This window comes from Rhipicephalus microplus, chromosome 9 (genome assembly GCF_043290135.1).
Source record: "Rhipicephalus microplus isolate Deutch F79 chromosome 9, USDA_Rmic, whole genome shotgun sequence".
NCBI classification, from domain to species: domain Eukaryota; kingdom Metazoa; phylum Arthropoda; class Arachnida; order Ixodida; family Ixodidae; genus Rhipicephalus; species Rhipicephalus microplus.
This window is the reverse complement of record NC_134708.1, coordinates 45,537,623-45,659,855: the sequence shown is the minus strand read 5'-3', so window position 1 is coordinate 45,659,855 and position 122,233 is coordinate 45,537,623. Positions and strand designations below refer to the sequence as shown.

Genomic DNA, 122,233 nt, shown 5'->3' with positions numbered 1-122,233 from the left:
TCGAGCTTGCTGGCGCGCTATTGGGATACAAAAGGGTTGCAGTATATATTGGGGTTTTAAGAAATGTGCTTGCAAATACTCAAAATCAAGGGGAACGTGACATTTGCTCGCCTCTTTTATATATGTGCTTAGGTGTGTCGGCAAATTACCAGACCATATATATATATATATATATATATATATATATATATATATATATATATATATATATATATATATATATATATATATATATATATATATATATATATATATATATATATATATATATATATATATATATATATATATATATATATATATATATATATATATATATATATATATATGGTAGAGAGATGGAAGAGATAATGGTGCGAAGAGATAGCGATGAGAGGCGACGAGATGATGACTGGGACAAAGACGGTACGGTGAGGAATGAAAGTTGGGGATAGGAGGCGAGTGAATGGAGCATTCTGAGAGGCACGACGAAGGCGACAATGACGAAGACGATGAAAACACTGTCGAATTGGACAATGACCCCAGGAAGAAGCCCTGAGCCCCGACTCGAACAACCAGCTCCGAGGCCCCCGTCAACATGGACCTCTCGTGAGACGGACTTTATGCACCTTATTTAGATTAGCTTTGTGGGAAGGGAGGTGGCGAATTGAGACATTGCGCGGTTTTGTTAATTATTGACTTTATCATTTCTGTCGTCGTGTGTTTACTTTGTATTGAGGCACCCTAGTATTGTCACAGTTACTTAACTTTTGCATCCTGTTTTGCGGGTCGCGAGTATTTGCTGATGTGTTACAATTCTGTGTAACAGAGATGTCGTTCACGGATAGTATGTGTGTACGCCATTTGCACTTTCTATTAAATTAAATGAATCAGTAAAGAGAAACAGGTCGTAGCGACTCTTACTTCCCGGCCCCAGCACGTATCCCTCAATGTGAGAAGTGATTGAGACACATAGCCAAGAGGGAACCGGATAGGAAAAGGGTTGAGTGTTCTTCCCTCTCTTTGGCGATCGGTGGCGTAGCGGGGGACGTCTCATATATATATATATATATATATATATATATATATATATATATATATATATATATATATATATATATATATATATGAGGAAGTTGAAATAAATAAAGCTAAAGTTACAAAAGAGAGGCAGTTAAGTAAACTGGGAGTCACCAGTAACTTTTCTAGAGTTATCGAATTCTGACCAATTCACAGGCAGAACCAAAACCGAAGTACAGCTGTCGCGTGCAACCGACAAACTCCAGGAGACGTACCCCAAATGAACCGTTTATAAGAACGATTGCAGCGGCGTTAGTTATGCTTACTATTTATCAACTTCCGTTGGCGATGTGTGTTGCCATGGCAAGCGCAGCCTTCAGAGCCTAGAAACGATGTAGCTCGATGTTTGATATACCGCAACTAACTCAGTATGGCAACTTCGTCAATAGGGGTTTCGGTTTCGTCGGCAAGATAGAATGGATTTCAAAAGTACGTGTCTCATCTTGTTTTAGACGCAATTATTTTTGTGACTATAGTATACATTCTATTGAAGCTGCATCAAGCTGGTAGAAAGTAAAAGGTTTTTGCAGAGGCACTTGGAAAGCAGCAAAAATCGAAGGTGCACTGTTAGGCCACAGTCTGGTTGTCTGCCCCGTTCTGTCGAAGCAGCATTCTTCGAAGTAAAAAAAAAAAAAAAACAAACAGAGGTGGTCACCGTCCGTAGCCTTCCAACTATTTCTTCGAACAGCACGTTCCCAGGCAGAACACAGCGCAGACTTTCGGAAACCTGTAACACGAACAATCACGACATGGAATATATTGCTCTCTACGTTTGCGAATTCCTCGATAAACATGCACCAAATGCGATATTCACTCGCCAAAAAAATATACATGCACGCCATCAGTCTTGCCTTGTAAAACAACACATAAAAACTTGGAATTCAAAGGGCATTCAGACGTCCTACTGATTCTAATGTTTGATAAGTGCAGCCACAGACCGCAAGTCCTTCGTCCATAAACTTAAAGCTCGGGGACAACGTCGTGTCATCGAGCATTTAAAACTCCAAGTTACCTTCCATACAGCTATACGCATGTGTTACACGCATGTGCACCTTTGATATTGTCTCTAATTTAACAAAACACGCGAAAAAAACAGGCGATCTTCAGCGAACGAAGCAAGAATACTTACACGTGAAAAGGGATCTGAGGCGTATTCTTGATGCGATTTGTGCAGCCATAAGCGACGCACGAAGTCACCATAGCTTTGTAAAATCTTTAACTGCTTTACAAAAGCATGTCACAGTCTCCAAACGCCACAGCGAGGGCGGAGCTATGGTGGCTAGCCATGCATAGTGGAGCTACGAAGCGCATTTTGTCGTCTGTTTCCGTGTCTTTCCTTTTCCAATATGGCGGCGACCAGCGTCACTTATTGGGGCGCACCTCCACTCCCATGGAGGAAGGAAAAAATATTTTCCTTCCTCCATGAAGACATAATAGGTCCGTTCAATTTATCCGCACCAGTTGGAACTGGTTCACGCCTGTGCACGCGAAGATCAGAAATTGTGCAGCGTGAGTTCAGCGTGCAGCCACTGCACGACACCCGAAACGAATGACGATGTGCTGACAGGGTGCAGGCCTGATTTCTTTTCGCTGAATTTACACCATTCAACACACACTGACCGATGACAAATCGCACGTGCGGACACTTTATAAGGTGCAAACATCTTGAAAAAACACACCGCGTTTGTAGAGGCTGGTACTGCGCATAAGACACCTACGATAATTGCTGAGTCGTCTGCTCAGCTGCACGCGCTGCTGCACCAAGCCGGCACCGTCAGCGTAGGAGGTGCAGAAAAATTGTGAAACAGTGCTGCACCTTTTCTGCACCTTTTGAAACGATAACAGGGTTCAGAGGTCGTCAATGTTGCACCGCTGAAATGAATGGTAGAGTGCAGCACCTTGTGACCTGATTCACGTGGTGCAGGCGAATCGAACGTCAGAATAATCCTAATACTTGAACTTAAACAATCACCGCTCTTGTTATGTCAGTAAAAGTAAAACAAAAATATTTTATTCAGTTTTTATAAAAACGACGTTGTAACTACTTTTTTAACGTTTTTTATACAACCTGTAATAAATATTTTAGCTGTGTTCAGCGCCCCTAACAGAGAAAATGCACACTAACTTATCCGACCACTAAAAGAGAAGTTAGTAGTTCCACAAAACGCGCAAATGACAAAACTCGCTGGATGAATGAATAAATTGACATGGCTGTACCCTTCAGATCGGGCGATGGCAAACGCCACCAAGCTGTAGTACTTAGTGAACCAAAAACTTGATTTTTTTTTTCAAATAATGAGGCCGAGGACTGCCACCCCGCAGTGAAGGGGCCAATCCTCACTTGCACCTTGACTTTAGCATCCAATCAGATAACCTCCTTCTAGTTAATTCTACCCACTTGAGGTCTATTTTGCTCTCCCTGTCCCTAAACCCCAGTGCTTTGAAAAACTCTGCGCCATCATCCTGAGCTATAGGGTGAAGCCCTTTACAGAACATTATCAAGTGTTCGGCGGTTTCTTCTTCCTCTCCACACGCACTGCATTGTGTCTACCCCTTCGTATTTGGCCCGATATGTCTTGGTTCGCAGTACTCCCGTCCTGGCCTCAAACAGTAAAAAACTACCCCGAGTATCATAATAGATCCTTTTCTTGGCAACTTCTTGCTTAAAAGTTCGATAGATCTCTAGTGCATACTTCTTAATCGTGCCAATTCTCCACATGTCAGTCTCTGTTTCCTTCACTTTCTTCATAACCAATAGTTCTTTTTGGTTTGGCCCCCTGCACTTTTCTAAGTATTAATCCGCCAATTTTCTGCATCACTTCCTCCATTTTGTATGAACATTCCTCGATCATGTACAAGTAGCTGAAAACCTTCCTAGCCCAACGCTCCTTCCCCATTTCTCTCAATTCCTCCTCAAATTGTATCTTGCTGCTAGCTCCCCTGCCCTTGAATGATGTCCATCACATGTCACATTGTACTCCCTGCTTTGGTGTATGCCCATGAGCTCCTAAAGCAAGCCTACCTATTCCGCGTTTCTTAATTTCCAATCTTGCTTGAACCTCTATTCTCATGCACAAGGCCGCATTGCCGAAAGTCAGACCAGGAACTATGGCACCTTTCCAAATTCCCACACCATCATACCTATTGTAATTGCACAGCTTGGTCCCATTCGGTCCCATTGCGGATCCATACGCTAAGATATTTGTATTTATCCGTTATCTCTAGCGTGACCTCCAGTATCCTAAGCTCACTGCCTTAATTGTCATTAAAAATCATGACTGCTGATTTTCCTTACTGAATCTGAAATCTAACCTATCTCCATCATCACCGCAGGTGTCCGTCAATCTCTTCAAATATTTCTTGTTGTCGGCAATTAGCACTATATTATCTGCGTAGATCAATGCTGGTAGTGCCTGTTCAATGAGTTTTCCTTGTTTGACGAAAGATAGACTGAAGCCAAGTCCACTTCCCTCTAATTTGGCCTCTAATCCATGTAGGTACATCATGAATAACAAGGGTGACAGAGGACACCCTTGCCTAAGCCCCCGTTTTATCTCTGTGGGCTCGAATACCCGTTTTTCCCATATTATAACTACCTTGTTACTTTTATAGATATCCTTTAAGAGCTTAGTGACTCCGTCCTCCACACCTAGTGTGTCCAGTATTCCCCACAAGACCTATTGAAGCGCGCTATCATACGTTCCCTTCAAATATGCTATCCACAGGGGCCAGTGTTCCTTTTCTGCTATTTCAATGCACCGCATCAGTAAGAACAGATTGTTTTACAAGCTCCTTTGTTTCCGAAACCCATTTTGCAGTTCACACAGCACCCCCTCATTCTCTATCCATGCCTGAAGTCTTTCCTTTATAATCTGCCTCACCTGCCTGTAAGCCACTGATGTCACTGTTAGGGGACGATAGTGGTTTATGTGAGCTTTGTCCGCCTTTTGCGCAAAGCAACTTTACATTCCCGCATCGTTCCAGCCGGTGAGTTTTGGCGCGAACTAATACCAGTGGCCGCGTGCTAGGTGCTTTTCTGGCGACCGCGCGTTCTTTAGGCACCAAAGCGCGCGAACATCCTTCGGCGCTTCCGCGAAGCCCCTCGAAACGACAGCGCGCCACCAGCGGCAACAAGCAAAACGCCATGTAAGCCTTTTTTTTTTTCACTATTTTATTCGTAAGGCTTAAGGATGGCACGCATAAAAACTATTTATGATTTATTTAATGAAATTACAAGCATGAATAATGCGAATGCGTTGAAGTTTTGGAAAGTTACCCACTTTTTCTGGCACTGCGAACCCCAAAATTAACAGTCGTGCTGCACAGCTCGTGAATGGCACACGGATATGTTGATATTATAATTCACAGAAAGTATTATTCACAGAAAGGCTTTCCTTGACCCATATAGCCTCCTCCTCTCTTGCATTGCGAGTGTATGCATGCTGCCCGCTCTCAAGCTGAGCGTGTGAGTCGAGGAAGCAGCGACATATGGGAATTCGCGAAGATAGCTTATTTTGTGGAGAATGAATGTAATGGGTGGTCAAATAGCACACCCGCATGCATTGAAGGAGCCAGCTAACGTTGAAAGTATAAACCGTAAGCTATACCTACGGCTTCGGGGCGGCTATTCTGCTTATCGATGGGCTCAACGATCCTGCTTTGTTTGCAATCGAGAAGTCTGCTTCTTAAGCGTTCCTGTCATTGGTTTGCAAAAGCCTACTAAAGCAGTCAAGGAAGGTTACATTGAGTATGGAACTTCATTATTCGGCTTCAGTACACACACAAAAAAAGCGAAGCATTTCTTTGCGTACTGCAGGCACTTTGACTATCTATCTATCTATCTATCTATCTATCTATCTATCTATCTATCTATCTATCTATCTATCTATCTATCTATCTATCTATCTATCTATCTATCTATCTATCTATCTATCTATCTATCTATCTATCTATCTATCTATCTATCTATCTATCTATCTATCTATCTATCTATCTATCTATCTATCTATCTATCTAGGTCTGTCCGTCCATCTCTCTGTTCGAACTACCCCGAGTATTATATAACATCCTCTTCTTGGCAATTTCCTGCTTAAAAATTCGATAGATATCTAGTGCGGACTTCTTAATCATGCCGATTCTGCACATATCGGTCTCGGCTTCCTTCGCCTTCTTATTGACCGATAATTCGTTTTGGTTTGGCCCCCTGCTGTTTTCTAAGTATTTACCAGTCGAATTTCTGGTTTGCTTCCCCCATTTTGAATCTACATTCTTCGTGTACAAGTAGCCCAATATCGTCCTATCCCAACGCTCCTCCCCCATTTCTCTCAACCGCTTCTCAAATTTATCTTGCTGCTAGCTTCCCTGCCCTCAAATGATGTGTATCCCATATTACCTTGTACTCCCTGTTTCGGTGTATTCCCATGAGCTCCTAAGGCAAGCCTACCCATTCCACGTTGCTTAATTTCTAATCTTGCTTGAACGTCTAATCTCATGCAAAAGACCGCATTGCCGAACGTCAGACCAGGAACCATGGCCCTTTTCAATATTACTCTCACAACATCATACCGATTGCAATTCCACAGTGCGCTGTTTTTGATCTCCGCTGCATACCTGTTACCTTTAGTCATCACGTATACTTCGTGTTCCCTTAGGTACACAGTCCCAGTGCTTATCCATACGCCCAGATATTTGTACCTATCTGTTATCTCTATCGTGACCTTCTGAATTCTAAGCTCACTACCTTCGTTATCATTAAAATCATGACTGCTGATTTTTCCTTACTGAATCTAAAATCTAACCTATCCCCCTCATTACCGCAGATGTCAATCAATCTCTGCAAATCTTCTTTGTTGTCGGCCATTAGCACTATATCATCTGCGTACATTAGTGCTGGTAGTGCCTGATCAATGAGTTTTCCTTGTTCGACAAAAGAGAGGTTGAATCCAAGTTAACTTCTCTCTAATTTGGCCTCTAATCTTTGTAGGTACATCATGAATAAAGAGGGTGATAGTGGACATTCCTGCCTAAGTCCCCGTTTCACCTCTGCAGGCTTGGATACCCGTTTTTCTCACTTTATAACTAACTTGTTACCTTTATAGATATCCTCTAAATGGTTAGTGACTTCATCTTCCACGCCTACTGCGTCCAGTATTCCCCACAATTACTCTTGAACCACGCTATCGTACGCTCCCTTGATATCCAAAAATGCTAGCCACAGGGGCCTGTGTTCCTTTTCTGCTATTTCGATGCACTGCGTCAGTGAGAACAGATTGTCCTCCAACCTCCCGTGTTTCCGAAACCCATTCTGCAGTTCCCCCCAGCACCCCCTCATCCTCTATCCATGCCTGCAGTCTTTTATTTATAGTCTGCATCGCCAGCCTCTAGACCACTGATGTCACTGTTATAGGACGGTAGTTGTTTATGTCAGCTTTGTACCCCTTTCCTTCGCAGCGGTCGGTTTTTTCGGCCTTTAAGGCCATCGCGGAAACTTGAGAGTTTCCGGATTGGATTGGATAAACTTTTGTTTGTTCCTCCAAAACACAGATGACTGTGTTGCGGACAGCTCCCACTTGAGAGTTTCCGGGGCCTGGTACTGGCCCCTAGCGCAACAATGATGATAGTTCTGTCAGCGTCGTCTCTAGGTCGGATAAATTAGTTTACAACGCCACCGCTACCCTTATTTTTGTTGGAATGTCAGAGGTACAGTTTCTCTTCTCTAATTGGTAGTTTATAGGTGTTCTGTGTTGCTAGTGTTTCATCAAAATAAGGAATATGAAAGAATTACACTGGAATTACACTGGAAAAAATGACGTATGGCATTCGACTACTGATTAAATCTCGTCTTTATTTCAATCCATCAATACTTATGTCACTGTATTTTTCTTTTGTTCATTCGCACATTTCTTACTGTATTACTTCATGGGGCAACACATACACCACTCATCTTACTTCAGTTCAGACAATTCAAAACCAAGCGATAAGAATTCTCACATCAAGCCCATATCTCTCTAAAGCTAAGTCACTACTTCACGAAAACAATATATTAACTGTATCTGAGCTAGTTAAATATAACCTTGGTATTTACATGTATAGAACTATAAATAACCAACTTCCACATTTCACTACCATTCTCTCAAATAACAATGTCACAAGGTTTGCCCTTAACAATAACTTTCTACTGCCAAAAGTTCGCACCAATTATGGCAAACAAACCATTCATTTTTCCGGAATTTCTTTTTGGAATAGTTTGCCTTCCGACATTAAAGTATGCCGTTCCCTGAAGGAAATTAAATCGAAGTTAAAAAATCATATCATGTCAACTAACTAGCCTGTTTTGCTGTTTCTTAATTGATTCCTATTCATTGTGAGTTGTGTTCTGTAATCATTTGTCATTGAAGTTAGCACGTTATTCTTACTTTTAAATTGTTTCTGTGAGATTACAAGGGTATATTCTTACTTTATTTGTTTCAATTGCATTTTACTGTAGCTCTGTCTCCCTGCTATGTACATCACAATCATTCTCAATTATACATTGTACAAGAGGTCCCCTTTGCAGTCTCTGACTATGGGACCTCTTTCTGTATATCATGCACATGTATTCTTCTTCATTTAGCACAATAAAACCTTCTGTTCTGTTCTGTTCTGGAATCGTTGCCCCATTTTTTCAGCAGTTACTGACTTACTTTATCGTTGCGATCATTATGCCCTTGATTTTGTTGGTTAACAAGAAACTTGGCTTACATAGAATAAGTCCTTCAGAGTTAAAACTTACCGCACATTTTGTTTGGAATAGGAGAGGGCACGCCCAGCCGGTGCGCTACGTGAAAAGTGTGGAGGAAGCACGGAGGAAGGAAAAAAAAAAAGAAACTAAGGAGAGGCCCTGACGTTACTCGTGGTGAAGCCGAAATTCGGCCGTATTGACTGGGCAAATTTTTCTCTCTTGTTTACATCCGAATGTGAAGCAGAAGGTGCGACTTTCTATGCGGCTCTGAAAGCACGTGGGCTGCGCAGCGCTCGTGTCGTGATGATCCGAAACTAATGTAACTAGGCTCGACACTCTGGGCCAGCGCGACACCTTCGGCAAAATCATTTCGTCCGAGTATTAACAGCGAGTAACAGCTCACCGACAACGAAGCAAGTACACGAGAACGTGCGCTATATGCACTGCCAACGGCGAGTGTTTTCACGTCATTAATTCAGCAACTGTACAGACAACACGATCGGTCGTGCGCCTTCTACGGTTACATTCCACCACGCGGCCGACGCAGCGTCCGGCCACTGTGTCCGTGTTCCGCGTGAAACTCACCGGCGTGAGCATTCTGCGACCGTGTTGACTTTGAGCACGGTGCAAGTGACACTTGAACGCGGTTGCTGTTACGTTGAGATTAGATGCAATGCTGGTGGAGAGTGTACCAAGCGGAACAGAAAAGGTGTTTTAATACGCACATGAAAGTTGTTACTGTACACACACAACACGAAACTGCGTATATACACATGGTCCTCATTGCGTATTGCTGGGCTCAACAGCGTCGCCCGTTGTCACAAGCACAAGTACTACCCAAACAGTCACTGACCTGCAAAGCGTTCGCCGTCGTTCCGCTTCGTCATGGTGCCCAACGCTATTTCGCTGAACATTAATTGCTTCATCCGCGTCATCCGCCGCACGACACATGAATATGCACTCGTTCTACGCACTTTTGAAACTCCTTGATGGGCAAAAGGATTTGTAAACGTTGCTAAGAGTACACTAACTGCCAGGAGAACACTGCGTAACCAATAACGCGGTGCAGAGCACGGATATTCTCCGCCACGGCTCAGCACGACTCCCGGGAAGGCACACATGCCAGAGCCAGCCGCGGCCTCTCACTGCTAGACCAGTTTAAGCCTAACGTAGTCTGACTAGAAAAGCACCACCTAAAAATAGAATCTGTGCTAAAAGGCATTGTATGGATATTGTAATGGGGCGGTGACTTCTGTCTTAAATGCGTGTACTTGTGGATATTTATACGCGCATGTCATGTGTGTGTGTGTGTTTACTGTGTACATATAAAACTTCAATTTCTCAGAACAAGATGCAGCACTGCCTGCCTACACTTTTGACACTTACTAATAGCACTACGCTTATAATACAAAACATCGTCGTAAATTTGCTGGCTTGCAATGCCGTAACGCAAGTAGGATACTTGGAAAGCAGCCTAATTTATAACCTGTCGATACAAAATGAGAACTGGTTGCAATGAATTTAGGCAGATTAACAGTCAGGCTACATATACAAATGGCACTTTTTAATATGCTTGTGTGTTGTTTTTACTATGTTTACATTGTAATAAGCCTTTAAGAAAGCAAGAACTATTATCTTCAGCCAAACTGGAATGATAAAACTGAGTCGTCACCATTATAAATGTTGTGGCAACGTTACTTATACTCCGGTTTCTTGTGAAACAATCGAGCGCATGTGGGCTCATATTGCCACAGGAAATCACCATTGCTCCGCGCAACGCGGACATCGGGAACTAGAGAAACGCTAACGGCATGACTACGAGCGACGAAGCCAGCCGCAATGCACGAGCCACCGGTACTCCGCCGAACAGCCAACGCGCGTGAAGAAGAGAACGAGGGTTAGGCACAAGTTCGCCCTTAATAAGCCTTGTAATTAGAACATCGTTGTTGTGAGGCTGCTACATTCGTTACAATATCAGGAACACTGTGCTCTGGATATCGTAGACTGCCGACAAAACGAGCGTATGATTTATTCGCAGTTTTGATACTTCCCTTTCTTTGTAGTTCCCCAGTAGCCACTTATGATGTAAGCGCCGCCATGTAAAGCGCTGCTTAATTGAGAAGCTAGGCGGATCGGTGCAAATTCTGATTGACGTTTTTTTTTTTTGTCAGCAGGTTCTTGAAACAGTAAATGTAACGACGCAATTTCAGCGTTCTTGTATATACACTCGTGCACCATGGCGCGTAGCAGATGCGTCCACTGTTACAGGCTGTTTTTCAGAGGCCTAGAATGGGAAGGCTTACAGATAAGTGTTTATATGTAGACTACCTGAGTAGCCTGGACTTCGTGGATGATGTTGCATTGCTGAGTGACTCAGGGGGCGAATTGCAACTCATGAGAACTGAATTAGACAAATAGAGCAGAAAGATAGGTCTTAAAATTAATCTGCAGAAAACGAAAGTAATGTACAACTTCAGAATAGAACAGTGCTTCGAGATATGCAATAGTACACTTGAAGTTGTAATAGACTATACGTCTACTAAGGACAGGCAAAAACCGCGGAGCAGAGCCTCGAGATTGAAGTAACTAGAATAATAAGAATGGGGCGGAGCACATTCGGCAAGCGCTCCAAATCATGACTGGTAGATTGCCACTATCCCTCAAGAGGAAGGTATATAACAGCTGAATCTTGCCGGTACTTAGCTAGAGAACAGAAACGTGAAGGCTTACAGAGAGGGTTCAGCTTAACTCTTTCAGTACGGCGCCATAGGCCATCAGACACGGGTGTCCGATGACTTCAAATCTCCCGCAAAAAATAAAAGCAGCGCTTTACAGACAAGTTGCGCCATCTGGTTTACTCTTTGAAAACTCCTCTTACAGTTCCAGCTTGGTATGTTTACATTTCGCGCCCCGCCGTGCCGCTGAAGACGACACTTGAACCGAAAGTGGTTTCGAGTTGCGTGCGAGAATGGCGTCCCGTCAGCGTCGCGCTCCTCGAAAGCAGACTCCTGCTGCAAGTATTTCGGTTGCTTCTCATGCCGATTTTTCTGACCTAAGCAGTAGTGATGGCTCAAGCAACGATGCGGAATCGTCAGATTTTAGCTTGGACGACGACACTCCTGCTGCGCAGGGGCCTCAAGCTTCGACAAGCGCTTGCAGGTGAGATTCGTTTTCGACTTCGCGCTGTGTATATATAAAAAAACGCACTTCATATTTGACGACAGTGCTATTGTTTGTTTCTTTAGGGCCTCAACAACATATGGCCGGGATACTTTGCCGAACTCATCGCGCCGTGTCAAGTTTTTGCCAACGAGAGAACCAGGTGCCTATGTTGGAGCAGTGATGCGGAGCGACGCGCGTCGGTTCTGTAGAGCGCTGGGTTTTTTTTCTTTTGTTTTTCACGACCGAAGTGATCAAGACGGTGTGCGAGAACACAAATAAGTACGCCTGGATGCACGTATTGGGGAAACAAACCTATTCTCGGCGTGACGGCTCCTGGGAGGAAGTCACTCCATTGGAGATGCTGCGACTAATTGGACTCATCATCTACATGGGCCTTGTTGAAGTACCGCGACTGCACTTATGTTGGCGGACCACAGGAACATTCAGTGGCCTGCTGCCACCAAATATTATGCGAGGAAGACGCAGCGGGCAATGGAAAGAAAAAAATGGTAGGTGTAACATTAAAAGCAGAGTGGATCAGGGAACAAATTGGGGTTTGAACAATGAACATAGGGTTTGAACAAATGAATATGGGCTGGGCATGTAGTGCGTAGGCAGAATAACCACTGGTCATTATGGATGACTGACTGGATACCCAGTGAATGCAAGTGGGTTATGGGGAGACAGAAATTAAGTTAGATGAGATTAGGACGTATGCGGGTACAAAATGGCAGCAGCAAGAACAGGACACAGTTGACTGGCTGATCATGGGAGAAGCCTTTGTCCTGCAGTTTGCGTAGTCAGGCTGATGATGCTGATGATAATGATGGAGCTGGAACTTGTGTAGTTGTTCGGGGTGACAGCTTCTTTCAACAACCTGCTGATTTATGAATGCCTTAGTGCTCCTGCAAGTACCAAGGACAAGGAAGGCTTGCATGTTCTTACGTAAGAAAGAACTAGCATACGTGAGGGCTACGACATGTGCTCGGTACTGTTGCTTGTGATTATGTTGCCCCGCTCTCATGCACGTTAATTAGCACCGCCGCATTTAAAACTCCTCAAATTAGTGTGGGTCCCAGGTCAATGCGGATTACAATTAAGTGAATTGGCAGATGCTTTGGCACGAGCATCACTCGATGGACCAGTAATTTCAGTACTTCCAGAGTTAGAATACTTATTAGGGGTTAGATATAGGAAATTCGCTATTTTTACAGATAGTTTAGAAAATATCACACAATGGACAGATTATCAGCACCTCAAATTTCCATGGAAAGCCCAGTGGAGTCCGTCAAAAAAACTTGAAATTATAATCTCCAGATTCCGGTGCCGTGTCCCCCCATTAAATTTTTATTTACACAGAGCTGGTCTGACACTTTGCCCTCTTTGTCCGTTCTGCGAAGAATCAGAAACTATTGAACATTATTTTGGCTCATGTCGTAACTATGCATTAATTAGGAAACAACTTTTAGATATTTCATTTGCGAAGCTAGGTTTAAATTTAACCACAGAAAATGTTCTAAGTTTTGGTGCCTCTGTTTTGGGAAATTTCCACAGAGATGCATTCGATGCGGTGTGTAATTTTATTCAAGACTCTAAACGTTTTTCAACATAAAGCCCACGTTAACAGATACCGTCCCCCCTCCCCCCCAAAAGAACGGGTCGAAAAGTAATTTTCAATTCTGGATAAATCCGTGACATACCAAATTAATCGGGTTTGCAAAACCAGCTGTCTGGTCGGCTCCTAAAATCAAGTTGTAGCTATTAGTGTCTACTTTGTTGTTGATTCTTTTTTCTCACTATCTAAATCTTTGGTTTCTTTCTTTTTTTTTTAACATACTGTCTTCACTATACAACACCCCCAACCCCCCCCCCCCCCCCTTTTTTTTTTCGTTGTAAGCAATAATGTAGTTATCGTCCATATGAGACTATATGTTCTCTTGGTCAATCCCCCAGAGTGGGTATGAGCCATGGATTAGAGGATACAAACAAACAAACAAACAAACAGGCTCCGCTGTTTTGCTGCAAAAGGTCAGCTATTCTGTCTTCCGGCTTTCTGAATTTATTCAGGGGTTGCTTTCGAACACCTTGGGATTCCGTTCGACGCGGACTCGAGGCTCTCTCAGTGGCCATTCGGCCGCAATTACCAGTCATACTATAGGCCGCCGGCTGCCGGTTCCAACATGGCTGGCTCATACCCGCTCGGGTATGTCTGAGCCACAGGCCGTTTCTGTACAGCCTCCAATAGCAGGCAGTCACACTGGTCCGGGGGATTCACCTCGATCGAATGGTTCGACATTTTCGCCGGACGGGGACAGGGCGCTGCTCGATGTAGATTTGCAGAATGCGCCAGTTACTTCCGTTCCCGCAATCCCCGACGTTCCCGACATCCAGTTGCCTGCTTCAGCGGGTGTGGCGCAAAATGCAAGGCTGCCTGCCGAAAGTGGTCAAATGACGCAAGCTTCTTTTCACCTAGTGATCGCACATCAGAAACAGATCCACGATATTTTATTCGATGCCTCATGTAAGGTACCTTAATACCCATAGGTCCCAGATCATTTGTTTGCTCCGGCAAATTGTACAGGAGTGTGCTGATATCCGAGCAATTGCAGAAAACCAGGATGGGCGAATGGACGTACTTCGTCTCCAGTTGGCCCTGTCGAGACATTCGGCTTCTCTCGGTGCGGCACTCTCGGCTCCGCGGCCTGTCCAAACGGTCGTGACTTATGCGGCGGCAGCCGCGCGGAGCACGGCGCGTCCTACCGCGGTCCCGCCCGTTTGGCCTGAGACTTGTTCTCACCCTGTACTGCCATCGCACTGGTCTGAAATCGCTGACCAACACACAACGCACACCACCAGGCGAGAGCATGAACATATTATGTTTCTAACCCCACTCATTCCGCCTACCAATCCTGCCAATGAGGTCACGAAGATTATTAAGTCAAACGTTGACCCTATTAGGGAAAACATTGGCGAACTGACTATCAGAAAGACACGTCATGGATTAACAATATTAACAAACGACCATAACGCTATTACTAGGTTAAAGAATGCACTTGAAAAGAACGCAATCACAAGCACGTCATTGTCAATCCGATTGCCCCAAAAGCGAAAACTTCGCGTCAAACTCACTGGTGTAGACTCCGATATTCCAGCCGCCAACATCATCTCACAGCTAAACATGCGCAATCCGAACCTACATTTAGACCCGACCACATGCCGAGTGGCGGTATCGTACAAGGAGCGATCGGCCAACTTCACACATGTGCTCGAAGTGGATCCTTCCACCTGTCGCTCACTGCTTGCTCAGGAGCGAGTTCTTCTCGGTTGGACAGCATGAAGCGTGAGTGAGGACTTTCATGTGCCATTGTTCACGTATTGTGCAACGTACGGCCATACAAGAAAGTCCTGTCCTGTCGCCAACGAACCTGACCAAGTGGTGTGTACGAAGTGCACGGGTACACATCTTGGCGAAGCATGCACTCTAAGAATGAACGATCCAGGAATTGTTTGCAACGAATGCCAAAGGTCGCAAGACCTAGTTCTCATCCAACTGGACACGAAATGTGTCCTATATTACGAGAACTTGTCGCCAGCATGAGGGCCAGATTAGACTATGGATAATCTAGGAGGCGTGTACATCAAAGAAGGACGCAGCGGCCTTTATAACGTGCAGTGTTATTTACGGTTTCCTGCATTAGTGCTCGCATCCTTTTCGACTCGTCTATATGGACCACATGGAGGTCGCTGCTTTTGCCGCTATCCCTCTAATTACGGCATATTCATACACGAAATTACACCATATGACACACAAATACAAGTAACTACACATCCCACAAAATTACACGATATTTCTTTCCTCAAGATATTTGCTGGTTGCGCGGGTCACACTGCAATACATTAAAAAAGGCTCCTTACAGCTTTTCGCATTTTTGTTTAAGGAAAGGCGTTGCGCTTGTTATTTAAAATTGATCAGAACTATCATGACTCACAGCAATAACTTAAATTTTTACAGGCTAATCTAGACGATACACGTGATGCCACAAAATTATTGATAGAACACATGACGCAACAACACTTCAATTTCGCCTTCGTGTGTGACCCGCACATCCGTGCAGGCACTGTTCAAGGCATACCACACACCATAACAAAGTTCCACGCACCAAACAATCCTCGCGTCGTGCTTCTAGTACACAACACTAATTTTGACTTCTTCCCGTTACACGTAACAGATTTGGTTGTTGCAGTAAAGTGTGAAAGCCTTGACCAAACATTAATACTGATAGCTGTATATACACCGCCGCAAAGCCCTGTTGACCCAGTTCTGGATGAGTTGCAATGTGTAATTTCATTGATTACAGATTGTACTGCCATCATAGCCGGAGATTTCAATTCTAAGCATAGAATGTGGGGGCCAGCTATAGGGGATGTTCGAGGCTCTCAAGTAGTCCAATTCGTGACGGCGAATGACTTAGTCATATTAAACAACCCCAACTCCCCTCCAACTTCCACAACTCCGTATGCAGATTCATGGATAGATTTAACCATGGTTTCGCATGACCTCACTCGTGATGCTTACCATTGGAAGGTTCTCCAAATTTCTACCCTCTCGGACCACAACTACATTGAATTCTCGTTCTCGCAAGCACATACCAGCAGTGCTAAACGATTAACTAATCTAGGAAGAGCGAAAATTCTTGACAAATTAAAGGACGACACTTGGTTCACAAAGATACTCGTCTGCCACATTGGGTCACCTGAAGCTTTAAACATTGGTTATAGACAAGTTTTATGCCATATACTCAGCTTTAAGCCAACGTTACTCACGACGCATAACATCGCGTAGTAAATTAGGTAATGGTTGGTGGACACCAGAATTGACTATTGAACGTAAGCGTGTTCGGGCTATGCGACGATGATACCAGCGAACAGCTGACCCCCTCCTACGAGGGGGTCAGCTACGAGGGGATATGTATCGCAAATTGTACGTTGATGCATTCTCAACCGACAAGGACAAAATCAAGAAAGCAAAATCGTCGTTTGATAAAGACATTTGTGACTTTCTCACTAAGAAATGTTTATATGGTGATGTTTTCGAAACCGCATTTCAAAAACACCACCAAGTAACTTTTCTTCCTCCTCTAGATTTACCTAACGGCACTCGCACAGCTTGTGTAATTGAGTCTGCCCGGCTAATACTCGATACATTGGTAGTAGTGGACAGCTGTTCTGAAGGCAACATGCACCACATTATCATGCGTAACATTACGGCTAGTCCTTATCCGTGGCATACTTCTTACCCTCCTTTTACAATATCTGAGATAGGGTGCGCGATGAAACAGGGTAATTCACACTCTGCTCCTGGACACGACGGATTAACCTACTCGTTCATTAAAGAATTATTTGAATACCATCCTCAATTTTTCTATTTTATCTTCAATACCGCCTTAAGAATTGGACACTTCCCACAGGCTTGGAGAAGAGGGAAAGTAATATTCATACCAAAGCCAGGACGTCCACTCAATTCGCCTTATGCATATAGACCAATAGTTATGAACTCTGTATTCAGTAAAGTATTAGAAAGACTCTTAAGTGCTCGTCTGTATTATTTCCTGCACAATAATAATCTTCTTCACAATAATCTATACGGTTTTACGCACAATAAAAGTGCTACTTTAGCACTATACACACTGCGAAGGAAATTGGCTACATACAAGGCAGCCAAACTTCCTACCATACTCATATCTCTTTATTTTGTAGGAGCATTCGATAGTGTTTGGCATCCTGCAGTCTTGAACTTTTTACGCAAGCACAGGTGTCCACAAAACTTGTACTTTCTACTCAAATCCTTTTTATAGAACCGCACTGTAACTTTTTCAACCGACGTCTCAGAAGAGACAGTTCGTACAACAATTGGCAGCCCGCAAGGATCCCCTATCAGTCCGCTACTGTGGAACATAGTAATACACAGTTTACTCAATCTTCCCGTGCTACCCGACGTACACATACAGGCGTACACGGACGATACCATCATTGTTATCACAGATAAGTCAAGACTTCGATTACAAGCAAAGGTTGAGCATGTTCTGGCTTTGGTATCTGGTTGGGCACGAGAACAAAAAGTTACCGTAAGCGCCGAGAAGTCGTTCTTCGTGTACTTTAATAATGGACACATGGGTACATCAAAACGCTGCCCATCTATCTGCATGGATGGCATTTTTCTCAAACACAAGAAAGAAATTAAGATTCTAGGCGTATTATTTAACCCCTCTTTAAATTTTCATGCCCACATTGACTACATTAAAGGAAAGGCTGAAGTGTCCACGGCCTGGCGCCTCGCATTTGTTAAATCGCACCGTTCATTAAAAAGTACACTCATTAGACGACTCTAACGTCAACTGATATTGCCCACTCTCACGTATGCATCTCCGGTATGGTGGCCTATGTTCCCATCAAAATTCATTAGGGCGCTAGTTTTATCAGTTCAGCGAACCGTCTTAATTTCCTTAACAGGTGCATTTTACACCATACGTACGTCATTCCTACAGATTCTCGCTAAGGCGCCTCCGTTACCACTAGAGTTGGACAGCCAATCTGCAGAATTTTCCTTATTCATACTCCGGAACGTAACTTATTATGGTGTAAAAACATTCAAACTGGCTGACATACTATATCCATGCAATCCGTGAGCTCATCACCCCAGTAAAAAATATAAATTTAGTTTCACTAAACTCTCACCATCACAAGAAGCGGTTATTTTCAAAACAATAGCCATTCACGTATACACTGACGGCTCACACACGTTCTACACGGCGGGTGCGGCATATATTGCTTTGACAAAGGATGGAAAAATCATAACTGTCAGAAAATTTCAGATCCCCGACGCTTCAAGCGCATACGACACGGAATTGATAGCATTCAAAGAAGCCCTTCATTTCGTTTTTACAAACAACTTGAACACACCAGCCCACACTTACACATACTGTCTATCGCTTCTAATGAAACTTTCAAGTCTCACTGATAACGATGAAAGAATTCGGAACATTAAGCTGCTTCTTAACCATATAATCTCGTCAGGCAAAATTATAAAATTGTATCATGTACCTGGCCATATGGGAATTTAGGAAAATGAGCTAGCTGGCGCTGCAGCTGCATTAGGAGGGAAATCAGGCTTCGTGTGTTACGCCAAAATATCAATTCGGTTAGTACGAACTCAGTTTCATAAAATCTTGAATTCATATTGGCACACCCATTGGCAGACTGAGGGACCTGAGACAACGCTATTTCATTGGATCACAAGTCCGTACAAAATTCCTCAATGGTTCCCCCCTCCTAAAAACCTAACACACTTATTATCTTGTCACGGACACTTTCAGTATTATCTTCATCGATTCAATATAAGTGCATCGGACAGGTGTATGTGTGGTGCACCTTGCTTGAGCGAACAACACTACTTTAATGAATGCCCAAACACGCAACACATTGTGACCCATTTACGTGTGCCCAAAAGTGATACAACACTACCTGCGCATTATTAAGGGCTATTGACCAATAGAAAATCTCGCGCGTATCTACTTCAGTTAGTGACCGCCATGTGCAACTCTGTTTCTATGACATCCACATGACACGCATTAGCTACCAACACTTTATCAGGACGTTGCTTCATACTCCGAATCACCTCCCTATCACAACTTTTGCGTGAATGCTCTCGATTACAGTCGCAGTTATGCCAACCAAGGAGGGGGAAAACCTCGGCGACTGATAACGATAGCATCACTGCTCAATTTTGCCTAGGTACTCGAACCATAGCATCCGCAACGCTTGCGCAAGTACCTAATCCTGCTTCCCCCCTTTTTTTTCTTTTTTTTCTTTCGTTTTTTTAAAGTTGTTACTATTGCGAACGGCGCCTTGTCTAAGTTCGCAGCGGCAAACAGGCTGCCCAAGTTTCCCTGCTGCATGGCTGGTTGGAACGACAGCCCGACGTGCCTGGCTACATGACTCTTGGTGAAGAAATGGGCTTCGACATCACAGAGGCCACTGCTACCATCCTCGTAAACGTTTACCCATCCTCAAGACCACTGGCTCGCATCCCACTTCGTTGTTTGTTTTTGGACTTTCTGCATTCAACGACAATGCATTTAAAATAAACACACACACATGCACACACACAAACACACACACACAACACACACACACACACAACACACACACACACACACACGAACTCCAAAAACTCAAGTGGGGGAGATACACTGCTGCTGCATATCAACCTGCTCATTCCTGAGAAGCTAACTAGTTTATTCATTACGGTTTCATGCCGCACTTACTAGGTTTTACCCATGTTATTTTTTTAACTAATTGGCTTTTAAAAAAAAATAAAAATTTGGGAAGTTTCCCCTCATCATTTATGTCAGATTGGCTTGAGCCCGTTATACCTCCTTGTGGTACAAGCTACCCCCCTTTTTCCTTTTAGTTATTTTCACATATAAGGGGCGGAAAACACACACGCACGCACGCACACACACACACACACACACACACACACATATATATATATATATATATATATATATATATATATATATATATATATATAGAGAGAGAGAGAGAGAGAGATGTGGTTCACCAAGACCACTTTGATTCTGCTTATGGAGAAGCTAAAGCCTTTTGGTGCAGCAAATCAGCCTTTTGGAGCAGTTCCCTGTAACACATTTCCAAACGAAAATTTCAAAGACACGCAGAGCTGTTGTAGTATTATTCTATTTAACTAAATAAATACATGCATACATAATCAAATATTTATTTCTACACAATATCTGAAATGGTGCACCAACTTTCCTAGAAACAGTTTTATTTATTTATTTACATAGTTCCTGCAACGCCGTAGTGGCATTACTGCAGGGGGGTATACATAAGAAGTCATAGAAAACATTTCTGCGATAAGACGCCAAACATAGTGAAAAATTCAATTATAACAACATATAAAAATAAAAAATATTTTAGTACAATATTGCACATGACAACAGGTACCAAAAGAGAAGTACCTATGTCACAATTTCACAACGATGAGAAAAAAGCGCTGTTGTCACTCAAGTTCACTATACCTTCGGGAAGTTCATTCCAGTCTCTAATTGTTTTTAAAAAGAAGGAGTTGGCAAAAGTAGTGGTTTTGTATGCGTATTCTTGTATTTTATGTGAGTGTTGGCATCTTGTGGAACGATATGTTGGTGCTAGTAGGTATTCAGACTTATTAATTCCTGTTAGGTTATAATATATGCTATGCAGAAGTTTTAATCGAAGTTTCCGTCTTCTAGATTTTAGAGTTTCCCAGCCTAATATGGCCTTTATTTCTGACATACTAGCGAATGGGTCGTAGTTGTTGCTGACGAAACGGGCTGCCTGGTTTTGGACTTTTTCTATTGTTTTTGCAAGATACTTTTGAGCCGGGTCCCAGATAACACAAGCATATTCAAGTATAGACCTGACAAGAAGGAAGTAAAGAGTTTCTTTCACCTCTTTTGTTGCACAGTGAAAGTTTCTACGAATAAAAAACAACGTTCTACTAGCCTTTGAGATCATTTGGTCTATGTGTCTGTTCCAATGGAATGATTCTGTCAAGTAAATTCCTAAATATTTACACTCGGGCACTTTTTTGACTGCCTCGCCATTAATACTGTATGTGCACTGGATTTTTGAAATGTTCTTTGCAAAGCTGATGTGGTTGCACTTCGAGATATTTAAGCACATATTCCACGTGGAGCACCAATGTGTTACCGTGTTTAAGTCATCTTGCAATAATTCAGTGTCTGTGATTGAAGTAATGTGACGGTAGATGACGCAATCGTCTGCGAATAATTTTATGCAAGATTTTATGTTATATGCTATATCATTTATATAAACCAAAAATAACAGCGGACCTAGAACGCTACCTTGTGGCACGCCTGAGGTCACGTTTACATATGAAGACGTTTTAGAATTTAAAACAACACACTGTTTACGACCGCTTAAGTAATTCCGTAGCCAGGTTTGCAGCTTAGCATTAATATTCAGTGAAGCCAGTTTAATATCTAACAGATTATGTGGGACCGTATCAAATGCCTTGCGAAAATCGAGAAATAATGCATCAACAATGTTGTTACGGTCAAGCGCAGTCAGTACGTCATGCTGAAATTCAGTTAGTTGTGTGACGCATGAACGACCCTGCCGAAATCCATGCTGGGAGCGGGCAAAAAAATGAGTAGATTCGAGATATTTGAACAATGCGCTATAAATAACATGTTCTAATAATTTGCAACAGGTTGAAATTAAGGATATGGGACGATAATTTTGTACATGTTTTTTGCTTCCCGCCTTGTGTACAGGAACCACATTGGCTGTTTTCCAATCCCTTGGAATAACGCCGGTGTCTAGAGACAACTTGTACATTATGCATAAATATTGTGCAATAATAACGTGACACTTTTTAAGTACATGAGATGATATACCGTCAGGCCCTGTAGCCTTAGAGGTGTCTAGAGTACGCAGCAGACTATCCAAACCAGCGTAATCGATTTCAATTTCCGCCATTTCATTACCAATATTTTTTGAAGGTAGCATTGGAGAGTGTTCAGTTCTTTTTGAAAACACTGACTGAAAATAGGCGTTAAATGCTTCAGCTTTCTCCAAGTCATCCGTTATAGTTTTTTCCTGGGTTAAAAGGTCAGGGATAGCTGTGTCGTCTTTTCTGTTGCTCTTGACATACTTCCAAAAGAATTTTGGATTACACTTCAAGTCTGTGTTTAGCTTGTCAAAGAAGACACGCTTTGCCTGTTTTAGTTTTAACTTAAGCTCTTTGTTTACACTTTTGAGCTTTGTTTTATTTAGTGCTGTTCTCTTTTTAAGAAACCTTTTATGGGCATTCGCTGCTTTTCTAACAAGTTTGCGTATCTCAGAGTTGAACCAGGGTTTGTGCCTCTTTCTGCATCTTAGACACCTCTGAGGTACGTACATATTCACCAGCTCTGTAACCTTGTCACGGAAAATTTGCCACAATTCATCCATGCCGCATGACTCCGATATGCATAAAAAAGTGGGATAATACAAGACCAGCTCTTCGGAAATGGCATTAAAGTCCCCTCTGTCGTACATGAAAACATTTCGAGGGGTTTGCTTACACGCAGGTATTCTAGAAACGTTTAACTCTGCAACAACGCAACTATGATCACTAATTCCTGGACATACGTTTGTGTGAACAATAACATTTTCGTCATTGCTTAGTAAAAGATCTAGTAAAGCGTTAAACCGAGTTGGTTCGTTCACATATTGTTGTAGCCCATAGACGCTCATTAGTTCTGAAAAGGCAGAACAATTTCGATTTTTTTGTGGGGCTACACAGTCGGAATCCCATTTCATATCGGGCAGATTGAAATCCCCTCCCAGTATTACGCAGTGAGATATTTGTGATAGTATGTCGGAAAGTTGAATCAAAGATTCATTGTTGTGGTCAGGTGGGCGGTAAAACGATCCAAAAACGATGTTGTTTCCCTGGGGAAATTGGACGCGGCACCATACTGATTCAGTTTCATTATCAAAAACAACTTCTTCGCTGGCAAGGCTACTTGAAATTAAAAGAAACACGCCACCACCATGCCTGTTTCTATCTTTACGGTACACTGTAAAACCTGGCGGAAATATTTCTACATCCAATACTGTGTCGTCAAGCCATGATTCGGTACCCATAACGATTTGCGCTTTCACCGTTTCAAGTAAGATTGTAAACTCATCAATTTTGTTTTTTAGGCTTCGACAATTGACCACCAACAATACTGGTGTAAAGCTTTTTGTGATGGTATATTTCCCATTTGTTCTTAAGCTAGAATGATCATGTCATTTCCGCCCCAATATCTGAGCATGCGCCCGAAGAGGAACTGGTTGGTGCATGTCAGTATCCCAGGCAAATGCTTGTCCATTGATTACCAGCTTATCGTAACTTAAATGTACACGATTTTTCTTGTCGAGCTGTTTTTCTTTACTGTACTTCCAAAGCTGCCGGCGTTTTTCTTGAACTGCCTTGCTGAAGTCTTCTGATACGCTGTATGACGTCCCCTTGAATCTGTATGCATTTCGCAGAACAGATTCTCTTGATTTCGATCCTGAAAAGCTAGCAATTATTGGACGAATTCTTTCTGTTTTGTAGGCCCCGAGACGATGAGCCCTTTCTATTGCTATATTTTCCAGCTTTAATACATCCGTACAGACAGACTTAACTAGATTTTCGGATTCTTCCCAAGTTTCCTTTGGATGACTATCTGGTATTCCAAAGAATACCAAGTTTGTTCTCCGGCTTCTGTTTTCTAAGTCGTCTAGTTTGTCAGCGAACTTCTTTTCTGTTTCCTCTAGTGTAGTAAGGCGCTTTTCAATTACATTAGTTTTAGTAATCACGTCGTCCAGCTTTTTCCGAAGCTCATCCTGAGTTTTAGCAATGCCCGACAGCTTTTCCAACACGGTTACCTGCCCTGACTGTAGCACCTTTAGCATTTCTTCGATTTTACTTATCTGTTCTCGCTCAGGCACAGACATAGGGCCAGGGTTTTGTTCTATGTCACCAGCCAAGAGTAGTAATGTCTGAGAGGCCACATCGTAACCCTCCAAGACAGACCAATTCAATGCGGCAGCCATACACTCGCGAGAAACAGCATAGCACGTCCAGATAAGCCATTTACCGTTAATGGGACACGACACTCTAAAAAGCATGTCATCACTGCTTCTAAAGCAATTACAACGGCATAAATAACTAACCTGATACATTGAACAGAGTGAGTGACGGCCGAGAAGAGCGCCGTGTCCCAGTGGGCATTGGTTCAGGGGCTCCCTTTTGTAGCCAGCAGTAGGCGGATCCGGAAGCGTACCACGATGCTTTGTCATCCAGCTCGTTTCGATGCGCAGATGGCACCGCTCCGAGGTGCTTGGTGAATCTAGTAGATCATGCGTAGTCGCTTGTGGAATGCCAAGAGCCGCTGGCCATGTGTCGATCGGTCGAAATGCCACGGGTGTAGCATACGTCGCCGCCGCTGCCATGAGCCCGATCAGCACCTGATACATTGAACAGAGTGAGTGACGGCCGAGAAGAGCGCCGTGTCCCAGTGGGCATTGGTTCAGGGGCTCCCTTTTGTAGCCAGCAGTAGGCGGATCCGGAAGCGTACCACGATGCTTTGTCATCCAGCTCGTTTCGATGCGCAGATGGCACCGCTCCGAGGTGCTTGGTGAATCTAGTAGATCATGCGTAGTCGCTTGTGGAATGCCAAGAGCCGCTGGCCATGTGTCGATCGGTCGAAATGCCACGGGTGTAGCATACGTCGCCGCCGCTGCCATGAGCCCGATCAGCACCTGATACATTGAACAGAGTGAGTGACGGCCGAGAAGAGCGCCGTGTCCCACTAAATTTTTATTCTAAATTCTATTTTATTCTAATAAAAGTTCTAAATTTTTATACATCTTCTACCAAAGGTGTGCGTTCAAAGGTTCGTGGGGATGGGGGGAAGGGTGCGCAATGTATGCCACATATTTTGACTTGAAGACTGCTAAGTTACTCATCATTCCAAGATGAGAGGGGGGTTCCCCTTTCCTTTACTTCCATTTCTCCGGTGCTATTTCACCCTCGCCAATTATTTCTTAAAGCACGTGGACAAGGTCAGCACGGAGGGTTAAGCAAATCTGTTTTTGTGCATGTCAACTAGACATGGTGTCATATCCGCTCGCCCCGCCAAAAGAAACAAATCAAATGAAACCGTATGATCGCACCCAATGGTCATGCGAGACATGGCCAGACAGGCGTGCATCTGCATGACGAGAAAATCAATTCATGGCCGAAATTTCTTGTATGTCCACCAATCGAAAGCATGTGAACATGCGAGGTCAACAAACCACTGGCGTAGCAAACTGTGCATAAAAGACGGGAAATTTGTAGCTCGATTTCTTTACAAAGCTTCTAAAGTTTTTTCTGCGCAGAAAAAACCTCCTGAATGTTCACCTTGCTGGCTGCTGAGATACACAATGAACGAAAGAAAGGGAAAGGCTCGTCTTTCATTGTTAGGCTCCACATTAATTACAACAAGAAAGCACTAATTATATAAATGTGAAGAGACTGAAGTGAATGAAACGATAGCTCACCAATGGCAGGAACTGAGCCTGCAGCCTTCCAATGATACGCCCGTACCTCCAACACCAGAGTTACTCCGGTGGCGATTCTGCCATCCACATTATGGAGTATCTATGTGGATTTTAAAACTAAGAGTGTTGGTCAGCGGTGTTAGTAGTTATGACATGTGAAATGCCTTTTTTGTGTGTGCTAGCTTAACGACATATCAGACCTTTTTATGAGCTGGCAGCTGATCAATAATCCCAGCACGCATATTTGAATAGTTCAATTCGGCTTCTCCTCACACTTCATCACATCATGGAGAAGCCTGCTTTACGTACAAGTTACAGACATCTCCAGCAACAGTAGAAATAATATACATGATAAAAAATCCCAGAAACATGTTCACCATGCTGCAAGTGTCTCGAAATCATTTCGAAAACATTATCTTTTCAAACTGAATGAGGTGGTATTATGATAAACAAAACAAAAGAAACTTGCCTTTTTCAACATTTTATTGCAATCTTGTATTGCCATTGTGGGCATTATCTAATGGTCTTCATTAAAGTGCCGTGAAAAAAAAAACAGAAAAGACTAGCCATCAAAAATTTTATTCCCACCCTCATTTTTACTTGAGTGTTTATCTTTCCAAGCACACATTGTCTATGAAGACTCACTTGGCGCACTATGTGTGAATATCATAGAAAAGCGTTACTTTCTTGTGCAGGCTCAAATGTGTTTCCAGGATCCCTTAGCACAGTACCAACAGAGCCACTCTTGACCATATCCTATGGCAATGTCGAGCATTAATCAGAAGTTCTGAGGTCGCGACCTCCAATGAAGACCTTCGGGCGCGTTGTCGGACTGCGATGCTCAGTACGGGCCTAGACAATCAACTCTGGGCGATCCAGCAGGCCAAGGAAGCTGCCGGGAGGCACGGTCTCTCCGTTAACTCCTAGGTGCGAGCCCAGCCCAGCGATCTCCTGCAAATTAGTAACGTTTGCACAAAAAAAGATGTACTGCAGTGGACACAAAAAAAGAGATGCTCCCCTGTGAGGGTGCAAGAGTGGTTTATAAGACCACACGGCCGATTGATTGCATCGGGACACAGGTGGCACTCAAAGGGACGCACGCCTGGTAGGAAATAAAGCTGGGATTTCACATGTCTTGTACTTGCTAACGTATGTGCACTGATGGAAGAAATGCAGCCCCCCTTGTGAGAACATGATTGACCGATGCTGCTTTAATAATGCCAAGAATGGGGAACCAACAAAGACAAAGAACTAGAGAGGCATGTAAACCACTTGTGCTCTATGCACAAAATCAGACTCCACAAAAACCAAGCAATCAGGAACTGCTGCAAAGTTAACTTAAGTAAAAACTAATCTCTGTGTATCCTCATGTTAGTGCAGCGGCGCAGAGCAGTGTGCAGTGAGCAGAGCATCGATAAAACGCCTTACACGAATTCCCAATTCTCTCTACATCAATACTATGCTTACATGCAAAAGCCTGCTGCCAGTACACAAAGGCCTGACTAAGATGCGATTCAGACAGACAATACATAATTAACCACAATTATCTTCATTAGTGACAACAAATTAGGCACCTGACTATTAGGCTAATTTCTTTTCAAAGAATAAATGAGGTTGTGGTGTATCACACTTTCGCTGCACATAAGTTCCCAACCGGTGATGCACATATAGCAAGCATCGTGTGACACTTGAATACATGAAGTTATGAAAGAAAATGTGATTGAAAAAAGTTGAATTGAAAAGAAAACTGGAAGACAGAAGAAAGAAAAACATTTCCAAGGCTTCCATGAGCATCACAAATTGTGATGGTAAAAAATGCGGGTCCGCTTTTGTGTATATCTAGTTCTCTATTGTGCATCACCGCAAAAAAAAAGTTCTACATGCTTGAAAAATGGCAAATATTGCACCAGTACACAAAGGCTGCGATGGGGTACGTACAACAATGTCTTTAACACTAGACTCCAGTATTATACTCGGAACATTATTCATAAATTGTAAAACATTTTAAAATATTTTATTTTTTCGTCCATCTCAACATTGTTTTTTTGTAGACAAGGCACCTGCAAAGTAACAAGTAGAACAAGAACAAATGAAAACTGTCACTACATGGAATTGTACTTCAGCATCAGGCAATGCACACCGATTCTTGCATTTTTGTGAAGTGCACAATAACCTTTGAGTAAACTGAAATGCCATACAGAAGTGTTTACAATTCAATGACCCAGTACGAGTCTCACGCAAGTTTCCATCTATCTGTAGATGAATTCTGTAATTAATACACTCTTTAATGAGATATTTACCGAGTCAGGTGGGACAACCTTAGAGGTAGCGCAACATAGGTGATGTGAAGAAATGATCGATAGGTTAGGAGATGTATGGGTATGACAAGTGATAGTTAAGGCATGAGGAAAACAAAATGACAACTGAGGTGAAATAATATTAAACAATGTGCTGTACAAAGGAAACACGGACACGAAAGCCAACGAAGAAGTGAGCTTTGCGCAGCATCTTGTTTAATACCGCAACAGCACCTTGATTAGCATCATGATAGCGTTTTCACAAATGCTATCCTGAGCTAATTATAAAGTGTTTACAGTATCAATACAAAACAGTACCGCGAAAGAATTACTTGATATTTGAACCCATGAAGTATATGATACAAAATGAGTCAAAAGAACACAGCACGAAATAAACTATAATATATATAGAAAAGAAATCAGGAGAATCATCAAGGGTGAGTATAGCAACACCTAAACGATCCATTCTAGTTTGTTATGCTTTCCTCCAAAGCCGACAGTCACAACATCGTGATCAGTGAAACTACACAATATTTTAGTCAATTTACGTTGCACAATTTCTAGATGGTGCATTTTTTCTCAATTTCTTTTCAAAGAATAAATGAGGTTGTGGTGTATATTAGCATATCAGCAGTGTATGCCAGCAGTTTCGAGAGAGACAAAGGCCAAAACACAAAGTGTAAAATTAATGTGCCTGCAAAAAAGCCAAAGCTCTGGACACAGCGCAATACAATTCACGGGAGGGTGGGGCTTTAGCAAGACATACCAAACAAAGAGAAGGCTGCATATCCAGAGCTCTGTTTAGACAGCATAATCTGAGGAAACATGTCAGCGGGAAAACCCAAAATGCAAATGAGTGTTTCGATGGTATGCTTTGGCAGCGTGTTTATAAATATGTGCATGCTATCCGGGGAAGTTTTTGTCTGTAGGATCGTTTATGTCAGTTTAGCAGTGGAAATAGTGGCATGATGGATATCTATAGGCAGGCTGTGAGCTGTCAATATCCTGGCTACTGCAGTACAGTAGCTTATGTCAGCATGAACTAAACTCACTTGAAGAAAGACAGCTGCCAGTCAATGGCTGACAAAAAAACAAGATAAAAAAAAAAACAAGGAGCTTAGAAAAAAACTAGGAACAGTCAACTCACAAAAGCTAAGGAAGGACCCTGTTATGAGTCTGGCTGCTTTTAGCGTCCTGCAACCTTCCAATGGTGCATAAAGCAGGTTTGGAAAATACATTCTTGTTTCTCCCAAAACTTCATTTTTAGTAGTTTTTTATTCTGTAAAACAATCATGACTTTCAAATGATTCAGTAATTTTAAACAGAACTCCCCATGCTTCTTTCTTGAACAGTAAAATATGTAATCGCACAGGTCCCAGGATCGAATCCTGGCTGCGGCGGTTGCATTTTCGATGGAGGCGAAAATGCTGTAGGCTTGTGTGCTCAGATTTGGGCTCACGTTAAAGAACCCCAGGTGGTCGAAATTTTCGGAGCCTTCCACTACAGCGTCTCTCATAATCATATGGTGTTTTTGGGACGTTAAACCCCACATATAAATCAATCTCAATCTATGTAACGAACAAGGCTAATTAAAAATCACCAATTATTTCTGATGTTATAAGGTTTCAATTGAAAAACAGTTGTATGAAAATAAATAAAATTGTTTTTTGGCCACATTATGTTTAATATCGAGGACAGCGCAAAGATTCTAGTTCACTGCACAGTCTTGACTCTGTAATGTCCACGAGCAGTTACGTCTTCAGAAAAATTGCGAGAAAACGCTGACTGATTTTACTTTCCTTGTACAGTTGATTTTAAGAAAAATATGAATGAAGTTTTGTTTGAGGCATAGGTTAATTAGTAATAATTGTTGATAATTATATTACTATCATACATTACAGAGAAGAAGAAGAAGCCGAAGTGTGCGAAAGCTTCCACGATGGCTCCTGCCTTATTCAACGTTATTGCGACGCTACTTTGCGATTTCAACGTTATATTAGTGCACAAGGACTCTGCAGGAGACACAAGGACTCTGCCGACACGATTCGGGCACAGTGAGTGCTTGTTTCTTGCATTTTATTGCACCTCCTCCATTGTCGCACGCCCGCCGACAGCTAGCGAGTGCCTTTTTCGCTCTAATGTGGCCCGCGCACGCTCGCGCGTCCTGTAGCTGCACTGTCTCGCTGAGCAATGCAGTACCAAGTGACAGGCGAAGACATTGACCCGAAGGAAATCACACCAGACCGAGCCTGGCAGACTGCCTTGTGTCGCCGGGCGCTAGCCCAAAATGAAAGCTCCAAACGTGCGCCGTCATATAGCGCTTCGAAACGCAATGAGCACAAACCCCGCAACAGAGAAAATGTGAAGAACAAAATTATTTGAGCAAGCCGAATGCCTCAACTACCAAAGGACATCATCCGCATCATCATTAGACCCAGAGGGGGTCTTAACATTGCTAGGGTTTGCCAAACGACAATCGCTGAAGCCATTTCGACTTCGGCAGGTATCAGCCCATTGGAACAGCAAGCAGACACAATCTGCCCCAATATTAAACAGAATATCTTAGTGGCAAGCACTTCGAAGAGAGAAAATGCTAATCACTACGTGCACGTTAAAGAAATCCGCATCGCTAACAAGACCTATGAAGTTAGTGCCTACGAAGCAACACCACATTCTACATGCAAAGGCATCATTCGAGAGATTCCCGTGCAAGACGGTTCGGCGGATATTGGTGTGAAGATTGTCAACGACCTCAATCCACTAGCCCTGGCTGCCAAGCCCATCGGAATTACCACCACATTGATCGTGGCCTTCGATGGACATCGTGTGCCTAATTTCGTGCGATACGGATCGGTGCTACTTCAATGTACACTATACTGTAGACAGATAGATATTTGCTTTGCCTGCAGTCTGCTCGGCCCTCGAGCTGATGTTTGCTCGAACCCTGGAGACGTAATCTGCCGAGGCTGCAGTGTGCCGAACCCCGAGAAGGAACACCGCTGTACACCAACATGCAAGCTTTGCGGATTAGCCCACCTGACTGCCGACAAGGAATGTAAAGAACGCTACCACATTCCAAACGTGGTATGACAACGATGAGGTGAGCGAGCACAATCGATGCGACACAACAACCGTCGTGAAGAAACGAACGAGTTCAATGCAATCGCTGACGATGACTAAGCCTCGAAGCTTTCTACTGATGGCCAATCCGACAGCAGCCAATCCCGGTCCTTATACTGTACTCGTCCCAAGAACCACTCCATGCGTGCATCGAGATCCCGGTCCACCCTCGGACCCATTTCCACAGCACACGAATTGGGACCCCAACCAGATCTATACCGCGGGGCTACTCCAGGTCCTGTTCCAGTTCCCATCCAGGTTCCTGGCCCAGGTCCTTCTCCGGATCCCACTCCAGTTCCGGGCCTCACGCCGGTTCTAGGCCTCACCCCAGTCACACCGGGGTCTCCCGTCAACGATTGCCGAGCCCATCAGCACCACCATCGCCAGGCAACACCAACAAGAATAAGCGGGGAACTCTCACTCAAGCGGGGAAACGGAAACACTACATCACAAGTAGAGTCAGGTTCACTCCCAGAGCATGATACACACACCATATCTGAGATAGCGATTTTAAAGCACGAAAACGCGCCGATGAGAGAAACAATATAACGACTGCAAGATGACTGCCTTCTGCACCACACGATTGGCTTCCGATCAGAATTATCCAATCAGGAATCCATGCTATTCCTAAAGCACCAAATTCTAGATGGCGGAAACAATTGAGACACTCGTGATATACTCGGTCCCAATTTATAGAAGGCATTCAATACCATAATGCACTCGTCAATCTTGAAAGCGATCGCAGCCCTCGGCCTGAGGCATCGATTCGACTTTATCCGCTCCTTTCTTACTCGACGCAGAGCAGTCCTCCGCGTGGGAGATCTATTGTTGAAAGAAGTAGAGCTCGGACAGTGAGGCACTCCTCAGCGATCCCTCCTTTCGCCGACCCTCTTCAGCGTTGTGATGATCGGGCTTTTCGCACAACTTTCAAAAATTGACGGGCTAAACCACACCATCTATGCAAACGATGTAAGCATATGGTGCTCCACAAGGTCAGACGGCTTATTCATTGAGTCCGGCCTGCAAGAGGCCATCCACATTTCCGATTCCTACCTCGACCACACCGGTCTCAGGTACTCACCCGCGAAGTCAAAGCTGTTGATATATTTGCCCAAACGCCGGGGTGCCAAGCCCAAAGGATGGAAACCTCCTGCGGAACGCAATATCACCCTCCACACCAGAGATGGTCATACATTCCTCAAGGTAGACACCATCAAGGTCCTCAGCATAATCATTGAGTCCCGCGGAACCAACACCCGAACAGTACACAAGCTCAGAACTAAGACTAAGAATGCCATACGACTCGTACGCAGAGTAGCCAACCGACACCATGGCCTCAAAGAAGACAACCTGCTGGGTCTTGTACACGCGTTTGTTTTGTGCCATTTTACCTACGTTGCTGCCATACACAAATGGCTACGTGCTGAGCGTGATAAACTCAATGCGCTTATTCGCAAGGTGGTCAGACGAGCCTTTGGCCTTTCTATCATCACTCCAACGCACAAACTCCTCGAGCTAGGCATACATAACACGCTAGAGGAGATCGTCAAAGCTCAGCAACGCGTGCAATTGACTTGACTGACCACCACCGAAGCGGGCCGCCATATTCTGCGTGAGCTCGGCTTCTTCTCCTTGACGGCCAGGGATCCCTCAGAGTTGACTTTAATTCCCCGTGAAATCGCTGACGTTATGACAATCACTCCTCAAGCGCATAGACATGGAAGCGGGCAACGTCTCGCTCGTGGACACCGCTGCCTATCACATCACTTGAGCCTTGACAGCAGTTGCAGTATCATCCGCGCAGCAGATTCTTAACTCTGCCGCAATCCTCACCCGAAACCCCGAAGTAGCACAGCAAGTAGCTATAGCTATAGGTATGCTCGACAGCAAACGGAAACTCATCTACACCTACTCCAGACCAGCCATCAAAGCCTTTGAACGTGGAGTCATCCCCGACCAGGCGTTGCGTATCCTGCGCAGAGCGGACCCAAGTGCCCTGTAGCACCACACTGTCATCTGGTTCCCCGCCATCTCAACCAGGTGCCCCATTCAACCTCAACAAGATCGCCCATGATTCAGCGCATGCACTTACTGACCGCGCCGCCACAGGGCAACCACATCTCGCTGAGTTGGAGAGCAATCAGGATGCACCCATTCCGTACAACGACATAACAAAGTAGTTTTGTCTTGAACGCCGCATTTTTCCAATCCCACATCGAAAACTTGACAGACCACAGGTGCTAACCCTACGTCTATTACAGACACACACACAAACCTTGCCAAGCTTCAAGTTTATTATCCTGATGCATACCTCAGCGACACATGCCACTCGTGAGGACACACGGCGACACTCGCACACATGCTCTGGGTGTGTAGAACAATACCTCCTGACTCTACCTCAAGCAAGTGGGAGAGGTCCCTCAGGAGCTCACTTCTCGCCGACCAGCAATAGGCCATCCAGCAAGCCCACGAAGAGGCTGCCTGGTACTCTCTGTCGGTCCCTACATAGGATACGCCCGCTACACGCGTTTTGCAGGACTGCAAATAAAGTTTTTCCTTTCCATTCCATCATACATTATGTAAGCCAGTGTAGCTTCTTCATAATATGTCAAATCATCAACAGCTGCTTATGACACCTATAGAAGCTTTATTGAGATATTATGTTCAATGTACCAAATATAATACATTGGGCTTTACAGGGTTAATGTATGGTTACATTGACATATTTTGGGTAATTTTCATAACCTATTTGTAAAAAGTTGTAAAATGCATTTTATAAATAGCCTTTCTTATGCCAAAAAAAAACTAAGGAACAAAATCGAATACGATTTAAAAAAAAGTGGTTACATACCTTAAAGTGTACAGCTACTTTACATTACTGAGAGAAATAGCATATATTATGTTAATAAATACAATGTATTGCGGGGTAGGATGGTGCATGAATAAATTAAAAATATCTCCAATTTGACTTTTGATCTACGATATTGGATATCCGAGTTTGGAGTGTTTTTGCGTATACTGATACATGAGTGTCTTTCTTCAACAAAATTACAATATAGCTTTGCAATGAAAACTATCTTTCCAAATTAGCAAATTGAATAGCTATTTGCAGAGGCTGTCTCATATTGGGTATGTTTTTTTTTTTTACCATAGCAATGTGGCCAGGAAGGCCATTAGAGTGTGCTGCCATGTACAAAAAGAAAAATATCTACATAGGTTTCACAAAATACTATTAGGATGTGCAACATTTTTCTTTTTTTTTTAAACTCCTGGACATGTATGGGTATGATAACATGTTTAATAAGGGCAAGGACATACTGCGGCACCATTTGCCAGAATCTTCCTGAGATGTATAAAACGACATTATGCAGCGGTACGGACTGTGCAAAGTGTTCGACAACTCCCAGAATTCAGGCTGCTCAGCCGTGGCTTTTTTCGCTTTGCAAGGATTGTTTGCACTGTTTCACCAGATTTAATGCCGGACTATTATACTTAACAATTATATTTCAGTAAACGGAACTTCACCCGTATATATTTTTGTCTCCTTAATACTCGCTTACACTACCAAGCTTCTCTGTGCGGCGTGTATATACTAATGTGATATGATGCAAGAACGTTGCGATAACTGCACCCTTAACTTGCTTGACAATTATTTACAATTACCGCATCTTATTTTCAGTGACTTTGCTGGCCGTGGGTATCAACCAATTCGTGTACCAGCAGCTCACCACATCTAGGCTGCTAACGGAAGAAGAGAAGCCCTAATACGCAATGCAAAAGAACTGCACCAGGACAAAATCATTCTTGCGGCCCCTTGCTACAGAGAGCTGGAAAAAGCTTATCGGCCTGGTGTGAATCAGAAAAACAAATTACTAAGCGTACATTCCCGGAAATTCCAACGTTGTACTTACAGAAGATTTTAGCCTCAACAAAGCACACAAAATCTTTTTCGCAAAAGTGCATGCTACACACGCAATAATGAATGCAGGATTGCTATGCCATTCTCGGTTTTATGGAACATGCGTCTCGCTGCATCTATGTTTTGGGGATGCAGGGAAACTCACACCAGGGTAAGAAGTAGAGACTGCACAATGAGTTTGTGTAACTACACAAGGGCCGAACAGAATGGTTACTGCAATCTCACGCATCAGGAATCATTCTTTTTTGCCTAGTGCGAATAAAGGTAATAAACTCCTATGCAGTACAGACTCATGAAGTATACTGTGGTACAAACCGAACATTTCTAAACTCCAATTTTGAACACAAATTCTTTGCGGACGACGAAAAAAGAAAAGACAAGTTGTCGCTCAGTGAGCTACACACTTGAGGATGAACGCCGATTAATTTGGCCAGTTTCAGTTTTATCAATCCAGGATATCACTGCTGCGACATTTTGAAAGGGCTAAATCATGTTTAGGCTCACTCGAATGCATACAACACAGCGGTATTGAGTGGTCAACAAACATGTAGATTAAAGAAAATCGCAGCATATCCACGAAGTGAATGATGGGGAGTGGGGCGAAGCATCCGTCCGTCCATTCGTTCTTGCTTCCGTTCGTCCATGCGTGCATCTGTGTGGCCGCCCGTGCGTCCATCTGCCCATTCGTGCGGGCGTCTGTTCGTGCATCCACACGTCCATCTGTGCGTCCGTCTCTGCGTTCGTTCATGCATCCGCTCTTACGTCCATCCATCCGTGCAGCCATCCGTCCGTCCGTCTATGCATCTGTCTGTGTGTCCGTTCGTCCACCTATTTAACACTCCAAGTACTACCACCTCACATCTTTTCATCATATATTCCTCATATAGAAGCACCGTCATACAGCCGACATTCCAAGGACTGAACGAGAGGAGGCACACGCACACTTTCTTACGGCTTGCGCTTCGGGTCTACTTCCCACCTTTAACCACCTCGAGTTCATGGTATATACTAGTGCACTGTATTCATGGCACTGCGGCCCGACGCTCGCTAAACCTTTCTAAAACCAAGGAGGTTACACCCAAGGAGTATAACGTAGCAACCCTTTCTTGTCAGATAGTGCTCAATGTACATGCCAACGGCTGCTAAGGGGTAATGAGAGACAGGAGAATTCGGCTTTTAGTTAACACGCACGCTGTGATTTTTTTATTGTTCAACAACGCACAGCAGAAATCTCCCACTGGCACCACCTTTGAGGTCAAAATTTAAGACTGGTTACACACTATGACTACTACTACTGCTACGAGGGACAAACGGGTGCCACTTTAAGGAGCTTTGCTCAAAAAATGAGCTGTCTCGGGGTTGAAAGCGAGTGTGCTGCACTAACGACGGCACAAATGAGTCACATGATGTCGTTTACCATGTCACAGCGACAGCAGCACCAGCCTCTGCAGCGGCTGCCCTCGATACTAATACCTTTCAGTATGATATGACCATATGAGTGATGTATATTTAAGTGTTCCCACGTATGAATGATTGTTTCAAATATACAAATGTAAATCTTTACCCCAGATTCCCAACTAAAAAAATCTGTACTAGTATTTGCATGGGTTCTTTGTTATTTGCTTAATTGCATTTATTGTAGCCTCTTCCGGACAAAACCTAGAATTAGCTTGCAGTATGTCTAAAATAAATAAAAAGATAAAGATACCTAAACATTCTTGTTCTCAGACTGGTTCAAGCTATGAGACATTCAAATGATTCCCAAAATAAATTTGGGAGAAGGCTCACAAATAAAGTGCCTTATAATTCATTACATGTAGTTTCTAACTATTATGCAGTATTCTGACATCAAGAGAAACAAATCAAGGGGGACAAAAGCAATAGTACCACCACCATAGCTGAATATGCAGATTATCAGACATGAAATTAAAAAAACTATAATCTCTAATCCTTTTTCCTCGCACCTTCCACGAGGCACAAAGTTCAAAACCAAGTGCATGTGGCCGCTCACCAGTTTTTCTCATGAGGGAACCGTTACCTAGAAGAAGTGCACGATAGTGTGGATACTTGCTTCTCAAGGAGGTGGCCTCTTCTTTGCACTTTCTTCTACCTCACGTCTTTCATCCCATGTATGCATGCCGTTATCACTTGCCAAACTAAGATAACTTACAAACCCCAAACTCAAACTACTCTTTCTCTGTGCCTTCTAATCAACGAGCTCTCTTAAGCCTGATATGCCTCCCCCTTACAGAAGGCAGTAAACCACTCACTTTTCACAGCTTCCTGTTTTTATGACGACAGGACATGTGGCCCACGAGGTGCCGTTTCCGTGAAAAGGATGCACTGCAGTGATCACAGGAAAAAGGGCGCTCTCCTGTGTGGGTGCGCACGTGACACTTGAGGTTCGTTCTGCATGAAAAAGACGCACTGCAGTGATCACAGGAAAAAGGGCGCTCTCCTGTGTGGGTGCGCACATGGTGCACAAGGTTCGCTTTCTGAGAGAACGATGCACTGCATTGGTCACAGGAAAAGGGACGCTCTCCTGTGTGTGTACGAATGTGGCCTTTAAGATGACTGCCTTGAACGAATGCAGCTGGACACAAGTGGCACTGGAATGGCCGTTCGCCGGTGTGTTTGCGAAGGTGTCTTCGCATGTGTCCACTCTGCTTGGTAACATAGGTGCACTGTCGGCAGGAGTACAGTCCATCTTCTACGGACATGAGTGAATGGTCCTGCTCATGCGATGCTGCACAAGAGATAATGCAAAAAGAACCGAAAGGGCATTGAAAACCATGTTACCTACATTGTCTGCAAGTGGACTAAAGCACCAGGTAATAAATGATTGTTGCTGCACTTATAAATACAGTACATGATTACCTTTGCCTATTTAAACCATATGTTAGTGTAGAAGTAGCTGTGGAATGACAACACGTTTTACAACATTTCCGAATGCTCGACCTAATACATGCAAAAACCTGCAAATGCACATGGACCTGATTAAGATGGGATTTCAATACTATGCCTAAACCATCAAATGCCTTAATTGTATCCAAAACATTAGGCATTTAATGCACTTGTTTTGGCACATAGCTGTATAGCAACAGAATCGGTACTCTATTTCAACACATGAAGCATAAGAAACAAAATATGAGTGAAAAAGGTAAGTATGAAAGAAACTGGAAACTATGATAGAAGGAGAAAAATTTTTAGCAAGGAACCGAATGACATCACAATTTCCCACTAATGACATAATTATGTAATTTGCATAAAAAATTGGTTCTCCATGCATACTAGTACTGTTGATACACTTCCCATTAAGGCCTCTGTCCTGCTCAAATGAAAGCTTAATTTACCACAAAATACAAAGAGAGCTATTCACTGCATATTATTTCACACACTTACATGACCACACACACTTCTCACAACATATCCCACTTTATCATAATTGTTAACAAATCCCACTCTATTTTAACAATAGAGTGGGATGATCAACTGCTAAGGATATGATCAAAATGATCAACTGCTAAGGATATAAGACAAAAAATTGCACTGAAATCAGCACACTAAATGTGATTTCGGCATTACCTGCAAAAAAAAAGTAAAGAAATGAATTATCAAAGTGAGAATTGACTTATTTCGAGGAGTTCGTAAAGGTCTTCGATGAGAGGGTATTACATAAAGGTGTGAGAAAAAAATATATACAATGTAATAGATGCAAAGCAACCATAAAAATTTACAAACAAAACAACACTTGCTTAAGCATAATCAAAAAGGCAACATAATAACAGAACCCTTTGGAAGTATTAAAAAATATTTAAAAATGCAATACAATACAATAGAATAACATAATTATAGAGCACAAAATAAAAACTAAATGGGTTATTCAGAAGACACCAGAACACTGAACTTGGTTATTTTTTATCATTGAATTTTAAAACATTGCTTTCTAAGACTCCAAGGCAGCTGGTTCCATTCAATGATGGTTTTTGGAATGAACGAATCAGCGAAGGGTGAAAGTACGGCAGGAAATGAGTTTGCAATAGTGATAAGACAATCACGGCCTTGAAACATGGCTAAGGGTTACTGAAAGAAGTCATCATGAAGATATGGATGATGATAGCATGTATGCAAAAGAGATAAGTAAGCAAGTTTACAGGGATGAGAAAGGTTATCAACACCAGCACGAGCTTTTAAGGCAGTGACACAGTGAAACGAGAGTAGTCAGAGAAAATGAAGTGAGCAGCAGGTATCTGCAGAGATTTTATGTTATCAATTATATACACTCAAACGTCGATATAACGAACCCAGATTTAATAAAAAATTGGTTATAACGAAGTAAATAAAAACAGTCTTGAAATAAGTAGTATTAGAAATGAACTTTTATAATAAATTCTTCAATATGACAAACTTAGTTTCATGTAAGATGCAACTAAGAAATAACGATGTTTGAGTGTATGCTGGTTCTAGGTCCCATATGGCAGACACCTACTCAATTTTAGGGCACGTTAAGGTAACACACGTAAGTTTTTACGCATGTGCAGGCACTGCAAGGCAGGGTTTAGCAGCTGCAAAAAAGTTCCAGGAAAAGTCAGATCGGAGGTGAAGGTCCAGATACCAGTATAACGTGGCTGACATTGTACGAGTGTGATTAGATGTATATGTGGTAGGGAAGTGGCAAGAATTTCTAGTGAAGGAGAGGAGTTTAGCCTCGCAGCGATTTGGCCTCATAGGCCACGATGAACACCATGAATTGATGGATTCAAGGTCAAATTATAGGTAATGCTAGTCCTCTTCATCACTTCTGATGGCACGATACAGAACGATGTCATCAGCAAACAATCTAATGAAAATGGTGCGTTATTGGTGGCAAAAGAGAATACAGAAACATTAAAGCAAACATAAGTGGTTATTACTCATCATGTGGCACTGTGAAAGGAGTAAATCAAGTTTGTCAATATTATTTCAATACTTTTTTGAGGATTATACAGAGACATACAGAAAGGTTTTACAGAGAAAAGGCACAATGAAGCAATACCAGACTGCTACTATATTACTAATATTTACATATTGCAGTGAAAGATCAAGGTGCCAACAGCAAGTATTAAGAATTACAGTTACTTATTCACAAAACTGTTACTCATAGCACATATAGATAGGTAAAGATGTGCGTTAGTAAACACCTGGACTTGTGCTTTGTCAGGCAGGCACAACTTCTTTACACTAAAGCTTACACACATGCACACACCACAATGAAATTATTACAGGCTTCCGAATTTCGATTGAATTACAGTGCAGAAACTGAATAGTCATTTTCACTCATTTCAATGCAAATGGTCTTTAGTAGCAGTCCACAGACACGTCCACATCACTGTCACATTCTCATGTTCATAATGCATTAAGCTCCAGCAAATGTGTAAAAATGGCAAATGATTTCCAAGAAGGTGCAGGTGCAATGCATTGCTGTCAATATTCGAAGCATGAAACTTCTTTGCTTCTTTACAGAGGGGATGAACACATCTGCAAAAGCACACAGAACACTGTTAAAGTCACTAAAAGGAACACAATATGCTCAAACATACTTTCACTATTGGCATCAACTGGGCCTGGTCGTTGGAAATATTTTAATTACCATTACTACCATACCTGCACCAATATTCTTTCAGTAATACGTAAGGTGAAACGATTTATAGTTTTGAAAAAAAAAAGGCTCTTCGCATAGGCCAGCTCAACTCTCAGCACTTGAAATTGTGAAAGAAATATTGAATTTAAAAACACTTCAGGCAGTGTGATGCAGAAGCATAAAGGATATGAATGCCCAGAGAACCAAACCAGTGAGCCAAGTATTCATTATCCCAATTAGCACACCATATGTGGGTTGACTATAATAAACAAAGCTGCAGTGGCTAAATAATACTGGGCACATGAACCATAGATGCCATGAAACTGAATGGCTGCATTGGGTACATGTTTTTCAAGACAATTCATAGGTCTATTTCTTTTAGTTTCCATCAGTAATGAAGTGGTGCATTATGAAGTTAACACCTGTGATACTTCAACCAGTGCGTAAAGACAATTCTATGCACTACAATTTCTTACATATTGCTGTCCCTCTTTCCCATCTATCGTATCAACAAACGACCAGACAATTCAACGGTGACACTTCACGGCGGGCTGGCGAGTCATCACTACACAGCCAGGAATCCACATAAGTAGTTCGACGCAAAGGATCATTTAATCTACCAGAGGTCATTATATAATCCGGTTTGACTGTACCACCAAAAATACAAGCAATTGTGGAGCTTCATCTTGATTTGAATGTCTCATATTGTCTCCCACCTGCAATGAAGACTGGAATAGAGCTTTCTCAGATCCTAGTGTGGCTACTACTGCACAAGCATCTGTTTGCTCATTCTGGTCCTAGGGGACAGTGCTGCACCCGAGGATGATCACACCTTCACTGAACAGTGTGAACAGTGTAATAATAAAAAAAATGCAATTGTACACTTTGCTTACACGCCAGTGGAATCAATAAGGATAGATGCTATCTTAAATGGCGCTGAGAAGCAGCTGAGGAATAAAGCATCACGAGTTCTCTTTCTTTCATAAGAAGAAAAACTATCCAAAGTGAACAAGCTGCAAATATACAAATACTTCTACATCAACTGCATTGAACAATTTAGGAAACCCTGAGGTAAGCACAATAATGGCCAGACACCCAGTTGTTTCACTCAGTATGCACAAGGACAAAAAGAATAATAATTGTTAGTACTTAGCGTCCCAAAACCGTATATAATTATGAAGGCTGCTGCAGTGGAGGGCTCCAGAAATTTCATCCGCCTGGGCGCTTTAACGTGCAGCTGAATCCAAGTACATATTACTCAAGCATTCTCCCCTTCATAGACACTGTGGTCATGCGGCCAGGATTTGATCTTGCAGCCTTTGGGTCAGCGCTCAAGCCCTGTAACCAATAGACCAACATGTTGGGCAAGGCCAAAAAGAGGGCTAGTGCTTAAAAAAGTAAGGAATCACCGTTACAAGTCACCCATTGCTTGGAATTCTAACCAAAGTAATTATCCTTTAATAAGGCAACAGTGAAATTGTAGTTCAAAAGCAATGATTGTGACAGACAGTGTGAACCTAGGAAAAAGAATGTTTAGTTTGACAGAAACTCACCATGCTAAATGATGAGCTAAAGCACCATGTAGGGCCGTGTGTATGTTACATTGGTTGCACTAAGAGTGATCCCACCGCCCAAAATAAAGAGTTTTCAACATCATTCCTGTCCAGGACACTAGTAACATGCATTGCAAACACAAACAAGGTATAGTACTGTCTATTGTCAAAGTGTCAAAGGGAACACTGTAATGAGCACCTGTCATATTGAAGCCCCATAACTGCTGGTAGACGTAGAAAAATTATTCGTGCACGGCACTGGTCTATCAAAAGAAGTCAGAACAGTCAACCAGAAGTAGTCTGACGCAAATCTAAGCCACTATGCTTTTGCTGGTCTATCAAAAGAAGTCAGAACAGTCAACCAGAAGTAGTCTGACGCAAATCTAAGCCACTATGCTTTTGCCAGAAAGCGAAATGCGGACTATGCACATGAAAGTGTTCCCTTTACCAGTGATCCCCTCTGTACATGAACAACTATTTTCATAGCCCATTAAAACTGATAACGAAGCAAGCATGCAGAATATGTCGTACTTTCTGCACTTAACGAGCTGGTCCAACTGTGCCGCCGAATCATGGGCACACTAAGAATGCCTACAAAGACAAACAGACGAACCGTTTCACTGAAGCGCTATCCGCTGAAACTCACTTATCAAGCGGTGTCCAGGGCCACCTACCTCGTTGGCACAAAAGATACTTATCAGGTTATCACTTCTGGTGTAGCTGATACCCATGTTGCTGTTGACATTGTTACGTAACAGTAAACATGCGACTGTTTAACATGTATCTGTGTGTAAAACATCTTACATATCTTTAGCGTCATTTTGTAACTTATTTCTCAATGAAAAATTGCCACACAGTGACCCTCCCTCTGCATGCTTTGCATAACATCGATTCCTAAGGTGAATGGCATCTGCCAAATTTATTTGTGCAGGTGCATGGTGCAAGTCTATATTGCCTTCGCCGATGTTATCATAATGAGGCAAAACAAATTCTTAAAGTGTATTTGCACTTGAAGAGTTCTAATCCATGCAATTATATACACTACGTGGTCATTTCATTCGCTGGGACATCAAATTGCATTGGCTGTGAATCAACACAAACACAATGATTATATTTTGGTACTGCTTAAATTACTTAAAACAGCAATGTGCATCTGCAGTCACTTTTATTTTGAAGAAATTGTATATTCACTCATTTTTGTTAGTGGATAGAACAGTGTACAAATGAACATATTCCGGCTAGAGGCACACTGCTCCACTGACTAATGTATGGACATACGAATTCAATAAAAACAATTCTCCAGTCATTCAAAACCGCTCGTGTTGCCTGGGGTATCTCCTACTTTTTCTGAAGAGAAACTTTTATCCAGCCGCCGTATGATGTACATGCTGGAAACATACAGGACAGCACTGACAACATGACACTTAGTTACACCCCTTTTCTCTCAGACGAGGCGTTAGACAAAAGTTGGTAACGGAGCAAGCCCTGGCCCCAGTGCTGCTTAACTATGGTGTTCCACAACAGGAGGGACACTGAGGACTAATATCAAGTTAATGTGCACTGTTCCCAATATTCCAAAAACCTTGTAGAGCAGCACAATTTTGCTTAAAAATTGCGCTTAAGAAATATAGCTCTATTTCAATGTTTTACTAATTTTCAATTTTTTGAACTACAGTATAATGGTAATAACTATCGCTTGGATGCCGTGCTGTTTCTAATCGAATGTGCACATTCTTTTTTTTTTTGTCTTATCATCCTTTTTTTGCCATGAATCTACAATCATGTAACATATTCTATTTGTTTTGCAGTCTGCCAGGCTCTGCCACACCACTCACCAAATGGCTTTGGCAGGCCTAGCCACGTGTACTACTTTAGAATATAAATGATATTATTGCTATTATTTCCTTTCGTTGCACCAAAGAATTGCAACTACAGATGTTTTGTTGCTCAGTCAGGTGACAGACTGTAATAGGTTTTGTCCCTTCCCCCTCATTGCTTGTCAACTGAAGCTGTTGCAGCTGTCAAGCTACTCCAGTGAGAGAGCTCAGACAAGCTTGCATTGCAAATTTGTAATTTAATACAACACAATAACTGGGAGACTTGCACAAGAACGATGAAGACAGTGCATTTACCAGTGTTCCTCCCAATCATCTCTAACCTTTAGAAGAGTTTAACTGGCCCAACACACATGGACTTTCCCTATTTTTAAACCTTCCATACCTACTTATCTATATAGTGCACCACAGCCCCTATGTGTAAGATGCCAAACTAGAACACATATCAGAAACACATTTTTGCAGGTTCAGCTTGGGATTTCATTTGACATATGTCATTATAGGTACCCTGCAACACTTTGCGAACATGGTGAGAGAACACTATTAACCAGTAGTCAGTGCTTATGAGAACATGTAAGCCAAATTTTACAGCAATGCACGTGCCGAAGAATTTTCAATTATATTTCAAAGACACCTTAGCTACAGATCACTCACTCAACTCTAGGCAAATTCCACAATACATTGGCTCGACTTTGTCATGAATTAGTGTGGTGCGCAATTAAAGCAGCCACTACATACTCCCGCCACGCTTTACGGTAGTAAAATAACACTAGAATTCAGCCTGTGATCAGCCTGAAAGAGAGTTAACGGACTTAAAGAGAAAAAAAAAGGAAGGAAAGTGCTTAAGATCATTATGTATGGTGATAAAACTTTTCCAAAAACCTTTTGTTGTCACTATCCGTGTAGCCTTTAGAGTGCTTGATGGAATGAAAGAAGAGAGAAAGCAATCAATACATGGAACAACTTGCTGCAACCCACTCGGACCGTACACATACGAAACATATTTCTGGCAGTTGATTTGAAGCAATAAATAATGTCTACTTGTGAAGCAGTACACGTAGACAAGACACAAAAGAAACGAATAGGACACCTTCTATGCCTTGTCTACACGCGCTGCTTCACAAGTAGTAATCATGAACTATCACCAACTCACCAAACTTTCAATATTACTCAAGCAATAAATTTTGAATTCCTTAAGTAGTTGGGAAGCTATTGCAGGGCCAATCATGCCAAGTGAAAGGAATTGGTAGCGGTTACTTGGATTGTGATGTAATACCCAGTCTTTGACCTAGGACCACTAGCCAATGAACTCAATCGAACAAGTGTACACACACACACACACACACACACACAAAAAAAAAAAACATATTCACCAGCAAGTGTAAATATTGAGTAACTGTGTAAATATTAGGTAAATATTAAGTCTGTCATGTGCAGTGCTGTGCTAAATGCACGTATGAATTGGAAGTTTCTCGCCATGTTTAGTTGGTGGCTTGCTGGACGCCAATCACTTGGAACGACGTGCCTCTGATGTCGTCAGCGTAAGCCAGCCCATGCCATGACACGGCTGTTTTCCGCACCCGCGGCAGTACTGAGTACTGTAGTAGTAGCTTGGTAGCTCAGACAGTACACCACGGTCATGCCAGCCACTTGGAACAGTAGAAGGAAAAGCAGCTCACAGCAAATCAGGATTTGCAGCCACTTTTGATGGCGGCAGGAACCGTGGCACTCTGATTCATCCCTGAGCCAGTGACCCAGCGGGCCTGCAGGCCTAGTTGTTGATTGCCCAGCAGTCAGGGGCAGCAGCTGGAACGACAGGACGTCAGCCAGTCTTTGGTGCAAGTCACCCAGTCGGATTCCAGAAATATAATAGCACCCCAAGGACGTCAACGAGTTCTCCAGACCAGACACCTAGCCGTGAACTGTCTCAAATGTTGCGCAGCCTCGAACATCGGCACGCGCTTTTTTGCCGACAGTGTGAGCGCTCCTCTTTTTTGTCTTCACCCTTCATTGAGCAGTTTCGGTTTCTTCCTTCAGACCTATAGTACAGTGTGAAAGGCAGATGGACAGCGCTATGGCGCATCACCTCGATGAAACTTTAGGTGCACTATCACACAGAAGCAAGTCTTCACAGAATAATTGCACTTTGTCATTTTTTACGATAGGGAACACGAGAGCACATGGCCTCTGTTCTGCTGTAGCCGCCTACAGTACCACAAACTGCCAGTAAGAGGAAGCACGCCTGCTTTTGTTGATTTTGCTCACTGCGAGACTGAAGTGCGATTGTAATGTAGCAATGCCTGTGCAAGAAGCACAACTAATTATTTTGCTTTCTCACTCAAGACAAAAAGAGCGGATGTGGTTTGCCCGGCTGTCAGTTGATGGTGCTGTCAGCAGTTGCCGCGAATTCCAGGCCACATGCTCAGTTGTTCCCTTTTATAAACATGCAGAGCTTACACCCTGACAGAGCTTGTTTAAACCAGGGTGGCGAAGATAGATGTGTGGCCCCCATTTTCTTGACGTTCAGTGTATTGTACACAAAGGAGTGTCAACTGCTGAAATGCTATGCAACTTTGAGCAATATGACTGGCACAACAAAGTACAACATTGTACAGCGTATATCAGTGCTTGACCTCTGTTTCACGTGCCCTTTGCATACTGTTCTTGTAGGGAAGCCATAAAGTAAACCTTGAAAACAGTGAAATAACGTCTCTATCACAGTATATAGGCCAGCTGTCCTCGTGGCCTGTATTCTTAGTCCTAGTTGGTATGTGAGAAGAAAATTTTTTAGAAGCACGCAATTACATTATTAAATAATACCACAAAATTTGTGTGAATTAGTTTAACAGTAAGTTAAGGAAAGCACCTTGGTGTCAAGGTAGCAATTGTTAATTACAACATAGAATCGTCCAAAGCAGTGCTTTATCATTTAACTTCATTATAGAGCGGTCACAGCTAACCTGCATCTTCAGCGATCCTCAGGCAACATGCCACAGAGTATAGAAAGCCTGCTTTATTATTCTCTTGATCGCTGTATGACACTATATTGTTACAATGGTTTATTACAGTGGGTCATAACAATGTATTTAGCCACTGTATGTAGACAACCAGATCAATTGATACCTCAATGCTACGGACGAAGAAACAAACACAATTATCACAAAGCCAGGGCACTTGAAAACTCTGTATAGCAGCGCAGTGTGAACTATAGCAATTCGCTTTCCAAATTTGAGTCTACACAAGTTATGCAGTCTACACAATCTACACAAGTTATGCAGAGCACTTATTCTGTTATTGATCAGAATGACTACATGACTCTGCGAAAAATTATCAATACCATTTCAGGGTTGAAATGAGCTGCATTTGTGGTGATAGCACGTCAGCTAAGAAAGAACACATCTGCATAGGTGAAAAGATGATAATAATAGAACTGATAAGTTATTGTGATAACTTCCCCTTCGTGATCTGAGGTTGTTCAGACTGCCCAGTCATCGGAATATGAATTACCAGTCAATATGTGAATTCAGCTTCTGCCACCATCCTTCGTTTGAGCAGTGTCTTTGATGACTATGCGCCATTGGCACAAAAAAACAAACTCATTTATTCATCTGTCAATGTAAAGCATAAAATCTTTGAAGGTCATTCAAAAAGTAAAGGCCATTTGGTTCCAAACAAGGAAATATTCATTAGCGAACATTTTTATTCGTGGGCTTAGTTTAGCGAAAACCTACTTCACTTTTCAACAGAATCACTTTTAACTTTTTAACACTTCTTATACTGTCGCAGTAGTTTTTTTAGTCAATCTGCATATGAAATCGCAACCTGGTAATTGAACCTGTTGCGAACGGTGATATTGAATTTCTCACTCTCTTCAAATTGTACCCCGAGTAGAGCTGCCACCTTTCCCGGAAAAAAAAAACGGCCCGTCAGCGGGGGGTCACGAAGTTGAGGTTGTGTGGAAAATAACAAAAGTTCATGTTAAATCTTGGACATGCGATGACATTTATTGTACCCGCCTTCAACATCAACATATTATGTCCATGTAGATACAAACACATCACTGAGCGAATCAATTAGTTTCTGTTGGCAAGCGCACAAATATCATGAGTCTTACAATGTTTGTACTCAAAACGAGCGTTAATTTATTACGTATGCTAAACAAAATATTTGCCTTCAAGGTTTTTAGAAAACTAAAACATTGGGTGCTAAAACTCATAGTCCAACCTTCATTTCCGAGAGAAACTTGCAGGAAATGGTGAATTTAATGCGTTTTTCACAGAGCGCCACGCCTTGAAATAGCGTGCCTTCAACTTACTCGAACGGCCCTGCCTGGAACAGGCGTGCCAACAATGCCATTCCGTCGCCCGTACCCCCTTGCACAGTACTTGGTACTGTGCTGCTTATCGTCTTTCTCACCACACATGCTCTCAAAAAGTGCAGTGTCAGTACGATTAGCCTCAGCCGCATTATGATATTTGACAACAAATTGGTGAGAAGTACATCGTGTTGAATATAAAGAAATGACCCCACGCTGTTGTGCTAGGTATTCCTGCATATAACATTGTTTTCGATATTGTGTTTAGAATCCATGTTCTTACCTGTGCGTCCGGTCTTTTTACGACTAACTAGATCAACTTCCAGTTGTGGTAAGCAAGTGCATTCTGGGAAAACACCATTTACAGGATCATGTTGAAAAGGAAACTTGGTTTACGTTTCAAAAGAGGTAAAAGGGTTGCAGTGACAGGCACTTTAATTGAGTAACAGTTGGCAAATAGTGAAAGCCCGAGTCAAACATTTCAGCAAGTCAACATTCTTGAGAAAGTTGTCACAGATTACAAGTTAAGGGAATTAGTTACCCTTGCCCTTGCTCGCCTACTGTAGATCAGCTGACACACGAGATAGAGGATGCCTGTTGGTGCTCCCAAAAGCACTCATTCGTAAAAATGAAATCATGCACCAGTGAATAGCACTTGCAATACACTGCACATGACATATACACATATAATGGGGACATATGGAACACCAATAACACTATAGACCGCTGAGAAGTGCTGGAAGTCATGGAAGCAATGTTAAAAAAATAGGCAGTGAATAATCATTGCAGTCAAATCTGCATAATGAAAGGTTCTATGATCTTTATTCACAAAGTAAGGGCCATTTCCTAGTCTTTAAGTATTTGGATGTCAGACTGAAGAGTTATGTGCACAGCACAATCTGCTACTTCTCAGCGAAAGTGCTGAAGTGATTGTTCTGGCTCAGTAGTCATCTGCTTGACGGGGAACGCAGACAACAATGTTGGCGAATATTGTTTCTCCCACCTGTTGTGGGTTGCACACTGTAGTTACAATTTTTCATGAAAAGGAATCACTAGCTTTTCCAATTTACGAGGAGTTGTGCACAGTTCATGGATCAACTGTGAGGAGTAAAGCAAGTGTGGGAACACGGCATTCAGACTTCCGAAATAGCTGCACAAATGCATACAAATAAGAGTGGAGCACCACGCCAAGCATCCAGACCAACCAAACTGTTCAAGTGGACAGGATATTGCAATAGATTGAGAACTAACAGTTACTGGTTTGTAAAACAAAGTTCCCCTTATTGGCCTCGCTACAATTTGCTATTGTAGCCCATATGCCCAGATATCACAAAGTTAGGTTCCAAAAATGCTTACCGACCAACTCAAACACTAAAGGACATTAAGTGGATGAGCGTTTCTGAACTGCTACCAATTAAACCGGGATGATTAGTTTTCGCACACTGTTTGCACAAGTGACGACGCTTCATAGTGTACGCAACTGAAAACAACACAGTGGTGCCACCCCTCCTTTTCACAAAAGCCGAAAAAAATTCAAGCAATTAGCTCACTCCAGTTAGAAAATGGCTACCATTTTCCAAGTCAAAAAGGGAATTTTCAGTGTTTAATTTCATTAAATGTGGGCCATATTTACAGCTGATATATACTGTGAAACACTCACCACAGTAATAAGTACGATAAACGTTGATGACTTCATAAATTCTCATCAGGAATCGTCTTCCTACATGACAACATGCGTCCTTGCACCACAATCAGAACCAATGGCAAGATCAAATATTTTGGTAGGCAACACTAATTGCTTGCCCTACTGTTCTGTGCCAGCACCCTGTGATTATTTCCTCTTTCACTAGAAACAGTTACTCTGGGTACACTTTGAAGACAGTCAGAAATTCCCGATCACCGTTCACAACAGGTTCAATTATCAAGCGGCGATCTTTTATTCAGTTTGACTAAAGAAACTACTGACGGTACAAGAAGCACTAAGAAGTTAGCAGTGATTTTGTAGAAAAGTTAAGTAGGTTTTTACTAAACTAAGCCCACCAATGAAAACGTTTGCTAATGAATATTTGCTTGCTTGGAACCAAATGGTCCTTATTTTTTGAGTGACCTTCAAAGTTTTTATGCTTGTGCCAATGGTGCATAGTCATCAAAGACACTGCTCAAATGATGAACAACAGCAGAAGCTGAATCCACATTTTTATTCTTCACTACTTACAAACTGTCTGCCTCACTCTTAACACGGGTATCATACAAAACTAGTCCTTTTGGCTACATATTCACACCAATATCAAGGAAATAGCTGTTAGTAGACTTTCGAATTATCAACATATACAAACACTGGCCAACTTTGAGTATACCTACTGAGTGCACTCAGTCATTGTTCTGTTAAAAATTGACATACCTTTAAAAATCCCTTATTGTGCATCAGGTATTTTACATAAAACAAATAATACTACAGTAAAAGGTCGTTATTTGAACTCGGTTAAGTAGAAGCGCACAGACCTGTGCATTTATATTCAAGGAAATCTCTCGACGATTTGAACACATTGGTATCCACAACAGCTAATTCAAACTGGGAGCCCCTTGTTTTCGTTGGTGCTCGCACATGTCTGTCCAGAGTGATCACAAAATTTTGCAAAAACAAACCAAACTAAATTAACTAGAGGAGGAAAACAACTGAACAGCAGTATTTCTCAGTAGATGAGATTTAGGACGCTGAACTGGAGCCCTTGGACAAGCTAGGAATGGTGGTCATGGAGTCACACTGGAATAAATGCAAGCAAATGAAAATTACTGATTACATCTCATTTTGATTGCGTTAACTCTGTCATGTAAACAAGCATGTTTCGAAGCACAAATATTGACATAGATTTAAACACTAAGGCTCACTGCTTGCGTGCATGTCGGTGCTTGTTTTTGGCGCATCATCAGCCTCATTACACCCACTACAGGACAAAGGCCTCTCCCATGATTGGTTAATCAACTTGGTCCTGTGCTTCCTGCTGCCACGTTATACGTACACACTTTTTAATATCACTGGCCCACCTAACCTTCCATACTCACTTCATGCATTTTCCTTCTCTGTGCGTCCAATCAAGTCAAATCAGTTACCCTTAAGCACCAGCGGTTATTCAGCCTGCGTACTACGTGCCCAGCCCATGTCCAATTCTTCTTCGCGATTTTTACTACGATATTTCAACTTCGTATTTTAACTACGATTCCAACACTGATTTGTTCCCTGACCCACTCTGCTATGTTCTGGTGTCGCAAGGTTACACATATCATTTTCCTTTCCATCGCTCGCTGCGTCGTCCTCAATTTAAGCTGAACCCTCTTTGTAAGCCTCCAGGTTTCTGCTCCGTAGGTAAGTGCGGGCAAGACGCAGCTGTTATATACCTTCTTCTTGAGGGTTAGTGACAGATTATCATTCATGATTTGAAAGTGCTTGCCGAATGCGATCCACCCATTCTCGTTCTTTCTTATTCTTATAGGAATTTTACTCTCATGGTTTGGCTCTGTGATTGCTCTCTGCAAAACATGTCTTGCTTAATGAAGGCTTGAGTTCTTGCACGGTTTTTTTTTTAGAACTTTGATAGTGTCAGTCCCAACATGCATGCGGTATCAGTAACTGTTTCAACACTACTATAGCTGTACCTACCACTGTCTTGCAACAGTCTTTACATTCACAGCAATCTATACAAAATGTGACAAAGAAGTGCTTGTAAATATGCACTACTACAAGCCCATTTGTTACCTAGTTATATGTGATACTCTATGCAAATTTGACACGTAGAGTGAAGTACAGTATGTGCAGCCCATGACAAGCACTGTTAAAGAGTTTTGAAGCCTACACATTTCCTGTAAACTCAATAATTCATAAAGAAAGAAACAACAATCTGTGCACCCAACTTTGTACAGATTGAACATACCGTACGCTTTCACTGTTTTTCAGTAAAAGGCTTCCGTTTGTCCAGCTGGCATATTGATGGCGCATGGGGTTGTCACTATGGCAACTGTATAGCTTCTTACGACTGGATGTGGGTAGCTTGAAAATCAATAGTCTCTCTTTAGTCTAGTTTTCTGAGAAGAAAAAAAAAGAGAGCAGGGTAAGACATAAATGGTTGAACAAATTATGTTCAATAAATAAGGTGCCTTCAACCATACCTTGCGAGGATTTTGACTTATGAGCTTGCTTTCAGTGATGACACATTGTCCGCTGACTTGAGGTAGGTTCTGAGTGGTGAGGTATCCAAGCGTACACTGACATGAGCAGTTCCTTGGAGGCTGTGGTTGGGTTGTAAGAGAAAAAAAAGTTCTGATTACTCTGGTAGAAGCGTGAACGGATTTATGATGCATGACTAAAAAGAATGTATACGGGAACACTGCATATAAGAAAGGTAGTGTGGACATAGCCCTGCTGTTTTTGTGAATTTGTCTTGTGGATGGCATTACGATGCATTCGTTTTAGTGACGTTCTTCAGAGGACAAAGCTAGGTAATTCCCGAACTAGATGGACTCATGCAAATGTAGTATGCTTCACTGCAAACTTACGAAAAATGTACAAATGCGTATATGTACTGAAGGTTCACTTGACTCTACTATGTATTGAATTTATGAGCATATATTGCAGCAGACTCATTTCGAGCAGAAACAAGTAGAACTTATGCTGTGATCTGTGCTACAAATTTTAGCAGTAAACATATTTTCAGCGAATGTGACAACAATTTCCAACATTCACAAGGTGTGCATCTCATTAGCTGTACAAGTCGAAAAAGCTTATAAAATGACAAAAACTGTAGCGCATTGAAAAGAAAAGAGCCATGTTCAGGTGCAAAGCAGCGCATTTTCACTCAACGGCCTACACGCCCCCATTGTGCAAGATTATTGCGTCTTTGTAGGCAATCTCCGCGCGATTTGCCGGCGTTGAATTTTCACGCTGAAGGCTCCGCAGCCAGAGGTCGATGAATCACAGCAGCTGACAAGGTTCACAGCCTCTAGACACGTTCGCTTCGTCGTAGCGGCCCGTAAAGTCCGACTCGCAAGCTCGCTTTGATCAAAGCTGAAATAAAACGGAGCTTCGCAATGCCGATCGACCAAAAGTGCAGCAGCTAACTGCAGACAATTTGAACAAGAAACTCAATCGATGCCAATGGGCTGCTGCTTTTCGAGTGTCAGGCAAGGCGGTTCTATAGAACCTCTGGAGTGGCAATCCTGGCCGCGGAAGCAAGTGAAGTCGCCGGCGGCCATATTGCTAGAGGAAAAACATAGTGGAACCGCCATAGATCGCAAAAGAATACGCGCTAGAACAAAACGACGACACAGAGACAAGAAGAACACGGAAGACAGTCATGCCATACCAACTAGCCCAAGCTGCCACACTTCTAAGAATACGCGCGTCGGTTTGCAGTGTTCTGTGTGGCAGAGACGTCTGCGCCGCGCGGCCCCCGAGCCACCTCAGCACCTCCTCCCCCACACAGCAACGGCTGCTGCGCCGCACAGAAGTGACGTCATGCATTTTCCGGTTAGGCGCTTCGTTTGAATAGTCAGGAGTGGCTAGTGGTACATCTAGACGTAATGATAAAAGCCGTTAAAGTTACGTCCAAACGTAAAAATAAACAAAAAATGTTAGTTGAAGTTGGGTTTAGCGTGAAAACAATACAAAACTGGCTTGTTTGCCATCCGACACCAATTGACAGTTGTGGCGTAGTACAACAACAAAAAAAAAAAGAACAAAGGCAGTTGTGGCGTAGTTGGTTAAAGCTGCACATCAAGAACTGGTGATATTCGTTCCAGTCCCATTGCAGTCATCGTTACTTTCTTCATTTTTCTTTTGTTCACGCATGCATTGTTTTAACATTTGCGCCTCCTCATCAGCCTGACTTGCTGCTGGTGGCCGGTCACCGCGCCGCAGCTTCATCTGAGTGTGTGCGCAATAAAGTTTCTTAGTATGAAGTGCGGATTATTGTTGTTGGACGTACTGCATTTTCTAGATTGCAATGCCAAGCGTGGGGCTGTCAAAGGTGAAAGTCTTCTTGCTGTCGAGTTTTGCTTGTCGCGAAGGACAAGGTCGACGATGAAATAAATGCTTTCGCACAGTTCACGTGTGACTGACCGGACGCACATGCATGAAACCCCAGTGCGTCGGCGAAGTGTTCATACAGTGGATGGAAACAACTTTATTGTAATGTTCTTACGAAGCCTGTGATCTCTGAAGGCCAGAGCTACTGCAATGCCGGCTGTTTTGTCAAGTGCGAACACGTATGGCCGTTCTCATCCGATGCTACGTAAATGCTCCCGTGCTGTCATAGGCCGTGCATGTTATTCAGCAAGGCAGACAAGCTGTTTTGTAGTTAGATGGGCTAACGCCGTCGGCACTTGCCCGAGGGCATCGTTTATCAAGTGCTAATCGCCTAGACATTCCGGTGGCACGTCAGTGTTTTTAAAAGAAGCGGCCTGCCGGTTACCTCGTCAGGTGATGGTACACTGAGCGACATAAAAAAAGTTGCCCGAGACTACGTTGCAGTGTACCTTTCTGTCGTCATAACTTTGATAAACCGTGGAAATCAACATTCCTGACAACTGTGCCGAAGAAACCAGCGGCATTTGCGTTTTTCGTGTGTTTTTGCGTCACATCGATTAAGAGCACTAATTCGCGAAACACTTTATCATAATAAATATAGCCAATCCTGCGAGAGTCATCAAAGATCCAATATTAAAGGGTCTGTGGACGGGACCACCAGCAGACAAGAAGGACACGAAGGTATCTGTGTCGTCGTTTTGTTCTCGTGCTATAACTATCGTGTGACCATGTCATACCAACTAGCCCAAGCTGCCACACTTCTAAATTAAATTTCTAGTTATTCGGGCTCTTTTTCGTGTGTTTCTCTTCATCATTCAGTCCTCATAACCCTCATCGCAGTCTCCATTTGCCGTGCGCGCACCTTTACCTTCTGCATTCGCACCAAGCAGCTGCCTCTGGACGTTAAAGTCTTGTTTGGAGGTTACCACCCCTCTATCAGCCATGGCATACGGGCATGAAAAATTCTTTGGTCTGAATGGCACCGACAATAGTGCATGTACCGTGACGCCCTGCATTTCCAGCTTTAACAAACAGATCTTACACCAGGAGCGAAGAAAAGAAGATGGCGAGAGTACTGTGACCGAACCGAACACACTGCGAACAGCTTGTGGTCACGTGAGCTCACTAGCCTTCGTGCGCAGTGCCCAACCAAGCCCCGGCAATCAGGTGAGGTCCACTCCAGCAGTGATTTCGTTCTCCCAGACTACGCCCACAACACCCTCGCCCTTGGTCCGAAGTTCGCCGTCGACCGAGAGAGGTCCGCACCCGAGCTTCTTTCAATGGTGCGCTCTGTTGCTGGCTGCGCCTCACCAGAGGATTCGGACAGATGCATCTCAGAAGGCGTCGACGTGCTCCTACGGGGTAAGCCTACCAGCACCAGCCTTCCGTTGCGGAAGACGACCAAGTTTCTGAGAGACAATGAACTTCGTGTCGTGCCGTCAGATAAGGAGGGTGGTTTCGCCGTTCTTCCTAATTGTTTGTACCTAGAAAAGCCGGTCACAACTATTGGCTCTGTTTTCAAATGTTGTACCGACATCGTCTAGATAGAGTAAAAACGCCAGCTAATGAAATGTGTCGTAAGCTAGAGTTGAAACAGTTAGCACAACATTTTAGCAAAAGTAACAAAAATGGGCTCAGCATGTTTGTTTGTTTTTTCTACCAAAACACATAAAGTCGACATGCCCTTCCGTGTCATTGTGACAGAAAGTGGTACGCGGCAAAAAGCAACTCGGCTTGTTTATTCAGACCCTTCTAAAGTGTCTAAAGATTGATGACTCATTTCTGATCAAAAACTCGCAGGCACTGATAGAATTTTTCAAACAGTCAAATCAATCTAATGTTTTCGGTTTTTCAATTGACATAAAGGACCTATACTACTCCCTGCCTTACGATGAGGTATTACAATGTATAAGGGATAACACAGAAGTCTTCGGGGAATTGAACTTCCAATTAAAAATTGGCATCCGTGCGCGAGGTTTTCTTGACCTGGTTTTGCTGTACCTTACCTCTACTTTCGTTCAACGGAATGATTGCATTTATCTGCAGAAAAAGGATGTTTCAATCGGCTCATGCATAGCACCTCTACTCAGTGATCGTTCTGGCGAAAATGAGAAAAAACTGCAAAAAAAGTTGGAAGGCTCGCATGTCGTCAAAGTCTTCAGATACGTGGATGATTTCTTGGTTTTTCTAAATTGTAACCTTCCTATGTTCTGTTCAATTGCGACTCAAACGATAGGTGTGTTTGAAGATTATTTAAAGCCTCTTTTGTTGACACATGAAATGCCCGAGAATGACAAGTTACGCTTTTTTGAATTTAAGACTGTTTTTTAGCTCACAGCACATCTGTTGGTGTTATGAACCACGTGCGCAGAAACCTTTACTTCCTTTTTCTTCCGCTCACAACAAGTTGGTTAAGCGAGGCATAGCACGAACATGTCTTGAGAATGCCTTAAATAGGTCGTGCGCCCACATCATCTCTGCGAGCTTCAAAGCTCAAGTTTCCCGGCTTAAGGCTTCGGGTTTCTCCGAGGCGTTTATCGCTTTCGTTGCTGAGGCTATCCTGCGGACTAATAAGGCAGAGCAGAGGCAGCGACAGAATCCGAGCAACACAGATACAGAGCGTGAAAGAATAACCGTGATTCCATGCAAACGCCAGATAATATACAGGCTCAAGAAAATCGGAAAACGAGTTGGAGTTCGTGTCCTGTTCTCTGCACTGTTCGAATTAATCAGCCTCACTAAATCAACGAACCCCCTGAAAACGCTGTCATCAACGGAATGCAGAGTCCAGCATAGAAACAGGTATGCGGCATGCTCCCGGGAAGTTGTCTATAGGACCCCCCTTTCATGCGGTGTCGGAATGACCGGAAGGTGTCTGAACGTTAGAAGTGTGGCAGCTTGGGCTAGTTGGTATGGCATGACGATAGTTATAGCGCGAGAACAAAACGATGACACAGATCTAGAGACAAGAAGGACACGAAGGACACGAGCGCTCGCGCAAGTAGTTATAATTACCGTTACTTTTCTGTTTCGTTTCCTTATAGACTTTTCTTTGCCTTTTTCTCTGATTTTTTTTTGTTTTTTTTCCCCTTAATCATGTATTGCTCTTTGTGCCATATGGTTTTTGTCACATGGTTGCTGTCTCCTCTATATATTTTCGCGCTCTGCGCAATAAACTCATTGGGAAGTTAGCGCTCGTGTCCTTCGTGCCCTTGTCTCTGTGTCGTCGTTTTGTTCTCGCGTTATAACTGCCATATTTACAAGAAACTTGGCTTACAGAGAATTACGCACGCACGCACGCACGCACACACACACACGCGCGCACGCACACACACACACACACACACACACACACACACACACACACACACACACACACACACACACACACACACATATGATAACGACAATTCACTTTTTAATTCGTACACAGACGCATGTTCTCCCCATCTAATTTGTTTACTCTCGTACTGCGTGACGCTGGCAGGTCCTCTCGGTTACCTTTTTCCACACCTAGCCCGCACTTACAACTGTCAAATGGGTGCACACAACACAGCGCATATCGCAAACGATCCCCAAGATTCTCACGTTGCGAAACCCAAGTCATGCATTCACATACGCCCATGCGGCAACGCTTACGCTACACCTTATGCGGGCGGCAAATCACTTTCCCCAGATCACGCACGCGTACATCCAGACTTCCCCTTACGCACACGAATGACCGCGACGACAATCGTCGAGAATGGACGCCCTGTTGCTGCTTCACGCTGCCGAACCGACGAAACGCGGTGGAGCTATGCCACTTCGGTGCACTTCAAAACGCTGCCAAATCATAAACGCCAGCATCGAATGACGGCCGACAACAGTGGTCCTGAGGACGAGTGGATGAAGAAGCTTTTTCTTGACGAAGAAACTACATAAACCTGAATGGACGCCTGACGGTCTCGCTGAAGCGGCACATCGCCTCTCGTCGCGAACGGCGCCATGCTGAATTTGCCATTGGTTCATCGTGACTCTTACGTCAAAGTAACGAGCGGCCGCAGTTGTACGCGCATAATACGAATGGAAAGTGGTACACTTTACTTTTTATTCCTAGATTGTCACCAGCTGTAGTGTGATAGGAGCGGATGGACGGACGGACGGACTGACGGACGGACTGACGGACGGACGGACGGAAGGACAGACAGACAGACAGACAGACAGACAGACAGACAGACAGACAGACAGACAGATGGACGGACGGATCGAGGCACGCATGCTTTTTCCTACTCATCATCATTCACTAGCTCCGCGGATATGCTGTGACTTTTTTTTATGGCTGGGCTTAAACATTTTCGCGTGGTGCTCCCACCTATATTTTTTATTCACTGCCTGTAGGAAAAGTCCCCGAGCGTTTCAACTGGAGCCTCGTGCCACGAGCCACCAAATATCGTCTTCCTTTCTCCTGCTGGCTGGCCACCACTCAAGTGGTGCTAAATCCGTAATATTAACAATATTTCCTTATCTATAAATTTTGAACTTTCATTGTATTTTAATGTTTTTGTCACCAACCACGCTATAATATGACAATGTTATTACTGATTAGGAACTAAATAAAGTCTTCCGTACCATATATCGTACAATAAAACGCCTGCTTCTTCGTCTTCCCTCGTGTTGCGTGGGAAGCCTTGATGCTGGAGAACGATAATGGCGAACCGCAAGTCTCCTGCGTCCCTCTATCGTCTCTGCGTTGTCTACGTGTCCGAAAACATCCACTCTCTCTGCCCGGCGAACGAGGACATATTCCCCAGTGCCTTCCCACTCGGCGTGAGTAAGGACTTAATGGTGCAGTCTCTGAAGCAGCAAAATTTTACTTCTTTGTACCACCTGCTCAAGCACCGCTTGAGTCGCGATGGGCTCCGCTACATTGAGTACCGCCTCCCCGTGGCCATTCTGTCACGGCTTCCAAGACTTGTGCGTGAGAACCTAGGATATTTCGAACACCTAGTCGAGCTCTCCCTGGACGGCGTTGTGAACGAGGACAACAGAAGAATGGTAGAGATGCTCTGCCAACAAGCCCGCCTGCTGTTGGTCACGCAACGTCCGCGCAACGTACCAGACCGCCCTCAGGTACAAGTCGCCGAGAACTGTAACCATCTCTGCAAGTTGTCGCTCTCCTTTCCACCGGTCGCAGATGGAGGGCTGTACCAGCTGATGACCCGCCAGCGTTTGCTCGAGAGCGAGACGTGCATGGTTCGTCGCATCACCGTGTGGTCGCCATTCGGCCTTCTTCGTGGGCTGCCTCGCGAGCAGAGGGGGACAGTTTCATTTCTACCCAAGCTTGCTTCCTTTTCCTGAGGACTGCCAACTGAACTTTACCGACCACACGCCGTGCAGCGTACGCCGAATGCTGCAGTCATCCACAGCCCTGCTGCCCATCTGCAGTGCCAGCAACTTCCATCGGCAAAATCGCACCAGCCTCGTCTTGACAGGCCAAGAAAGCATCCTGCCGTCAGGCCTAGAGTTCAAAGACCACGCTCTGGGCGTCTCTTCAACCACTTTGAAAGTATTCTCCCTAGAGCAAACTGAGCCTAGCCTTGAAGTCGTTGGAATCGGGCTAAACACCCTGGCTTTGTGCATGTTTAACCTGTACGCTGCTGCCGTCGGCAAGGAGTGCCCGGTTTTAATATGATATGATAGCGGACTCCAATTCGGCGTAGCTTCATGTGTTTAGTTTTTCATATTTCAGTATAAATAAAAAAAATACTGCTTGATATAGGATGTTAATTCAGAAGGACAAGGAGAATGTGAACGCAGATGCGGAGATCGTCCTGTTAAATTTAGAATTATAGGGCATAATTGAAGAATCAGACATAATTACAAAAAAGGGTTAATGGGGATTTCGCGCTAAATGTGAGGTAGACGCATTAGTGTTACGTCAATGGCAATACCAATCAATCGTCCTTCTATTTCAGAATCGAATAACTACGTAAATAACCCGCCAATCGACATATCATTTGAAAAAGAGCTTGACGAAGTGAAACGAAAAATGCAATTAAGTAATTAATGACACAAAAATCAATGGGCATTTCTGTCATTTTAAAACGATTGCGTTAAAAAGACCCTTTCGCAGAAATAGCGGTGTCGGCGTCGTCGATTGTGAGCGAGAAATCATCGCCCTGAATAAAGTACCATACCGATTGAAACTTCGCCGCTCCTGTCTCGGTTACTGTTGGGATTTCTGAAATCACTAGGATCTCTCTCTCTCTCTCTCTCTCTCTCTCTCTCTCTCTCTCTCTCTCTCTCTCTCTCTCTCTCTCTCTCTCTCTCTCTCTCTCTTCTCTCTCTCTCTCACACACACACACACACGCACACACACACACACACACACACACACACACACACACACACACACACACACACACACACACACACACACACACACACACTTCGACTGCTTTGCTCGTTCCGTGAGACGCGAAATGCAGTTTCTCGAGGATTGGCGTGAGCCTCCGCTGCTGCCACGTCATGTGTGAACCCGAGGGGAGTGATGGTCTCGGCGAAACTGGCCGACCAGTCGATGCCACCGCAGCCGCGACCGGCGGGCAGCGGCGGGCAGTTCAAGCTAGATCGAAGCTGGCCGGCCGGGACTGCACCTCTGGCGCAACCGTGGTGGTTCGAAGGGTACGCCAGTGTGCATCTTCCTGCATCGCCCGCTGGCCCCAACTCTCTCGCTCTCTCTCCGTCGTCTTTATTATTTTTTTTTGTTTAAATGTCTTTCCTGTACGTTCCTTCCTGAAGAGTCCTCGGCCGTTTCGGTCGTGCGGACGAGCGCTTGCACTTCGCTCGCCCACCTTTCCCCTTCGACACGATAATCGATGTTGATCTCGGGGGACACGGTCCGTATACTTCTGTTCCACGCTTGTCCACGCGGAGCGTACCCTGGCACACCCATTGCCTCCTTCTTCTTTTGTTGAACAGTTGTGTCCTGGCATACCGCTAGTCTCAGATTTCAGCGCTGTGCGTGATGTTGTAGAGGCGAAGTATGCAGGTGAAACTCCAGTGACATTTTTTTTTTTTGTTGTTGTTATTCGAGCATGTCCATTACTCCGCCCGTCGGCAGGGTTCACCGCATAGCTTAAATGCGTGCGGGAAAGACAGACACGCAAGCGTGAGATGGCCGCTGTGCCGGACCGTCGATAACAGGGACGGTTCTGGCAGCGCGATTTTTTTTTTCACGTTTGTTTTTGGAATTAGAAACGCGGTCGAGTGCGAAAAACAGATGAGCGCGCACTGTGTACGTTTCGGTTATCCTGGACACTCGGGAAGGTTCGGAAAAATTGGTTCGTGCGATCGATCGTGCCAGACTGCTCTGTGGCAATCGGAGACGCACAGCCCACTTCTTGATCTTTAATAGACCCGATTTTTATATACTGTGTGTAATCTTTATTATTGTTCCATTTTAGAGCAATGTGTCATTAATAAACATACCTTATGGGCACGTTATGTGTAAGTACATGTGAAAGTCGCCTGCGTGAACTATCTGTGGAAGTTCGTGGTACTACGTTGTGTGCTGTGGATCACACCTTCAGACTTGGCGCATTATTTATACTTGACTTATCGTGTGCCCGCATTATGCATCTGATCCTTTTTGTGTGTTGCCCCTCTTACTATTCGTTCTAGTTATTCTTGTATTCGTGTCTTTCTTGAATAATACCAACATGTTGCACAGATGAAATAATATCTGCTGCTGTTACTCCCAAAACCTGCATGTGATTACGAGGTACGCACTTTCATATCATCATCATCATCATCATCATCATCCTGACTACGTCCACTGCAGGACAAAGGCCTCTCCCATGCTCCGCCAGTTAAGTCGGTCCTGTGCTTGCTTCTGCCAATTTCTACCCGCAAACGTCTTAATCTCATCTGCCCACCTAACCTTCTGTCTCCCCCTAACCTGCTTCTCTTCTCTGGGAATCCAGTTAGTTACCCTTAATGACCAGCGGTTATCCTGTCTACGCGCTACATGCCTGGCCCATGTCCATTTCCTCTTATTTATTTCAACTATGATATCCTTAACCCCCATTTGTCCCCTAATCCACTCTGCTCTCTTCTTGTCTCTTAAAGTTACACCTGCCATATTTCTTTCCATTGCTCGCTGCGTCGTCCTCAATTTAAGGTTTCTGTTCCGTAGCCAAGTACCGGTAAGATGCAGCTGTTATATACCTTCCTCTTGAGGGATAGTTGCAATCTACCTGTTGTAGTGGAGCATACGCACCAACGCGTATGCGCCTTCGGAAGACAACAAAAAGCCCGTGCTCTGCTGGCGCGAGAGTTTGTGCCGCCATTGCCAGACTGGCCGTACGCCCTGTGGTATAAGGCGTCGCTACCGACTACAGCGCTGTGCGGTGGCACGCGCTCGGTGGCCGCCACGGGGGAAGAAGGAGGAAGATGAAATAAACAAGATGTCTCCGTTTATGCTGTGCTATTCATTATGCACGATGTAACATATTTTGGCGACGAGGATTCACCAGCCCATGTGCTACCGGCCTGAACCTCATCTGTGCCCTCGTTTATTGCCTACCATCTTCTACGATGAGTATTTCGGGGCTACAGCCGCCACCTCCGTTCCTGTCGTCACCTGGACACCCGGACATTCCATGGGAGCAATGGATCCAGGCTTTCAAGAATTACATGGTTGCTTCGGGCGCCTTCGACCTACCTGCCATTCGTCGGAAGGCGATCCTGCTCAACTGCTTGGGCTTGGAAGGACAACGTATCTTCCAGACTCTGACGACTACTGACGACCCGTGCCTCGTGCCTGCGAGCGCTGCGGCAGGTACACTGACGTCCCCTAGTCCTGATGTGTTCGACCGCGCCATCGCGACGCTGGAAGGTCACTTCAAAACCACGTTGAACGTCACTGCAGCGCGTCACCGTTTCCGTCAACGTACGCAGGCCCCAGGTGAGACTGCGGCTGATTACGTCACCGCGCTGAGAAGTCTTGTAGGAGCATGCAATTTCGGTGATCTAACGGACGACATGATACGCGACCAGCTCATAGAGAAAACCACAAGTGGATACTTACGTGAACGCCTTCTGCTGGAAGAGTCTCTCACGCTTTCTAAGGCTCTTACCATTGCCAAACAGCATGATCAAGCGACTAATGAAGCAAGAGAACTTGCACAAAATGACTTGCAAGTTCATCGTGTAAAAGATACTTCAAATCACAGAGAACGGCATTGTAGCACATGTACTTGCTATAACATGCACGGTCAAAGTCGCATATCTCCGAAAGAGCAAGTATGTTATCGTTGTGGTTCTACGGCACACCTTGCAAATAGCTCTCTGTGCAAGGCCAAAGCACATAGGTGTCGACAATGTGAGAAAATTGGCCATCTTGAAAAGGTGTGCAAGTCATTGCGGAAGTTTGAGAAGAATGTTCAGCATGTAGCGGAAGGTAACGATACAGCTGATCCAGACGACCATTTAAGTGTTTGTCAGATCTGGAGCCGTAAGAAGGGAATTTACGCAGCGTTGGAAATAGAAGGAATTTCTGTACCATTTTTGATCGATACAGGATCATCGGTTTCGATCCTGGCCGAAGAACTTTACCAACGCTATTTTTCTAAAGCGTATCCACTGAAGTCTACATCCGTCCAGCTTCTCGATTATTCAAAGGCAGCAATTCCTATACAAGGATGCTTCATTGCTACTGCCTCATTTCACGGCCGATGCACTTCTGTTCTACTATACGTTGTGCCTGGGGGAACGACCATTCTGGGATTAGACGGCATCGCTGCTCTGGATATGAAGATCCAAGGGTCACCGCTCAGGTGTCTTCTAATGACGCAAGAAACTCCGGTGCTACCTCCAGAATTACGTTCTGAGTTTGAGCACCTATTTGCAAAAGAGCTGGGAACTGTGAGAGGTTTCACTCACAAGGTCAGAGTTCGCGCGTCTGTACAACCGGTGGCCAGCAAACTGAGACGACTGCCACTTGTCATTCGCGAGCAAGTCTCGGCAGAAGTTCAGAAATTAGAAGCTCAGGGCATCATTGAGCGTGTCGACTCTTCTGAGTGGGTCTCCCCTATTGTCGTAGCCAGAAAAAAAGACGGCTCGATTCGCATGTGTGTTGACTTACGGGAGCCAAACAAAGCTGTGGTAGTAGACAGTTTTCCTTTGCCACAAACTGAGGAGCTCCTGAACAGCCTGGCTGGGGCACAGCGTTTCTCGAAGCTAGACTTAGCTTCTGCATATCACCAGTTACCGCTCAGTTTAGAGAGCCGTGACCTTACCACGTTCATCACTCACGATGGACTATTTCGCTTCAAGAGGGTTTGCTTCGGACTGGCGTCGGCGCCATCAGCGTTCCAGAAAATGATGCACATGATCTTGAAAGGGTGCAAATGTGTCCTATTTTACATTGATGACATCATCGTGTATGGGCGATCCCGAGAGGACCATTTGGGAAACTTGCGCGCTGTATTGCAACGTCTTTCTGATGCTGGCCTCCGGCTCAACAACAAGTGTGTCTTTGACGTGGCAGAGTTGACTTTTCTAGGTCACGTTGTGAGCGCCAAAGGATTATTTCCGTTGATGTCATCCATTGAGGCGATAACAAAGGCACCATCACCTACAAATATTAACGAACTCCGCTCGCTACTGGGGCTTGCAGGCTTCTATTCCAAGTTCATTCCTCATTTTTCGGATGTTGTCGAGCCAATGCGCGCCTTGCTACGAGGACAAGCCTCTTTCGTTTGGAGTGCGGCAGCACAGAGCAGTTTGGAGCGCCTGAAATCTCTGCTCACATCTTGCGAAGTGCTTCATCTTTTCGATCCTCACTTGCCTGTGTTCGTTACAACTGATGCTTCAGGATATGGATTAGGTGCAGTACTTCAGCAAGACAACGGGACCTCACTGCAAACTGTCGCATTCGCCTCCCGCACACTTCAACCGCATGAGCGGAAATACTCAGTCGGCGAACGTGAGGCCCTTGCCTGTGTTTGGGCTTGCGAACACTGGCACGTTTATCTATGGGGACGACCTTTCATCTTACGAACGGATCACGCAGCGCTGGTTACGCTTCTTTCGACGAAAGGCACCGGTCACCGACCATTAAGGATTGCGCGCTGGTCCTCACGGTTGCTCTGCTACAACTATACCGTCGAATACAGGAAAGGTAGCGAAAACGTCGTGGCTGACGCTCTCTCCAGGCTACCCGTCCAGAGTTTAATCCGCGATGCACCAGAAGAGGAATTTATCTGTTTGTTGTCTCCCGTAGTTACCATGCCAGAACTTCAAGAAGCAAGTGCCAATGATCAGATTATCTGTGAAGTTAAGCACTTCACGACTACTTCTTGGCCTGACAAGAAATCACTGTCAAAAGAATTGCTACCTTACTTTTACGTGAAGGCTGAACTCTCTGTTGTAAGTGATATCCTATGCCGGGGTGACAGGATTGTCGTGCCTGCAACGTTGACACGCCGCCTTATGGATCTGGCCCACGAGTCACATCCAGGCATTAGTCGTACCAAAGCTCGCCTGAGAGAGTCCTATTGGTGGCCATGCATGGATAGTCACATTGAAGAACTGGTGCGCACATGCGTGATTTGCCAGTCTTGTGACAAGTCCGCACGTACCTTTCCAGCGCCACTGCAACCTGTTCCTCTTCCTGACGCGGCGTGGGAAAAAATTGCCATCGACATTGTGGGACCTTTCACGCAAGCTTCGGCCGACTGCCGTTTTGCGATTACTGTTATTGACTATTATAGCAAGTGGCCTGAAGTGGCGTTCGTGCGAGATGCGACCACGTCTACAGTGAAGAAGTTTTTACTTGAACTTTTTGCGCGAGAAGGCTACCCACGTAGTATTGTATCCGATCATGGACCACAGTTCTCTTCAGCAAGCTTTGACGAGTTTCTCACGGAGCGTGGAATAACGCACTACAACTCTTCCGTGTATTACCCACAAGCTAACGGCTTGGTGGAGAGATTCAATAGGGTGCTGAAGTCGTACATTCAACTAGCCCTGCTTGAACGTCGTGACGTACGAACAGCCATGCTTGATTACCTGCAAGTATATCGCTGTACGCCTCACGCGACTACTGGTGCGACACCCGCTGTTCTTCTTCATCGACGCCAACCTCGCACCAGACTTGACATATTGGGATTGCCCGACAGATGCTTCAGCACGGACCCGTCAAGGGCGATTGAACAGCTACGAGAGCATGTCAAAAAGAAGCAAATGATCTCGAAGAGCTACACCGATGAAAAACGTGGAGCCAAGGAACCCAGTTTCGTCGTTGGTGATTACGTGCGCGTTAAGACAACTGCAGCTCACGGTAAGCTGTCTTCACAATTTTCCGCGCCCAAGAAGATCATTGGAAAACGGGGACCGGCCTCGTACCTTTTGGACGATGGGCGTGTGTGGAACGCATCTAAGTTAATCGCAGTTCACTCCGGAGCGGTCAACAAAATGAAATCGGGCACCCCTGCTGTTATGAACTGGACACCTGCATTTAATCGGTCTTCTCATGCATTACAGCCTGAAACCGCTGCCCTTATGAACTGGTCCCCTGCATCTGATCGGTCATCTAGTGCGCCCCAATGGGACACATCAAGAGCGGATGGTCATGAAAGGGCAGACCCCGTATCATCTCCACCAGACGGCACGCAAGCTTTGACCAGTCCAGGATTTAATGCGCCTGCAAGGAAAAGCAAGCGTAAAAAGAAGACCCCAAAGAAATTGAAGGACTTCGTTAGGAAGTAGACAAAAACAGTTTTGTGTGTTTCTACCATTTATTTTTATTTTATTTTATTTTTTTTTTTTTTTTTGCAAGAGGGGATATGTGGTATAAGGCGTCGCTACCGACTACAGCGCTGTGCGGTGGCACGCGCTCGGTGGCCGCCACGGGGGAAGAAGGAGGAAGATGAAATAAACAAGATGTCTCCGTTTATGCTGTGCTATTCATTATGCACGATGTAACACGCCCACTTTCCGTTGCGACCTCGTTGCGACTTCTCGGCTCGAATAAACGTCATCACATTTGGTGGAGGCTGCTGAGATCCCCTAGAAGACCTGGAGCTCCGCTCTCGCAAGTTGCCTGAAAGACTACCGCCAAACATGACTGACGCAGTCACCAACCAGCCCGTCCCAGCCCAGCCAGCACCATCGGCTGCCCCGTCTACCTGCCCCGGCGCTACTCGCCAGCGGGACCCACCAATCTTCAGCGGAAGTGGTGAGCAAGACGTCGAAGACTGGCTGTCCTTGTACGAACGCGTAAGCGTCAGCAACAAGTGGGACGACGACTCCAAACTCGCTTACGTTATCTTTTACTTGGCAGACGTAGCTAAGCTTTGGTTTACCAACCGCGAAACCGCCATCGCCAACTGGTCCTCCTTTAAGACCCTCGTAACAGAAGCGTTCGGCCGACCAGAGGTCCGCAAGCTCCGCGCTGACCAGCGTCTGCGCCACAGAGCCCAGCAGCCTGGCGAAACGTTTACGAGTTACATTGAGGATGTGCTCGACCTCTGCAAGCGTGTTAACCCATCTATGCCCGAAGAAGAGAAAATTCGGCAGATTCTCAAGGGTATTGAGGATGGCGCATTCCAGATGTTGCTAGCGAAAAGCCCGACCTCGGTGGCGATCCTCGTAAGCCTGTGCCAGAGCTTCGATGAATTACGCCGTCAGCGTTCCATCGCCCGACAGGGTGTCTCACCACCAGATTCAATCTCGGCTGTCGCACTCGCAAATGTCAACGTTCGCCAAGAAAGTCTGTCCAACCACATCAAAGACTTCATCAGGGAGGAAGTCGCCCGACAGCTTTCCCTGCTGCCGCATAGCGACGCGCCCACCGCAAGTCTGCCTTCGACACTGCAGCAGGCCATACGCACTGAAATTTGCGATGTCCTACCTACAGTGCAGGCCCCTTACGCATGCACTTCAGCAGCATCTAATCGCTCAGCTGTCAGCTACGCACCACCTGCACCATCTTCACCTCTCAGCTACGCCGCTGTGGTTGCGCGACCCCCACCGCATCCAGTATCCTTATCGGCTCCACCTCCTCCGGCAGCGCCTCCGGTTTACAGGCCCTCACCTCGCTTTTTCCGTCCATCTAATGAGTGGCGCACCCATGACAACCGTCCTATCTGCTTCGCGTGTGGCATCGCTGGACACATTGCACGCTACTGCCGCCGCCGTCCCACACCTGCGTACGCCTCCTTTGGAACTCCTACCTATGCGTCGCAGCAGGCCACTACGTCTGCATACGAACAGAGGCACTCTGACTCGGATCGTCGCCCATCGACCTCTCGTTTCCCATCTCCTCGTCGTCGATCGCCATCTCCTATGCGTCGTAGACCACCTCCTGAGGAGGGAAACTAATCAGTGCAGTTCCAGAGGCAAGAACTGCAGCTTCTGCGCAATTATCAAGGCCTCCATTTTCGCCGCGAAATGTTGTTGATGTCAATGTTGAGGGAGTCGCCACACAAGCGTTAATTGATACTGGGGCCGCCGTTTCTGTGATGAACGCAAAATTTTGTCGCAAACTGAAGAAAGTGACCACATCTCTCTGTGGCATCGTGCTGTCCACGGCTAGCGCGCAACGCATACAGCCCTCGTCTGTGTGTACGGCGCGCGTCGTCATCCAAGACGTTTTGTACATCGTCCAATTTTTTGTACTACCATCTTGCTCTTATGACCTCATCCTGGGTTGGGATTTCTTATCAGGTCATGAAGCTATCATCGATTGTTGCCGTGCGGAAGTGTCCCTAGTGCCAAGTTGTGAATTTCCACCACCCGACCATTCACCACTGCTCTCCAAACTCATCGCTGACGACGACATCACCTTGCCTCCGGAAGCTTCAGTCCCTATTAGCCTTTCATGTGTGGCGCAACCTGACGCCACGGTGGTGTTTACGCCATCCCCTGTTTTTACTGAACGCAAGGGCATCGTGCTCCCATTTGCCGTTCTTACGATTGCGTCTGGTTTAACCGTAATGCTGGTTACCAACCACTGCAACTACCCCGTTGGCTTGCTTCGTGGTGAAACGTTAGGATATGTGCAACCTGTCGACCATATCAATGATATTATTCTTCCCGACGAAGCGCCATGTCAGATTACCGCAATCACTCAGGCGTCTGAGCCATCAAGCTCACCAGCCTTCGACAATGCTATTGACGCAGACCTTCCCCCCTCGCATCGCAGCCAACTTGTTGCTCTCCTTAACAAGTTTCGCTCTTCTTTCGACTTTCAGAAACCTGCTTTGGGTCGCACCACGACTGTCACTCATACTATTGACACCGGCTCACATTCGCCTCTGCGACAGCGTCCTTACCGCGTTTCTGCCGAAGAGCGCCGCGTCATTACGGAGCAAGTAGATGACATGCTTAAACGTGGAGTCATACAGCCTTCTCAAAGCGCTTGGTCGTCACCCGTGGTTCTGGTAAAGAAAAAAGATGGCACCGTTCGATTTTGCGTGGACTATCGCCGCTTAAACAAGATTACAAAGAAAGACGTCTACCCGCTACCACGAATAGACGATGCTCTTGACTGTTTACAAGGCGCCGAGTACTTCACATCCTTGGATCTGCGTTCTGGGTATTGGCAGGTGCCAATGGCTGAATGTGATCGCCCTAAAACCGCCTTTGTAACGCCGGATGGCCTGTATGAGTTCAAAGTCATGCCATTTGGGCTCTGCAACGCGCCTGCGACGTTTGAACGCATGATAGATACCATATTGCGGGCCCACAAGTGGAAAACTTGCTTGTGTTACCTAGATGACATCGTAGTCTTTTCAGCTGATTTCCCGACACATCTTCGTCGTCTCCACGAGATTCTGACGTGTCTAGCTTCTGCAGGCCTACAACTTAACACCAAGAAGTGCCACTTCGCAGCCCGAAAACTAACCATCTTGGGACACGTCATCACAAAAGACGGTGTTCTTCCGGACCCCGATAAGCTTCGAGCTGTCGCTGACTTTCCAATGCCCACATCACTGAAAGCCCTAAGAAGTTTCCTTGGTCTTTGCTCTTACTTTCGTCGCTTCGTGCGCAACTTCGCGACCATCATTGCACCTCTGACTAGTCTGCTTTCCAACAGCAAAGGTATATCTGCATGGTCACCTGCATGTGACGACGCATTTCACCAGCTGCGCCGCCTGCTGACCTCGCCACCTATTCTTCGCCACTACGACCCCACTGCTGCCACAGAAGTTCACACTGATGCAAGCGGCGTTGGTCTTGGCGCAGTTTTGGCACAACGGAAAGGCACTCAAACCGAATACGTAGTCGCTTATGCAAGTCGCGCTCTTAAGAAGGCTGAATTGAATTACTCCGTGACAGAGAAGGAGTGTTTGGCCATAATCTGGGCGCTTACGAAGTTTCGCCCGTACCTTTACGGCCGTCCTTTCGACGTGGTCACAGACCACCACGCTCTATGTTGGCTGTCCTCCTTGAAAGACCCGTCCGGACGTCTGGGCCGTTGGGCACTTCGATTGCAGGAATACGACATCCGTGTCGTATATCGTTCCGGCCGCAAGCATGCGGACGCCGATGCACTTTCCCGATCGCCATTAACACCAGATGTGGCTTCTCTGTCACCCCCTTTTACCACCTTGTCACCACTCGAAAGCACTGACATGCTTTCGGAGCAGCGTAAAGACCCATACCTTGCCTTGTTAGTCGACTACCTTACCGATCCGTCTTCTGTCCCTTCCACGAGAGCGCTGCGCCGGCAAGCAGCCCACTTTGCCTTACGTGACAACATTCTGTACCGCCGCAACTACACGCCTGGTGGTCGGAAGTGGCTCCTTGCTGTCCCAACTCATATGCGCTCTGACATCTGCATGAATTTCCATGCAGATCCCCAAAGTGCTCACGCAGGTGTCCTGAAAACCTACGAAAGGCTGCGCCAACGCTATTACTGGCGAGGAATGTATCGTTTTGTGCACAAATACGTTCAGTCTTGCACCACTTGCCAACAGAACAAAACACCTCCGCGGCGCCTTACTGGCATGTTACAGCCGCTCCCGTGCCCGGCTCGCCCATTCGACCGCGTGGGTATAGACCTCTATGGCCCCCTCCCATATAGCAGCTCTGGAAACCGGTGGATTATTGTCGGAGTCGACCATCTGACACGCTACGCTGAGACTGCAGCTCTACCGGCAGCGACCGCCCACGAAGTTGCACTCTTCATTCTCCGCAGCTTCATTCTACGCCATGGTGCTCCGCGGGAATTACTCAGTGATAGGGGTCGAGTGTTCCTGTCGGAGGTCATCCAAGCTATCCTCGCTGAATGCAACATTATCCACCGTAAATCTACCGCATACCATCCACAGACAAATGGTCTTACTGAGCGGTTCAACCGCACACTTGGCGACATGCTGAGGATGTACACCGCCTCCGACCACACTAACTGGGACGCTGTATTGCCCTTTGTTACCTTCGCTTATAACACCGCGACGCAAGCGACTACCGGTTTTTCCCCGTTCTTTCTATTGTACGGCCGCGAACCTTCCCACCCACTCGACACTATACTACCGTACCGCCCTGATGCATCTGAGTGCTCCCCGCTTTCGGAAGTAGCCAGATACGCTGAAGACTGCCGTCAGTTGGCTCGGTCTCTGACAAGTGAGGCTCAAGGTCTACAAAAGACTCGACACGACGACGCTCACCGCATAGCTCCTACATTTCGTGCTGGCTCCCTTGTGTGGCTTTGGGTGCCCCCGCACGTTCCTGGCCTGTCTTCTAAACTTCTGGCCCGGTACCATGGTCCGTACCGTGTCATTGACGCGACCTCCCCGGTGAATTACATCATCGAGCCGTTGACACAATCACCAGATTTGCGCCGTCGAGGACGCGAGACCGTACACGTCGACCGTCTCAAGCCCTACTACGACCCCCTCATTGTGCCTACTCCCTGAGTCGCCAGGATGGCTACCCTTCACCCCGGGGGTATTGTAGTGGAGCATACGCACCAACGCGTATGCGCCTTCGGAAGACAACAAAAAGCCCGTGCTCTGCTGGCGCGAGAGTTTGTGCCGCCATTGCCAGACTGGCCGTACGCCCACTTTCCGTTGCGACCTCGTTGCGACTTCTCGGCTCGAATAAACGTCATCACACTGTCATAATTTGAAATTTGAGAGTGCTTGCCGAATGTGCTCCACCCCATTCTTATTCTCCTACTTACTTCAATCTCGTGGTTCGGCTCTGCGGTTATTACCTGCCCTAAGTAGAAAATACCTTCAGGGTTAAAACTTACCGCACATTTTGTTTGGACTGCCCAACTCGGGGTGGTGGTATTCAGGCACGGAGGAAGGAAAGATAGGAAAGGGCATGCCCAGCCAGCGCGCTACGTGAAAAGTGTGGAGGAAGCATGAAGGAAGAAAAAAAAAACATAAAGGAGAGGCCCTGACGTCACTCGTGGTGAAGCCGAATGTCGGCCGTATTAAGTGAGCAAATTTTCCTCTTTTGTTTACATCCGAATGTGAAGCAGAAGGTGCGACTCTCTATCCGGCTCGAAAAGCATGTGGGCTGCGCAGCATGCGTGTCGTGACGATCCGAAATGAGTGGAACGGCGCTTCCATCAGTTTCCCGATGGTGCACAGGGTTGCTAGAAGTGTTGAATGGCGTGACCGCGCCTCGCCGCCTGATCCCTTCCGCGTTGCCCGTGGCGGCGGCGCTGCAGTCGAGTAGTACTGAAGAGCCGCACGCTGCGTGCAGGAACTGCTATGCGCTTCGGCTCCTCCGTCGCGCTTTCTTGATGCGGATTTCTTCGTACCTGCCCGTAATTCATGTCTAGAACACGATATTATAGCCCTAGAAGTATGACACACCAATCTACTGAATTTGAGCTCCAAAAAAGCCCTTGTGAGAGTCGAAAATTATTTAAAAAGCGCCTGTCTTATTATGATTTCTTCTGTCTTAACTCTTTATTCGTTGGTTAGGCGTCTATATTATTCAGAATAACTGAGCCGATTTATTGGAAGTTAGCTGTGCTCAGAAAGCTGCGAGATTAAAAAACAAATACCGTGTCAAACGCACGCAATATCAGGAAGCTATAAGCAAAAAGAGGAGAGGAAGGGAATTTGAACCTCCTGCACTGCGAAGTGTTTTCGTAATTTCACTTTTGAGGGTATACTTAAATATTTAAACGCATTCACAGCGACCACCGATTGCCAAAGTTAGTCGTTATGCTGCTTCCTCTCCCCCGTCAAAACAACAACAAAAAAATTCTGGCTAGCCTTGCGCCGAACGTTTACAGTTGGCGAAGGTGAAAATAGCGTGTCTCTGTACAAATGCGCACTGTAAATTTCACCTTTTCGACCATATGACGTCTTAAAGGTAGTTTAAGCCTGACGTAGTCTGACTAAAAATGCACCGCCTAAAAATTGAATATATTGTAATGGGGCGGTGACTTCTGACTTAAGTGCGTGTACTTGTGGATATTTATACGCTCATGTGTGTGTGTGTGTGTGTGTGTGTGTGTGTGTGTGTGTGTGTGTGTGTGTGTTTGTGTGTGTGTGTGTGTGTGTGTGTGTGTGTGTGTGTGTGTGTGTGTGTGTGTGTGTGTGTGTGTATTTACTGTGTACATTTAAAACTTAAATTTCTCAGAACAAGATGCAGCACTGCCTGCCTACACTTTCGACACTTACTAATAGCACTACGCTTATAATACAAAACATCGTCATAAGTTTGCTGGCTTGCAATGCCGTTACGCAAATAGGATATTTGGAAAGCAGCCTAATTTAAGCTGTCGATACAAAATGAGAACTGGTTGCAATGAATTTAGGCAGATTAACAGTAAGGCTACATATACAAATGACACTTTTTAATATGCTTGTGTGTTGTTTTTACTATGTTTACATTGTAATAAGCCTTTAAGAAAGCAATAATTATTATCTTCAGTCAAACTGGCATGATAAAACTAAGTCGTCACCGATATAAATGTTGTGACAACGTTACTTATACTCCGGTTTCTCGTGAAAAAATCGAGCTCATGTAGACTCATATGAGGAAGACTGTGCTCTGGATATCGTAGAGACTGCCGACAAAACGAGCGTATGATCTAATCGCAATTTTGAAACTTTTCCTCTCTTTGTAGTTCGCCAGTAGCCACTTATGATGTAACGCAGCTCAAAGTGCTGCTTGATTGAGAAGCTAGGTGGATCCGTGCGAATTCCGATTGACATTTTTTTTTTTTTGGTCGGCACAGGTTCTCGGAACAGCAAATGTAACGACGCGATTTCGGTGTGCCTGCATATTCACTCGTGCACCATGGCGCGTAGCAGGTGCGTCCACTGGTAAAGGCTCAGAAACGCATTAGACGCGATAAAAACAAGCAATTGTGCGCTTTCGTAGGCTATGGCGCACGCTCTACCAATGCAGACGCTCCTGAGATCTTCAGTCCCATAGGAAGACAGCGCCGCCGCTACTGTCACCCGCCGGAGAATCAACCGAGATGCGGCGCGGCCGCCTCGTTCATTCCACTGCCCCCCTCTAGTGCACTGTACTAGGGTAACTGTACCCTTACTGCACGCGCAATCCAGAAGCGGGCAAGAATTGGCATTGCACCCGCTTGCCAGCCTCTGCGGCAATACGCGGCGCCCCTCGTTCAACGACGAGATGTCGACGAGGCGCTGAGTAGTTTAAGACTTAAACTTCGTTAAAAAGCTCTTATCCCCCACACCGAACCACCAGAGCCATGCGGCGGCGTCTGGTCGGGAACAATACCTTAGTGAAAGGAAGGATACACAGACCACAGACATCCTAAAGAAGAAAAGGGAGAGGGAGGAGGAAGGGTGAAAAGGGGTGCGCGGGGGAGCCCACCTTATATTCTCATTTTTTCCCTCTTTCTCTCTCTCCTCCTCTGATTTAAGATTGTATAAAGCTGAGCACCAACAAGCTGTACCCTCAATGCTGATGAAAGCCAGACTCTGGCTGAAACGTCGAAATAAACCACGTTGTCACTGCTCACGAAGGATCCACTTGACTACTTGCAACGCTACGGCCAGTTAACCACCATGCCTATATATATATATATATATATATATATATATATATATATATATATATATATATATATATATATATATATATATATATATATATATATATATATATATATTGTGGGAGTAATAATTAAATGGGCCAGTTAGTCTTCGTGAAGGTATGGGATATGGCACAACGGGAGCGTTGTCAACAAGGATAAATATATTTATTTCCCAACAAAAAGATGCTTTGCCTAATCTCAGTATCAGCCGGAAAGCACAACATTCAAGTGAAAGAAGCCAGGATTAGTCGGCTCTTTATTATTGCACACAACACTGAAGGCGCGAACAAACAAAGGCAATGAATGGTATCTACTGCAGAATGCATAATGTATACTCATATGTGTAGCCTATTTAAACTGCGAGTCATGAGCAGCACTGCACTTGGGTTCCTTGCAGTCGCGGCGAATGCACTTTCCTGAAGATGGAATCTTGACACGCACAGACGCTGGCTGTGAGCTTCGTGCGAGCCTTCAGTCCGTGCTGATCACTTCTTCCAGGTCCGCAAACTTCCGTCGTGTTCATGTTGAGCACAATGATATGGCATTTCGACAATGTTGTTGAACTACATGTAGCGTAATCGTGGTTCAATGACTTGCTGTCCGTACTTGACTATACAAGGTCTGTCTACAATGTCATACGACTGCATCTGTAAAAAAATAATTTTTCGATCGTGTCAGTAAATATAACTTCAATTATTCAAACGGTTATCTTGGGTGGCGATACATCAATTACGACGCGCAAAGACTCCCTGAAAATCACCTGATGTGACCTCAGTCATTGATTCTGGAAGAGCCCGTTCACTGGTAGGAACAGTGTGAATACAGTAGGCTCGATCTCTGGCTTCTCATGAGCGTTGAGAATACGAAGTATGCAATGTTCACTTCCGTGCTGTATGAGGATGTTAACCCTGGTGTGAGCCGGCAGACTTTCCCCCTGTAACACTCAATAGAAACCAGAAAGGTCATCGCTACAGGGTCTCTGAGGGAGGTCACAGCAGCTGACTTGCCTTTGCATCGGGTTAATGCGTTGTGATCAGTGCATAAATCCCTCGTGAAAACGTTTTGAAGGTTTTAAATATAGCATCCTCCAACCGGATAAAAAAATCATTTTTATCAGACCCAGTCTTATCACTTTACGGGCAGACTCTGTGTCTGTCCCTTTGCGGGAGTAGTGATCCAATGGTTAAGCATGCTCAAGTTGAATTTGTTTCTAGTAGACTCCTCGGTCGTTTAACCAGCTCGTGGACTTTCTTGACGAGGAAACCACTTAAGCGCACGTTTTTCGGACCATCAGTGCCTTGCTGATCGCTGATTCCAACGCCGGAAATGACAAATCGGGAGGACTTGTTTACAAGTGCAGAGTTCCTGTCTAAAAGCGCGTATGTTTCGCGGTGTGTTCTCAACTGATTTGTTTTCAAGTGAACGCCGAGAGGATCCAGGTTGTAGGTCTTCTGCAAACCGCGCAGGACAGTGTCTACGTCACTGGGCGATATTTCCCGGAAACTGCCCACGCGGACGTGAGTGAGCGTCCGGTTTACCGCAAACAACTCCGAGAGGGACGTCGCCATCTCGGACGTCACCGAATCGGTCCCCATGAAGAACTTTCTGATGGAACAGTTCTCTTTCATGGCATCGATGATTCTGGCAAGAGGACGTTCGTTGTCATTCTTCATGCGCTTGTTGCCGAGTCTTTTTCGGAGAGTCCTCTTACGCTTCACTGGATCGACGCGGCGAGCCAGCTTGCCTGCGGCGTCCTCACGTGCGTCGACTGTGTCCTCACGTTCTTCGTCTGCGTCTTCATTTTCGTCCTCAGCACCTACACTTTCGACGTCTACATTTCCATACTTGTTTGCGTGGATGAAAAGTTCGCGAAGTTTTTTGTCACTGGCGACGGCATCCCAAAAATTCTGAAGAGCTCTCTCGTCGGCAATTGATCCCAAGCTGACGGACACCTTGGAGCGGCATGCTTCATTGCGGATGAGTGTGCCTAGCTCTGAGAGAAGCCGGTTGGACCACTTTATTTCGAGTCTTTTGAAATAATATAGTGGCGCCGTGACAACAGCCATGACACTTTATCCCTTTGCGCGGCACATGCGCTACTTATGTCCAGCAGCTCGAGGGTGGAGCTAGTCGCGAGCATCTCCGCGAATGTGATTAACATCTTGGGGGACAACTCCATCTCGGCCAAGGCGAACTTTTTGAGGGTGTGAATTCTTTCGATGGCTTTGATGATGCGGGCGGCACCTTCGTCACCTCCACATCTTTCCCAGATGACTATTTTTTGGAGCGAGTCGCCTTCGATGTACCTTGCAACTTCCTTTGCGAATCCGCTCCCGATGTTGTGGCAACGAAGTTCCAACGAGTCCAGTTTTGCAAACACCGCCGAGAGATCTATGCTCAAGCCCTCGCCTTGACAGTCTACCTCGTGGTACACGATCTGCAACTCAGAAGGCGGGTGAAGCTCGTCGAAAGCAATCCTGAAAGCGTTCAGAGATATATCGCTAATTGAAAGCATCCCCACCGATGGTCCTGTTTTCAACATCTGCCGGAGGACGGTGGCATCCTTTTCTGAAATCGTTTCATAATAAAGGTTCTCCCCGGATCTCAGGCAAGTTGGGTTGTGTTTCTTAAGGCGAGCTTCTTTACGCTCGACGTCATCTTGTCGCAGTCCTCTATGGAAGAGCTTCATCACGTCAAAGTTCATGGTGTCAAGTTCAGCGGTGCCTCCGTCCCTCGTATTAAGGTGCCGACCTCGCACTGATCACGCAGCAAGAGAAGCGAAGTTCTTAGAAGCTCTGAGAACGCTGGAATAGTGTGTAAACCATTTCAGCTTGCAATGGGCGTACATATTATCTTGCGATGATTATTCGCCTCGCGAAACGCTGTCACATACCGATTAATGGAAACACCAACGTGTCGTTTTTTTTTTTTTTTTTTTTTTGCAGCCGGGATGTTCTTCGGCTTGACTTCGTGGTTGCGAAGGCGAGTCTTCGAGGGGCCCCTCTTCCACGCGTTGGTTGATGCCTAAAAACAATGAATGAAAACAGTGATTTTATTTTATCAGGGATGGTATTTGAGTATAGAAAACTCATTGTGACAGATGAAAAATATTGTCACAAGACACGGCGTTCCCAGCCCTAGTCAACTGTTTCTCCCGTGTATTCGTGATCTCTGTAAAACTCTAGCAAAACAAAAAGCCAGGTAAGTAAATCCTGCATGGCGTTCAAGATACCTCCTACCAGCTGGCGCAAGAAGTTACCGTTATTACATTTTAGTCTACTTGAGATCCATGAATGACTTGATAACCCCGTACACAGCGAGTCTGCTGTTCCTTTCCCTAGGAATTCTAGATATAACATGTCGCGCCATCTCTCGGCGGCAGCCGGATCACCTCAGCGTAACTGAATGGGAAGCGCACGAAAAAAATTCATATCTCACGAACCAGACATGATATCAAAAAGACTCCCGGTTTATAATACTAAGCAACCACCATAACATTTGACGCCTAATTTCAATGTCGTGCGACTAAGAGCCTTCCTTCCCAGACAATCTGAACATTTTTCCACACAGCCTAAGGGAGCGGACCAAATTTTGACACACTTTGGCCTCTTTAAACATCGATTGCAAAGTTTAGAAAATAGATTTCAAAAACAACTCCCGGTTTTAGATTGGTCGATAAACGATCTTTCGATTAATATAATGCGTTATTTCGTAGCTTAAGCCATGTAGCTTCCTGGATCGTTTTTTGTAAACCTTCTAAACCCTTTTCATAAATTTAAAGCTGGCTTTCTTGCAATAAACCTCGGTATAACGGAGAAGCCAGTTAACAATTAGTAAATAGCGTGTTGCGCTGTTTGGTTACAGTTTGACGAGGAAAACGTGTCCATGTGCAACTAGGGCCTCATTTCCACTAACGGCAGTACCTGCCATTGAATGGCAGGTACTGCCGTTAGTTGGACGAATATGCAGTGCAGGGAAGCGAACTTGCGGAGTATAAAACGTGCTTAATCGTAGTTTTCAAGGCCCGCATTTGCATCGGTGTGTTTCAGAACTGCTCGGGGCGCTCACAATATTTTTCAATGCATGTACTTCGTCTTGCATTTCATTTTTCACGCATCACTCGTATAAAAAAAATCACGAGGTTCGAACTGCGATTTGTGCACCAGATAGAGGACTATGGATTGCTGCAGCGAAAAGAGAACACGTTGTGAGTAATATCATTCGGAACAACCATATCGCGCAAGAGTACCTTAAATGTGAAACATTCATTAATGAACTTAGGTAACTTTGGGCGTATCTGTCTTTCTATCTAGCCGCTTACGACTCTGTGCTCATCGGACCATATCGTTCATGGGGTTTATATCAAAACTGGTGGGGCATAACACAAATGTATGGCAATCATAAATGACAGGTCATTATAGAATCATGTCTTGTTTCTCATGAACAACATTGTTTATATGCCGCGCTCTCCTGACCATGTCGTTCATGAGGTTTATATCAAAACTGGTGGGGCACAACACGACTGTAGGACGATCATGAATGACAGGTCATATTAAAATCATGTCTTGTTTCTCATGAACAGCATTGTTTGTATGCCATGGTCATAGTGCAATAGTGGCCGTTTCATTAACTTGATATATACCAAAATCGATACGATGACGCAATTGCGTATGACTAGCATAAATGACAGATAGTAATGCGAAAATCGTGACATGCATGTCATGCAGCATGACATTATACCATACGCATGGTGCGTGTGTGGCCGTTTGGCTAGCTTTACATGTTCTCAGTTTGTAATTCTGTCACGTGATTGTGCAATGAATAATTTAGGAGCTAAGATGACAACCATAAAATCCATGGCATGTACAACATGATTTGCGTGCCCTTCTCACGGTGCGCAAACGACCATGTCGCTAGCTTGTACAACGAAATTGTTATTGCGTAATATGACGCTAAGACGAACGAAATTACATGTCTACACATGTAATTATGACATGCATGTTACGTATATATAGCTTACTGCTTCCAGGCTGCTTCACATTAGACCAGCTGAGTATGAGTTAGGGGATGAAAAGCAAAATACGTTATACTCGTTACTCAAACAGAAATGCAAAGCGTTACCACCCTGTGTTACTTGCAAAAAAAAGGTAGCGCATTACCGTTACAGTTACCAAAAAAAAAATAATGGACTGTTACCTCGGCCGTTATTCCGCGGTTGTAAGTTTTAAAATGTGTCTTTGGTGCAGGATATCAAATAACAAATTTTAAAATCTCAAATATATGTCTCACAAAAAACTTCTAAACTAAACGCGGAATATACGCGAAATGCTCATTTAATGAAAATTACTTGTACAAATGTACCGAAACTTAGCATTCTTCATGAGCTATCCGAAAGAAAGCATCATAAAACTCAAGAAATTTAGTGTAACTGTTTTTTTTTTCCTGTTCATAACAGCACATCTACTGGACATCGCACTGATATTGAGCACCAGGTGCCAGTACAGGCACCTGTACAGTACGAAGGCCTGCATTGGCGCCATCCTTTATTTACTGGCGGGGTGCTTGTACTACCAAAATATATGCACAAATTTTGTGGAAGTAAAGAAAAACTATAATGACATACACACAAAAAAATATCTGCGTAATTTTTTTTATTTCAACCTGTCTAGTCACCACGAAAGGGTATGAGCGTTCATGTGAAGGTGTTCAAGCTTCAGCCTGTGCTCAGGGGTCTTATAACCAACAACGTATAAATGCCATCAGAAAGACAAAAAATAAACCTGATTGATTGATTGATATGTGGGGTTTAACGTCCCAAAACCACCATATGATTATGAGAGACGCCGTAGTGGAGGGCTCCGGAAATTTTGACCACCTGGGGTTCTTTAACGTGCACCCAAATCTGAGAAACTTGTTCTGGAAACAAAGCTGATAAGTCTTATCAAATTTGTATAAACTTCAACGTATTAACTATCTTGAAATATTGCATATTTAGACATTTCTCAAAAATAATTTTCTGTGCTTTACAAGTTTTAAACAATGTTATTTGTTCTTTGTTGTGCATACACTTTATGCGCAAAATGTCTTATTTGTAGTGCTAATATTTGAGTTTCACAACGTTTTTATGCGTGATGTAATAAACATCAGTGGTTATTATATTCTAGAACATATTTTAAATCAAATATTGTACGCGGAACGCACCACATCAATTAGACGTTTGTGCTGTCTACCACGATCTTTGCATAAGTGGCTGTTAATATGCAAAACGAGCGTGACATTCATCGCTGGCGCTTCAATATTTGTCACTCTGGGGTTCCTGTTCTCGCCATTGACTACAAGCCGTAAATTAGAGTAAAGAGTCAGTATTTTAATCAAAATAACTTGCATTGACGTCACTATTATCACCATCTTTAGATACCAGCTAGTTGAGATGCGGCATGAACGTTTGCTCGACCGCGCGGAGCAAGAAAATGTGGCATCAAATTAGTGCCGAGGCGCTGCGCCCTGCTTCCATGCCGACTTGGATGAAAACATTTGACAGAAGTCTGTCTGGTTCGGTATGAAACAGGGAGATGATATAGACTTCAACCAAAAGTTTTTCATAAACCCGACGTTTCGGAACAGACTTGGTTGCTTCTTCATGGGTGACTGGTTGATGGTTCGTAAGGAAAAGGAAGAAGGCACCTAATTTCTGTCTGCCTACAGTCGACACGGCGCAGTGCCGGTGTGCGCATAGGTGGTGGTAGTGGTTCATGAGGAAAAGGAAGAAGGCACCTAATTTCTGTCTGCCTACAGGCGACACGGCGCAGTGCCTTCGGGGTGGGGTGGAGAGGGATGAAAGAGGATAGGAGGAATAGTGTGTGGTGTGTAAGGGGGGATGTCCGGTCCGCTTCAGCGCGAGCAGCAGGCCGTTGGCAAGGGCAAGGGCAGCATGGCTCTTGGGATCAGCGGTAGGCAGCAATTCTTTACTCCTCCACGAACTCCGCCAGGCTGCGGAGTGCTGCTGGATGTGGACGAGACGGGAACAGCAGGTGTTCCAGGGTGGAGATATGGGCAGACCCTGTCTCCTGTAGGCCGCGTAGGCCCTCAAGCGTTCCTGTGCTAAGCCAGGGCAGGCACAGAGGAGGTGTTCGAGGGTCTCTGGGTCTCCGCACCGGCTGCAGGTTGGGGAGGGACCAACGTCGCAGAAGAGACAGTTCGTACAACAATTGGCAGCCCGCAAGATCCCCTATCAGTCCGCTACTGTGGAAAATAGTAATACATAGCTTACTCAATCTTCCCGTGCCACCCGACGTACACATACAGGCGTACGCGGACGACACCATCATTGTTATCACAGATAAGTCAAGACTCCGATTACAAGCAAAGGCTGAGCATGTCTTGGCTTTGGTATCTGGTTGGGCACGAGAACAAAAAGTTACCGTAAGCGCCGAGAAGTCGTTCTTCGTGTTCTTTAATAACGGACACATGGGTACATCAAAACGCTGCCCATCTATCCGCATGGATGGCATTTTTCTCAAACACAAGAAAGAAATTAAGATTCTAGGCGTATTATTTGACCCCTCTTTAAATTTTCATGCCCACATTGACTACATTAAAGGAAAGGCTGAAGTGTCCACGTCCCGGCTCCTCGCATTTGTTAAATCGCACCGTTCATTAAAAAGTACACTCATTAGACGACTATACCGTCAAGTGATATTGCCCTCTCTCACGTATGCATCTCCGGTATGGTGGCCTATGTTCCCATCAAAATTCATTAGGGCGCGAGTTTTATCAGTTCAGCGAACCGTCTTAATTTCCTTAACAGGTGCATTTTACACCTCACGTACGTCATCCCTACAGATTCTCGCTAACGCGCCTCCGTTACCACTAGAGTTGGACAGACAATCTGCAGAATTTTCCTTATTCATATATACTCCGGAACGTAACTTATTTTGGTGTAAAAACATCCAAACCGGCTGACATACTATATTCATGCAGTCCGTGGGCTCATCACCCCAGTAGAAAATATAAATTTACTTTCACTAAGCTCTCATCATCACAAGAAGTGGTTATTTTCAAAACAAAAGCCATTCACGTATACACTGACGGCTCACACACGTCCTACGCGACGGGTGCGGCATACATTGCTTTGACAAAGGATGGAAAAATCATAACTGTTAAAAAATTTCAGATCCGCAACGCTTTAAGTGCATACGACACGGAATCAATAGCATTCCAAGAAGCTCTTCGTTTCGTTTTTACAAACAACTTGAACACGCCAGCCCACATTTACCCATACTGTCTATCGATTCTAATGAAACTTTCATGTCTCACTGATAACGATGAAAGAATTCGGAACATTAAGCTGCTTCTTAACCATATAATCTCGTCAGGCAAAATTATAAAATTGTATCATGTACCTGGCCCTTTGGGAATTTCGGGAAATGAGTTAGCTGACGCTGCAGCTGCATTAGGAGGGAAATCAGGCTTCGTGCGTTACGCCAAAATATCAATTCGGTCAGTACAAACTCAGTTTCATAAAATCTTGAATTCATAATGTCACGACGCAGACACAGCAGGAGTTTGATATAGAAGAGCTCACTTTAATTAAAAATCAAAGGCGCTCGGAAAGAGAACCGGGCAAGAGCTTCGTCTTCCTCTCTGGCTGTGCGAGCTCTCCTCTGCAGGTTGAATGCGGCATTTGCCTCCCTCCAGGAAGAGCATCGACCCGATGCTCGGCTACAGAATACGCGGTGTATCTATAGTTGACGTATTACGCAACTGGCTCACTGCAATATGGCTTCATCCGCACAACGTGTACGATTTCAGATTTTTGAGCTCGCGAGGAACTGTCAGGGATGACCTCATAATTCACGTCACTTAGGCGCCGTATAACATTGTAGGGACCAAAGTACTTCTTCAGTAACTTTTCACAAAGGCCGCGTCGGCGAATAGGGCTCCAGACCCACACTTTCTCGCCTGGTTGATAAGTGACGTATCGGTGTCGCAGGTTATAACGTCGTGCGTCGTAACTCTGCTGTCGGGCGATTCGCACGCGTGCTAGCTGCCATGCCTCTTCAGCTCGTTGGGTAAAGGCTTGAACATCCGTGTCTGTATCCTCGCAGTCGTGCAGCAGCATGGCATCAAGCATTGTCGTCACTTCACGGCCATAAAGAAGACTAAATGGCGTGCTCCGTGTAGTTTCCTGCTGCGCCGTATTATAGGCAAACGTCACGTATGGTAGAACGTCGTCCCAATTTTTATGATCCACGTCGATGTACATACTAAGCATATCAGCAATTGTCTTGTTGAGGCGTTCTGTTAAGCCGTTGGTTTGTGGGTGGTAGGAGATAGTTTTTCGATGCGCTGTTCCACTCAACTCAAGCACCGACTTGAGGAGCATAGCCGTGAAAGCGGTACCTCTGTCTGTTATTATAATTCTAGGAGCGCCATGCCTCAGAACGATATTTTCAACGAAAAATCGTGCCGCTTCTACTGCAGTTCCGCTTGATAAAGCCTTTGTTTCTGCGTAGCGAGTGAGATAGTCCGTAGCGACAATTACCCACTTATTTCCAGTATGCGAAGTCGGAAATGGTCCAAGGAGATCCATTCCGATTTGTGCAAAAGGCATGGTGGGCACTTGAACTGGTTGCAACAATCCGGCTGGTTTTAAAGGTGGCGATTTTCGTCGTTGACAATCGAGGCACGTGCGGACGTAATGCTTTACAGTGCCTGGAAGCTTCGGCCAGTAGTACTTTTGTTGGATTCTGGCTAATGTGCGCGTGTATCCGAGGTGGCCGGAGGTTGGCTCATCGTGGCAAGCGCTCAGGATCTCATCGCGAATGGATGTCGGGACGACAAGTAAGTGGGCATTTCCGCTGGGGGCAAAGTTCTTCTTGTATAGGACACCACTGCGCAAGCAGAATGATGGCAGGCTCCTTGCAAATATCTTGGGAACGCTTGTAGACTGGCCGTTAAGAAAATTAATAAGAGGGAGCAACTCACTGTCTTCTTTCTGCTTAGACGAAATGGTGACCGTGTCGACCACTCCTAAAAATGCCATGTCATCATCTTCTGAGACATCATCTTGCTTTATAGGCGACCTGGATAAGCAATCAGCATCAGAGTGCTGTCGTCCCGACTTATAGACGACCGTCATATCGAATTCTTGTAGGCGTAAGCTCCAGCGCGCTAGCCGACCGGATGGGTCCTTCAAGTTGGTCAGCCAGCAAAGAGAGTGGTGGTCGCTGACTACGTGGAAGGGACGGCCGTAGAGGTATGGGCGAAACTTCAGAACTGCCCATACTACAGCAAGACATTCCTTTTCCGTTGTGGAATAATGGGACTCGGCACGGGAAAGCGTCCTACTTGCATATGCAATCACTCTCTCGGCTGAGTCTTGCCACTGGACGAGTACAGCGCCTAAACCTACGTTGCTGGCATCAGTGTGGATCATGGTTGGAGCGTCCTCGTCAAAGTGAGCAAGCACAGGGGGTGTCTGCAGGCGCTGTCGTAGACCGTGAAATGCTGCTTGTTCCTCTTCGCCCCATAAAAATGGAACATCGTCTCTCGTTATGCGTGTTAAGGGCGACGCTATGTGCAAGAAATTGGCGATAAATCTGCGGTAGTAGGCGCAAAGGCCAAGAAAACGTCTTACGGCCTTCTTTTCTGTTGGCACCAGAAATTTTCGGACGGCGTCGATCTTGTCGGGGTCCGGACGAACACCTTCATGGCTCACCACATGTCCTAAGAATCGGAGTTCCTTGAAACCGAAATGACATTTCTCAGGTTTCAGTGATAAACCAGCGGACCGTATTGCTCGAAATACTAATAGCAGCCGTCTTAGATGTTCCTCGAATGTTGGTGAGAAAACAATGACGTCGTCGAGGTATACCAGACACGTCTGCCACTTAAGGCCTGATAGGACGGTATCCATCAGTCTCTGAAATGTTGCTGGGGCTGAGCACAATCCAAAGGGCAAGACTTTAAACTCGTAAAGCCCGTCAGGCGTAACAAAAGCAGTCTTTTCTCTGTCCCGCTCATCGACCTCGATTTGCCAATAACCGCTTTTTAGGTTCATCGACGAGAAGAAGCGTGCATGCCTCAGCCTGTCAAGTGAATCGTCAATACGCGGTAGTGGATATACGTCTTTCTTTGTCACGCGGTTCAGCTTGCGGTAGTCCACACAGAAGCGTAAGCTGCCGTCTTTCTTCTTAACTAGCACTACCGGTGATGCCCAGGGGCTTTTTGATGGCTGAATGATGTCATCATTGAGCATTTTCTGGACTAGTTCTTGGATTGCTTCGCGTTCTTTCGGCGCCACGCGGTATGGGTTTTGTCGAATTGGTCTTGCCGTCTCTTCCGTTATAATTCGGTGCTTTGTCAGTGGCGTTTGATTTACCCTCGAGGTCGACGAAAAACAATCTTCAAACTGGCCGAGAATATCTAGAAGACTCTGCCTCTGCGCTGGCGATAAATCTGTGCTCACGTCGACAGGCAGTGGTGTTGAAGCGGCCGGTGTCTCTGCCTGTTGTACTGCGAAGCACTCGCGGAATTCTACAATTTCTTCGAAGTATGCAACTGTGGTACCCTCTGCAATGTGTCGACGCTCGTTGCTGAAGTTTGTTAACAGGACCTCTGCTTGCCCAGACACTACACTGACGAGACTTCTGGCAATAGCGATTCCTCGAGAGAGTAAAAGCGTCGATATTTGTTCCACGACACCTTCTCCACTATGCTGCGTGTTACACGTGACAGAGACGAGGCGGCACGACAACGGTGGCATGGTCACGTCGTCAATCACGCGCATGGGCTTGCGCTGCAGCACTGCGCTATGGTCCGCTGAGAAGGTCAGTACACCGTCCAGTATATTTATAATGGCACCGTACTCCCGCAGGAAATCCATACCCAAGATGGCCTGTTTACAACACTCAGCAAGAATAACGAAGGTTGCCACGAATGATGAATCTCCAATCTTGATTCGTGCGGTGCACTTTCCGGTAGGTGTCAGCAGCTGGCCTCCGGCTCCTCTAATTTGCGGCCCCGTCCATTCCATTTTTACCTTCTTGAGTTGGTCGGCCAGATTCGCACTCATTATTGAAAAGTCCGCACCAGTGTCGACCAGTGCGGTCACGTCGTGACCGTCAATTGACAGTGTAATGTCGGCGGTGACAATCTCGTCTTTCGTCGGTTCCTTCGAAATGTGCGGCACTTCATGCGGCGGTAATGGGGGATTTTCAAATCTTCGGCAATTCGCAACCTTCCCCCCTAAGGTCGCTGCTTTTAGTTTCCCCGGCGTGGACTGGGAGACCTTCCTCTCGCCATGTCCGTGGTGCTACCCCTATTAGATCGGGGAAAATGACCTAGGGAGGGCGAGCGTGACCGGAACCCAGGAGAAACGTCTCGCGGGATCGTCGCGCTCGTTTCAACGTTGCGTCTTCCGTCGAAATAGCGGCGAGGGGTAGTGGACGGAAATCCTTGATACCCGGCAACGCAATGAGGACAATACCGCACGATGTGGCCTGCTTCCCCACAATGGAAGCACAGGGGCCTGTAGTCAGGGGTACGCCATATGTCGGTTTTGCGGAGTGGGGGTCGCATCGGCGTTGACGTTTCCCTGTAGTACCAAGGCACTGTCGGCGGCTGTTGCTGGTGGTACTGTTGAGGTGGTGGCACGTTAGATCTAGGCTGTCGACGGAGAATATCTGCATACGTTGGCCTAATTATTTCAGTGTTCGGCTCGGGAAGTGAAAGCGCTTGCCTTATTTCTTGGCGAACAACTTCTGTGACCGACGCAATCGCGCAGTCATTCGGTGTGGCAGCGAGCTTCTTCACCTCTTCTTGTACAATTTCGCGTATCAGGTCACGCAAAGAACGCTCGTCAGGTGTCACGGTGGTCACGGCGGTTGCGCTGATTTGTCCGCTGTTGTTTGGACGGTCGTACTGGCGGTACCGTAGCTGTAGTGCGCGTTCTATGGCGGTCGCCTCCTTCAAAAATTCGTCGACGCTTGAAGGTGGGTTCCGTACGAGACCAGCAAACAGCTGCTCTTTAACACCACGCATGAGGTGGCTGATCTTTCTGTTCTCGGACATATCGGGATCGGCTCGATGAAAGAGACGAGCCATGTCCTCAACAAACATTGCAACAGACTCGTTGGGCTTTTGTATCCGTGATTCAAGGAGTCGTTGTGCCTGCTCCCGCCTTTCGGTGTTTGCGAAGGTATCCAGGAACTTCCGCCGGAACTCGTCCCACGTGTACCACACGCGATTCGTGAACCACGTGCGAGCCCCGTCTTGAAGAGGGAAATACGCGTACCCCAACTTCTGTGCGGCGTTCCACCCGTTAACGTTGGCTGTGCGCTCGAACTCCTCAAGCCAGTCATCTGCGTCCTCATATGTGTTGCCATGAAAGTCCACAGGAGTTTTAGGGGTGAAAACAGTCACCTGTGTCGTGCTTGGGCTCGTCATGGTGGGGCAACTGCTTCCCGGCGCGGTCATGTCTTCCGTCCAAGGACCGAACTCTGGGCTCAGGCCTAACAGGCGGCGGCTGGCGCGGTGAACGGGTGTTTCGACGAGCGGAAGTCTTTGTGGACTAGATCCCGGGCTGTTGGAAGGTGTCCTGGACATGTACCCAGCTCCTCCACCAGTGTCACGACGCAGACACAGCAGGAGTTCGATATAGAAGAGCTCACTTTAATTAAAAATCAAAGGCGCTCGGAAAGAGGACCGGGCAAGAGCTTCGTCTTCCTCTCTGGCTGTGCGAGCTCTCCTCTGCAGGTTGAATGCGGCAATATTGACACAGCCATTGGCAGACTGAGAACCTGAGACAACGCTATTTCATTGGATCACAAGTCCGTACAAAATTCCTCAATGGTTCCCCCCTCCTAAATACCTAACACACTTATTATCTTGTCACGGACACTTTCAGTATTATCTTCATCGATTCAATATAAGTGCATCGGACAGGTATATGTGTGGTGCACCTTGCTTGAGCGAACAACACTACTTTAATGAATGCCCAAACACACAACACATTGTGACCCTTTTTTGTGTGCCCAAAAGGGATACAACACTACCTGCGCATTATTAAGGGCTATTGACCAATAGATAAATCTCGCGCGTATCTACTTCAGTTAGTGACCGCCATGTGCAACTCTGTTTCTATGACATCCACATGACACGCATTAGCTACCAACACTTTATCAGGACATCGCTTCATACTCCGAATCACCTCCCTATCACAACTTTTGCGTGAATGCTCTCGATTACAGTCGCAGTTATGCCAACCAAGGAGGGGGAAAACCTCGGCACCTGATAACGATAGCATCACTGCTCAATTTTGCCTAGGTACTCGAACCATAGCATCCGCAACGCTTGCGCAAGTACCTAATCCTGCTCTCCCCCTTTTTCTTCTTTTTTTTCTTTCTTTTTTTTAAAGCTTGTTACTATTGCGAACGGCGCCTTGTCTAAGTTCGCAGCGGCAAACAGGCTGCCCAAGGTTCCCTGCTGCATCGCTGGTTGGAACGACAGCCCGACGTGCCTGGCTACATGACTCCTGGTGAAGAAATGGGCTTCGACATCACAGAGGCCACTGCTACCATCCTCATCAACGTTTACCCATCCTCAAGACCACTGGCTCGCATCCCACTTCGTTGTTTGTTTTTGGACTTTCTGCATTCAACGACAATGCATTTAAAATAAACACCCACACACACACACACGCACACACAAACACACACACACACACACACACACACACACACACACACACACACACACACACACACACGTGAACTCCAAAAACTCAAGTGGGGGAAATACACTGCTGCTGCATATCGACCTGCTCATTCCTGAGAAGCTAACTAGTTTATTTATTACAGTTTTATGCCGCACTCACTAGGTTTTAACCATGTTATTTTTTTTAACTAATTGGCTTTAAAAATAAAAAATAAAAATTGGGAAGTTTCCCCTCTTCATTTATGTTAGATTGGCTTGTGCCCGTTATACCTCCTGGTGGTACGGGCAACCCCCCTTTTTCCTTTTAGTTATTTTCACATATAGGGGGCGGAAAACACACACACACACACACACGCGCGCGCGCGCACACGCGCTCACACACACACACACACACACACACACACACACATATATATGAAGTCAGAGATGTGGTTCACCAAGATCACTTTGATTCTGCTTATGGAGAAGCTAAAGCCTTTTGGTGCAGCAAATCAGCCTTTTGGAGCAGTTCCCTGTAACACATTTCCAAACGAAAATTTCAAAGACACACAGAGCTGTTGTAGTATTATCATATTTAACTAAATAAATACATGCATACATAATTAAATATTTATTCCTACGCAATATCTGAAATGGTGCACCAACTTTTCTAAAGACAGTTCTCAATTTTTATACATCTTCTACCAAAGGTGTGCGCTCAAAGGTTCGTGGAGATGAGGGGAGGGGTGCGCAATGTCTGCCACATATTTTGACTTCCAGACTGCTAAGTTACTCAGCATTCCAAGATGAGAGGGGGGTTTCCCTTTCCTTTACTTCCATTCCTCAGGTGCTATTTCACCCTCGCCAATTATTTCTTAAAGAAAGTGGACAAGGTCAGCCCGGAGGGTTAAGCGGATCTGTTTTTGTGCATGTCAACTAGACATGATGTCATGTCCGTTCGCCCCGCCAAAAGAAACAAATCAAATGAAACCGTATGATCGCACCCAATAGTCATGCGACATGGCCAGACAGGCGTGCATCTACATGGCAAGAAAATGAATTCATGGCCGAAATTTCTTGTATGTCCACCAATCGAAAGCATGTGAACATGCGAGGTCAACAAACCACTGGCGTAACAAACTGTGCATAAAAGACGAGAAATTTGTAGCTCAATTGCTTTAGAAAGCTTCTAAAGTTTTTTCTTCGCAGAAAAAACCTCCTGAATGTTCACCTTGCTGGCTGCTGAGATACACAATGAACAAAAGAAAGGGAAAGGCTCGTCTTTCTTTGTTAGGCTCGACATTAATTACAACAAGAAAGCACTAATTATATAAATGTGAAGAGACTGAAGTGAATGAAACAATAGCTCACCACTGGCAGCAACTGATCCTGCAGCCTTCCAATGAAACGCTCGTACCTCCAACACCAGAGTTACTCCGGCGCCGATTCTGCCATCCACATTATAGAGTATCTATGTGGATTTTAAAACTAAGAGTGTTGGTCAGCGGTGTTAGTAGTTATGACATGTGAAATGCTTTTTTTGTGTGCTAGCTTAAGGACATATCAGACCTTTTTATGAGCTGGCAGCTGATCAATAATCCCAGCACGCATATTTGTATAGTTAAATTCGGCTTCTCCTCACACTTCATCATATCATGGAGAAGCCTGCTTTACGTACAAGTTACAGACATCTCCAGCAACAGTAGAAATAATAATCATGATAAAAAATCACAGAAACATGTTCACCATGTTGCAAGTGTCTCGAAATCATTTCGAAAACATTATCTTTTCAAACTGAATGAGGTGGTATCATGATAAACAAAACAAAAGAAACTTGCCTTTTTCAACATTTTATTGCAATCTTGTATTCCCATTGTGGGCATTACCTATTGGTCTTTATTAAAGTGCCGTGAAAAAAAAACAGAAAAGACTAGCCATCAAAAATTTTATTCCCACCCTCATTTTTACTTGAGTGTTTATCTTTCCAAGCACACGTTGTCTATGAAGACTTGCTTGGCGCACAATGTATGAATATCATAGAAAAGCGTTACTTTCTTGTGCAGGCTCAAATGTGTTTCCAGGATCCCTTAGCACAGTACCAACAGAGCCACTCTTGACATTATCCTATAGCAATGTCGAGCATTAATCAGAAGTTCTGAGGTCGCGACCTCCAATGAAGACCTTCGGGCGCGTTGGCGGACTGCGATGCTCAGTACGGGCCAAGACAATCAACTCTGGGCGATCCAGCAGGCCAAGGAAGCTGCCGGGAGGCACGGTCTCTCCGTTAACTCCTAGGTGGGAGCCCAGCCCAGCGATCTCTTGCAAATTAGTAAGGTTTGCACAAAAAAAGATGTACTGCAGTGGACACAAAAAAAGAGATACTCCCCTGTGAGGGTGCAAGTGTGATTTATAAGACCACACGGCCGATTGATTGCCTCAGGACACAGGTGGCACTCAAAGGGACGCACGCCTGGTAAGAAATAAAGCTGGGATTCCACATGTCTTGTACTTGCTAACATATGTGCACTGATGGAAGAAATGCAGCCCCCCTTGTATGAACATGATTGACCGATGCTGCTCTAATGATGCCAAGAATGGGGAACCAACAAAGACACAGAAATAGAGAGGCATGTAAACCACTTGTGCTCTATGCACAAAATCAGATTCCACAAAAACCAAGCAATCAGGAACTGCTGCAAAGTTAAGGGGGGACGTGGCAAGTAAAACTAATTTTTTTATTAATGTACTGTTTGTGATGAAATTTGGTGTGTGTATGTGGATGATTGTGAGGATTCCAAATATGAAAACCATTTTCAAATACCTCTTGTACTTTTTGAGTTACAAGCATAATTATACTAATTAATGCTCTTCACACTTAAAGAGATAATTATTGCTAAATGAAATTATTTTTTCATATTATTATGTTCCCAAAGCATCAACTTGTGCAAAGAAGCTATTAGTTGATTTTTCTAGTTCTTGTAACCATAAATAAAATTTCCAAAACATGGATGTTGTTTCGCGCACGCATCGCAGTAATTATAAAATGTGTTCTAAAAATTTTAAATGATGAGTAAGAAGAGAGATAAAGCTTTATTGCACTGCTAAAGGCCTCCTGAGCCTAGTGCAAAAAACGGAACGACTCTATCAGTCTTTGTTAGAAAATGACAGATGTTCTAGCGAAGGCACATAGGCGAAAATCAAGAGTTGAGAAAACTGACTTTGAAAGTTCACTCTTGTTTGGAAGTTCACAACATGCCTAAAACACTCAGAATCCTCTTGGGCAGTAATCCTGAGATGCTGTGGCCTTGGCCTCTGTAGAGCGCAACCCAGTTTTGCGCTTCTTTGTCGTGGAACAATGCGCCTTTTGAGCCCTCTTTACCCTTTTGGCATCCTTTTCGGCTGCTCGCCGCAAAGAGCAGTCTCCTGGATTGAAGCCCAGTTGAGCAGTGATCTCTTGCAGCGCACTCTTGCAGCCACCATTGAAACGGCAGACTGCATCTGCAACTGCACTTTCCACACTTCGAAGGGAGGCGAACTGGCTCTTGGACTGGAGTGACCAAATGAGGCTGTTCATACTCTCCACAGCGTTCTGGGTTTTTCCCTGCGCACACCTTTCAAGGAGCTCTTTGTTCGAGAGGCGCTTGTAGATTGGCAGCAGTGCCACTCGCACGTGAGGGGGCAGTTTATGTTTGTGAGGCGGCAGCGGCTCTCCCTTGGCCAATGCCTGATTGTGCGGGCACCAGGAGTCAGTCCCACTTGGGCACAGGTCGTGGTGTGGATCCTGGTCTGTGGATGTTACATGGTAATAAGTGGCCATGATGGCCCTCTCCATGCCAGGAACATCGTTGGGGTGGCTCTTAATGGCCCAGCCATAATAATTCGTCAACTTCTTTATAAGGCCCTGCGTCAGCCGGCCTTTGCCACCCATGCTCAGTCCTCGGCCTTTGGATTTGTGCTCATCAAGAAGGTTGCGCAAGGAAGTGCCCATTCTTTTTTTCACATGGTTCACACACTCCTGTTTCTTAATCAACATGTAGCCATACACCTTGTCTTGCGTGAGGGCAAGGTACGTACGGCTGTCACCGTCGCAGAGCACATTGATGTATCGAAGCTTGTACTTCGTAAACGATCTTTCAAACATGATCCTCGCTGCTTCTACTTCCATTTGGCCTGCATTAGCATCGGTGTTCTTTTGGCACTGTGGCTTGTGTTTCTCAAGCCACTCCTCATAGTTGTCGTCACCAGGCTTGGGGCCAACAGCACAGCCTTGGCAGTAGTTGGACAGGACACAGTGGTCCAAGACCAAGCCTGTGTACAACTCGATTACACAGCCCACGCCAATATGACTTCTGTGCCCCCTCGTCATCCACGTGCCGTCGTAAATGACGTCAATGTTGCCTGGCACTCCTCCTAGGTCCTTGTAAATGTCATGCACCTTCTGTGCACTTTCTGCTTCAATGCGGGTGGCAGCTGATGTGGTGGCAGGGTGGCTGTACTTCCTTTACAGTCTCTGGTAGGACTTGTGGTGCAGTGCTCGATGCGAAATGTCCATCGCAGAAAAAATGTCATTTATGGCAGATTGTTTTCTGCCAACTGACTGCACAGCCCTCAAAGCACGCACGTTTACCTCAAAGGGGTTCGTTTTTTGTTGCCCGGAGCACCTCGGGGACGACCACGCACTGTTCACTATGCCACAATTGTCACAAAAAAGTTCCATCCTCGCCGCGAGTCCAAGACAGTGCGTAGTCTCGAGGCGTATCGACCCTTCGTCGCACTTGTTGCACTTTACTGACGAAAGCAGACCGTTCAGCATCTTCTTATTTACAATGAAGAATGTGGAGTCCTTACCGCCGTCATTTTCGTCGCAGCCTTCGTTCAGAAGCTCGAGCTTCCGCTTTGAAGCGGACTTCGATGCTACGGCATCCAAAACATCCCGCCTTGTCTGCGCCCGCTGCGCGATTTCTTCACTGCTCGGAATCTGGGCCGAAACTCGCGATAGAATGTTCGACGCGCGCACGCCCGGAGTTGCAACGGCTGCCGACGCGGTGCCACCGCAATCGGGTTCGCGAGAGCGTCCATCACGGTCGACGGCATCCGGCGGTCTGACATACGACGATGTGGCACCTTCCACACTCTCGGCCTCACAACAATCAGCGAAGGGTCTGAGTAGAGGCTCCGTGACGCTTGAAGAGCATGCTCTGTCCGGAACTGCGACTGGGACGGCAGCCGCAGTCGTCTGCCCTTTGTTCCAAGCTTTCCGACGCTTGCCGTACTTGTGGACGCTCCGGAACTTTTTTTGCGACAACATAGCACCGCAGTATGAGCAAGCACTCAGAAGAGACCACCGATGTAAACAAAGCTTGGTAAAAAAAGCACGCGAACTATCACAAAAACAGCAAACTGGCAAAAAACGAAGCGCACGCCGGATGATTCTCGACACGGCGGCCGCAGATGCGCTCGCGCTTCCAAGGTTGCCAAGGTGCGCGGCGCAGCTTTGACCAGTAAGAGGTCGCGCCTGCTACCACGTGACCCGCGCAGCCAATTGCCGTTCTTCGTTTTCGTTTTTTTACTTGCTCCTCGCGCTTTTATTTTCACTCGGCGAAATACGAGACCGCGACCATCGGGAAGCCGGCTCTCTCCTCTTTCCAAAGCTACCAAAATGGCGGCCCACGGTCAACAACTTGGCGCGTTTGTGCGGCGTGAACAACACCGTTTCAGGGGCTTTTTTTTTCGCACTTTTCGGCGACTAGCCTCGGCAAAAACACTATTTGCGGGATTTGTAGCGCACGTTTCGCTGTAATATTTTAGAACAAGGAAGTTGAAGGTCTGAAGATTACGAAAAAAAATAAATCAGAAAATCGCATATTTTGACCAAAATCGGCACTTTACTTGCCGCGCCCCCCCTTAACTTAAGTAAAAACTAATCTCTGTGTATCCTCATGTTAGTGCAGCGGCGCAGAGCAGTGTGCAGTGAGCAGAGCATCGATAAAACGTCTTTAACGAATTCCCATTGCTCTCTACATCAATGCTATGCTTACATGCAAAAGCCTGCTGCCAGTACACAAAGGCCTGGCTAAGATGCAATTCAGACAGAAAGTACATAATTACCCACAATTATCTTTATTAGTGACAACAAATTACGCACCTGACTAATAGGCTAATTATCACACTTTCGCTGCACATAAGTTCCCAATCGGTGATGCACATAGCAAGCATCGTGTGACACTTGAATAGATGAAGTTATGAAAGAAAATGTGATTGAAAGAAATTGAATTGAAAAGAAAACTGGAAGACAGAAGAAAGAAAAACATTTCCAAGGCTTCCATGAGCATCACAAATTGTGATGGTAAAAAATGCGGGTCCGCTTTTGTGTATATTTAGTTCTCTATTGTGCATCACTGCAAAAAAAAAAGTTCTACATGCTTGAAAAATGGCAAAAATTGCAGCAGTACACAAAGGCTGCGATGGGGTACGTACAACAATGTCTAACACTAAACTCCAGTAAAATACTCGAGAACATTATTCATAAATTGTAAGACATTTTAAAATATTTTATTTTTTCGTCCATCTCAACATTGTTTTTTTGTAGACAAGGCACCTGCAAAGTAACAAGTAGAACAAGAACAAATTAAAACTGTCACTACGTGGAATTGTACTTCAGCATCAGGCAATGCACACCGATTCTTGACTTTTTGTGAAGTGCACAATAACCTTTGAGTAAACTGAAATGCCATACAGTAGTGTTTACAATTCAATGACCCAGTACTAGTCTCACGCAAGTTTCCATTTATCTGTAGATGAATTCTGTAATTAATACACTCTTTATTAAGATATTCACTGAGTCAGGTCGGACAACCTTAGAGGTAGTGCAACATAGGTGATGTGAAGAAATGATCAATAGGTTAGGAGATGTATGGGTATCACAAGTGGTAGCTAAAGCATGAGGAAAACAAAATGACAACTTAGGTGAAATAACTATTAAACAAGGTGCTGTACAAAGTAAACACGGACACGAAAGCGAACGAAGAAGTGAGCTTTGCGCAGCATCTTGTTTAATACCGCAACAGCACCTTGATTAGCATCATGATAGCATAGCCTTTTACAAATGATATCCTGAGCTAATTATAACGTGTTTACAGTATCAATACAAAACAGTACCGCAAAAGAATTACTTGATATTTGAACCCATGAAGTATATGATACAAAATGAGTCAAAAGAACGCAGTACGAAAGAAACTATAATATATATAGAAAAGAAATCAGGAGAATCATCAAGGGTGAGTATAGCAACACCTAAACGATCCATTCTAGTTTGTTATGCTTTCCTCAAGAGCCGATAGTCACAATATCGTGATCAAGTGAAATTACACAATATTTTAGTCAATTTACGTTGCATGATTTCTAGATGGTACAATTTTTCCCAATTTCTTTTCAAAAAATTAATGAGATTGTGGTGTTTATTAGTATACCAGTAGTGTATGCCAGCAGTTTCGAGTGAAACAAAGGCCAAAACACAAAGTCTGAAAATTGGTGTGCCCGCAAAAAAGCCAAAGCTCTGGATACAGCGCAATACAATTCACGGGGGAGGGTGGGGGGGGGGCCTTTAGCAAGACACACCAAACAAAAAGAAGGCTGCATATCCAGAGCTCTGTTTAGACAGCATAATCTGAGGAAACATGTCAGCGGGAAAACCCAAAATGCAAATGAGTGTTTCGATGGTATGCTTTGGCAGCCTGATTATAAATATGTGCATGCTATCTGGGGAATGTTTTTTGTCTGTAGGAACGTATATGTCAGTTTAGCAGTGGAAATAGTGGCATGATGGATATCTTGAGGCAGGCTGTGAGCTGTCAATATCCTGGCTACTGCAGCACAGTAGCTTATGTCAGCATGAACTAAACTCACTTGAAGAAGGACAGCTGCCAGTCAATGGCTGACAAAAAACAAGATAAAAAAAAAAACTAGGAGCTTGGAAAAAAACTAGGAACAGTCAACTCACAAAAGCTAAGGAAGCACCCAGTTATGAGTCTGGCTGCTTTTAGCATCCCGCAACCTTCCAATGGTGCATAAAGCAGGTTTGGAAAATAAATTCTTGTTTCTCCCAAAACTTCATTTTTAGTAGTTTTTCATTCTGTAAAACAATCATGACTTTCAAGTGATTTAATAATTTTAAACAGAACTACCCATGCTTCTTTCTCGAACAGTAATATATGTAATCGCACAGGTCCCAGGATCGAATCCTGGCTGCTGCGGGTGCAGTTTGGATGGAGGCGAACATGCTGTAGGCCCGTGTGCTCAGATTTGGGCTCACGTTAAAAAAACCCAGGTGGTCGAAATTTCTGGGGCCCTCCACTACAGCGTCTGTCATAATCATATGGTGTTTTTGGGACGTTACACCCCACATATCAATCAATCTCAATCTATGTAATGAACAAGGATAATTAAAAATCACCAATTAACTTTTGGTGTTATAAGGTTTCAATTGAAAGACAGTCGTATGAAAATAAATAAAATTGTTTTTTGGCTACATTATGCTTAATATCGACGACAGCGCAAAGATTCTAGTTCACTGCACAGTCTTGACCCTGTAATGTCCAAGAACAGTTACGTCTTCAGAAAAATTGCGAGAAAACGCTGACTGATTTTACTTTCCTTGTACAGTTGATTTTGAGAAAAATATGAATGAAGTTTTGTTTGAGGCGTAAGTTAATTAGTAATAATTGTTAATGATTATATTAGTATATTACATTACAGAGAAGAAGAAGAAGCCAAAGTGTGCGAAAGCTTCCAATATGGCTCCTGCCTTATTCAACGTTTTTGCGACGCTACTTTGCGATTTCAACGTTATATTAGTGCACAAGGACTCTGCAGGAGACACAAGGACTCTGCCGACACGATTCGGGCACAGTGAGTGCTTGTTTCTTGCCTTTTATTGCGCCTCCTCCATTGTCGCACGCCCGCCGACAGCTAGCGAGTGCCTTTTTCGCTCTAATGTGGCCCGCGCTTGCTAGCGCGTCCTGTAGCTGCACTGCCTCGCTGAGCAATGGAGTACCAAGTGACAGGCGAAGACATTGACCCGAAGGAAAACACCAGACCAAGGCTGGCAGACTGCCTCGTATCGCCGAGCGCTAGCCCAAAATGAAGGCTCCAAACGTGCGCCGTCATATAGCGCTTTGAAACGCAATGAGCACAAACCCTGCAACAGAGAAAATGTGAAGAACAAAATTATTCGAGCAAGCCGAATGCCTCAACTACCAAAGGACACCATCCGCATCATCATTAGACCCAGAGGGGGTCTTAACATTGCTAGGGTTGGCCAAACGACAATCGCTGAAGCCATTTCGACTTCGGAAGGTATCAGCCCATTGGAACAGCAAGCAGACACGCTCTGCCCTAATATTATTTAGAATATCTTAGTGGCAAGCACTTCGAAGACAGAAAATGCTAATCGCTAATTGCACGTTAAAGAAATCCGCACCGCTAACAGGACCAATGAAGTTAGTGCCTACGAAGCAATACCACAATCTACATGAAAAGGCATCATTTGAGAGATTCCCGTGCAAGACAGTTCGGCGGATATTGGTGTGAAGATTGTCAACGACCTCAATCCACTAGCCCTTGCTGCCAAGCGCATCGGAATTACCACCGCAGTGATCGTGGCCTTCGATGGACATTGCGTGCCCAATTTCGTGCGATACGGATCGGTGCTTCTTCAATGTACACTATACTGTAGACAGATAGATATTTGCTACGTCTGCAGTCCGCTCGGCCATCGAGCTCCAGGGTTCGAGCGTCTCGAACCCTGGAGACGTAATCTGCCGAGGCTGCAGTGCGCCGAACCCCGAAAAGTAACACCGCTGTACACCAACATGCAAGCTTTGCAGATTAGCCCACCTCACTGCCGACATGAAATGTAAAGAATGCTACCACATTCCATACGTGGTATGACGACGATGGGGGAAGCAAGCACACTCGACGCGACACAACAACCGTCATGAAGCAACGAACGAGTTCAATGCAACCGCTGACGACGACTAAGCCTCGAAGCTTTCTATAGATGGCCGATCCGAAAGGAGCCAGTCCCGGTCCCTATACTGTACTCGTCCCAAGAACCACTCCATGCGTGCATCGAGGTCTCGGAGCCACCCTCGGACCCATTCCCACAGCGCGCGAATTGGGACCCCAACCAGATCTACACCGCGGGGCTAATCCAGGTCCCGTTCCAGTTCCCATCCAGGTTCCCGGCCCGGGGCCCGCTCCGGATCCCACTCCGGTTCCGGGCATCACGCCGGTTCTAGGCCTCACCCCAGTCACACCGGGGTCTCCCGTCAACCATTGCCGAGCCCAACAGCACCAGCATCGACAGGCAACACCAACAAGAATAAGCAGGGAACTCCCACTCAAGCGGGGAAAAGGAAACACTACATCACAGGTAGGGTCAGGTTCACTCCCAGAGCATGATACACACACCAAATCTGAAATAGCTATTTTAAAGCACGAAAACGCCCCGATGAGAGAAACAATACGCAAACTCACGGTCGCAATTGCCGAACTGAAAAATGAAAGAAACGCATGCGCTGCTACGCCCACCACCGACAACGATGACATTGTAATCACCCCGTCGCAGCCACAACCCGTAAGCGCCGGTAATGACAACCGTGAGAGCGCACCGAAGAAAAGCGCGGTCGCCCTTGATCAGCCAGCTTTAAAGGCTTAGTTAGATGACATTAAGAGCACGCTATCCGCGATAAAGGAAAGCCTTCGCTTTCTTGGCAAAAGCATGGCTCTCGTGCAGTCTACCCTTGCGGCCCATGGTAGTCGGTTGGGCCAAGTGGAGCAATACCTCAATCACTTCGTCGCACCTGCCGTTGCTGCGGGTAAGCCGTTGTCGCAACGTACAGCCGTGCTCAGTCCACCACTTCACGCGGCCCTTATGCACTCACCGGGTGCTCAGGCCGACTCCTACATGCTTCAAGATGGCCAGGCCAAATGACGAGTTGCGAATCTGGCAATGGAACTGCAGAAGCTTCGCCCACAAGAAAGCCTTCCTGTAGCAATACCTCCATAGCCACGAAGCCAAACCTCACATCATGCTATTACAAAAGACCGTAGTACTAACCGCCAGGTTTTCCGGATACCAGTGGTTGCCCCGTCCCTCGAAAGGACGTGGTATCGCCATTCTGGTCGCTAACAAGTTCTGGTTAGCGACCAGAATGGCGATACCACGTCCTACTTACTCACCCCTCAATGAAACGAACACCCGCACGAATCAGCGTCATTCAATCGTGATGGTACTTCAAGCTAAACGGACAGTATCACCGGAGGATGTTGTCAAGAACATCGTGGAGAAATATCTCCCGCTTCTCACGGGCCTTGTGACCCCTCATCCGATTACTCTGGTAGCAACAACACCAACTTAGATGCCGACTTTTCTAGCAAAAATGTGTGCCGAGTTCTTCATGAGCTCAATGGCCGCTCAGCCCCTGGCCCCGATGAAATCATCAACAAGCTCCCACGCAACCTGGATAATCCTTCTGTCTCTTACCTCACCGACACTATCAATGAAATATAGAAAAATGGTGAGATACTCGATGCCTAAAAACTAACTTAGACGGTCCTCCTCCCCAAACCTGGAAAGGTGCCGAGCCCAGATCACCTACGCCCCATCTCACATAGTGCGTGGGCAAGGTGGCTGAGCACGTCGCCCTCAACAGGGTTGGTCGATACCTCGAAGATAACGACTGCCTTCCGCACCACATGATTGGCTTCCGATCAGAATTATCCAACCAGGATGCCATGTTACTCCTAAAGCACCAAATTCTAGATGGAGGAAACAATCGAGACACTCTATGTGGCCAGGAAGTGGCAATATGGCTCAATGTGGCAATGTGGCCAGGAAGCCCATTAGAGTTTGCTGCCATGTACAATAAAAAAAATATCTACATAGGTTTCACAAAATACCATTAAGATGTGCAACTTTTTTCTTTTTTTTTGAAACTCCTGGACAAGTATGGGTATGATAACATGTTTAATAAAGGCAAGGACATACTGCGGCACCATTTGTCAGAATCTTCCTGAGATGTATGAAACGACGTTATGCAGCGGTACCGACTGTGCAAAGTGTTCGACAACTCCAAGAATTCAGGCTGTTCAGCCGTGGCTTTTTTTGCTTTGCAAGGGTTGTTTGCACTGTATTAGCTGCAAAACAATTTGAAGTATTTGCCAACAAATATTTTTAACGTGTCACCATGGCCACGTCATGCATTTTCGACGGAACGCATGCGCATGGCGGCATGGATGCCCAATGTTAAGACGCACTTTGGTAAAAGGTGAGTTTTGAAATTATTCTAGTAATCTGTAAATTGAAGCACCCCTACATTTTGTGCACGTTTACGTTTACTGAGGCGAGCGCGATAGCGTGCACTTCTCTCTTGCTTTTGCGCCGAAAGAGCACGGCCGGCAGGTAACGTTTCAATTTGTGTGGACTGCTCGGCACGATTCACGGCGACACCTCGCCCTTATTTTCAGAACGGCATCGAGTGGTCAAAAGTGAACGATGCTTTTACATTGGTTTTATCAAGCTCACGTTACATTTTATAAGCTGCTTCATGAGATCTTTTGTCGCAATAACATTACTGTTCACAACAACAGCGGTTTGCGCAGCCTGCTATTTTCATCAGATTTATTGCCGGACGATTATACTTAACAATTATATTTCAGTAAACGGAACTTCACCCGTATATATTTTTGTCTCCTTAATACTCGCTTTCACTACCAGGCTTCTCTGTGGGGCATGTATTTACTAATGTGATATGATGCAAGAACGTTGCGATAACTGCACGCTTAACTTGCTTGACAATTATTTACAATTACCGTATCTTACTTTCAGTGACTTTGCTGGCCCCTGGTATCAACCAATTTGTGTACCAGTAGCTCACCACATCTAGGCTGCTAACGGAAGGAGAGAAGCCCTAATACGCAGTGCAAAAGAACTGCACAAGGACAAAATCATTCTTGCGGCCCCTTGCTACAGAGAACTGGAAAAAGCTTATCGGCCTGGAGTGAATCAGAAAAACAAATTACTAAGTGTACATTCCCGGAAATTCCAACGTCGTACTTACAGAAGATTTTACCCTCAACAAAGCACACAAAATTTTTTTCGCAAAAGTGCGTGCTGCACACGCAATAATGAATGCAGGATTGCTATGCCATTCTCGGTTTTATGGAACATGCGTCTCCCTGCTTCTATATTTGGGGATGCAGGGAAACTCACACCAGGGTAAGACGTAGAGACTGCACCATGAGTTTGTGTAACTACACAAGGGCCGAACAGAATGGTTGCTGCAATCTCACGCTTCGGGAATCATTCTTTCCTGCCTAGTGCGAATAAAGGTAATAAACTTCTGTGCGTTACAGAGATTCGTGAAGTACACTGTCGTACAAACCGAACATTTCTAAACTCCAATTTCGAACACAAAATCTTTGCGGACGACAAAAAAAAAAATAGAAAAGAAAAGTGGTCGCTCAGTGAGCTACACACTTGAGGATGAACGCCGATTCATTTCACCAATTTCAGTTTTATCAATCAAGTATATCACTGCCGCGACATTTTAAAAGGGCTAAATCATGTTAGGCTCACTCGAATGCATCCAACACAGCGGTAATGAGTGGTCAACAAACATGTAGGTTAAAAAAAATGGCAGCATATCTACGAAGTGAATGATGGAGAGTGGGGCGAAGCATTCGTCCGTCCATTCGTTCTTGCTTTTGTCCGTCTATGCGTGCATCTGTGTGGCCGCCCGTGCGTCCGTCTGCCCATCCGTGCGTGCGTCTGTTCGTGCATCCACACGTCCATCTGGGCGTCCGTCCCTGCGTTCATCCATGCATCCGCTCTTGCGTCCATCCGTCGGTGCAGCCATCCCTGCGTCCATCTATGCATCCCCCTGTGTGTCCGTTCGTCCACCTATTTACACTCCAAGTACTACCATCTCACATCTTTTCATCATATATTCCTCATATAGAAGCACCGTCATCCAGCGGACATTCCAAGGACTGAACGAGAGGAGGCACACACACACTTTCTTACAGCTTGCGCTTCGTGTCTACTTCCCACCTTTAACCACCTCGAGTTCATGGTATATACTAGTGCACGGTATTCATGGCATCGCTGCCCGACGCTCGCTAAACCTTTCTAAAACCAAGTAGGTTACACCCACCGAGTATAACGTAGCAACCCTTTTTTGTCAGATAGTGCTCAATGTATATGCCAATGGCTGCTAAGGGGTAATGAGAGACAGGAGAATTCGGCTTTTAGTTAACACGCACGCTGCGATTTTTTTATTGTTCAACAACGCACAGCAGAAATCTCCCACAGGCACCACCTTTGAGGTGAAAATTTAAGACTGGTTACACACTACGACTACTACTACTGCTACGAGGGACGAACGGGTGCCGCTTTAAGAAGCTTCGCCCCTAAAAGTGAGCTGTCTCGAGGTTGAAAGCGAGTGGGCTGCACTGACGGCGGCACAAATGAGTCTGTGATGTCGTTTACCATGTCACAGCGACAGCAGCACCAGCCTCTGCAGCGGCTGCCCTCGATACTAATATCTATCAGAATGATATGACCATATGAGTGATGTATATTTAAGTGTTCCCACGTATGAATGATTGTTTCAAATATAGAAATGTAAATCTTTACCTCCAGATTACCAACTAAAAAAATCTGTACTAGTATTTGCATGGGTTCTTTGATATTTGCTTGATTGCATTTATTGTAGCCTCTTCCGGACAAAACCTAGAATTAGCTTGCAGTATGTCTAAAATAAATGAAAACATAAAGATACCTAAACATTCTTGTTATCGGACTGGTTCAAGCTACGAAACATTCAAATGATTCCCAAAACAAATTTGGGAGAAGGCTCACAAATAAAGTGCCTTATAATTCATTACATGTAGTTTCTAATTATTATGCAGTATTCTGACATCAAGAGAAACAAATCAAAAGGGACAGAAGCAATAGCACCATCACTGTAGCTGAATATGCAGATTATCAGACAGGCAATTAAAAAAATTATGGTCTTTAATCCTTTTTCCTCGCACCTTCCACGAGGCACAAAGTTCAAAACCAATGCATGTGGCCGCTCACCAGTTTTTCTCATGAGGAAATTGTTACCTAGAAAAAGTGCACGATAGTGTGGATACTTGCTTCTCAAGAAGGTGGCCTCTTCTTTGCACTTTTTTCTACCCCTCGTTTTTCGTCCCATGTATGCATGCCGTTATCACTTGCCAAACTAAGATAACTTCCAAACCCCAAACTCAAACTACTCTTTCTCTGTGTCTTCTAATCAACAAGCTCTATTCAGACTGATGTGCCTCCCCCCTTACAGAAGGCAGTAAACCACTCACTTTTCACAGCTTCCTGTTTTTATGACGACAGGACATGTGGCCCACGAGGTACCGTTTCCGTGAAAAGGATGCATTGCAGAGGTCACAGGAAAAGGGACGCTCCCTTGTGTGGATGCGCACATGGTCCACAAGGCTCGCTTTCAGAGAGAACGATGCACTGCAGTGATCACAGGAAAAAGGACGCTCTCCTGTGTGGGTGCGCACGTGACACTTGAGGTTCGATCTGCATGAAAAAGACGCACTGCAGTGATCACAGGAAAAAGGACGCTCTCCTGTGTGGGTGCGCACGTGACACTTGAGGTTCGTTCTGCATGAAAAAGACGCACTGCAGTGATCACAGGAAAAAGGACGCACTCCTGTGTGGGTGCGCACATGGTTCACGAGGACCGTTTTCGTTGAGAAAGATGCACTGCATTGGTCACAGGAAAAGGGACGCTCTCCTGTGTGTGTACGAATGTGGTCTTTAAGATGACTGCCTTGAACGAATGCAGCTGGACACAAGTGGCACTGGAGGGGCCGCTCGCCGGTGTGTTTGCAAAGGTGTCTTCGCATGTGTCCACTGTTCTTGGTAACATAGGTGCACTGTCGGCAGGAGTACAGTCCACCTTCTACGGACATGAGTGAATGGTCCTTCTCATGGGATGCTGCACAAGAGATCATGCAAAAAGAACAGAAAGGGCATTGAAAACCATGTTACCTACATTGTCTGCAAGTGGACTACAGTACCAGGTAATAAAAGAATGTTGCTGCACTTGTAAATACAGTACATGATTACCTTTGCCTATTTAAACCATATCTTAGTGTAGAAGTAGCTGTGGAATGACAACACCTTTTACAACATTTCCCACCTATCTGTAAACGAATGCTCGACCTAATATAGTACATGCAAAAACCTGCAAATGCACATGGACCTGATTTAGATGGGATTCCAATACTATGCCTAAACCACCAAATGTCTTCATTGTATCCAAAACATTAGGCATTTATTGCACTTGTTTTGGCACATAGCTGTATAGCAACAGAATCCGTACCCTATTTCAACACATGAAGCATAAGAAACAAAATATGAGTGAAAGAGGTAAGTATAAAAGAAACTGGAAACTACGATAGAAGGGGAAAAACTGTTAGCAAGGAACCTAATGACATAACAATTTTCAACTAATGACATATTTATGTGATTTGCATAAAAAATTGGTTCTTCATGTGTACTAGTACTGTTCGTACACTTCCCATTAAGGTCTGTGTCCTGCTCAAGTGAAAGCTTAATTTACCACAAAATACAAAGTGAGCTATTCGCTGTATATTATTTCACACATTTACATGACCACACACAATTCTCACAACATATCCCACTTTTTAATAATTGTTAACAAATCCCACTCCATTTTAACAATAACCAAAAATCGATTCATGCTTAGAAGGCCCCCTTTTAATGCCAAAATGATCATCTGCCAAGGATATATGACGAAAAATTGCACTAAGTCGTCACACTAAATATGCTTTCGACATCACCTGCGACAAAAGGTAAAGAAATGAATTATCAAAGCGAGAATTTACTTACTTCAAGGAGTTTCTAATGATTTTCAATGAGAGGGTATTACATAAGGGTGTGAGAAAAAATATATACAATGTAATAGATGCAAAGCAACCATAAAAATTTACAAACAAAACAACCCTTGCTTAAGCATAATCAAAAAGGCAACACAATAACAGAACACTTTGGAAGTATTAAAAAATATTTAAAAATGTAATACAATACAATAGAATAATATCATAATAGAGCACAAAATAAAAACTAAATGGGTTATTCATAAGACACCAGAACACTGAACTTGGTTATTTTTTATCATTGAATTTCAAAACATTGCTTTCTAAACTCCAAGGCAGCTGGTTCCATTCAATGATGGTTTTTGGAATGAACGAATCAGCGAAGAGTGAAAGTACGGCAGGAAATGAGTTTGCAATAGTGAGAGGACAATCACCGCATAGAAACATGGCTAAGCGTTACTGACAGAAGTCATCATGAAGCAATGGATGATGATAATACGTATGCAAAAGAGATAAGTGAGCAAGTTTACAGGGGTGAGAAAGGTTATCAACACCAGCAGGAGCTTTTAAGGCAGTGACACAGTGAAACGAGAGTAGTCAGAGAAAATGAAGTGAGCAGCAGGTATCTGCAGAGATATGTTATCGATTATATACACTCAAACCTCGATATAACGAACCCAGATTTAATAAAAAATTGATTATAACGAATAAATAAAAACAGTCTTGTAATAGGTGGTGTTAGAAATGAATTTTGATAATAAATTATTTAATATAAAAAACTTAGTTTCATGTAAGATGCAACTATGAAATAACGACGTTTGAGTGTATGCTGGTACTGGGGTTCCACATGGCAGACACCTACTCAATTTTAGGGCACGTTAAGATAACACACGAAAGCTTTTACGCATGTGCAGGCACTACAAGGCAGGGTTTAGCAGCTGCAAAATTGTAATCAATCTGGCAGTTCCAGGAAAAGTCAGATCGGAGGTGAAGGTCCAGATACCTTTATAACGTGGCTGACATTGTACGAGTGTGATTAGATGTATATGTGGTAGGGAAGTGGCAAGAATTTCTAGTGAAGGAGACGCGTTTAGCCTTGCAGCGATTTAGCCTCATAGGCCATGATGAACACCATAAATTGATGGATTCGAGGTCAAATTATAGGTATTGCAAGTCCTCTTCATCACTTCTGATGGCACGATACAGAACGATGTCATCAGCAAACAATCTAATGAAAATAGTGCGACATTTGGTGGTAAAAGAGAATAGAGAAACATTATAGCAAACATAAGTGGTTATTACTCAGCATGTGGCACTGTGAAAGGAGTAAATGAAGTTTGTCAATATTATTTCAATACTTTGTTGAGACCTATACAGAGACATACACAAAGGTTTTACAGAGGAAAGGCATATAGAAGCAACACCAGACTGCTACTATATTACTATTATTTACATATTGCAGTGAAATATCAAGGTGCCAACAGCAAGTATTAGGAATTGCAGTTACTTATTCACGAAACTGTTACTCATAGCGCATATAGGTAGGTAAAGATATGTGTTAGTAAACACCTGGACTTGTGCTTTGTCAGGCAGGCACAACTTCTTTACACTAAAGCTTACACACATGCGCACACCACAATGAAATTATTACAGGTTTCCAAATTTTAATTGAATTACAGAGCAGAAACTGAATAGTCATTTTCACTTATTTCAATGCAAATGGTCCTTAGTAGCAGTCCACAGACATGGCCACATCACTGTCCCATTCTCATGTTCATAATGCATTAAGCTCCAGCAAATGTGCTAAATGGCAAATGATTTCCAAGAGGGTGCAGGTGCAATGCATTGTTGTCAATATTCAAAGCATGAAACTTCTTTGCTTCTTTACAGAGGGGATAAACACATCTGCAAAAGCACACAGAACACTGTTAAAGTCACTATGAAGAACACAGTTTGCTCAAACATACTTTCACTATTGGCATGAACTGGGCCTGGTCGTTAGAAATATATTATATACCATTACTACCATACCTGCACAAATATTCTTTCAGTAATTCGTAAGGTGAAACGATTTATAGTTTTGAAAAAAAAAAAGCTCTACGCATAGGCCAGCTCAACTCTCAGCACTTGAAATTGTGAAAGAAATATTGAATTTAAAAACACTTGAGGCAGTGCGATGCAGAAGCATAAAGGATATGAATGCCCAGTGAACCAAACCAATGTGCCAAGTATTATTTATCCCATTTAGCACACCATATGTGGGTGGACTATAATAAACAAAGCTGCAGTGGCTAAATAATACTGGGCACATGAACCATAGATGCCATGAAGCTGAATGGGTGCACCGGGTACATGTTTTTCAAGACAATTCATAGGTCTATTTTTTTTAGTTTCCATCAATAATGAAGTGGTGCATTATGAAGAGAACCCACCTGTGATACTTCAACCAGTGCATAAAGACAATTCTATGCACTACAATTTCTTACATTGCTGTCCCTCTTTCCCATCTATTGTATTAACAAATGACCAGACAATTAAACTGTGACACTGCACGGCGGGCTGGCGAGTCATCACTACACAGCCAGGAATCCACATAAGTAGTTCGACGCAAAGGATCATTTAATCTACCAGAAGTCATTATATAATTTCGTTTGACTGTACCACCAAAATACAAGCAATTGTGGAGCTTCATCTTGATTTGAATGTCTCATATTGTCTCCCACCTGCAATGAAGACTGGAATAGAGCTTTCTCAGATCCTAGTGTGGCTACTACTGCACAAGCATCTGTTTGCTCATTCTGGTCCTAGGAGACAGTACTGCACCCTAGGATGATCACACCTTTACTGAACAGTGTGAACAGTGTAATAATAAAAAAAATGCAATTGTACACTTTGCTTACACGCCAGTGGAATCAATAAGGATAGATGGTATCTTAAATGGCGCTGAGAAGCAGCTGAGGAATAAAGCATCACGAGTTCTCTTTCTTTCATAAGAATAAAAACTATCCAAAGTGAACAAGCTGCAAATATACAAATACTTCTACATTGACTGCATTGAACAAATTAGGAAACCCTGAGGTAAGCACAATAATGGCCAGACACCCAGTTGTTTCACTCAGCACGCACGAGGACAAAAGGAATAATAATTGTTAGTACTTAGCATTCCAAAACCGTATATAATTATGAAGGATGCTGCAAAGGAGGGCTCCAGGAATTTCAGCTGCCTGGGTGCTTTAACGTGCAGCTGAATCCAAGTACATATTACTCAAGCATTCTCGCCTTCATAGACAATGTGGTCATGCGGCCAGGATTTGATCTTGCAGCCTTTGGGTCAGCGCTCAAGCCCTGTAACAATAGACCAACATGTTGGGCAAGGCCAAAAAGAGGGCTAGTGCTTAAAAAAGTAAGGAATCATTGTTACAAGTCACCCATTGCTTGTGAATTATAACCAAAGTAATTATCCTTTACCAAGGCAACAGTGAAATTGTAGTTCAAAAGCAATGATTATGACAGACAGTGTGAACCTAGGAAAAAGAATGTTTAGTTTAACAAAAACTCACCATGCTAAATGATGAGCTAAAGCACCATGTAGGGCCGTGTGTATGTTACATTGGTTGCACTAAGAGTGATCCCACCGCCCAAAATAAAGAGTTTTCAATATCATTCCTGTCCAGGACACTAGTAACATTCATTGCAAACACAAACAAGGTATAGTACTGTCTATTGTCAAAGTGTCAAAGGGAACACTGTAATGAGCACCTGTCATATTGAAGCCCCATAACTGCTGGTAGACGTAGAAAAATTATTTTTGCACGGCACTGGTCTATCAAAAGAAGTCAGAACAGTCAACCAGAAGTAGTCTGACGCAAATCTAAGCCACTATGCTTTTGCCAGAAAGCGAAATGCGGACTATGCACACGAAAGTGTTCTTTTTAACAGTGATCCCCTCTGTACATGAAAAACTATTTTCATAGCCCATTAAAACTGATAACGAAGCAAGCATGCAGAATATGTCGTACTTTCTGCACTTAACGAGCTGGTCCAACTTTGCCGCCGAATCATGGGCACACTAAGAATGCCTACAAAGACAAACAGACGAACCGTTCCACTGAAGCGCTATCCGCTGAAACTCACTTATCAAGCGGTGTCCACGGCCACCTACCTCGTTGGCACAAAAGATACTTATCAGGTTATCACTTCTGGTGTAGCTGATACCCATATTGCTGTTGACATTGTTACGTAACAGTAAACATGCGACTGTTTAACATGCATCTGTGTGTAAAACATCTTACATATCTTTAGCGTCATTTTGTAACTTATTTCTCAATGAAAAATTGCCACACAGTGACCCTCCCTCTGCATGCTTTGCATAACATCGATTCCTAAGGTGAATGGCATCTGCCAAATTTATTTGTGCAGGTGCATGGTGCAAGTCTATATTGCCTTCGCCGATGTTATCATAATGAGGCAAAACAAATTCTTCAAGTGTATTTGCACTTGAAGAGTTCTAATCCATGCAATTATATACACTACGTGGGTCATTTCATTCCCTGGGACATCAAATTGCATTGGCTGTGAATCAACACAAACACAATGATTATATTTTGGTACTGCTTAAATTACTTGAAACAGCAATGTGCATCTGCAGTCACTTTTATTTTGAAGAAATTGTATATTCACTCATTTTTGTTAGTGGATAGAACAGTGTACAAATGAACATATTCCGACTAGAGGAACACTGCTCCACTGATTAATGTATGGACATACGAATTCAATAAAAACAATTCTCCAGTCATTCAAAACCGCTCGTGTTGCCTGGGGTACCTCCTACTTTTTCTGAAGAGAAACTTTTATCCAGCCGCCGTATGATGTACATGCTGGAAACATACAGGACAGCACAGACAACGTGACACTTAGTTACACCCCTTTTCTCTCAGACTAGGCGTCAGACAAAAGATGGTAATGGAGCAAGCACTGGCCCCAGTGCTGCTTAACTATGGAGTGCCACAACAGGAGGGACACTGAGGACTAATATCAAGTTAATGTGCACTGTTTCCAATATTCCAAAAACCTTGTAGAGCAGCACATTTTTGCTTAAAAATTGAGCTTAAGAAATATAGCTGTATTTCAATGTTTTACTAACTTTCAATTTTTTGAACTACAGTATAATGATAATAACTATCGCTTGGATGCCAAGCTGTTTCTAATCGAATGTGCACATTCTTTTTTTTGTCTTAGAATATGTTACATGATTGTAGATTCATGGCAAAAAAAGGATGATATTTGTTTTGCTGTCTGCCAGGCTCTGCCACACCACTCACCAAATGGCTTTGGCAGGCCTAGCCACGTGTACTACTTTAGAATATAAATGATATTATTGCTATTATTTCCTTTCGTTGCACCAAAGAATTGCAACTACAGATGTGTTGTTGCTCAATCAGGTGACAGACTGTAATAAGTTTTGTCCCTTCCCCCTCATTGCTTGTCAACTGAAGCTGTTGAAGCTGTCAAGATACTCAAGTGAGAGAGCTCAGGCAAGCTTGCATTGCAAATTTGGAATTTAATACAACACAATAATTGGAAGACCTGCACAAGAACGATGAAGACAGTGCAGTTACCAGTGTTCCTCCCAATCATCTCTCACCTTTAGAAGAGTTTAACTGGTCAAACACACATGGACTTTCCCTATTTTTAAACCTTCCATACCTACTTATCTATATAGTGCACCACAGCCCCTATGTGTAAGATGCCAAACTAGAACACATATCAGAAACACATTTTTGCAGGTTCAGCTTGGGATTTCATTTGACATATGTCATTATAGGTACCCTGCAACACTTTGCGAACATGGTGGGAGAACGCTATTAACCAGTAGTCAGTGCTTATGAGAACATGTAAGCCAAATTTTACAGCAATGCACGTGCCGAAGAAGTTTCAATTATATTTCAAAGACACCTTAGCTACAGATCACTCACTCAGCTCTAGGCAAATTCCACAATACATTGGCTCGACTTTGTCATGAATTAGTTTGGTGCGCAATTAAAGCAGCCACTACATACTCCCGCCACGCTTTACGGTAGTAAAATAACACTAGAATTCAGCCTGTGATCACCCTGAAAGAGAGTTAACGGACTTAAAGAGAAAAAAAGGACGGAAAGTGCTTAAGATCATTATGTATGCTGATAAAACTTTTCAAAAAACCTTTTGTTTTCACTATCCGTGTAGCCTTTAGAGTGCTTGATGGAATGAAAGAAGAGAGAAAGCAGTCAATACATGGAACAACTTGCTGCAACCCACTCGTACCGTACACATACGAAACATATTTCTGGCAGTTGATTTGAAGCAATAAATAATGTATACTTGTGAAGCAGTACACGTAGACAAGACACAAAAGAAACGAATAGGACACCTTCTGTGCCTTGTCTACACGCGCTGCTTCACAAGTAATCATGAACTATCACCAACTCACCAAACTTTCAATATTACTCAAGCAATAAATTTTGAATTCCTTAAGTAGTTGGGAAGCTATTGCAGGGCCAATCATGCCAAGTGAAAGGAATTGGTAGCGGTTACTTGGATTGTGATGTAATACCCAATCTTTGACCTAGGACCACTAGCCAAGGAACTCAATCGAACAAGTGTACACACACAAACACACACACACACACACACACACACACACACACACACACACAAAAAAAAACATATTCACCGGCAAAAGTGTAAATATTGAGTAACTGTGTAAATATTAGGTGAATAATAAGTCTGTCATGTGCAGTGCTGTGCTAAATGCACGTATGAATTGGAAGTTTCTCGCCATGTTTAGTTAGTGGCTTGCTGGACGCCAATCACTTGGATCGATGCCCCTCTGATGTCGTCAGCGTAAGCCAGCCCACGCCATGACACGGCTGTTTTCCACACCCGCGGCAGTACTGAGTACTGTAGTAGTAGCTTGGTAGCTCAGACAGTACACCATGGTCATGCCAGCCACTTGGAACAGTAGAAGGAAAAGCAGCTCACAGCAAATCAGGATTTGCAGCCACTTTTGATGGCGGCGGGAACCGTGGCACTCTGATTCATCCCTGAGCCAGTGACCCAGCGGGCCTGCAGGCCTAGTTGTTAATTGCCCAGCAGTCAGGGGCAGCAGCTGGAACGACAGGACGTCAGCCAGTCTTTGGTGCAAGTCACCCAGTGGGATTCCAGAAATGGAACAGCACCCCAAGGACGTCAACGAGTTCTCCAGACCAGACACCTAGCCGTGAACTGTCTCAAATGTTGCTCAGCCTCGAACATCGGCACGCGCTTTTTTGCCGACAGTGTGAGTGCTCCTCTTTTTTGTCTTCACCCTTCATTGAGCAGTTTCGGTTTCTTCTTTCAGCCCTATAGTACAATGTGAAAGGCATATGAACAATGCTATGACGCATCACCTCGATGAAACTTTAGGTGCGCTATCACACTGAAGCAGGCCTTCACAGAATAATTGCACTTTGTCATTTTTTACGATAGGGAACACGAGAGCACACGGCCTCTGTTCTGCTGTTGCCGCCTACAGTACCACAAATTGCCAGTAAGAGGAAGCACGCCTGCTTTTGCTGATTTTTGCTCACTGCGAGACTGAAGTGCGATTGTAATGTAGCAATGGCTGTGCAAGAAGCACAACTAATTATTTTGCTTTCTCACTCAAGACACAAAAAGCGGATGTGGTTTGCCCGGCTGTCAGTTGATGGTGCTGTCAGCAGTTGCCGCGAACTCCAGGCCACATGCTCAGTTCTTCCCTTTTATAAACATGCAGAGCTTACATCCTGGCAGAGCTTGTTTAAACCAGGGTGTCGAAGATAGATGTGTGGCCTCCATTTTCTTGACGTTCAGTGTATTGTACACAAAGGAGTGTCAACTGCTGAAATGCTATGCAACTTTGAGCAATGTGACTGGCACTACAAAGTACAACAATGTACAGCGTATATTAGTGCTTGACCTCTGTTTCATGTGCCCTTTGCATACTGTTCTTGTAGGAAAGCCATAAAGTGAACCTTGAAAACAGTGAAATAACATCTCTATCACAGTATATAGGCCAGCTGTCCTCGTGGCCTGTATTCTTAGTCCTAGTTGGTATGTGAGAAGAAAAATTTTTAAAAGCACGCAATTACATTATTAAATAATACCACAAAATTTGTGTGAATTAGTCTAACAGTAAGTTAAGGAAAGCACCTTGGTGTCAAGGTAGCAATAGTTAATTACAACATAGGATCCTCCAAAGCAGTGCTTTCTCTTTTAACTTCATTATAGAGCGGTCACAGCTAACCTGCATCTTCAGCGATCCTCAGGCAACATGTTACAGAGTATAGAAAGCATGCTTTATTATTCTCTTGATCACTGTATGACACTATATTGTTACAATGATTTATTACAGTGGGTCATAACAATGTATTTAGCCACTGTATGTAGACAACCAGATCAATTGATACCTCAATGCCACGGAGGAAGAAACAAACACAATTATCACAAAGCCAGGGCAGTTGAAAACTCTGTACAGCAGTGCAGTGTGAACTATAGCAATTCACTTTCCAAATTTGAGTCTACACAAGTTATGCAGTCTACACAATCTACACAAGTTATGCAGAGCACTTAATCTGTTATTGATCAGAATGACTACGTGACTCTGCAAAAAATTATCAATATCATTTCAGGGTTGAAATAAGCTGCATTTGTGGTAATAGCACGTCACCTAAGAGAGAACACATCAGCATAGGTGAAAAGATGACAATATTTGAACTGATAAGTTATTGTGATTACTTTCCCTTTGTCATCTGAGGTTGTTCAGACTGCCCAGTCATTGGAATATGAATTCCCAGTCAAAATGTGAATTCAGCTTCTGCCACCATCCTTAGTTTCAGCAGTGTCTTTGATGACTATGCGCCATTGGCACAAAAAAAAAAAACTCATTTATTCATCTGTCAATGCAAAGCATAAAATCTTTGAAGGTCATTCAAAAAGTAAAGGCCATTTGGTTCCAAACAAGAAAATATTCATTAGCGAATCTTTTTATTGGTAGGCTTAGTTTAGCGAAAACCTACTTCACTTTTCTACAGAATCAGTTCTAACTTTTTAACACCTTTTATGTTGCCACAGTAGTTTTTTTAGTCAATCTGCATAAGAAAACGCAACCTGGTAATTGAACCTGTTGCGAACGGTGATCTTGAATTTCTCACTCTCTTCAAGTTGTACCCCGAGTAGAGCTGCCACCTTTCCCAGAAAAAAAAAAAAAAAAAAAAACGGCCCTTCAGCGGGGGTCACGAAGTTGAGGTTGTGTGGAAAATAAACAAAGTTCATGTTAAATCTTGGACATGCGATGACATTTATTGTACCCGCCTTCAACATCAACATAATATGTCCATGTACATACAAACACAGCACTGAGCGAATCAATTAGTTTCTGTTGGCAAGCGCACAAATATCATGAGTCTTACAATGTTTGTACTCAAAACGAGCGTTAATTTATTACGTATGCTAAACAAAATATTTGCCTTCAAGGTTTTCAGCAAACTAAAACATTGGGTGCTAAAACTCATAGTCCAACCTTCATTTCCGAGAGAAACTTGCAGAAAATGGTGAATTTATTGCGTTTTTCACAAAGCGCCACGCCTTGAAATAGCGTGCCTTCAACTTACTCGAACGGACCAGCCTGGAACAGGCGTGCCAACAAAGCCATTCCGTCGCCCGTACCCCCTTGCACAGTACTTGGTACTGTGCTGCTTATTGTCTTTCTCACCACACATGCTCTCAAAAAGTGCAGTGTCAGTACGATTAGCCTCAGCCGCATTATGATATTTGACAACAAATTGGTGAGAAGTACATTGTGTTGAATATAAAGAAATGACCCCACGCTGTTGTGCTAGGTATTCCTGTATATAACATTGTTTTCGATATTGTGTTTAGAATCCATGTTCTTACCTGTGCGTCCGGTCCTTTTACGACTAACTAGATCAACTTCCAGTTGTGGTAAGCAAGTGCATTCTGGGAAAACACCATTTACAGGATCATGTTGAAAAGGAAACTTGGTTTACGTTTCAAAAGAGGTAAAAGGGTTGCAGTGACAGGCACTTTAATTGAGCAACAGTTGGCGAATAGTGAAAGCCCGAGTCAAACATTTCAGCAAGTCAACATTCTTGTGAAAGTTGTCAAGGATTACAAGTTAAGGGAATTAGCTACCCTTGCCCTTGCTCGCCTACTGTAGATCAGCTGACACACGAGATAGAGGATGCCTGTTGGTGCTCCCAAAAGCACTCATTCGTAAAAAAGAAATCATGCACCAGTAGATAGCACTTGCAGTACACTGCACATGACATATACACGTACAATAGGGACATATGGAACACCTATAACACTATAGACAGCTGAGAAGTGCTGGAAGTCATGGTAGCAATGTTAAAAAAATAGGCAGTGAATAATCATTGCAGTCAAATCTGCATAATGAAATGTTCTATGATGTTTATTCACAAAGTAAGGGCCATTTTGTAGTCTTTAAGTATTTGCAAGTCAGACTGAAGAGTTATGTGCACAGCACAATCTGCTACTTCTCAGTGAAAGTACTGAAGTGATTGTTCTGGCTCAGTAGTCATCTGCTTGACGGGGAACGCAGACAACAATGTTGGCGAATATTGTTTTTCCCACTTGTTGAGGGTTGCACACTGTATTTACAATTTTTCATGAAAAGGAATCACTAGCTTTTCCAATTTACGAGGAGTTGTGCACAGTTCATGGATCAACGGTGAGGAGTGAAACAAGTGTCGGAACACGTCGTTGAGACTTCCGAAATGGCTGCACAAATGCATACAAATAAGAGTGAAGCACCACGCCAAGCATCCAGACCAACCAAACTGTTCAAGTGGACAAGATATTGCAATAGATTGAGGACTAACAGTTACTGGTCTGTAAAACAAAGTTCTCCTTGTTGGCCTCGCTAATATTTGTACAATTGTAGCCCATATGAAATGTATCACAAAGCTAGGTTCCAAAAATGCTTACCGACCAAGTCAAACACTAAAGGACATTGAGTGGATGAGCGTTTCTGGACTGCTACCGAGAAAACAGGGATGATTTGTTTTCGCACACTGTTTGCACAAGTGCCGATGCTTCAAAGTGTACGCAATTGCAGAAACAACACAGTGGTGCCACCACTCCTTTTCATAAAATCCGAAAAAAATTCAAGCAATTAGCTTACTCCAGTTAGAAAATGGCTACCATTTTCCAAGTCAAAAAGGAAATTTTCAGTGTTTAATTTCATTTAAATCTGGGCTACATTTACAGCTGACATATACTGTGAAACACTCACCACAGTAATAAGTACGATAAATATTGATGACGTCATAAATTTTCATCAGGAAACGGCTTCCTACATGACAACATGCATCCTTGCACCACAATCAGAACCAATGGAAGATCAAATATTTTGATAGGGAACACTAATTGCTCGCCCTACTGTTCTGTGCCAGCACCGTGTGATTATTTCTTCTTTCACTCGAAACAGTGGCTCTGGGTACGATTAGAAGACAGTGAGAAATTCACGATCACCGTTCACAACAGGTTCAATTACCAAGCGGCGATCTTTTTTTCAGTTTGACTAAAGAAACTACTGCGACGGTACGAGAAGCACTAAGAAGTTAGCAGTGATTCTGTAGAAAAGTGAAGTAGGTTTTTGCTAAACAAAGCCCACCAATAAAAACTTCTGCTAATGAATATTTACTTGCTTGGAATCAAATGACCCTTAGTTTTTGAATGATCTTCAAAGGTTTTATGCTTTGCATTGACAGATGAATAAATGAGGTTTTTTTTGTGCCAATGGTGCATAGTTATCAAAGACACTGCTCAAATGATGAAGAACGGCAGAAGCTGAATTCACATTTTTATTCACTACTTTCTAACTGTCTTCCTCACTCTTAACACGGGTATCATACAAAACTAGTCCTTTTGGCTACATATTTCACACCAATATCAAGGAAATAGCTGTTAGTAGACTTTCGAATTATCAATATATGCAAACACTGGCTAACTTTGACTATACCTACTGAGTGCACTAAGTCATTGTTCTGTTAAAAATTGACATACCTTTAAAAATCCCTAATTGTGCATCAGGTATTTTACATAGAACAAATAATATTACAGTAAAAGGTCGTTATTCGAACTCGGTTAAGTAAAAGCGCACAGACCTATGTATTTCTGTTCGGGGAAATCTCTCGACAATTTAAACACACTGGTCTCCACAACAGCTAATTCAAACTGGGAGTCCCTTGTTTTCGTTGCTGCTCGAACGTGTCTGTCCAGAGTGCTCACAACATTTTGCAAAAGCAAACCAAACTAAATTTACTAGAGGAGGAAAACAACTGAACAGCAGCATTTCTCAGCAGTTGAGATTTCGGACGCTTAACTGGAAACCTTGGACAAGCTAGGAATGGTGGTCATGGAGTCACAGTGAAATAAATGCAAGCAAATGCAAATTACTGATTACATCTCATTTTAATTGCGTTAATTCTGTCATGCAAACAAGCATGTTTCAAAGCACAAATATTGACATAGATTTAAACACTAAGGCTCACGCTTGCATGCATGTCGGTGCTTGTTTTTGGCGCATCATCAGCCTCATTACACCCACTGCAGGACAAAGGCCTCTCCCATGATCAGTTAATCAACCTAATCCTGATCTTTCTGCTGCCACGTTACACGTACAAACTTTTTAATATCACTGGCCCACCTAACCTACCGTACTCACTTCATGCATTTTCCTTCTCTGTGCGTCCAATCAAGTCAAATCAGTTACCTTTAAGCACCAGCGGTTATTCAGCCTGCGTACTACCTGCCCAGCCCATGTCCATTTCTTCTTCGTGAATTTAACTACGATATTTCAACTACGATTCCAACACTGATTTGTTCCCTGACCCACTCTGCTATGTTCTGGTGTCGCTAGGTTAGACGTATCATTTTCCTTTCCATCGCTCGCTGCGTCGTCTTCAATTTAAGCTGAACCCTCTTTGTAAGTCTCCAGGTTTCTGCTTCGTAGGTAAGTACGGGCAAGACGCAGCTGTTATATACCTTATTCTTGAGGGTTAGTGACAGATTATCATTCATGATTTGAAAGTGCTTGCCGAATGCGATCCACCCATTCTCGTTCTTCTTTATTCTTTTAGGTATTTCATTACTCATGGTTCGGCTCTGCGATCGCTACCTCTGCAAAACATGTCTTGCTTAATGAAGGCTTGAGTTCTTGCACGGTTTTTTTTTTTAGAACTTTGATAGTGTCGGTACCAGCATGCAGGCGGTATCAGTAACTGTTTAAACACTACTATAGCTGTACCTACCACTGCCTTGAAACAGTCTTTACATTCACAGCAATCTCTACACAATGTGAAAAACTGCTGCTAAAAATGCACTACTACAAGCCCATTTGTTACCTAGTTATATGTGATACTCTATGCAAACTTGACACGTAGAGTGAAGGACAGTATGTGCACCCCATGACAAGCACTGTTAAAGAATTTTGAAGCCTACATATTTCCTGTAAACTCAGTTTTCATAAAGAAAGAAACAACAATCTGTGCACCCAACTTCGTACAGATTGAACATACCGTACGCTATCACTGTTTTTCAGTATAAGGCTTCCATTTGTCCGGCTCGCATATTGATGGCGCATGGGATTGTCACTATGGTAACTGTAAAGCTTCTTTTGACTGGATGTGGGTAGCTTGAAAATCAATAGTCTCTCTTTAGACCAGTTTTCTGAGAAGAAAAGAAAAAAAACAGACTCATGAGCAGGGTAAGAGAGAAATGGTTGAACAAATTATGTTCAATAAATAAGGTGTCTTCAACCATACCTTGCGAGGATTTTGGCTCATGAGCTTGCTTTCAGTGATGACACATTCTCCGCTGACTTGAGGTAGGTTCTGAGTGGTGAGGTATCCAAGCGTACACTGATATGAGCAGTTCCTTGGAGGCTGCGGTTGGGTTTTAAGAAAAAAAAAGTTCTGATTACTCTGGTAGAAGCGTGAACGGATTTATATTGCATGACTAAAAAGAATGTATACGGGAACACTGCATATAAGAAAGGTAGTGTGGACATAGCCCTGCTGTTTTTGTGAATTTGTCTTGTGGATGGCATTACAATGAATTCGTTTTAGTGACGTTCTTCAGAGGACAAAGCTAGGTAATTCCCGAACTGGATGGACTATATAGTTCATGCAACTGTAGTGTGCTTCACTGCAAACTTACGAACTTCACTGCAAACTTACGAAAAATGTACAAATGCGTATATGTACTGAAGGTTCACTTGGCTCTACTATGTATTGAATTTATGAGCATATATTGCAGCAGACTCATTTTAAGCAGAAACAAGTAGAACCTATGCTGTGATCTGTGCTACAATTTATCAGTAAAGATATTGTCAGCGAACGTGACAACAATCTCAAACATTCACAAGGTGTTTATCTCATTAGCTGTACAAGTCGAAAAAGCTTATAAAATGACAAAAACTGCAGCGCATACAAAAGAAAAGGGCCATGTTCAGGTGCAAAGCAGCGCATTTTCACTCAACGGCCTACACGCCCACATTGTGCAAGATTATTGCGTCTTTGTAGGCAATCTCCGCGCGATTTGCCGGCGTTGAATTTTCACGCTGAAGGCTCCGCAGCCAGAGGTCGATGAAGCACAGCAGCTGACATGGTTCACAGCCTCTAGA

The 122,233-nt window shown here is 44.4% G+C and overlaps 3 protein-coding genes and 1 long non-coding RNA gene across 4 annotated transcripts; all 4 read right to left on the bottom strand.

Annotated features, from left to right (window-relative positions):
* Positions 1-14,193: 14,193 nt before the first annotated feature.
* LOC142772249 (uncharacterized) lies at positions 14,194-23,785 on the bottom strand (the record flags this gene model as incomplete). The annotated part of the gene is made up of 2 exons (XM_075874444.1): positions 14,194-14,372; positions 22,423-23,785. Coding segments are annotated over 2 exons (1,542 nt in total), but the record flags the coding sequence as incomplete, so codon positions are not given.
* On the bottom strand, positions 23,762-25,370 carry LOC142771709 (uncharacterized). The gene has a single exon (XM_075873529.1). The coding sequence runs from the start codon at positions 25,310-25,312 to the stop codon at positions 23,804-23,806; it is 1,509 nt and encodes a 502-aa protein (XP_075729644.1). The 5' UTR covers positions 25,313-25,370; the 3' UTR covers positions 23,762-23,803.
* A 1,181-nt stretch (positions 25,371-26,551) lies between these two features.
* Positions 26,552-109,213, bottom strand: LOC142772248 (uncharacterized). The gene is made up of 5 exons (XM_075874443.1): positions 105,968-109,213; positions 77,959-78,335; positions 77,094-77,851; positions 37,693-38,193; positions 26,552-27,037 (listed from the first exon to the last, which is right to left on the bottom strand). The coding sequence occupies exons 1-4, from the start codon at positions 106,618-106,620 to the stop codon at positions 37,696-37,698; spliced, it is 2,286 nt and encodes a 761-aa protein (XP_075730558.1). The 5' UTR covers positions 106,621-109,213; the 3' UTR covers positions 26,552-27,037; positions 37,693-37,695.
* LOC142771710 (uncharacterized) lies at positions 50,805-53,852 on the bottom strand. Its single transcript, XR_012886090.1, has 3 exons — positions 52,910-53,852; positions 52,675-52,825; positions 50,805-51,509 (listed from the first exon to the last, which is right to left on the bottom strand). It is a non-coding gene; the product is annotated as an uncharacterized LOC142771710 (long non-coding RNA).
* Positions 109,214-122,233: the final 13,020 nt, after the last annotated feature.

Coding starts and splice junctions, on each gene's coding strand:
- LOC142771709 (XM_075873529.1), bottom strand. CDS start 25,312: ATGTATCAGGTGCTGATCGGGCTCATGGCAGCGGCGGCGACGTATGCT.
- LOC142772248 (XM_075874443.1), bottom strand. CDS start 106,620: ATGATCTCTTGTGCAGCATCCCATGAGAAGGACCATTCACTCATGTCC. Junction 78,336..105,967: donor CGTCATAAAAACAGGAAGCT/GTGAAAAGTGAG, acceptor GAACGCTTTCAG/GATTGCTTTCGACGAGCTTC. Junction 77,852..77,958: donor CCTCGAGCTGCTGGACATAA/GTAGCGCATGTG, acceptor GGCTTCTCTCAG/AGCTAGGCACACTCATCCGC.